Source organism: Oryza glaberrima, chromosome 11, assembly GCF_000147395.1.
Source record: "Oryza glaberrima chromosome 11, OglaRS2, whole genome shotgun sequence".
NCBI lineage: Eukaryota > Viridiplantae > Streptophyta > Magnoliopsida > Poales > Poaceae > Oryza > Oryza glaberrima.
The window spans coordinates 19716172-19818187 of NC_068336.1; the positions used below are offsets into that span (position 1 = coordinate 19716172).

A 102016-nucleotide genomic window follows, 5' to 3' on the forward strand; every position below is an offset into this window, starting at 1 on the left:
AGCGACGGAGGAGCAATGGACGACGCCGGCGATGAGGTTGAAACGACGGCGACCTTCGGCTTAACGACGGCGGCGGTATTCCGGCGGTTGACAGCGACGGTGAAGGGGCAGACGAGGACAGCGGCGGCTTGGCGACCACGACGGTGACCTCCCCGAGCAGTGGCGACGACCGGAGCGACTGCGGCGCACGGCTGGAGCGGTGGCGACGACGGCGACGCGAAGCGGCACGGCGCTAGAGCTCTACCGGCGACGAGAGACTAAGGCGAGGGTAGCGGCAGGTAGAGGGGAGCTCGGGGGTCAATTTATAGGGGCTAGGGAGCGGCGGCGAAGGCCCACGGCGACCGGCGACGGGAAGGAAAGTTTAGGGTTCGGAGGAGAGAGATCGATCCGAATTGAACTCAAATCCGGCGATTTCCAAAGCGATTTAGACGATGTTTCCAAAAGGGAAAAGGTAGAGTGGATCACGGGGATCCTTTCCCCTCAATCAATTCGACCGGAGATGGAAAGGGGCGGCCGGATTTGGAATGGCGGCAGCGGCACAGCTCGGCTAGGGTTTCGGCGAGAGGAAGACGATGACTGACGGGTGGGACCCACCTGTCAACGGCGGTCGCACGCGCGCGCGCGGGCGGGCGCTCGGCTTGGGCCGACTTGGGCCGAGGGAGAGAGAGAGAGAGATCGGCCCAAAGCCAAAAGAGAATTTTAAAAACCTTTTTCCATTTAAATTATTCATTAAATGCAATTCCATTATTAAAAATACTTCCTTAGCTCAAATAAATCCCAGAAAAATCTAGGAATTATAGAATTAAGCAAAGTATTTAATGAAATTTTATCTGGCCCCATTTTATATTGGAATTTATTAATTAAAATTAGATCTTCTCTTCTAGGCTTTTACAATAAATTCTAATAATTCCAATTAAACAACAATTTATATTTTTGGGATTTTTAGGGTGTGACAATGACATTGAAAAAAACTCGATGTTCCATGAAATAGGATTTTCTACTATTTAAAATAAAATATGTTACTAATATACGTAGTTAAACTAGATCTTCTATAATATAAAATAAAATATCCTATCAATGTTTTTAAAAATATATATGTAATTTGTGATCCGGTCAGATTTCTCAAATTAAATAATGTATTAATGTCTATGTTCCTAAATACATCATAATACATGAGGCCGATATATAATAAATAATATTATGATAATATTTTAAAGGAAAAATAACGAATTACCTCTGAACTATTACGATCGACCGTATTATCCCCATAAACCTAAAAACCAGACATCTCACACCCTAAACTATTAATACCGAACGAATTACCCCTGACTCAACCCGAAGTGGTTTCGGTTCTACCTTGTAGTCCCGTCAGCATTTTCTTAAAAAAAATCTCTCTTTCTTCTCCCTCCGATCCACGTCTGTCAATCGGCAAGGCTAGGGGCGGCGAGCGGGTGGATCGGAGGAGCTCGAGTGAAGAGCGGTGGAGGCGGCTCGTCCTCAGCCTCCATCGGCACGCACCTCCTTGACGGACACGTGACCTCTTCTTGGCCTCCACTGGCGCGTGAAGAGGACGATAGTGGCGGGGCGGAGGAGCTCGAGCTCCGTAGGCGGCTTGGGGGCGGTGAGCAGCGGAGGCGGCTCCTCCTCGACTTTCTCGGCCGCCACATGCACACTCCAGTGGAGGCTGTTGTCTCCATCCTTTTCGTCGCATCTCGTCGTCGCATGATGAGCGTTGTGGCTGCCGGAGGCAAGCACCTGCGCTGGTCTTCCATGGCTAGGTTTTGCTACGCCCCCGCCATCGAGAACTCCCCAACAAATAAGGCCGCAACTCTATCTAGCTACCATAGCATGTCGTCGCATCACGGTTCTTAATCGATCCCCACCTAGAGGCATGCCTCTCTCCCGACGAGACAGAAAGCACCAATCAATCAAAGAACATCGAGGTGGATCAATCAAGAGATCAAGAGCAGGGGAATAGACAAAGATGAAGGAGAAGAGCGGCGAAGCGACAGTGCGCCTGCCCGGCTTGTCCCTGTAGCAAGGGGAGGGAGAAGAGAGAGTGGCTGGGGAATGGGATTGAGGAAGAGAGGGAGAGAGATAGGTGAGAGGGGAGATGAATAAAGAAGGTAGAAAGTGTGACAGATGGGCCACACCTATTTTATTTTTTAAAAAAAGTTAACTGTACTGCCACGTAGGTCCAAAACCACTCCGGGTTGAGTGAGGGGGGAAGGGGTAATTTGTCCGGTATTAATAGTTGAGGTTGAAACATATCTGGTTTTCGGGTTTATGGGGTAATTCGGTCTACTGTAATAGTTAGGGTAATTCATGGAGAGATACGCCGGGGATTCATGGAGAGATACACATGTTGGGTGATGCATGGAGAGCAAGATCTGGGTACTGATGGAGCAGCTGCAGACGGAAGTGGTGCAGACAATCATGAAGAAGGAGATGAAGAAGAGCATGACATGTTTGTCCCATCTCCATTGGGCAGTGAAATGGTTGATGTGTACCCTGATATGCTGCAAGACATGTTATGTGACGTTAATGACCCAGCTATGAACGAGAGAGATTCCATGAAGTTCAGCAGGTTGGTTAGTAACTTGGAGACTTCTCGATATGCAGGATGCAAGCCAAAGCACACCAAATTATCAGCAACATTAGACCTAATGAAGTTGAAGGCTAGTAGTGGATGGTCAGACAAGAGTTTTACATAACTTTTGGGAATACTGAAGGACATGCTTCCTCAGGAGAACACATTGCCCGAGACGACATATGAAGCAAAACAGGTTTTGTGTCCCCTAGGGTTAGAGGTCCGGAGAATTCACCCGTGTCCAAACGATTGCATATTGTACCACAAGCAATACGCGGACTTAGATGCTTGTCCTGTCTGCAAGGCTTCTCGATAGAAGCGAAAGAAGAGCGCGGGCGAGGGAAAGAAGTCAAAGCGGGGTGGTCCGGCAAAGGTTGTGTGGTATCTACCAATCATTGATCGTTTCAAGAGAATATTTGCCAACCCCAATGAAGCAAAGTTAGTACGTTGGCATGCCACAGAGAGAAGGAATGACGGTTTGCTAAGACACCCTGCGGATTCGATTCAATGGAGGAATATCGATCGAAAGCACAAAGACTTTGCTGCCGACCCCAGAAACATGAGGATATGTTTGTGTACGGATGGCATGAATCCTTTCGGAGACATGAGCAGTTCTCACAGCACTTGGCCAGTTCTCATTGCGAACTTTAACCTCCCGCCATGGTTGTGCTTCAAAAGAAAATATATTATGTTGTGCTTGTTAATCCAAGGTCCGAGACAACCCGGCAATGACATCGATGTGTTCTTGGAGCTTGTTATCGATGACCTTGAGATTCTGTGGAAAGAGGGTGTGGAAACTTGGGATGCATATAGTCAGGAGAACTTCACACTACGAGTTCTATTGTTCTGCACCATTAATGATTATCCCGCGCTGGGTAATCTTTTTGGACAAACCGTGAAAGGAAAGAAGGCATGCTCTGACTGTATGGAACATACACGCAGTAGGTGGCTGAAGAAATCAAGAAAGATGGTTTATATGGGTCATAGGAGATGGCTCCCCCTATGGTACACCTTTAGAAGAAAGAAGAAAATTTTCAATGGTAAGAAAGAACTTGGGTCTGCCCTTGCGGATTTGTCTGGAGATCAGGTACAGAACATGGTGAAGGACATTACTAATGAGTTTGGGAAGAAAAGAAAACGTAGCAAGGAGGACAAGAAGAGGATGTAGAAGAAAAAATCCATATTTTGGCGGCTACCATATTGGGAAGATCTTGAGGTCCGTCATTGCATTGATCTGATGCATGTAGAGAAGAATGTGTGCGATAGTTTGCTGGGGCTATTGTTGAATATGCCTGGCAAGACAAAGGACGGATTGAATCCGCGTCTCGATCTACAGGAGATGAACATTCGCAATGAACTTCATCCTGTTATAGATGAGAATACGGGAAGAGTGTACCTCCCACCAGCTTGCCACATATTGTCGAAGGATGAGAAGATCGCAATGCTATCATGTCTGGCAGATATTAAAGTTCCTTCGGGTTATTGCGCGAGAATAAGTAAGTACGTTAAATTGGAGGATCTTATTGGAGGATCTTAAGCTGGTTGGAATGAAGTCTCACGATTGCCACGTGCTAATCACACAGATCTTGCCAGTTGCTATAAGAGGCATTCTACCACCACAAGTCCGTCACACGATCCAACGGCTTTGTGCCTTCTTCAATGCAATCGGTCAGAAGATTATAGATCCAGAAGACCTAGATGGGTTGCAGGCCGATATTGTCAGTACCCTGTGTCACTTGGAGATGTATTTTCCACTAGCTTTCTTCGATATCATGGTTCATCTCACTGTTCACCGAGTGAAGCAAACAAAAATATGTGGGCCAGCTTTTATGAGAGAAATGTGGCCATTCGAGAGGTACATGGGAATTCTGAAGTCCTACGTTCGGAACAGAGCAAAACCAGAGGGGAGCGTCATTGAAGGTTACACGACCGATGAAGCCATTGAGTTTTGTATCGATTACATGGCCGAGACTGATTCTATCGGAGTTCCTACGTCTCGCCACGAAGGAAGGTTGGCAGGTGTCGACACAATTGGCAGAAAAAGAATTGTTCCCGATCAAGCTTCCTACGCGCAGGCTCATTTCGCAGTGCTGCAACATATGGCTGAAGTAACCCCATACTTTGAGGAGCATTTAGCGAAGGTCCGACAGGACAATATTGGTCGATCAGATATTTGGATCAACAGAGAACATGGTGCTCGCTTCAACGAATGGTTCAAGGATCGTGTAGCACGGTCGATCGATGGCCCAAGTGAGATATTACAAAGGTTGGCGAGGGGTCCATCTTGGGATGTAGACACATGGCAAGGGTACGATATCAATGGATACACATTTTACACCGTCACACAAGATGAGAAAAGCACAGTGCAAAACAGTGGAGTCCGTATAGATGCATATCAGGACCAGGTTGGATCGAGCACATACTACGGCCGCATAGAGCAGATATGGGAGCTGAACTATCTGAACTTCAAAGTCCCTTTGTTTCGTTGCAGTTGGGTGAATATCCGCACAGGTGTCAAGGTCGACAAGGAAGGCTTCACATTAGTGGACTTGGCCAAGGTTGGATACGCAGACGAACCATTCATACTAGCGAAGCAGGTCGAACAGATTTTCTACATAAAAGACCTCGCAAACAAGAAGATGCACGTCGTTAGGGATGGCAAGCGAGGAATTGTGGGGGTGGACAACGTCGTCGATGAAGAAGAATACAACAAGAATCTTCATGTAAGACCTCATATCGACCTTGACGATGATCCCGAAGACGAAGTGGCTTACGTTCGTTCAGACCATTCGGAAGGCATATCACTGTGAATGATGTATTTAATTTGTATTGGAGCCTTAATGAATGAATTGCATATGTTTCATGCCATTCCAATTAAAACTCTTTGAAGAAATGGATTTTTTAATTATGTGGTTTTAAAAAACTATACTTGTTATTTTAAACTATATGTGAGATAGCCAATTGTTAATTATATGAATTTAAAAAGAGTAATATGAATTTTAAACTATATGTGAAAAAGGCATTTGTCAATTAGATGATTTTAAAAAAATTAATAGGAATTTTAAACTATATGTGAGAAAGGCAATTGTCAATTATATGAATTTAAAAAATTAATAGGAATTTTAACTATGTAAATAAGACATTTGTTAATTATATGTGATAAATCAAATGTAATAGCAATTTTAAATCGGGTAGAAGATAATTATAAATGATTTTTATAACTTAAAAATATTTTAATAAGTCATCTGTGACGGGCTTTAGTACTATGCCCGATAGAGATTATTCCATCTCTATCGGGCTTAGTTCTAATGCTCGTCACGGATAGGTATCATCCGTATCGGGCAGAGTACTAACGCCCGTCACGGATGAGTGTCATCCGCATCGGGCATAGTAGTCTGCCCGATAGAGATGAGGATTGACTAGGGTTTACTTAGTCAATCCTCATCCACGGGTCCTTATCCATCGCCGACGCCGCCTCTCACTCTCTCAGATCCACTGCGCTGCCGCCTCCTCCTCCTCCGCCACCACTGACGCCGCCTCCTCCTCCTCCAAGCCGTCGCCTCCTGACCGCCGCCGCCTCCTCCTCGACGCCGCCACCGCCTCCCGGTTCAATATCCACCGCTGCCTCCTCCATAGTCGTGGATCCGGCCTTCCTGACCGCCGCCGCCGCCTCCCGGTTCAAGATCTGCCCTCCCCGACCGCCAGCGCCTCCTCCATGCCCAAGACCACCGCCGCCAGCCTCCTCTCCAAGTTCGCCGCCGCCGGTTTCCTCTCCGCCAAGTCGTCAAGACCGACGCCACGGCCGCTTCAGCGACCGACGTCAAGCCCGCCGCCAAGACCGACGTCAAGCCCGACGCCGCCGGCCTCCTCTCCAAGTCCTCCGCCGCTTCTTCTCCTCCCAGGTACGCTTCCTCTCCCTCATTTTTTTATTCATTGTGGATGCATTGTGGATGCAGTGTATGGATGAATTAGATGTATGGATGCAGTGGATGCAGTGGATGTTATTTGCATTGTATAGTTGGATGAATTAGATATTGCTATGCAGTGGATGAATTTTGCTTGATTTTTAGGGGAAATGCCATGTTGGGATGCAGTGGGCTGTGATGGAATTAATTTGTGATTTTTGGGGGAAATGCCATCTTGGGATGTTGTGGGCTGTGATGGAATTAATTTGTGATTTTTGGGGGAAATGTCATGTTGGGATGCAGTGGGCTGTGATGGAATTAATTTGTGATTTTTGGGGGAAATGCCATCTTGGGATGTTGTGGGCTGTGATGGATGTATTTGTGATGAATGGCCAATGATGATTGCTCAAGAACAGACCCTATACACTTGTGATTTTTGGGGTTTTTTCAATAAGAACAGACCATCTACACTTGTTCATTTTATTTGGGGGGAGTGGCAATATGAGATGTTTTGCAAAATGGATGCATTTTTGGGCCGGCCTCACTCTTGTTCTTGTTTAAGTTTAAATGCTGGTTTTTAATGCATAAGAATAGACCATATACACTTGTGATTTTTGGGTTTTTTAAATAAGAACAGACCATCTACACTTGTTCATTTTTTTGGGGGGGGGGGGGGGGGGGGGCGTGGCAGTATGGGATCATTTTATATGGCTGTTTTTTTTTTTTTTGCATAAGGACAAACCCTCTAGACTTGTTCTTATATGGCTCTTTGCAAAATCTTTGGGATATTTTTGGTCCAATGGGATGGATGAATTGATGTGGGTTGTGATGGTTGAATTATTATGGCTGTTTTTATATGGCTGTTTTTTTTTTGCATAAGGACAGACCCTCTACACTTGTTCTTAATTTCTTTTGGGGGTGGGGGCAGTTGCAAATGATGATAATTGAAGCATAATTTCTGAGCAAAACTGAGGCCAAACTTATTATATGTCATGACTTGTGTTTTTTAGATACAAAAATAATATATATGTGACTTGTGTAGTATGGGCTGTTTTGGGTCATTTTGAGGGAAATGGGATGGATATGCATAGAAATCTGTTATTAAATGAAGTTACTGAAATTATGGCATTTAGGAGAATACGAAGTGTCCTGGTTGCCAAATCTGGTTTGGTCGGTTTACTGCCTGCACGGTACCGACCAAGACAAATTGGTAAACAGAACATTTCGTTCAAATACAACATTTCTAGAAATCTTTTATCGTTACCAACATCCTAGATTGCTTTCAAGGTCATTTCTTTATGGACCCCATTCCCATAAATTCAGTATCCAAAGATGGTTGCTGTATCTATAGGAATAAGGGTTCCATAACGAAATGATCTTGGACGCAATCTAGGAGTTTGTTGATGATAACGTTAGGGATCTTGGATAGGAAGGGTTTTGGTTGCCTGTGTGTTCTATCTGCATCCGCCTCGTCAGCAGATATGTAGCATCCATATTCCTTAGGGCCAGAGCAGACGGGATCTCGACCTCGACATTCATATCCCACTAGAACTTGCTACCGTTGCCACTATCTTATGTTAGTGACATTGGTAGCAAGTTCGAGTGGGATACTGATGTTGAGGTCGAGTTCTCGGCTACTCCAGCTCTGTTGAGCATGGATGCTATGGTTCCGTCAACGAGGCGAACGCAGGTAGGAGATAGAGGTATATCAAACCATAAGAGAATGTGTGTAGATGCAATTTTGTGTTTAAAAAGTACTTTCTCCCCGTACAACAGTGACATAGGACATGTCGCAGCAAGGCGAACCGATGTCGACGACCACTACTGGGTCTACATCGAGCCGGAATCCTAGGACCCAGAATAAGATTCCTAAGGAAGTCTACACCATAACAGAGGTGGACGATGTTGGATATCCGACGGCTCCGACGAAAGCTGTCAAAAAGTTCCCTACGATATGCGGAGTCCTAGGGAGGCGGAACTTCACTATTCTGAAGGACCACATCGATCTGGTCCCTCAAGAAGAAAAAGAAGAGGCCTGGAGGCAATTCAAAGAAAGCTTCCGATACCCTACAGAGGCCGAGGCAGGACTGAAGCGGCAGGCTATCCGCAAGATGGGGAATTGTTGGAAAAGTTTCAAGACAACGCTGGTCACGGAGTATGTCCTCAACCCTGCCCAGCCAGAACCATTTGGGAAATACGCATTCATCACCCAACCCGTGTGGGATGAGTTCCATGCTGCCAAATCAACGAAAGAGTCTCGGGAAAAAAGCCAGACCTACCGTGATCTGCAGGCAAGGAACCTTCACCCGCACCGGCTTGGCTCTGGAGGCTACACGGGGAAACAGGCAGAATGGGACAAGGAGGATGAAGCTGCAGTGGAATCTAACACCCCGCAAGTGCTTGCTGATATCCCGGTCCAGCGGGCAAGGAACTGGGCAAGGACAAGGGTGAAGAAGAATAGTGACGGAACTCTTTCGTTCCCAAATCCTGAAGATCAAGCGGTGTACCAGAAAATCGTAAGTTGAACACATAGAATAAGTTTCATTATGTTGTATCTTTTTCTTCGTCTAACGCGTCCTAACTGTACCCCAGGTCGAACTGAATGCTGAGAGACAGGCCTCTCAAGAGGTCTGCCCACAAAAACGCGAGGATGACATTCTCACGAAAGCGTTGGGAAACGAAGAACACCGTGGACAAACAAGGGGCATTGGCTCCAATGTTCCATGGAAGTTTGGGTTTCCCCAATACGCGTGGCAGTACAAGAAGCACAAGCTTTCCAAGGCGCAGAAAGCTGCATGCATTAAGGCCCAACTTCGGGAGGAGCTTAAAGAAGAGCTTAGAGAAGAGCTCACTGCCGAGCTGTTAGGTATGGAGGCTCAGATGGAGGCACGCATCAGGGATAGGTCGGCCGATGCCACTCCCGGTCCCATAGTACAAGTGAGCCCCACGCAGAGGCGTAGCAGCTGCGCATCAACTGAGGCTCCGGCAGAACAGCCTGAAGGCCCCGCCGCGGTGGACCACATAACGGTAAGAACAACTTAATAACGCATATATTATATTAGCACCACAATACATTGCAACATATACTAAGGACACTAATGAATCTATCGCAGGAACCCACATCGTGTACCCTAGTCGTTAGGGTGACACTAGGATTTGCAATTCCTGCCGCAGAGGGTCAAGCATTCAAGCCTACCCCGGAGACCCGAGTGCATGGGGCGCAGTTGCAAGCCGGCAATGCCAAAGTTCAAGTGGACTTAGTGAAGCCTGATTGGGTTGGCTACACTATCCCACACCCACCTAATGACGAGATTCTGACCCTTGGGGCTGCACGTGGGACCTTTATTCAATGGCCCAAGCACAGCATTGAGATCAATATAACTCCAAGGCTAGCACCAAGTTCTCGTCTGCCGCTGACGCGTCCCCATCAAATTGTTGTATCTCTCCCTCCTGCCGTTGAACAAAGAGATGAAGATCTCCAATTACAGTATGATACTGATTTTGGGGACGACGGTATGGAGGTTGACAGCAGGCCGCACCTCCCCCCTCCTGCCAAAAGGAGCAAGAGGGCAAAATCTTCTCCACCCAAGCTTGACACACGCAGAAAAGCTGCTGGAACGGGGAGAGAAAAAATAAAGGTGCCATTAGCCCCAAAGAAGTTTGATCTTGGCAAGGCGCCAGTAGCTCATCCAAAGCCTCCAGCCGAATTCATATTGGGTATGCCATTGGTCGGAGACAATGCCTTATTCAAGATGGGCCCTGCATGCAAGGAGTTGCACAGGTACTACATGGAGAAGTCCAACGCAAGGAGGAAGAATAGAGAGACCTCCATGTTGGGCCAGCACGATGGTCAGCCGTTCCTCGGGCCTACTGCCTTCATCGCCGTAGACGTCAAAGATCTATGGGACCTCTACAGGGTGCGAGCGATCGACACCAACCTCCTTAAGTGCTACTCCTTGTAAGTATTTCTTGGTACGCGATATGGTAGTGACTGTCCATAAATTACGCTTACCCTGACTCTTGTCTTGCTCGTAGGTTAACCTGGAAGCATGTCCATCATAAAGCACACCATGTTGCCTTACTCGATCCAGCTGTCGTCAACGAGACAACGCTAAAAAACGATCGAGCAAACATGGTGGCCTATATCAAGGACTGCTTATTTGCCCGTCAAGACAAGGACTTCATTATGTGCGCCTACAATCAACAGTAAGCATGTACCGTACTTATACTCAAATACTCAACGCGTACAACTGTAGTATGTAACTGGCAATTTAATAATTTCGCGGGCGACATTGGATTCTTCTGGTAATAACGCCGAAGTGGAGTTTGGTACACTACCTTAAGTCCAATATCAAGCCAGAAATATACGATTGGTCGGCCATCGAATCTGCCTTGAACGAGGCATGGGACTAATACGTGGCAAGAGGCGGGAGGCATAAGGATGGGCATCCCAAACTCGGTCACAAGAAAGACATCCCAATACGTCAACAAGTTGGCGACCAGTGTGGGTTCCATGTCTGCGATAACATGAGGAGCTTCGCAGACAAGGTGACATTGCTCGACCCTGAGGTGTGTAATTCAATTGTTTATACACACATAGGACGACAAATTTACAAGTATGTAGACTAACTTGGCGCCGAACATGCAGGAATTTATTTCAAGGATTCCGGAAATCAACTTCGAAATCATTAGAGAGGAGAGATAGCACAATTCATACTAGATGATATCTTGTCACCGAAAGGGATGTTTAGAGTGAAGTCCTAGGTAGCTCGTCTCGGAATGGCAGAACATTTGCAATGCATATGCGACAAACATTTGATTTTTGTAAATATTCTTTGTAATACAATTTTATTCTTTAGAGTAAAGTCCTAGGTAGCTCGTCTCTGTATATACTTGCATTTCTAGTTACATATAAAATTGTTCCAATTTATAACTTATTTTTGCAGGTTTTGATGCATGTCGGCGGTTTGGAGAGAAAAATAGATGTGAATGACATATATGTGAATGGGTTGTGGATGTGAATGTTTATGTGTTTGATTTTGTGAATTGGCTGTGATGTGATGGAATATGAATGTGAATTGGCTGATGTGATGCTGGGAATGGGTCTATATGAATTAGCTGTGATGGAATATGTGAATTGATGCTGGGAATGGGGTTGCTAGGAATGGAACTATGTATATATATGCTTCTGTCATTTTTGCAGTGGGCATGGCTAGCAAAGGCCTGAGGCTAGCCAAAAAGACAATGTTTTTTTTGTTCTAAACTCATCCCTGACGGGCATTTAGCTAATGCCCGAAAGAGATAACTCATCCGTGACGGGCTATAGAGTCCTGCCCGTTAGAGATTAGTCATCCGTGACGGGCTTTTAGAATACACCCGATAGAGATAAGTCGTCCGAACCGGGACTAGTTTGACTCAACACGTGAGGTCAAACCTATCGGTGACGGGCTCTGGCTAAATGCCCGATGGAGATGACTACTCATCCGTGACGGGCTTAGTGGTGTGCCCGATTGAGATTAGTCATCCGTGACGGGATCCTAACTACGCTGGTTAGACTGGTCATACTCATCTGTGACAGGCTTTGTTTTCGGCCCGATTGAGATAACATCCATCCGTGATGGGCTTTTGCCCGATTGAGATTTTTCCTCACATCAGTGACATTTGCCCAGTGACGGGGGCCTTACCCGATAGTGATGATGCTTTCAGCCCGTCACAGATAAGCGATCCCGTTCTAGTGGTAGCACCAGGTAGATGCGATCTTCGACGACTCCGGTGATCTTCGCACACTCCGGCTGGGTAGCATCACGATGGCCTTCTTCGGCGGGCGGCTGATGATGATGATTAGTCGATGAAGATGAGCGCTGCTTGGTAGCGCCTCGGCGACTCGGCGAAGAATAGTCATCGCGGACAGAGGGCATGACAAGTCAGTGTCTCACAGCGACTCGGTGAAGAATAGACATCGCGGACAGATAGCATCACAAAGTCCGGCGCGATGAAGCAGAGGCGTAGTAGCCGAACGACACGACGACGGTGTGCGGGCTCCGGGTAGCGGCGCTCCGACCGGCGATCTCCTCGAGCGTGAGGAATGAGGACGAGCGTGAGGAAAATGGCCAAGTCCGCGAGAGCAAGCGAGCATCGATGATGTCGCGAAGAGACTGCAACTGGCAAAGCGATGTCTCGACAGCATCACGTCGCCGGGTAGAGACGTCGCGAGGTAGAGGTCTCGTGACCGGCGAGGCGGGGACGTCGCGGCGGCAGATAGACGTGTCATCGGCGGACGGTGTCTCCGACGAGAGGGAACGACACGATCTCCAGGAGGAAGCAGCAGCCGGCAGCAACTCGCCTCGTCGCCATCTCGTGCATGCATGACGACCTGAACCGAAAGAGAAGAAAACAAAGAGACTCAAGAGGCTATACCCATGGTGCGGAGATTGCCGATGCCCGTGGTTTAGCGCCGGCTTCCTGGTCGCTGGTGAGGCCTCCTCCCGCCGAGCCGGTCTTGCTCGGCTGCTAGGGCGAGGCTGCGTCGGCGCCACGATGAAGCACGCCGCTCTTGATCTCGATCTCGTCCTGAGTCGTTGCCGGCGTGCACCACTCCTATTGCTGGCGAGATCTCCTATTGCAGGGCCGATCCTATACGGCGGCTCCGGCGAGGTTGCGTCGGCGGGGCGGCTGTCAGAGCAAGACGCCGATGGTTTTCTCCTCCATGACCTTCATCTGTGCCTTCTGCCCTCGCGAGTGACGCCATGCATGACTCCGGCCGCAGCTCCACGATGACATGGTGTGATGCATATATGTGCTGATTGCTGAAAGCCTGAAATACAGAGAGAGAGAGAGATAAACAGGAGAAGAACTGGACAATGTTAGATGATATCGTCCTAGAAGGAGCGGCGTCATCGTCTTCTCCGGCGAGACTCCGTGGATTGGCACGGCTTGTTGACGTCCGCGGTTGCTCGGACGATTCCCGGCAGCACGACGTGGTGCGTTGTCCTCGCTGCGTGGCGACGGGCCGGTGGTGTTGCCGAGTAGAGGCAGCAGTTAGCGAAGGCGGCGACGTCCAGCGTCTCGGCAAGATCGTCGCAACGAGTAGAATCATCACCGGCAGCAAAAACAGATGAGCTCAGTCCTGAGGACGAGTGGCATCGATCTTGACGGAGGCTTGCGATCGATCAGCACCAACGATCGGTCGACACGACGACTCCGGCGATGGCAGCACACCCGGCCGTCCTCCATGCATGCACGTACGCACTGGAACCAAAAGAAAGTAACCAATCTAATTAGAGCATCTCCAAGAGCCTAGCCAAATAGCTCTCCAAGTTAAAATTTGGCTAACTTGCACAAAAAATCTACTCCAACAGAGTAGCCAAATGCCTCTCCAAGCCATCCGGCTGGCTAAATTCCCCACCAGACTAGCCAAAGTTGACCAGCCAAAACCGGCTAGCCATATGTGGGACCCACGCCTGTTTCCCCTCTCTCTTCACGCGGCAGTGCGGCACGCACATGTGACGAGGCCACGAGGGCGCCGTTGTCTCGTCGTCGCCGCGGCCGGCCCCGCCGTCCCGTCATCACTGCGGTCGGCCATCGCCGCCCCGTCGTAGCCGCGGCCAGCCACTGCCACCGCCACTGCCGTGCTCCGCCCCGAGCGGCGTCAAGGATGTCGTCGCGAGCCGCCGGCGTCTCGCCTCCTGCCTCCCCGCGTCGCTGCACCACCACGCGCGGCCGCCCGCCTCCTCGCATCGCCGCACCACCGCCGGCGAAGAGAGTGGCACCGGTGGGCGGAGCCCGAGCGGCGGCGGCGGCGGTGGATGGCGACGCAGCCCGAGCGGCGGTGGCGATGGGGATGGGGCGGCGGCGGCGGATGGGAGAGGGAAGGGGGGTTTAGAGAGAAGAGGAGAAAGATGAGGGAGAAGGAGGAGGTGTAGAGGCTGACGTATGGGTCCAATTGTCATAGACTCAGAATAGAGAGGACGAATGGAGAGGCTGTTGGAGTAAAAAGACAGTTTGATTTGCTAAATTAAATGGAGAGTTGGCGAAATAGACATTTGGAGAGTCAAATTTGGAGATGCTCTTAGCTTTACCAGTAGTGGCCATTAGCTTGCTGTTCTTCCTCGCGATCCTGCTCCCCAGCCGACGGAAGGTGTTGATGTAGATGGACACAGCGCGCGGTCGGCCGGTGTCGACTTGCCGGACTGATCCTCCTTGATGTCGCTTCTTGCTATGACGGGGGTTGAGTGATTGTAGGTGAATAGATGAGTCCCTCTGAGATGGATGTTGATGAATGTGGATGACGGCGGCGGGTCGGGGTGGATGAGTCTCGATGCTCTCGGCGAGAGTCGGATGAATATATGTCGATGCTGCCCGCCTGGCTGCCTCCGTCGTCCTCCATGGACGTCGCCAGTAGCAGCGCCGGTGAGACCGTCTACGCCTCCTGTGCTCCCCTCCATCTCTCTTGAAGCCCCCCGTCATAGCTGAGGATAGCTGTGCCTTTTATAGGCACAATGGGTCGGTGGTGGCCGCGAGTAGCGCGCGGCGTCGTTGCCAACAAGCAGCCCCGATATCTCTGGAGATAAAGCTTGTCTGGTTGTTTCCATCGATAGAGATAAGAACATGATCTCTTGGTTGTTAGTTTTGCTGTTGATCGATATCGATGGAGGCCTGCATACGCGTCCACCTTGCCCGCTTGCCGGAGTATATATACGGTCACATATACAGCTGGCCCATGTAATCAGAGCCCATCGGCCCATGTGTGTGTATTGCTATACGTAGCGACCGATCGAGTTGCAGATGGTTCCAGCTACCCGTATATATATACGTAGACCAATCCATGCAATACGGCCGCATGCAGTTTCACGTAAACGTCCATGCACATATATATAGACGTGTGAAATAATCAGCCTCGATCTTGTCCTCTTGCTGGTTTGCTCTCATGCATGCATACGTGTATATATGTATAGCCAAGCATGTACATATGGCTGAACACACACATGTATATATAGGCCATATAGATGGACATATGCCAAGTACGAGCATGGCTCATGCATGAATCAATATTTAGTTAGCTGTCTTAGCACATTGGCATTGCTAGCTAAACCGGTTCCTGAAAATGGCCATTGAGCAACTCCAAAAGATTATGTATATGATTAGCTAAGTTTAGAGAGTAAAGAGGTCTGTAAAAAGGAATAAAGGTCCCAAACAGAGGGGTAAAACCAACAGCCTAGCAAAATATTGACTCTCCATATTCAAAAGGGTCCACGTCACGGCTCCCGTTCTTCCGGACCGGTGACTCCGCGACTTCTTGTTTCTCCGACGCCGCCGCTGGTTTCCATCGCTTGGACGTCGTTCGCAGCCGGCTGCTTCCTTCTGCATGTCGCTGCCTCTCGTTGCACCGCGTCGCCGTCGGCAGATCGTTTGTGGACGCCGCGCGCCTCCTTGTTGCATCATCTCGCCGCGCGCCTCCTTGTTTCATTCAAATGTACTGTACTAACAAGTAGCTACTCTGGTCAGGTGCGAAGAAAGACAGCAATTCTATTTCCAGAAACCTACAGCCAACATGAATGCAATCCCAAAATCCTCAGGTAGAATATAGAACGAGCTAAACTTCCTGTGATCCAGTCATCCTGTAATCCTCTGGTAGAATGTAGAAATCCTCAGGTTTGACAGACGCAGATAGTGAGTCTCACCTGTGCAGACCTCCTCATCGGTGACTTGCTCACCGATGAACAGACCCTGTGCCTTTCAACCATCGACGCCTGTTGGAGGAACCACCCGATGGTGCATCGATCCAATACCCGATTGATCCAAGTCCCCTTCCGGGCGATGAGCATCCTGATCCAAGTCCCCAGCCACCGTTAAAGCAGGACGCGGCGGCCTCCACATGGCGAGAGACGAAGGCCGGGGCCGGAGCGGCGCGACGGCGGAAGGGCGAGGACGCTAGGCGGCGGGACCGACAACGGCGCGGGACGGCGGGACCGGTGCGACGGCGTAGCACGGCGGGAGGGCGAGGCGGCAGGACCGATTGAGCGGGAGCGTGCGGGCGGGAAAACGAGCGCATGCGCGGGAGAGCGGCGATTGCGAGCGGGATGGCCTCTGCAAAAATGCAGGGCGAAGAGCGACGGATGCCGAACGGGATCGCGAGCGGAGCGAGATACCGAGTGTGTTGGACCCCGATTTTGACTCGTTTTATTTATTTTTACCAATCCAAACTAGATTGTTGGAGTTGCTCTTAAAACCCGCAATATATATATTTTATAAATATGTACAAAATACCGTCAAACAACAGTACAAACAGATATGAAACAACTACACTATTTCATTATTGTTCCATTATCGTGACATATGTTGCTCTCATAAATTCAAGGCTTTACGGTTTCAAGTAAAAATGTCCAAATCAGATATTAACGAAAACATGTTTAAAATATAGTTAAGATCTATTTTAAAAATATCATCTACACGTAAACATTCGTAATTAAAATTCAAGCAACATTAAATAATTGCCTGCGCGTATGCGTAGGCTACCTTCCTAGTTATATAAACGATTAACACAGCAAATCTATCTGAAAAATACATCAGGTCCATCACGACTGACGACGATAGAAATGAGAACAACCCTATTACAATACATCGATACTTATTGTTACATCACCAAGACATAAACATTGGATAAACTCCTTATTTCAGATGTACTAGCTACTCCCTTCGTTTCAGATTGTAAGACTTTCTAGCATTGCTCATATTCATTTAGAAGTTAATGAATCTAGACGCATATATATGCCTAGATTCATATATATCTATATGAATATGGGCAATGTTAGAAAGTTTTACATTGTGAAACGGAGGATGTAGTACTTAATTTGCGGCTGCCTTTCTTGTGAATCTTGCCCATGAAACGGCCACCAAAACATATGTCTTGTCATATAGCTTGTCACAGAGGTCGAAGAAAGCAACTCTCCATGCTTTCTTGAATAATAGGCTGCATAAGACGGCCCAGAGACTTAATATAAATCCCAGAATAAGTCCAAAGTGAAAAGGCTCTAGCTGATGGTCTTGGCCATTATTTATTGTTAAATGACCTTGTTCGCCGCTGGAACAGTTTTTCCGAAGAGGAGGCCCACAAAGACCATTGTTGCCTTCGTACATATTTGGATTTTCTGAGTAGAGGGAATCAAGTTGTGATCCTGATGGTATATATTGCACCTGTTAGATTGTTATATGATAAATCCAAGTACCTTAAAGATGTCAGGTTTGATAGGCTTTGAGGGATTTCACCAGAAAACATGTTTCTTGAAAGGTCAAGCGATTCCAATAATTTTATGATCCCAAGCTTGTCTGGAATTCTTCCACTCAAGTGATTCCACGATAAATTCAGATTCCTCAATGCATCAAGAGACGCTATTCCTTCTGGAAGTACACCACTTAACTGATTCGATGACAAGTCAATGCTCCCTATGGGAAAACGAGTATAACCATAATAAAGTTCTTGATGCTTCGTGACTACAGGAAGATAACCTTTATGATCTACTCCATCATATTGGTCGTACCTGCCATACGACGTCGTCATCGCGGTCAAATTTGACAAACTCAAAGGCAGGCCACCTGATAAACTGTTGCTTGCAAGATCCAAAACATAGAGGTTTCGAAGATTTGTTATGCTCGGAGGAATATTCCCAGAGAACAAATTGTAGCTCAGTCGTAGAAACTGAAGTTCTGTCAAGTCTCCAACCCACATAGGCAATTTTCCGCTGAAATTATTTCTTGATAGATCCACAACAGCTAGCATTTGCACGTCTGCAAAAAGGATGGGAACTTGCCTGACAGCCTATTGTTACTTTAAAACAGACCAGTTAAATGTGTTGTACCCAAACATTGAGGAACTTCTCCCTCGAAATGGTTGTGGTCTAAGGATATTTCATACAAGAACTGCAGTTCACAAATAGATGCCGGAATTAATGTGACCTGTGAAGTTATTGAATGACAATTCAAGAACTTGCATGGACGGAGCCCCAAATTTTTGAGGTAGAAGTCCTGATAAATTGTTCTTCGAGATATCCAATATAGTAAGGTTTCTAGGCAACCGTGGTATGCCACCAGAAAATTGGTTTGAACGCATAGAGAGGAAGTTCACTGACATGGTCTCCATGTTTGCTGGCAATTTGCCTCTGATCGTGTTGTTTCCAATGTCCAAATATGTGGCCTTCGAAATGGTGGTCCAGAACCAGTCTGGGAGTACATCAACTATAGCTGTACTTGAAATGTCTAGTTCAACAATATCCACCTGAGATTGAAGCCAAGCAGGAAACGAAGGGCCCAACTGACAAAATGAGAAATCTGCATAAGTAAGACTAAAAGGAGGCAGCCATTTAGAGTCAAAAACTATCTTCATGGAATTTCCACGTAACCAAATATACTTCAAGTTTGTGAGGCTTCCAAAGTTCTCTTCCGTGATGAACCCATCCATGTAATTCAAGCTTAGGTCAATAGTAGTCAAATTTGTTAGCATGCCAATCTCCGAAGGCAGAAATCCTGTGAGGCGGTTGTTAGAGAGGTCAAGTTTGACAATGCCGGCAAATTTCCCTATCCGATCTGGTAGTTTTCCACTTATATTGTTACTTCCCAAGTGCAGTTCGTTCAATCTATTCCAAGGAGTACACTGCGGTAACCTTTCTAATATCTCTAATATGTTGCCATGCGAGAGACTGGAAGTGAGATCTAGGATTCTCAAATTGCATAAGTTTGTCATGTTTGCTACCATGATCCCCCTGTAATGGTTTTCCATAGCATCAACGAGGCCTGAAAAGTCAAGGACTTCGAGGGAAGTCAAATTTCCTATTGCATGATCTGGAATTCGACCGTACAAATAGGTCGACCGAAGGTTCAGGTTCTTGAGGGTTTTTATGTTCCAAAACCAACAAGATGTGATTGTGTGGTTGAACTTGTTGAAAGAGAGCTGGAGCTCCTCGAGATTTGTCATGTTAAGGTGTGGGAGCCACTGGTTTGCAGTAGCTAGATCACAACCAGTAAGATCAAGTACCCTCAAGGAAGAAACCATATTCACCACATGAGACCAATCAACTACCATGCTATAAGGTTGACGTCTCCCATGTTAAGATACCGTAATCGTCGTAGGCGTGTTACCCATGATATATCTGGTGAGTAACTATTTGCTGTGTAAGAGAGGTCAAGAACTCGCAGGTTGGAAAGATTACCGAGGTGAGGAGGCACCAGACCATGGAAAGGGATCCCAGAGAGATTAAGATATCTCAAGCTTTTCAGAGAGCCCAGAAACTCCGGCATATCGCCGGTTGGCCCTTCAAGTGAGTTGTGGCTGAGATCGAGGTGCTGAAGATGGTGAAGAGAAAGCAGAGAGTGACTTATCTTGCCGAACAATCTCATTGCAAACGGGTTGATGCTTTCCCTGCTGCCAAGGTTAAGCTTGACGATATGCCCCGGCCCGTGCGGTCGCTGCAACGGACGCCTGTCCACCGGCAGCAGTCTTGGCCATCTTCCGGCCGCCATGACGCGAGGAGGCCTGTCGTGTCGTCGGCGATGCCTTCCTTGAACTCCAACAGCGCGTCCATCTCGCCTGGGAAGCAGCCGCCGGAGTTGCGTCATCATCACTTGCAACGCCGTGGCCGCTGCCGGTGTCAGTAGCAACAGTACCGTGGTGGTGGACTGGTGGTGATGGCAAGGGCCGGACAAGAACATGGCAGTGAGGGGGCTCATGGTGTAGCTATCTCCGGTGATCGAATCGATCGACCAGTTTTAGAGAACATGAAATCGTACTCACTAACACAGTCCATGGCTTTTTAACCCACCATCAGACGAAGCTGCGCTGCGGGAGCCTGTGCGTACAGTCTGTCTAGTGGACAACATTGGTGGTGTTTGAATCTCATGAAATAAAAGATTAAGTGTTTCACGCAATACGAGATGGTAATAACGTGTGATTAATTGAGTTTTAATTATTACAAACTTGAAAAATGGATTAATCTGATATTTTAGATTAACTTTCATATACAAAGTATTCACATGAAACGTACCGTTTAACAGTTTGTAAAGCATGTCACGAGTATCCGAAATTTAATCGCGAGCTGATTAATTTCCATGTCGTACGTGCTCGTTCGCTGGTGGAAATTAATCTCATCTGTGGAAAAATAAAAAATTTCTCCGCGACTAGCTGACTAGCGACCTACGAGTATTCTTTTCTTCCAAGCTGCCGGTTTTTGTCAGAAAATTGCCTAGCGTCAAGGGCGGGTACAGACGTACTCCCTCCGTCCCATAATATAAGGGATTTTCGACTTTTTACTTGCACTGTTTGACTACTCGTCTTATTAAAAAAATTTATACAAATATAAAATACAAAAAAATATGCTTAAAATACTTTGGATAATAAAGTAAGTCACAAATAAAATAAATGATAATTCCAAAATTTTTTGAATAAGACGAATAGTCAAACAGTGCAAGCAAAAAGTCAAAACCCTTATATTATCGGATGGAGAGAGTTTATCTATCTATTATATTATATACTAAAAGTTCATGAAACATCCCAGCTAAAAACACTCCTAAGTTGACACATGGCACTCCTAAAAACACTCCCAAGCCATCAAGTGGCACTCTAATAAATTAGATAAACATCTAATCATCGATTTTCACTTAACTCGGTAGACCCATCAGTTTTGACCATCAGATTAAATTCTCATCTCTTCACCCTAATATATGACGATGGTTGCTTGCTTTGGTCCCACCAAAATAATAATTACGACCAATCAAATGCATAGAATCAGTTGTTTCTCTCCTAAAAAATCATCGCACAATTAATTCTTCGAAAGAAAACCGACGTTGTGGATTTAATGCAGGAGCCTGGGTGCGTGCTTCCATCATTAAAAAAAATTGTACCATCGAAAACTTTTTAAGTGAATATCACCTTTGCATCAAAAAAGGTGAAAATCACTAACTGTTCTAAACTATTTACAGGGTTCAGATTCATGAATATTGCCCTCCATAGTTAGTTTCAGAATTTTCCTGTATCTGTTTGATTACCAGGGCCTGATGAATTTTTCACGGATGCTAATTCTCACTAGATTAAATTTTCATCTCTCCTCCCTAATATATGATGGTCGCATGCTTTGGTCCCACCAAAATAATTAATTAGGAGTAAACAAAGTAGAGAATCAGTTGTTTCTCTTTCTCTCCCGAAAAAAATCAACAAATAAATTTTCAGATGTAAAGCCATAAGAAAAAAAAGCAATGCGCCTCTAGCCCACTTTCTCAACCAATATCAACGACATCCTTTTCAGGAACAAGAAGCAACAAATTAACCAAGTGAGAAATAATCCTAATCGTATCAAACAGGTGATTGATGCAAGCAAGTTCCATCTTTTTATTGTTTGATCTCTTAACATAGCCTTCCACTTCTCTGTTTTTTTATGCATATAATTTCACTTTTTTACCTACAATTTTATACTACTCCGTGGTGATGTTGTTCATATTCTGATCTGTTGCTACTAGCTTCTACAACAAAGTGATATATCAAAGCTGAAAGCTCTTGCCCCTTGGACAATATATTCACTAATATCATGTATTTGGGTGGACAATATATTCACTAATATCATGTATTTGGGTGCTGTCAGTTAATTTTTGAGCACTTAGTCAAGGCGCCTTGACACTGCGTGCTTTGCCACCAGAAATTTGTTAATTGATTTTTTAGATAATCATTTTGGAAGGGTAATGCATGCCGCTTTTTTTTAAAGAAATATAGTACCAACACAACTGCTCATATACACACACGTACACTTATCCATAGAAATCATATTCGAGAGACTGAACCAATGATATATATATATCTTCAAATTAACAAAGTCACCACAAGCGTCTTGCTATCGATGAGAACATCGCCTACTGCAAGAATAATTAGCCGTAAATATGATACCCACGTCAAGTCTAGGTCTTGAACCTATGTAGGTAAGTTCCACCATATGTAACTTAGCAGCCACGCTCACTAATTGCAGATAATGTGTACCGCCTCTTCCCTATCCTTTAACTCCTTTTTTCCATATATTATTTGAGATAACATGTAGTATATAAATAATAAATAAACTACTATAACTTTTAAATTATATATACAATTTTTATATTCGACCACAATTATATTCTTTACAATTAACTCAATCCATATTTACTATATTTTCATTTATAAATAATAATAAATATTATTTTGATCCATGATTTGACCCTTTGCGTTATATCTAACATAAAAAAGGAAAAACATAGGTTATAGTGTCATAAATTACTAAAACTAGATCTAAGATGTTTGAAAATAAAGTTTACTATATTATATTATTTACCATTAACTTAATTTATGATCTATATTAACTATACTTTAATGTGTAAAATAAAATTATATTTTAGGACTTTCTTATTCTTTTTCTGGAATCCAAACGGACCTGAAAATTATAAAAAATATGACAATATGGAGTATATATCACTATATATTCTTTATCGGTTATAAAAATATGTACCACTAAATTAGATTTACAATATCAACAAGAAACATGTCATATCTTTTCCCTTTACATGGCATTTGATAATTATAACAAATCGTGAAAAAAAATTAATGATATATGTAATATCATCACATAAATATGCTTACTATGTAGGGTGCACTATATTTGGCCCATATCATTTCACAAATGTGCATGACTAAATTAGATTTACAATGTTAACAAGTAGCGGTTCACTTCCGGGGCCTTGCATGGCAATTGAGAATTATATCAAATCATGATAAAAATTAACAATATTGATTATATGATCATATAAATGTACTTGCCATGTGGATTCCAATCTATTCGGACTATACGGGGATAATCTAAAGAGTCCATTCTATTTACCAAATCATGTATAAGTTCTACGTTTTGTAGACTACGCCCTAAATAATAAGTAAAATAACGGATGGAGTACATGTCATGTTTTTCCCCTTTGATTTATGTTAAATACGTATGGTGTATTTTGTATATACTAAGTTTGGTTAATTAGGGAACATAAACCATACTAAAGTTAAATATGAGAATTCATGCATTAAAAATACATTTCATAACAAGAACTTACTTAACAAAAGTGTACTTTAGTCAATGGTGCTTAAATATTTATAAATTCTCTAAACATACTAATTATTTCCGCACTTATTTCAAACTAAATTCATTTTTTCCACATAATATAAGGAGTAGAAGTAAATAGAAGTTTGCCATTAAATAGATAAAATAAAGACATCTATAATATACAAGAAAATTTGTTGATTAAGGTTTATAAACTCCAAAGTAAGATATTCTAATTGCTAAAAAAACACACACTTGGGACTCGTAATAGTTCCATGTGAAGGAGCACTATTGTTGCGACACAATAGTTTCTCATCAATTAAAAACCACACGGTTTAAATAATTTTGGTTTAGAATTTACATGTTGAAAGGTAATTAGAAGAAAATTAATGACGTTCACAACAATCTCAAACAAATTATTGATTAAAACATGTTTAGAATAGAGTAAAAGAATATTTTAAGAAATACTCATCCACATATAAGTATTCATAATTAAAATTCAAGCAACATTAAATAAGGTGCCTGCGCATGTGTGCGGGCTACTTTCCTAGTTTAACTAAAATGTCTGAAGGAATTGAATAGCTTATTTCCTTAAAATAAAGGAGAAATCAGCAATGGTACTGGATTTGTCAAGTGACTAGGTTCTTCAAACATGATAGACCATTGGTGGACTAACACTGTGTGACCACTAACTGACAACAGAATCAGTAAGCATCACAAACTTGACAGACTACTGTGGAGTGTGCATGTGGTCCACCTTAAATTTCAACTCTGGGTTAGGACTTAAAGTGATCATGTGGTCCACCCTGAATTTCAGAGTGGGTCTGAATTTGTACTCTTAACAAACAGTCCTCATCATGGCATCTATGTCTGGGAAGCAAATTAAAGAGTCTGACAAAATTTAGGCTCACATAGTGTTGATTTCACAAAGATCACTGTACTAGTTTACTGTTAACAATCCTGGTACAGAATTTCCTTGCCATAGCTGCATTAAAAATCCTAAAATTCAAGTTGAATTCCAGGTCTATTGTGTGATACGTATCACATGACTTGCCATATGAACTACCAGCCAATGATATTGAGATCATCTGCTTTGTCCTAGCGTGCCAACATCTTGTCCCCAAGGCCAGGCTATCTGTTCTATGAAGGTGCCCGACGTGTTCAGTGGCATGGAGGTCAGGTACTTTGATCTTCTCCCAGAGAGCTAGGAGGTTGATCTTGATCGAGTGCAGGCTCTTGCTGACAAAAACACGGTTGCAATGGTAATTGTCAATCCAAGGAACCCATGCACCTATAGCTAATTAAGGCAAGTACTAACTCAGTTGTTCATTTTTTGATTGGTGATTGGGAATTGTCATAGTGTTTGATCAGTAGTCTCTGTTTTTTCTAGGTTGCCGAGACTGCAAAAAAGCTTGGCATCTTTGTCATTGCAGATGACATGAAGTGTATGCACATTTGACGTTTTGGCAAAATTTGTGCGGATGAGCGTCTTTGGCTCAGTGGCTCAGTAGATGGGTTGTGCCTGGATGGCGACATGGATGGATTGTGACAAGTGATCTTAATGATGTATTTCAAAGGACAAAAGGTTCTTGAACCCAACTCTTTCATCCATGTACTACTGAAATCATCAATGAAATACATGAATTTTTTAGTTAATTTAACAGACAATGTAGACACTTTAGATGAAACAGCAAATCTAAGCTTAACGAAACAGCTTAGATTCTTGAATGATCTAAATCCTGAACCTTACAATCAGCAAAAAATTCTGAGTCCTGGTTCCATTTTCAGGTAGTGGAAAGCATCAAGAGTTACCTTGATACCTCGTCTGATCCTGAAACATTTGTCCGTAAAGATGGAAGCGTTCTCACCTCCCGGAGGAGGCCGCACCTTTGTATTTATATGTGTCAAGAAGAGCCCTTGACGTGGCTTACAAACAATGTGATAAGATTTGTTACATCGTATGTTATCCAACTCAACTACCCTATTATCTAGCTAGATCAACTAACTAGAAGATAAGATATACATTGTTTTACACTCCCCCTCAATCATAACTTGGCCAAGTTAAGATTGTACATGAAATGCCGAAGATTCTGTGTAGACAATGCTTTTGTAAATCCATCTGCTATCTGATCCTTGGTACCAATAAATCTGATATCCAACATTTTATTGGCTACCCTTTCTCGCACAAAGTGGTAGTCAATCTCTATGTGTTTTGTTCTAGCATGGAAGACCGGATTGGATGATAGGTAGGTTGCTCCTAAATTGTCACACCACAGAACTGGAGACTGATCTATCTTTACTCCTAACTCTTCCAAGACAGACCGAACCCAAATTAATTCAGCAGTAGCATTGGCCATGGCTTTGTATTCAGCTTCAGTACTTGATCTTGAAACTGTTGGTTGTTTTCTAGCACTCCATGATACAAGATTTGGACCAAAGTAAATCACAAACCCTCCTGTGGATCTTCTATCATCTAGACTACCAGCCCAATCAGCATCAAAGAAAACACTGACTAAAGTAGAACTATATTTTTTGAAGTGTAACCCAACACCAACAGTTCCTTTAATATACCTCAAATACGTTTAACTGCTGACCAATGTTCTGAAGTAGGAGCATGAAGATACTGACATACCTTGACATACCTTGTTGACAGAGAAGGCCAAATCCGGTCTGGTGAGTGTCAAATATTGTAGTCCTCCTACAATGCTCCTGTACCTCGTGCTGTCTTCTAAACCAAGAGGATCACCAGTATGCACCATCAACTTTTCAGAAATGGCTAGCGGTGTAGGAGCTGTTTTACAATTTTCCATGTTAACCTTGACTAACAGATCTGAGGCATACTTTGCTTGATTCAATAGTATACCATCCGGAACCTTCTTGACTTCTATGCCCAAGAAGTAGTGTAAATCACCTAGATCATTCAAAGCAAAATCAGACCTCAAATCCTTGAGTAACGCAGTACCTGCATTACTTGAGGAACTTGTGACAATAATATCATCCACATAAATCATCATATATATAATCACACCATGCTTGTTATAAATAAACAATGATGTGTCAGCTTTGGATGCAACAAAGCCTAACTGAATTAGCTTGTGACTCAACCTGGAATACCAGGCTCTAGGTGCTTGTTTTAGACCATAGATGGCTTTATCAAGTCTGCAAACCAAGGTTGATTTACCTTCATACCCTGGGGGTTGCTTCATATAAACCTCTTCTTCTAGTATACCATGCAAAAAAGCATTTTGCACATCTAATTGTCTAAGTGACCATCCTCTAGAGACTGCAATGCCAAGGACTAGTCTAACTGTAGCAATTTTTACTATTGGACTAAATGTATCTTCATAGTATATTCCATACCTTTGCCTGAACCCCTTAGCTACTAGCCTTGCCTTGTATCTGTCTATTGTTCCATCTGCTTTTCTCTTAATTTTATATACCCACTTGCAATCTATTATATTCTTACCTTGTGGCATTTCCACTAAATGCCAGGACTTGTTTTTAACAAGTGCATTATACTCCTCATCCATGGCTTGCTTCCAGCGTGAGTTTCCCAATGCCTCTTGTACATCAGCTGGTTCACCTGTAGAGCAAGCCAAAGAATACTTAATTGTTCCATCAACATCTAACCAGCTGGCCTTAGTTATCCCACTCTACAAGCGAGTTCGCGGCCTGACGGGTTCAGACTGCTACACAGAAGATCCTGAACCAGCCGTGTCATCCACAGCTGATCCTGTCGGGTTCCCATGTGTCGATGAAGTGGTCGCAGACGATCCTGACGACAATACTGAATTCGGTCCTGATTGGCCAGACCCCGGGGTTGAATGCTCCTGGGATGCAGTACCTGTGCTTGGTGTAGACTGTGCATGACTGTGACTGCCCTCGGATCCGCTGCTGCTGTCAGCCATCAAATCATCCTCGTGCCCAGCACCGCTTGCTTCAGGCACCATGATTTTCATGTGAGTTTTGCACCAGATTTTCACCATTTTGCGCCGAATTTTCGCCAACGACCTGTGCTCCTGTTGCTTGATCACCACAAGAGGGATTAGTAGAACATGTTAGCATATGATCATTAGTAATTTCTCCCCTTTGATCAGTGACGGGAAGCAGTCGAGTGGGAAGCAAGGAGATTTCCCGTCGCAGGCGGGCACCCGCGTTGGGATGCAAGGCAGCAAAAGGGAAAATTGTTTCATCAAAGACAACGTTGCGAGAGATGTACACACGGCCTGTAGAGATCTCAAGACATTTATATCCTTTGTGAAGGGGGCTATAGCCAAGGAAGGCGCAATGGATGGATCGGAAAGATAGCTTGCGAGCGTTGTATGGTCTCAGGTTCAGCCAGCAGGCACACCCGAAGATACGAAGATGACTGAACTCAGGATTTTCAGAAAAAAAGTTGCTCATAGGGAGTTTTAAAGGAGATAACTGAACTAGGTAGCCTATTGATGAGATACGTAGCAGTAAGAAATGCTTCATCCCAGAACTTAAAGGGAACCGAAGCTTGGGATAGGAGGGCAAGTCCTTTCTCAACGATATCCCTATGTTTGCGTTCTGCAGATCCGTTCTACTGATGTGCATGAGGACATGAGATATGATGAACTATGCCTATTTTCTGAAAAAAGGAGTTCAGTTTTTCGTACTCACCACCCCAATCAGTTTGGACAGTGAGTATTTTGGTGTTAAATTGTCGCTCTACATACTGTTGGAAATTAAGAAAGGCTTGAAACACATTGGATTTCTTTTTCAATAGATAGATCCATGTGTATTTGCTAAAATCATCTATAAAGCTCACATAGTAATCATGTTTTCCAATAGAGGTAGGCGCCGGACCCCACACATCAGAGAATACGAGAGCAAATGGAACATTGGATAAACTCATAGACTTAGGGTACGGCAATTGATGGCTCTTGGCCCTTTGACAAGAATCACAAATGTGTTCGACATTCTTGGACTCACTAGAACAAGGAAGCTTAAAACTTTTGACAACTTGATTAACAATCTGAAAAGACGGATGAGCTAAACGATAATGCCACCTAATGGAAGATGGCTTGACAATGCTCAAGGCACTTTTATTCAGACTTGGGCTTTGACCACCGGGTTCTGGAGCCAAAGGATAGAGCTGTCCCTTACTTCTGCCGTGATGTAGCAGCTTCTTCGTTGCCTGATCCTTTATATTAAAGAATTTGGGGTAAATTTCAACAAAAGCATCATTATCAAAGGCTAAGCGATTCGCAGAGACAAGATTTTTGTTGGCAGTAGGAACGTAAAGGATATTCTTTAGATGAAGATCTTTATTTGGGGTAGAAATTACTGAATGACCAATATGACTAATGTTCATACCTGAGCCATTTGCTGCATGCACCTGATCCGGACCATTGTACTTCTCTCGAATGGAGAGTTTGTCGAGTTCCCCGGTGATGTGATCTGTGGCACCACAGTCGACATACCAGTTGGTATCGACCCCGTAGGCGGAGTTTGTTGCCGCAGCTGCAACCTTCTCTTCAGGCTGGTAGGCTTGATCAAACCTATACCAACATTTGATCACCGCGTGGCCAGTTTTGCCACAAAGTTGGCAGAACGGACGCGGTCCTTGCTGGCCACCACCGCGCCCACCGTTTCCACGGCCACAGCCTCCATTGCCGCGACCACGGAAATTGTTGTTGTTGTTGCCGCGACCACGGAAAGCAGCATTTGCAGAAGATTGGATCTGCCCTCTGCCTTGAAGATGATCCATGCGGTTGTCGTAGCTAACCATCTAGGAGTACAAATCACTTAGAGAAATTGGATCAGATCTGCCTACCACAGTAGAGACCAGCGGGTTGTAGTCGATGTCGAGGCCCGCCAGGATGTACGAGACCAGCTCGTCGTCGTCGATGGGTTTGCCAGCTGACGCCAGATCATCAGCTAGGCCCTTCATCTTGGAGAAGTAGGCGGCAGTTGTTATGGATCCTTTCTTGGAGTTGGCGAGGCTGATCCTGAGGTTGGTGATGCGTGCTCGAGATTGGGAGGCGTACATGTTGGTGATGGCCGCCCAAACATAAGATGAGCTTGCCATGGGGAGGAAATGATCTAGGGTTTTTGGAAGGGTAGATGAGGCGGGCTCTGATACCACGTAAAGATGGAAGCGTTCTCACCTCCCGGAGGAGGCCGCACCTTTGTATTTATGTGTCAAGAAGAGCCCTTGACGTGGCTTACAAACAATGTGATAAGATTTGTTACATCGTATGTTATCCAACTCAACTACCCTATTATCTAGCTAGATCAACTAACTAGAAGATAAGATAAGATATACATTGTTTTACACAGGTAACTAAAATTTCCTCTCTCTTTTCTTCTAAAGCTAATTCATACGTATCTTAGGAGCATAACAAGACCAATGAAGATATTTAAGCATGCACTGATTGTGTACATGGAAAAGCAGAATGATTTACATTTCACTTTGACACATTTTGTTTTTTTTTTCTAGGGACGATTCCACAACTCATTGAGAACACAAAGGGAGAATTCTTGTGAAAAAAATGTCGATGTATGTCCTAAATAGTTTACATTAGGTGCTGTAGGCTTGTATCTAGCTAGGCAAATCAACCAACTGCAGCTATAGTCTGCCAACCTCATTCCATCTCTCCTATATTGATGCCTCTTGAGTCCTATCCTCTCCAAGTAGTGTGTACCACCACTGGATACCGCAATTAATTCTAGAGCATTGGCGCAACGCAGCGAGGAATTGCCGGGTGATCTCCGCGAAGCCCAAAGATTTGAGAGTTGACATGAGGAACTCGATGCCAAGCGGGACCTCCATCATGCTACTGAGGTTGACTAGATATAGTTGCTGCAGCCTTGCCATGGAACCTTGCTGAATCTCCAACCGTTTCAGGCGAGGCATGTCTCCTATGTATAGCTCCTTGAGGGCAGGAAACCACCCATGGTGGAAGATGAGCTCATCTCCAATGTACGCTCTGTTCAACAAAAGGTCCGTCAGATTCGACCACCGAGACAGAGATGGCAGTGGGTCATCTACCAGCTGGGACCAAGATAGATGTATCGAATACAAGTGGTTCTGACCCCCTGCTGCACCCAACAGCATGTTTGCTTGTGCCAATCTCCCGCGCAATCTTAGCTTTTCAAGGTTTGGAGGCAGTGGGTTCGAACTACTCAAATTGAGGATATCATTCTCATCACTTGCTGCAATGCTTAAGTAGGATAGAAATTCCATGTGACGCAATGACGCGCAGAGGCATTCGCAGCAGCTTCCCTTCACATCCCATATCTTTATGCTTCTCATCTGCCTCAGCTCCCCCAACCAGCTCAAAGGCTCATCCTGAGCTTGCAGTGCTTGCAATGTCTGTAGCTCTCTCAGATTCTCTAGTCCCCTGGGGATGCATACACCAGTGCGACACCGGAGTTGTCGCCCAGACCGATCGTTCGCTTTCTCAGCAAACATGTGCCTAAGCTTTTTTAGCTTAATGATCCCTCTTGGCAGCTCATGTATTTCCGATGTACAGAGGTCCAGTGTTAGCAAGTTGGAGAGCTTCTCGATAGAATTTGGGAGGAGCTTCACATTGGAATCCCGCAGGCCAAGATGTCGGAGGTTGAATAGATCACCTATGGCATCTGGAACATTGTCGATGGGTAGCCCGCTTAACTCAAGTACTGACATATATCTACACTTCTCGGATAGCAGAGGTAGCAGAGTGGATGATGCCATGGCTTTATCCAATGCGATGAAAGATCGAAGGCGGCATTCACTTGAAATTACTTGATTAATATCCTTGTCTAATCTGTGTATTACCATCCGTCGTTCATCATTCTCCTCAAGAAACTCGAAACGCTTATTCTCACAACTGTATGAAACACCAAAACATTCTCTCCGGCACAAATCAACTGCCAACTCGTGTATGATATCATGCATTCTGAATGCTTTTATCCTCCCAAATGAGTTCCTTTCAACAAGCTGTAGCATGTTCATGTGAACCAATTCCTTGAGATACCCTTCTGCCACTTCCTCCATTGTGCTTCCACCCCTCTTCTCTACAAACCCTTCTGCTATCCACCACCTTACAAGCTTCTTTCTTGTAAAAAGATAGTCGTCTGGAAACAAGCTGCAATAGAGGAAGCAACTTTTTAGTTGTGTTGGAAGGTAGATGTAGCTCAGGTAAAGGATATTCCTAACATGTTCCATGCTCGGGTTGTTGATGAGCTCCCAGTCAAGTTGGTTATGTATGTGCCTGAATTCCTCTTCAGTCTTGTCACGCACAAAGAGGAGTTTGCCGACAGAGACAATTGCAAGAGGTACACCTTTGCACTTGCTTGCTATTTGATATGCTAGCTGTGTTACTTCTGTGGGGCACTCAAGTTTCTTCTCTCTTGGAAAAGCCGCCTTATAGAAGAGTTCCCATGAGTCGTTTTGTGATAGAGGTTCTAGCCTAATCCTCTTGTTTGGGAAAGCAAGGTGAGTTACCTCATCAATGCGTGTTGTGACAAGTACTCTACTCCCCCTGAGATTAGAAACAAGTGCTCCGAACAAATTACCGATGGCTTCTGGTGCCCAAACATCATCTAATATGACCAAATACTTCCGGTCCCTTAGGAATGCCTTCAATTCATCTTGAAGGCCTTCAGCTTTCATGTCCCCAAGGTTTACCGGAGGATTTTGTTTGGCATTTCTGAAAAGTTCAGTGATCAGACATTTCAGAATGTTCTTGATGGAATATGTTTGAGAGATGGAGACCCAGGCATGGCATTCAAACTTCTCTCTCTCGTTCCTATACACATTTGCTGCCAAGGTTGTTTTGCCGAGACCTCCCATCCCATGCAGCACTATCACCTCACATTCCAATTCATCACCTGCCAGCCACTCGCGGAGTCTTTTTCTATTTTCATCCACCCCTACAAGATCTTCTTCACTGAGGGAGCATGAAATGCTAGCTAGATGACGTGACGCCTCAACAATGTAACATGAGCTTTCACCACTAGTCTCATCGGCAACCATCCGAACCCATCGCTCTTTTGCCTGAAACAGGTGCACTAGATTGGCCTCTGCTTCCTTAACAGACGGAGCTATCCTGTTTAAAGAGAGCAGAGCATTTGGTCCCTTCATTCTCTTGAATCCTTTCTTTAGATAGGTAGTCCATCCAGTGTCATCATGTTTGTCCTTGTGGCTAACAAGATGCAAGTAGTCATCCACGATGTCCTCGATCTGATGTGCTAACATTCTCACATCCTCCACCCAGATTTCATACATCTTGTTGTTGCGATTGCGGATATCCATTCGAGACAGAAACTCGTGCATCAGCCTGAGCTCCCTCCTGATGCGCCCCATGCTACCTTGAAGCTCTGTCAGTTGTGTGACGTACTTCTGAAAATATGAAGTGGCTTGGTTGATTGCCTCATTCCCTAGGGCAACACCAATCTTCTTCACAACTAGAAGAATCACAGCCTCAGACATTAGGTTCTTGTCGAGTCTGATTGCACACCTGACCAGGGTGGCCTGAGTATATCTCTCTACCACAAAACCTAGAAAGGAAGAAGAAAGGTAAAATACAATAAGCTGTATTGATATGTTATATCTAAAAAGGAAGGAAAAAAAGATGTAGAACATGATAAGTACCATATTGACAGGTTACATATAACAAATGGGAACTTCGCCATGATAATCTGTTTATTTTTGTTTTTTTCTCTATCTGACCTCTTTAGTGCTTAAGAAGACATATCTCTTCCCTTGTTGTAGATAACATTTCCTAACATCTGTTTTATGGCCCATGATAATTAAATCTGACCATAAGTTAGCTATGACCACTTGCATATTGAAAATTCTGAAGTTTTCTTTAAACAAAAGGAAATAAATCGACTTGCACCATTTAGGGACATTATATTTTGGTTATCGTAGACAAGTTGGTTACATTCGTATGTGTGATAAGGTCAATGGTGACAACATTAAATCAAGGAGAATTCTTTACAGTACACCACTTTTATGTGAGTTTTTGTTTCTTTTGATCTTAGACAAGACAAGATGATTACACTACAACACTTTCTTATTGATGTTAATTTGATCTTCTAAAGATTATTGTTGTATTTGCATAATGCATAAGTGAAAGGTGTTAATTAGAGTTAATATTTTTCTTCATACAGAAATTGCACGCATGCACAGTGAAAAAATATTAATTTTAATCTCTTTATGCATGTGATGCACTGAAAAAAATTGTAAACATAAAGCTGTCACTCTGAAAAATATGTGAACATATGTCCATTTATATTTCATATTAGTCCGGAGTATACTTGTCTAGACAACAAAATTAAAGGGGAACACTATTGTTTTGCAAATTACATTTCTACTACACAAATTGCGCAAATGGAAGAACAATATGCAAGAGGTTGAATGTCTCTTTAATTTACCTGTTCTGTGTCTAGTTAAAATAATGAAATGTATGCAAATTGATAACAGGATCAAACGTGGTTCAGCAAGAAGTTAGTACTTATCCTCGCATGTCCACATCCGTCATGGGTAGAGGCAAATATTATATCAGTGTAAAATACTACTGTATAATAATTGCCAATTACTTATGCTTGTTTAATGGAGAACTGAAATTTGAATGTGGCGAGATGATATTTGTGGTGCTGAAATTTCGTACATATATCATTTGACGCATCAAGCACTCATGGTGGGTTAACATCACATTCCACTGAGTATACCATCCTTCCATCATGCATTGGTTGCTATGATGGTCTCGTGAGGGCAATAACTTTTTTTATGCGCATGCATTTACTTGGACTGAAAAAATCAATTCTTTTGTTAGAGCAATGGATGGAGTTCACGCATATGTGAACTATCACATCTATGAAAACGACTATGGTATTGTGATAATTATTATTCATTGGATCTCTTTTGGTTATATATGTATATGCTTGTTTTATTAATGGGTAATTTGTGTTCTAATTTGTACTACTCCGTCCAAAAAAAAGAGACAAACTCTAGCTACAAATCTGGATAGGTAGAGTTTTTCTCTTTTTGGGACGGAGGGGTACCTTTTGAGATTATTTTCTACACTTGCATAACATATTTCCTTGCAGGTTGTTATCCTCAAATATAGCTTTAGCACGTTTTGGGGGAACTTAGGTAGATGCACGCACACGAAGAGCCTTGGGTTTTTTTATTTAGTTTCATAAGAGCATTTCCTATTCTTTTATTTAAACAAGTAGACTTGGTCTTAAGCTTTTATGCAAATAATTTATAATCATTTTCTTGTTATTGTTTTTTCATTCAGTAGTGGCAATTTGGATACAACATTGGCAAAAATTAGAAAAATCAAAATTCATATATGGCTTGAATAAAAAAGGTATCGCTTTTTCAAAAACGATACTTGGTTGGTCGGGAATATCCGCCGCTTTTACAGAAATGTTGGGTTACTTAACTTTTTCCTTTGATACTGAAGATTTAAGGACTTCGTCGAACAGAATTGCATTGAATCTTTATCATGTATCAACTGTTATTTTGAAAAAGTTTAGGATAGTAATGATTGTGTAGGTGACATTTCGGATAGTATGGAGACCCAACAAGTATGCTTATATTATTTGCTAATCTTATACTCGGTAAAAGTATTAAAGTAACCCCAGTTAATTTGTCTTAGATCTAAACCAGCTCTTCCTGCAGAGTTGCAAGACAAGATGGAGTAACTTAATTTAAAAGCTCCAAGAACAGAGGAGGTATATATTGCAAGGATATGTGCAATGTCTGATGTATACATACCATGCAGATCTCACGAATCATCATGCTGGCTGCTGCCTTCTTCCCCAGTCCCCAAGCCAAGACCCTGTTACTAAACCCCCAAAAGAACAAAGAAAAAATTTAAAAAAAATCTGCACCATTGGTAGATAGTAGCAAAGTGCACCATATTGAGATTCTTAAAAGAAATTTGCTGATTCAGAAAAGAAAACCGGAGTTAAGTGCTGTGTTAAGATTCAAGTGTGTACATACCTGTTGTCGATGATCACAAATTCACAATGGTGAGGACTCGATGGATAAAACCTCTTCTTCACTCTTGCATTGCAATTCCATGTTCTTTTATGGGTTTCTGAACCTTGAACCGCCGTGTGGAGTGAGTTTGCTCCGTCTTCTTCTGTACATAGTCTTCAATTTAGGTATGAATGGAAGAGTATATTCTACTACTACTACTACTACGTAACGTACAGTGCCAAGATATGAATGGAAGTGACCAGGACTAGTAGTTGGCAAGGAGACCAGCTGGTACAAATTGTCAGTGTTAATTTGCGCCTACCCTCTGCAGTTAAAAATACATGACTTCGAGGTGCAACTTTTGACCATAACCTTTTCTTTTCATTAAAACAAGTCTGTAAAATCTACTCTCTCCGTAAAAAAAAAAAGACAAACTTTAGTTTCCGTGTCCAACGTTTGACCGTCCATCTTATTTGAAAAAATTATGAAAAAAATTTAAAAGACAAGTCACGCATAAAATATTAATCATGTTTTATCATCTAACAACAATGAAAATACGAATTATAAAAAAATTTCATATAAGACGGACAGTCAAAGTTGGACACGAAAACCCAGGGTTTGGCTTTTTTTTTGAGACGGAGGGAGTATGATGTTTACGAGATCACGAAATTATGTTTCAGGATAAATTTAGATATACAATTTCTACATTATCAAACTGGTGTCTGATAGTTGTTAATCATTAAGATCTCAAAAGTTTGACCGGACTGTATACTCCCTTCGTCCAAAACATAGCAACACGTAACAACCTAGTGCTTAAATTTATAATATTAGATTATGTCTTATCCTATCCTAGTTGCTATATTTTAGGACGTTTCCATCCGTAATCCAATTTTACTAAGACTATAAGTATTCCTATACTACTATGTACTTAATTATCACATGAATCACCTCTCAACCTTAAATACGCTAAACAACTACAAAATGCTTAAATTGTTTGGACGGGTTGAGCATACAGTATTACATGTTATGATCAGAGAGCGAATATTACTTGCTGATATCTAAATGCTACTCTCACCGTCTTAAAATATCTAAAATATCAAAAATATAAAAATCTAGAATTGGATGGGACATTTCCTAGTAAATCTAGACAGATTTATCTAGATTCGTTATACTATAAAATATTTCATTCGATTTTAGATTCTTATATTTCGGAACTGAGGTCGAATAAAGAGTGTGAGGAACGGCACGGCATTGACTTGGGGTCAACCAAGACTCGCTCCTTGTGGGCCAAGATGAGTCTTTTTTTTTTTGTTTTCTGGACCAGCGATGGAACTCCGGTCAAATTTTTGGTAAGAAAGGTTGACTATAAGGTACAGTGGCATAAGAGCAAATTTATTGACGCAACGCAACAGCCGTAAGCTAGGTGGCTCAGCTGTTTTCAGTTTACTTACCGGATGGTTAAAACGGATTGTGGCTCCAAGCTTCAAGAAACATATTTTATCACAAAGTTTTCTTCTGTTGTACATCTCTTGCTTTAATTTATTTGTTAAGTTTTGTTTATTAGAATATTTTAGACGAATATTTAATTAGATCATACTTTAATCAAGTAGATAATCCACAACAACAATTTGTTTAATAATTTTTTCAGCTAGTCAAGTTCCCTATTCCTCAATAGCTCCCAAATGCGTCGTCAGCGACAGTGGCTAATTAATTTTCACCCTCAAGGGGACGGGAGCGTATCCTATACACACAGACCCTCGCATGTACACACCGTGTACACTAACTAAAAATTATCACAAAAAATTCTAGGAAAATTCATACATATACTTTTAATAGTATTACATATACGTGCAAAGTCGCATCTTCAAATTCATTCTACATAGAGAATAACAAAAAGGATAAAATTCTGACAAAATTGCAACCTTAAAACTGTCAGATTTTTTGTTTTTTTTGTTACGGCTAAAATATAATGAATTTGATGTTAAGATTTTAACCCTAGGTGTAATACAATTGAAAGTATGTATATGATTTTTTCTAGATTTTTTAGTGACATTTTTTAGTTGGTGTGCACGTGTGTACACGTGAGGGCCTGTGTGCATAGGATATGTTGCCCAAGGGGACACCCCCTCCCCTTGTTTTATGCACATAATCTGAAAGGTAATAAATATATTTGTAAGATCGATTCACAAATAAATAGAAACAAATATAACTATAAACATTGTACAATGTTGGTATATCTATTTTCATAACTTGCATAGATCGTATGTGAATTTGTGTATTTACATAGTGATAGATATTACATATTGATCTATCTTATTAATTTTTTATGATTTTTTAATGACACTAGTATTATAAGTAGAGTAAATTACATTTTGGACCATAAATTCTTGCCAAAGTTTTACTTTGGATCACCTTACAATGTCTTTTTCACTTTGAAATATATATTATTGTCAAATATTGCACTTTGGACCGGGTGGCCCACATTTAAGTGACACATGAACAATAGAGGTGGTTCGTCTGATTGATACGTGGACCACCCAATCTAAAGTGCAACATTGGAAAAAATACATGGTCCAAAGTAAAAAAAAACATGGTTCAAAATGAAACTTTGGTAATAATTTGTGACCCAAAATGTAATTTATTCTTATAAGCATATGTTTTTTAAAGTAAACCAACACATATATGTGATATGAGTTTTTTTTAAGAAAAACAACACTTTTAGTTTGGAACCGAGTCAATGACAAGAGAGCCCACACCAAATTGTCTGCGTTCGGCACCAGGTGAGAGAGAAGATTTATTTAGTTTTCAGCATACACGCTTCTAGAACTACTGAACGGTGTGTTTTTTGCAAAAAAAAAAATATAGGAAACTTACCTTAAAAAATCATGTTAATCTATTTTTAAAATATAAAATTATTAATATTTAATTAATTATACGCTAATGGCCCACCTCGCTTTATCTCTTATCAACCTTCTCTTTTCCTTGACACTCTCTCACCCTCAGTGACGCCACCACGCGTCTGTCTCCCTCTCCATCGCAGCAGCTGCCTGTCATCCTCCTCACCTGCAATGTCTCCTCGTCTCCGCCGCCGCTGCCGCCGGGTTAGATATCCTCTCATGAGCAACCAGAATAGGCCCTATATATACTCCCTTCGTCCCTAAATATTTGACGCTGTTGACTTTTTTAAATATGTTTGACCGTTCGTCTTATTCAAAAACTTTTGTGAAATAGGTAAAACTATATATATACATAAAAGTATATTTAACAATGAATCAAATAATAGGAAAAAAAGTAATAATTACTTTAATTATTAATTTACTAATAATTACATGAAGAAGAATAAATTACTTAAATTAGGCCAGAGAGAGGTGGAGGGGGAGGAGGAGCAGCGGAGGGGGAGAGGCGCCGCCGCCATTGTTTTGAGAGAGAGAGAGGGGGGAGGGGAAATGATTTTAGAGTTACAGTTTGGACTGTTATATAGGTCGGGATCAGGTCGGTATCAATCAGGATTGTCCATCAGATCAGACGGCCCTAACTTCTCCCGCGTCGGGCCGGGCGCCGTTCCCATGCCACCCACACTATTGGGCCGTGTGTAATCTTCTCACAGAATAAGTTCACTTTATGTCCCTAAAGTTATCCCCCCACTATTGGCCGCCTCATGGGCCTGTATGCTCCGCATGGAATAAGTACACTTGTGGTCCCTTAAGTTGAACTTTTTTTATTTCATTAGGAATATATTTTCTTAAAGAGCTTATATCATGTGAAACTAAACCCTAATCATCTAATATTTTTATATTTGGTATATAACTAGAAAAAAAATGCCCGTGCGTTGCAACGGGTGAAGGCTATTTTAATTATATTATTGTTATGCTAGAAAAATGCGCGTGCTTCGTTACAGGTAAAAACAGTTAAATGCTATAAAGTCTAGAGTTAACATGTATATAGTAATGTTTCAAGATAGATAAATTATTCATTAGGATAATGATAATCACGACAGATAAAAAAAATACGCTCTTTCTCTCCCTCAACCCTTGTGTGACAAACTGTGATATCATTTCCAAAATCGAACACATACTCACGTAGAGATGGATCGTGTCAGGACTCACACGTGGACGACAGAATAAAATACCTGTGCATTGCATTGGGTAATGGTTAGGTGGATGAAATTTGACCTCAATGATTTACTGAAGCACCTAAGTATGATCATAAATACCGGCGATAATTCATAGTTGTCACAAATGCATATTTGTGCTTGGACAATTAATCCACTCTACGCGTGCAGGATATGAATGATGTCCCTAACACATGGTCCTGATGATTGTAGCATTGGAGAAACGGATGTCCGAGCAACGCATTTCACGTATAAGTCAATAATGAATTTTTTGGGAGGTCATTAATTATTTTAAACTACATTTTTATGACACTTTTATAATCTTTTTTCATAATTGTGTCAGGGTTACGGGTCAGGCATATCCTCTACCCCACGATATACGTCACATATCGACAAGGCATATTCACGTGTACACGGATAAATCCCTTAGCACTTAAGGAAACTCTTCGTAAAGACAACAGGCAAGGGGAGACCTTCTCGGATAAGAACTGGGTTGCCTACGTATCGTACCAGGTCTAGTATATTCGAGTTCTACTCGGATAGTGCCCAACCTACGGTAGAAAAGGGACCCCCCGGGGAGGGCATAGAACATCGAATCTCAGAGCCAACACAACCCACACAGCCTACGAAGTCAGAGCCTGCAAGGAGCCAAGTCGACAAGAGCTAGTCGAATCATCTCGACTACAATCTTGTCAAATCCCCCGAGTTCCATCTTTTCCTTTGTAATCTGTGTTTTCCACCATATAATCCCATATCAACTGGATTAGGGCTATTACCTATCAAGGGGCCTGAACCAGTATAATTCTCGTCTTTTGATTGCTCGATGTCGTACTACGTAGATCCTTATATCAACGTACCCTAATACCCTCTATATCCGGTCTACGGGTATCCCCCGTCGACAAATTGATGATTGCTATAACATTCATTGATTATAAGCACAATGCAACAGTACAGTACTAAGCTCTAACCGACGAAACCTGAACAGTGCCAGCCGTATCATACCATTCCTTTTTCTTTTGTGAAAACCTCGTAGCGCATGATTAATTGAGTTTTATTGTTACAAAATTAAGAAAAGTTATCTAGTATTTTATGTTAACTTGTATATAGAAAGTTTTAAAAACGCGCTAACAAAAATCGAGATAAAAGGAACGGAGCCATGGTGTGAAGTTTCATGCCATGCACATATTCAATTTTCATGTTTTAAAAAAATACCGGTTGGTTCACGTATTTATACTGATTTTTTTATATAATATAATTATCTTTAATTTTCGAATTAAAAACTGGTGCATTATAAGATTTCAGAATCACTAAAAATCTGTTGAAGAAAGCGGTGCAAAACTTTTGATTTTTCAGCCATCAGATGTGTATGGTCCGTGCTAGTGGTTGAGAGAAAAAAAAGTTTACGCGCAAATATGATTTGAGAGGAGGGAGGGAAAGTAGACTTATTCTAGGACCTAGGTAAACATATATTTATATTGATTTTTGTGTATATAATTTAATTATCTTTAATTTTTGAATTAAAAACTAATTCATTATAAAATTTTATAATCAATAAAAATCTGTTGAAAAAAGAGGTGCAAAACTTCTGATTTCCAGCCATCGCACATGCATGCTCTGTGCAAGTGGTGGAGAGAAAATTTGAAGGCAAATATGATTTGACACGAGGGAGACAAGGTAGACTTATGTTAAGAGAGGCCTATAGACTTAATCTTGAAAAAAACGGTGCAAAACTTCTGATTTTTCAGCCATTGCACATGCATGGTCTGTGCAAGTGGTGGAGGGAGAAAATTTGAAGGCAAATATGATTTGACACGAGCGCTTCGCTAAAATCCGGATTTAATCCGGTAAACAGTCCAATCGGCCCTTTTTATATCCACTCCAAAACCACGTTTGATATGGTATATGTATCTTCTATGTAACCTCCTGTCACGCGTATGTGTCTGCCTACTTGGTTAAGGGTGAAAGGTTTCATTTCAGCCACCTGGGTTCGACTCCCAGTTTTTCCTCTTCCACCTATTATTAAACCTTACCTATTTTTTAATTAGGTATATATAGATATAGATATAGATTTTAGTTTACCCGTTGCATGAAAAAAAGAAGAAGCAAATAGTAAAAATATAATGTACATATTATTTGAATATCATGTTGCAAAATGCACGGGCTGACGGGCATCGTGTTAGTTTTAGAAAAAGAAAACTCTGATACTATTTTTCTTATAAAAGATAAGGAGAAAAAAAACGAACCGACTCGAGCCTGTCGATCGATCTGCAACAATGGCAGCTGAGACGTGCGTTTCGGTGTCGCCTGCAGAGGTGGCCGAGGCGCCGGCGACCCGGCGACGTCGACGGCGAGGCGAAAGGGCAGATCGTCATCGTCGTCGACGACTCCGACTCCGAACCCAACCCGTACGAGTACCGCGTATTCTTCGAGTGGTTGTGGGACTACTACTGCAAGATCGACGACGTCAGTAAGTAGTATTAATTTTTCTGTTAATTCCTGAAATCTTAGCACCAACAATATTAATTCGATCTGGATCATAATCGAATATATATATATATATATATATATATATATATATATATATATATATATATATATATATATATATATATATATATATATATCCAGGAGAAGAAGATCAAAACACGACTGATATAGGTGGTGTTTGGATCCAGAGACTAACTTTGAGTCCCTGTCACATCAGATGTTTGCACATTAATTAGAATTATTAAATATAGACTAATAATAAAACTAATTGCATAAATGAGAGCTAATTCATGAGATAAATTTTTTAAGCCTAATTAATCCATAATTAGCATATGTTTACTGTAGATCACATAGGCTAATTATGGACTAATTAGGCTCAGTAGATTCGTCTAGCGAATTAGTCCAGGCTTATGGAATGTGTTTTATCATTAGTCTACGTTTAATATTTTAAATAAGTATCCAAATATCCGATATAACATGGACTAAAATTTAATCCCTGGATCCAAACAGGACCATAATAATCTCTCTAATTTGATATTTTTTGCAATTTGCTGCAGCTAGGGGCCCCACGTTCCGAACGCCCGGGGTGCGGATATTCCCCTGCGTGGAGGTGTACTCGTGCAGGGTGATTGACCTCACGGGCGGATTGGAGTGGCCGATCGACGTCTTCGGCTTCGTCGCGGCGCGTGATGGGCTCGACCGCAAGCGCAACTACATCTTCAATCGCCCGAGGGGCGACGCCCAGACACTCACCACGGAGGTATATTATATAAACTTATAAATTGTGAAAATGTAGGTTCAGTATATCTCGGACTAAAATTTCAGGATTTTTAGTTCCCCGTGTTAAGGAATATTTTTTCAGATGTGGTTGAAATATGTTTAAATTTGGAACTATTCAGAAAGGAACTTCTTTCAAAATTTGGGTCGATCTATGGGCCGGTCAACCCATCCGATACTTTTTAGTAATATAAAATTTGCGATATTGAACCCCAACTTGTTTGTGGTGAATTTAATTATATGTTAGCTTAGAAGGATTACCAGTTAATAACTACCGCAATGTTCTAGCTTATTATGCATTGACATCACATTGCTATGATTATATATTTTTTTAGACAAGTCAATTGGAGGGGAGAGATTTCTCACCTGAATTTCACTATTCAAAATATGTAGGCAGTACATGTTTGAGATTGGATTGAATTGAGATTTCGAAGTGGGGAGGAAAACAATCTTTTCCAGACCGAAACATTGACAGTTGGTACGGATTTCAACAACATAAATAAGATGTTATAACCTAACTGAACTGATGAAACTCCATATATGTCCAGCTGTTGATCTTCATAAGCTATTTTCAAGTGTGGTTCATTGTAGCTAAATATTTCATGCCATTGTTGCTGAAAAATAAAATTTTAAAAAAGACCTATTTGATCACTTTTTTTATGGATACTTGATTAATTCAGATATCTATAGATGAAATTTCACCTAGATTTTAACCATCGATGCTACATTCTCTATAACATCGATTGCTTGGGTTACTGATCAAAGTTCTAAATGGTTTACTTCAGCGAATATATCATGTCAATATTGCTTGTGAATGAAACAATATTTGGTACAATAATATATGTTTGCTACTTGTTTTTGCTCGGGAGTTTTCTTAATATGGTTCTATCAACTTTATAAAAAAAACTAGTTTTTACCCAAATAACTTGGATATGTTTGCAGGACCCATCTTTCATCTTGACAGGGCCTATCCGTGCAATCAACTGCTCTCAGCGTATCGAATTCGAAATCGATCTCAAGGTTAGGGGGAAAACACAATCCGATAAGGATAAGGTGTTGAGTGCCAGATCCATTGTGTATGAAACTATGGGGCCAAATAGTATAGTTGGGCAGGTTAGATCAAAGGCAAGGCCAGGCAAGCGTTGCTCGGTAGAGGTCACCTTCGCCCATCTCGCGGGGGCGGTGGAGGCGGCGATCGAGGTTAGAGTTGTTCAAGGATCAATAAGTGGTTTTTGTGGAAGATTCGTCGCGAGAACCGATGGTTACGACGACGATGTGGTGCTTCTTGATTCCAGTAAAGATGGTTCTGTACTAGTTGTTGCTGATGATGGTGTGATCAAGCTTGCTCGGAGTGTCGCCGTCGTCGAAAGTACAGGGGTGCTGAACCTTCATGCGATCATCACTCGAAATGATGGTAGTAGTAGTGGGGATGATGGGGTTGGTGTTGCTGCTGAAGATCATGCCGTGTTCGCTGCTCAAAGATCTGAAAGTTCTTGTAGAACACTTGATCTTGGGTTCTGTAAGATGCTGGCAACTGTCTCCTGGTCAATGGTTCCTTTGATTTACTGTCGATCTCCCTAAAGAATGATCTCATGAACGATGACAATGTCAATGTGCATAGCTCAAGAGTTCATCCTTCTATCTGACTTGAGTGCAGTTAATTGTAAGCTATACGTTATCTTCCGTTTCCAGCCTAAATTGATCAACTAATGGTCTTCAGAGAATTAATTCTGACCAGCCTGACTGATAATGTACAATCTCACTTAGGGTCAATGCGAGTACATGATGATTTGTCGATCGATTTATCAGACGATGTACATGATGGATCTCTCTTTGACCAGATAAGTCCTTTCCTTGCTCTCCTCATCATCTAAAGCACCTTGACCTCGCATGGAACCAGCTCCAGGGGCCCGATGGCCGTGTCCCGGAGTTCTTGGGTTCGTTCAAGAAGTTGAGAGATATCTCAACCTCTCCGGGATTCCGTTCTCCGGTGAGGTTCCTCCTCAGCTTGGTAATCTCTTGAAGCTGCACTACCTTGATCTCTCACTGTCTGACAATCTATATTCCACTGATCTCTCATGGTTAGCACGCCTACCTTTGCTGCGATTCCTTAGTATGGAGTCGGTAAACCTTAGCACCATACGTGATTGGCCTCATGTGGTGAACACCATTCCTTCACTAAGGGTCCTAGATCTTTCCAATTGCTCTCTTACAAGTGCAAACCAGTCATTGTCACGCCTTAATTTCACAAATCTTGAGGAGATTGATCTCTTCTTCAACTACTTTGACCACCCAATTGCAACCTGTTGGTTTTGGAACCTAACAAGTCTGAAGAGGCTTGACCTTCTTGATACCGGCATGCATGGAGAATTTCCTGATGCATTGACAAGACTGGCATCCCTGAAAATATTTGTATTGGGAGGAATCAGAAAATCATCAAATAAAATCAGCTTGAACACGGCGGCAACGAACTTGACGAACCTATGCAACCTGAAGATCCTGGTGCTCATTAGGTGCTTTTCGCACGGAAACATAACGGAAATAATTTTTTTTTTTGAAAGATTAACGGCAGGAGCTCTGCCGGATATATTAGAAGGAGTAAAAGGAGTCAGACAAACCAAAAAAAACATCAAGGTTCAGAGAAAAGAGGGGACATCTAGAAAGGAAAATAAACTCATAAAGCCTATTACAGAGATAGAAAAGAAACGACTCAGCTGAGACCCAGTCTTTAGGCTTGTCTCGAAATCTCAATCAAATCAATATTTTCTTTGATCGTGCAAGCTACTTGTGATTCGCTTTGGCATTTATGATGGAAGATTCGACGATTGCGCTCAAGCCAGACCTGCCACCCTGTTGTGAGTAGAGCCCCAATCTTCTTCTTTGCTGAATCTCCTTTTGCAAGAAACAACAAGGAATCCCACCAATTCGAAATTGATGTGTCTTGCCAAGATTGTGGGGAGAGATTGTAACCAAGCCAGCTGCATACTAAATTCCACACATTCCTTGTGAAACTGCATTCTTTGGCCAAGTGATTTGCATCTTCGAAAGCGTTTGTACACAGGCTGCATATCCAGTTACTTGGCCAGTGACGCCTCAGCAGATTTTCTACCGTTAGGGTTCTCTGATGTAAAATGAGCCATCTGAAAAAACGATGTTTTGGTTCCGCCTGGGCCTTCCATAGGGGAGAGAAATTTATGTTACTGATCGTACCTTGGAATTGTGCTTCATAAGCACTCTTTGCTGAGTATTCTCCATTTGGAGTCCATTTCCAACGAATGTCATCAGGGGTGTTTTCAAGGAGTATGACTTCTTGCAATCGGCTACCCAGCCGGACCAGTTCATCAATTTCACTTATCATGGTAATGGGGTTTAGGATCGCCAGCCAGTGGTTGTTTTGAAGGCTGAGGTGCACATTGTTTCCTTTTCTCCTGGACAGGTTGAAAATCGCTGGGGCTAGATCTTTAGGTGAGCAACCCTGAAGCCAGTTATCAGACCAAAACGAGCATTTCTTTCCATTTCCCAGGGTAATGTCTGTTCCAGCTCGAAAAAGCACCCTGTCCAATTCATCACATGGCACTTCCATGTTATGCCAAGGTCTATTATCTTCCTTCCAACCAAACCAAAGCCAACGCAGCCTTAAAGCTCGCGAGAATTTTTCCAAATTAAGAATACCGAGGCCCCCCAAAATTCTAGGTTTGCAAACGTTCTGCCAATTAATGAGACTACTACCCGAACTGACATTATCTGGATCATCTCCTTTCCATAGAAAAGCACGCCGAAATCGATCAATCCTTTTATATAGCCACTTATTCTTATGCAAGATTGTGAGATGGTAGATAGGTGTCGAAGAGAGGGTTGTTTTAACCAGAACTTCCCTACCTGCGGAGGTGAAGAAGCGCCCCTTCCAACCAGGGATCCTTGATCCAACTTTATCAATAAGTGGTTGTAATTCTACCTTCCGAAGTCTTCTTGTATGCAAAGGAATTCCCAAGTACTTGCAGGAGAAACTCGTTTTTCTTCCAGGAAATTGTGATAGACAATCGTCTACATCTACATTATCACAACTTATCGGGTAGATTTCTGTCTTTTCCAAATTTGTGTGCAAACCACTAATTTCAGCAAAAACATAAAGGATTTTCCGAAGGGCCAGAAGTTCTTCCTTGTTTGGTGCAACAAAGAGAGCAACATCATCTGCATATAGGGAGCACCGAAAACGTCTTTGTCTTTGTAAGATGGTCAGGAGCGAGGCTTCTTCTGCTTTTTCAATTAACTTATGCAGAGGTTCCATGGCAAGAATGAAAAGCATTGGTGATAACGGGTCTCCCTGTCTAAGACCTCTCGCATGCATAATCGGGTCTCCTGGCACTCCATTAAGAAGGGCCATCGAAGACGAGGTGCCCAGAAGATTGGAGATCCAATTTCGCCATTTAGCCCCAAAGCCAAAGTTTTCCAAAACTTCTAGGAGGTAGGACCAATTGACAGTATCAAAGGCTTTAGAAATGTCGACCTTAATGAATAGCGTTGGCTTTTTTGTTCTGTGGTAAAACTTGATCATATTCTGCACAAAGAGAAAGTTCTTTGACGATGAAAAATGAAGGAACTGTTTCAGGAGCGATTGCCAATGAAGTCATTTTTCAACTTGATGTAGCGCAGGAAGAAAGAATTTTGTCGGATGATGAACAATCCCTTCGAAATTCGTTAAAAGCAAGAGTCCTTGGACTTGCAGCCTTGGAATGGCTAAGAATTCGGCAGAGATCTCGGCTCACTTGGCTAAAACAGGGTGACGTGAATTCCAAATTTTTCCAAGTAAAAGCAAACTCCAGGAAGAGGAAAAATCACATTCATATGCTTCAATCTCCACAAGGCATGGCTGTGACGAAAGAACAAAAAGAAGCTGAACTATATAGGTATTTCTCCTTGAAGATAGGAAGTCACGTCCCTAGAAGTAAGAGTCTGGTTTGGGATGCCCTCCATTTTCCCACAGTAGACTTATCAGAGCTTGAAGAAGATTTTAGTGAGGAATAAGTTAAAGATGCTATTTCAGAACTGCCATCGGAAAAGGCCCCAGGTCCTGATGGTTATATTGGAGCCTTTTACAAGCATGCCTGGGATATTATTAAATCAGATTTGATTCAGGCAGTTAATTTTTTTGGAAGTCTTAACTCCTTGAGATTGCATGATCTAAATTCAGCACATATCTGTCTGGTCCCAAAAAAAGTGGATGCATCTAACGTTGAAGATTTCAGACCCATTAGTCTCATGCACAGTTTTGCCAAAATTATTGCCAAGCTGCTTGCACAGAGACTAGCGCCGAAGCTAGGGGAGCTTGTTTCTCAAAACCAATGTGCTTTCATCCGGAAAAAAAAAATAACGGAAATAATGGACAGCTGGCTGCCACAATGTTCATCAAGCAAATTGAAGAAACTTAATTTGCAGGGGAACAATTTGGTTGGAGTTCTGCCTAATTGGATGGGGCACCTGACCGGGTTGCGCATGCTGCGCATCTCTGAGAATAACATCACTGGGCATCTGACAACATCTATAAGAGCAGGTACAATAGGAGGCTCTAAGCCAGTTGCAAATATATTTTAAGTAGATAAATAAGGAGAGAGAAGAGCAGCGGGCTACAGATTCGTAGCCAGCTGTAACACGGACTCTAAGACACAGTGTGTATATGACAGGTGGTACCATATATTAATAATGTAGTATGTAACTATTATATGAATGAGCTATTAAATTGTCTATAGATGAATTGGAACTAGTAGTTGGCTATACTATTAAACTTGCTCTAAGGCATCTTAAAAGTTTATGGTTCCTTGACCTCTCTGACAACCACCTTATAGGTGATGTGCCTCTGGAAATCAGTACACTCACTAAGTTGGCTTGGTTGGATCTAAGCTACAATGACTTGGATGGTCTGATCACAGAAGAACTTTTTGATGGATTGAAAAGCTTGAAGAATATTGGCTTATCTGACAATCGATTGAAGATTGTTGTAGGTTCAGACTGGATTCCTCCCTTTCGACTGAAAGTAGCTAATTTAGCATCTTGCCACATAGGTCCTTTGTTTCCTTCATGGTTTAAGTGGCAGATGGGCATTTCACACATTAATATTTCACGCGGTAATATAATTGATAGGCTTCCAGACTGGTTCAGTAATTCATTGTCAAATGTCGAAGTGTTGGACATTTCGGGTAATCAAATCATTGGAGCATTGCCAACAAACATGGAGACCATGTCTTTGAGTAAACTCCTCCTGAGTTCAAACAATATAACAGGTCAAATACCTTTATTGCCAAGAGAACTATATTACTTGGATATCTCAAGAAACTTTTTATCAGGACCTCTTCCATTGAATCTTGGAGCTCCAAGAATTGAATACCTCATTCTACGTTCCAATAATTTCACCGGTCAAATTCCAGTGTCATTTTGTGAATTTGATGAGTTGTATATATTGGATTTATCCAACAATAATTTTGAAGGAGAGCTTCCTAGATGTTTCAAAATGGAACACCTGAGCTTTCTTTTGTAGTAAAAATGGTTTATCTGGCAAATTCCCACCTTCTCTACAGAGCTGCACAAGTATAACTTTTCTAGTTATTTCATGGAATAGATTATCTGGAAAATTGCCAATGTGGATCAGTAACTTGGTTAGACTGCGATTTCTAAAATTGAGCTACAATAAGTTTGATGGTCATATTCCAACCAATATCATGTTGGAAATTTGATCATAATTCGGCATATTTTAATCCAAAATAACAAGATAATAAACATGATATTTACAATGGGATTTGATCCAGTGATAGTGGTGAATGTAATCAACATGAGCATGCTTAATGTAGAATAAGCATCAACAATCACATAATAACACAATGTTGACATTGCGATGAACATTAACAGTAAAAGTTCTAATTGAAATAATGTAAGAAGGTTATACCCCAAGAATGGTCCTCCGCTGGAGTTTGAGGCAGTATTGCCTCCGTTGGTGTTGACGGGAGCCTCCTTCTCCTTGTATCCAGTGTTGCCGTTGTCTCCAGTGTTTGACATATTGGTGAAGGTGAAGTAGATGTTGATGAACAGTGAGTAGTCGCGCCTTGCGCTCCCCAAAAACCTGATCGCCCGCCCGTCCGTGCAAACGTCGCAGCAGCGCATGGTTTCGGAGGCCTACTCTCCCAACGCGTGTGCACACACTCGTCGGGATGGGATTACCGTAGCAGCAACAGCGTTGGAAAATGGATGAAAGTGTGTCTCACTATTCTCGCGGGAGATCAAATCCATTCTCATTTTATAAGAGGAATGGAAGATGAAGAGTAAGAGTCATGGAATAGGAAGAGGAATAGAGCAACTAATTGTCATCAACTAGCCATGAACTATCCTCCACTACACAACCATCAACCAACAATCAATTAGGAGTAAATTGATGTAAGTTACCAATGGAATAGGAAGAGGAATAGAGCAACTAATTGTCATCAACTAGCCATGAACCATCCTCCACTACACAACCATCAACCATCCATCAATTAGGACTAATTGATATAAGTTACCAATTCCCTAATCAAATGGAATCAAATGGATTAATTCTCAAAACTCTTCACCCCATTGATATCCCATAAAAGAATGAATACACATGAATTCCTAGCATAATGAGCCTTGGAATTTATTTGATTTAATTGATTTAAATGGATCAATTACCCAATTAAATCTAACAATTCACTGATCTTTCACAACTTTACCATTTGAATCTTGCAGCCAACAGCCTATCCGGTGTTATACCTTGGCAGCTATCAAATCTTGAAGCTATGACAAAAAGGAAGTCTATGCTACATAAGCTCCCAAACAATTATTCACGGGGAGTTGACCGTTATCTTTCGAGGTTCAAACATATGGTTGGTGAACTATCAGTCACTACCAAGAGGCAAGATCTTAAATATCAAGGCTTTGCACTTCTGGGAATAGTGACTATTGACTTATCATCCAACTACTTGACTGGTGAAATTCCAGAGGAGATAACATATCTTGATGCATTAACTGAACTTGAACTTATCTTTGAATCACTTGAGCGGACATATTCCTGACAAGATTGGCGCCTTGATTTCATTAGAGTCGCTTGATCTCTCAGAGAACAAGCTTTCAGGTGAAATCCCTTCAAGCATATCAAAATTAACATACTTAAGTACATTGGACTTGTCCTACAACAATCTTATAGGAAGAATACCATCAGGAGGTCAACTTGACACACTCTACAACAATAATCCGTCTATGTATGATGGCAACGCCGGTCTCTGTGGGGATATTCTTAAGAAGAAATGCCCTGGGAACGACGCATCAAATGACTACGGGAGTTACAAAGACCACTATGAGTTATTGTATCTCTGCTTTGGACTTGTCATAGGATTTGTACTTGGCCTCTGGGTGGTGTTTTTGACCCTTCTATTCAAGAAATCTTGGAGGATTGCTTATTTTCGCCTTTTCGACAAGGTATATGACAAAGCATATGTGTTTCTGGTTGTTACCTGGAACAGTCTAGCAAGCAAGGAGGCCACCAAATAATCAGTGCTGGTGATGCTGCCTCCATGACTGAGTGATTATAGATTTGTAGTGTACTATCTGTGTTAGATTGTGCGTTTTTTTTTGTCATTCTTAAGTTGAAAATAATGTTGGCTGTTGTCTTGTTCAGATAATGTACTGATTGTTGTCTTCTGTTTTGTGATTCTTTACTGTCTCTGTTGTCATGATAAATACAACAATTTGGTCATTTTCGGTTAATTCCAGTTCCACTCATGGCAGTGCCTGACAACCACAAAGATATCAAACGGAATCTGGTTCAGATATTCCTATTGTCCAACTAAGATATTATTATGTGAAAGAAACTACCCCATTACCATCATCTCTCTGCAGCTCTAAGCTTTGAAGGGTGGATAGGGGACACAGCCTTGAGCCAATATCCTGCCAGTCCAGCCTATTTTGGCCTATTGAACTTAGTATGCATGGTGAAAATTAATTTGAGTTATAGACCTTTAGGCCCATGGAGGTCCACACTTGTCAAGATGCGTCACTAGTATAGAAGACCAATTCAATGCCAGTTTCAAAACAACCATCAGCGCTGGACTTAGAACCGACACCTCTATACCGATACTGATGAGGTAGGCTTATCGATGTCGAATTGAGAGGCAGCACTGATTGGGAATGAACAACTAAAAATAAAAGCATAGAGATCGAGTCAATTCATCGAGCCGATGTTTCGAGCCATGATCAACATCACAAATTTAGAAATTAAATCTCAAAATCATCACAAATCCAACCAAAATGAAGCAGAATATATCATCACATAAACATTACAGACTGATAACATTCATCACAAATCTGAATTACAAATAAAATACATTAAGCCACCACTGTCATCGGAGGCCAAAGCCACTGCCGCCGTCGCTCACCGAAGGCCGAGGCTCACCGTCAACGGAGATGGCAGCAGATCTTGTGGTCCGGACAAACAGGTGGAGCATGTCACCACCAGCGACCGGTCGAAAGTGCTTATAAGAGCAGGTACAATAGCAGGCTATAAACCGGCTGTACCCATATATCGAGAAGAAAAGAGAAGAGAGAGAAGAAAGCGGGCTACAGATTTGTAGCCGGCTGTAACACGGACTCCAAGATGTTATGTGTGTATGAGAGGTGGGCCCGTGTATTAATGGTGTAGTATATTTTTATAACTAACTATTGTATGAATGGGCTATTAGATTGGCTATAGATGTTTTGGAGCCAGTAGTTGGCTGTACTATTGACCTTGCTCTAAGGAGCACTCCGGTGATGGGTGGAGCGTCACCCTAGAGAGATCCAAGGAACAATAGGTAGTAGGTAGCGGGCAGCAGGATCCTTTTCCATCCACCATGCCGACACAGCTCCTCTTCCACCCCTTCTCGCCTCGGTGGGGTTTGTGGCTAAGGGCTTATTTGGTTGCTGACTTGTCCTAGGGGCTCTCTCTTAGGCAGGTCGATCCAGCCGCGGGAGCACAAAATCGAATGCCTGAGAGCTACACCTGAGTCAGGTGAGATTTCCAGAACATGAAGTAAACAGGCCCTAAGTCCCACCACTAGGCCACAGGCGGAAGGGTTAGCATAAACCATGTACTGTCTATAGGCTGCGTTCGTTCGCTCTCCTTCCCAACACGAACAATGAGCACGGAAAACGGTGCGGTCCATTAGCATGTGATTAATTAAGTATTAGGTATTTTTTTAAAAAAAATGGATCAATATGATTTTTTTAGGTAACTTTCGTATATAAATTTTTTTTTAAAAAAAACATACTCCATCTGTTCCAAAATATAAGCATTTTTAGTATAGGGACAAGTCAAATATTTCTAACTTCGACAATTAATAGCAAAACAAAAAGATCAATCATATTAAATTGATGTTACTAGATTTATTATTAAACAAACTATCATAATATGCAACTATTTTTATTTAAAACATTTTAGTTTGATAGATATTGTTGGTCAAAATAACATCTCGGAGACCATGTCAGAGTAAAAAATGCTTATATTTTGGGACGGGGGAGTACCATTTAGCAGATTGAAAAGCGTTTGCGCGGAAAACGAGAGGGGAGAGCTGAACTGCCTGGAACGAACGCACCTAAGTTTCAGGACTGGAGTAAAAAAAAAACTATTTTGCTCAAATATATGGTGTCGTGTCAAGTTACAATCAAGACTGAGTAAAACGATCAACAATGTAGAGTTAATGGACATGTGTCACATCGTTCGAGGTACATCGATCTCTCATCTGTAAGTCTTTTGTCAAAGCGACTTATCAACCGAACGCAAGTGACACCCCCAAAGAGAAGTCGTCGTTGATCTCGTCTGCTATATGACACTAGAATAAAGTGCTATACTAGGTGAAGTGAGTTGGTGACTCAAGAATCAAGATACCCTTTAGGAGATTTTTCCTTCAAAATATCTGGATTCTCTGATAATTACATTCTTCATGGATTTCTTTTTAAAGATAATGAAAATATTTTACTTCTCCGGTCTTCTTTCCCAATGGACAGTTGGACACACAGCCAAAAGTATTTTTCCCCGAAAAAGAAAAGACAAGACATAGAGTGGTGGGATAAGTCTACCCTACTGTCATGTAAACATGCATTGAAACTTTAAGTATGAATATTTTTCCCAATTATTTAGGTTAAATACAGTAATATACATATGTACATATATATATACATATATACATATACATATATATATATATACATACATATATATACATATATATATATATATACATACATATATATATGTATATATATATATACATACATATATATATATATATATATATATATATATATATATATATATGTATGTATATGTACACTTGATGAAACTAGATTCCAATTTTCTCCTATGTAACAGTGCATGCACTATGATGATTTAATGATATAGTATAACAAATGGACAGCTTGCGAACATAATGCATGCATAATGACTTCTTCCTGGTCAAGCCAACTTGCCAGGAAGTAGGAAACTAAATGGATTCTAATCCCCATAGGATATCCACTCCTGTCATCCAAATATATTTTTTTACAAAAGATAAATTAATATGCGATATAATACTCCACAGCAAGTTAAAATTCAATCACTGTAAGTCGTAAAAAATACAAATTTAACTCTAACTATAGTATACGTGCTCTCACAACCATATTTATTGTTTTATTATATGTTTGTAAAGTGATATATCATGTATTAATTTATCTTGATATTTTTTTTAATTTTTCATAACTATTTAAATGAAATACAAGAAGTGAGAGTACATCATTATTTGAGATTTTTTTTGAGAAAAAAATTACAAAACATAAGTCACGCATAAAGTACTCATATTTTATCATCTAATAACAACAAAAATACGAATCATAAATTTTTTTTTCAAATGAGACGAACAATTAAAGTAGTACACGGAAAACTCATGGCTGCGTTTAAAATGGAATGGAATGGAGAGGTACAGTGACTTTGACCTAGCTTTGTTGAGATGGCTTTTTAACCACCATGGAGAGTCACTTTTGCTGATGGATAATAACACAAGCATCCATCAAGCCACTCGCTACCAAAACACACAGTGAACCAGCATCTCACACTGCAGCTAATCAATCACTTAGCCATGCTCATGCGTCGTCCGGCCATCGCCGCCTCCTTCCTCCTCCTCATGATCGCCGCCGATGGCCAGGCGGCGACGCCGTCACCACCTGCAGCCATCGGCAGCTACTGCAAACCGCGCGAGAGAGACGCGCTGCTGGTGTTCAAGGAAGGCGTCACCGACGACCCTGCAGGCCTCCTCGCCTCATGGCGACGAGGTGGTGGTCAGCTGCAGGACGATTGCTGCCAATGGCGAGGCGTCCGGTGCAGCAACCGCACCGGCCATGTCGTCAAGCTCCGCCTCCGCAACGACCACGCCGGAACAGCGCTAGCCGGCGAGATAGGCCAGTCTCTGATCTCGCTGGAGCATCTCAGGTACCTTGATCTCAGCATGAACAACCTTGCAGGTTCCACTGGACATGTCCCTGAGTTCTTGGGCTCTTTCAGAAGCTTGAGATATCTGAATCTATCTGGGATAGTGTTCTCCGGCATGGTGCCGCCTCAGCTCGGTAACCTTTCGAACTTGCGATATCTCGATCTCTCCGGGATAAGATTATCCGGCATGGTGCCATTTCTGTACATTAGTGATGGTTCATGGTTAGCACACTTGTCCAATTTGCAATATCTGAACCTTGATGGGGTAAACCTTAGCACTGTACTTGATTGGCCACATGTTCTGAACATGATCCCTTCTCTGAAGATTGTTAGCCTTTCTTCTTGCTCACTTCAGAGTGCAAGCCAGTCTCTCCCACAGCTTAATTTCAAGGAACTTGAGATGCTTGATCTTTCCAACAATGACTTTAACCACCCAGCTGAATCTAGTTGGATTTGGAACTTGACATCTCTCAAGAATCTCAATCTTAGCTCGACTAGTTTGTACGGTGATATTCCGCAAGCGCTAGGAAACATGCTGTCCCTCCAAGTTCTTGATTTCTCATTTGATGATCACAAGGATAGCATGGGCATGAGCGTGTCGAAAAATGGCAAGATGGGCACCATGAAAGCAAACTTGAAGAATCTATGCAATTTGGAAGTTCTAGACCTTGATTGTAGGCTAGAATATGGAAACATTATGGATATATTTCAGAGTTTACCACAGTGTTCACCCAGCAAACTGAAGGAAGTTCATTTGGCTGGCAACAATTTAACCGGGATGCTACCAAATTGGATTGGAAGGCTAACAAGCTTAGTCACTCTTGACCTCTTCAATAACAGCATTACTGGACAGGTGCCTTCTGAAATAGGTATGCTCACAAATCTGAGGAATTTGTACCTACATTTCAATAACATGAGTGGTACCATCACAGAGAAGCACTTTGCGCACCTGACGAGCTTGAAGTCGATATATTTGTGTTACAATCATTTGAAGATTGTGATGGATCCTCAGTGGTTACCTCCCTTCAAATTAGAGAAGGCTTACTTTGCATCTATTACGATGGGCCCCTCATTTCCTAGATGGCTTCAATCACAGGTTGATATTGTTGCACTTGCTATGAATGATGCAGGCATAAATGACACATTCCCAGACTGGTTCTCTACAACATTTTCAAAGGCCAAGTTGTTGGAATTTCCCGGTAATCAAATCAGTGGTGGATTGCCAACAAATATGGAAAACATGTCATTGGAAAAATTATATCTGAAATCGAACCAAATAGCGGATCTGATTCCTCGCATGCCGAGAAACCTCACTATATTAGATTTATCAAACAACTCATTGTCAGGACCTCTGCCATTAAATATTGGATCTCCAAAACTAGCTGAGTTGAATCTGTTATCCAACCGTATCACCGGGAATGTTCCACAATCTATTTGTGAACTGCAGAATTTACATGGCCTAGACTTATCCAACAATCTACTTGATGGAGAGTTTCCTCAATGTTCTGGGATGAGCATGATGTCATTTTTTCGTCTGAGTAACAACAGCTTTTCTGGCAACCTCCCATCTTTTCTTCAGGGTTGGACAGAGTTAAGCTTCCTTGATCTTTCATGGAATAAATTCTCTGGGAATTTGCCTACATGGATTGGAAATTTCAGCAAGCTAGAAATTCTGCGGCTTAAGCATAACATGTTCTCTGGAAATATTCCTGCCAGCATCACCAAACTTGGAAATCTTTCTCATTTGGATCTTGCAAGCAATAGTATATCAGGTCCCCTGCCTCAGTATTTGGCAAATTTGACAGGAATGGTTCCGAAACAATATTATACGAACGAGCATGAAGAGAGACTATCTGGATGTGACTACAAATCTCTTGTGACCATGAAGGGGCTGGAACTTGAGTATGATGAAGAAAATGTAACTGTGGTGACCATTGATTTGTCCTCTAATCTATTGACCGGTGTGATTCCTGAAGACATTACTTATCTTCATAGATTGATAAATCTGAATCTATCGAGTAACTATTTGAGTGGAAAAATTCCATATTCAATTGGGGACATGCAGTCATTGGAATCGCTTGACCTCTCGAAGAACATGCTCTATGGTGAAATCCCACAAAGTCTGACTGATTTATCGGCTTTAAGTTTTCTGAACCTATCTTATAACAATCTTGTGGGAGGAATACCATCAGGGACACAACTTGGCACCCTCTATGATCAAAACCATCATCTGTATGATGGCAATGATGGTCTTTGTGGGCCTCCTCTCCAAAAAAGCTGTTATAAAAGTGATGCATCAGAGCAAGGTCACCTGATGAGAAGTAAACAAGGTTTTGACATAGGGCCATTTTCCATTGGAGTTGTGATGGGATTTATGGCAGGTCTCTGGATTGTCTTCTATGCCCTTTTGTTCAGGAAATCTTGGAGGGTTGCTTACTTCTGTCTCTTGGACAAGGTGTATGATGAGGTTTGTGTGATTGCGGTTGTTGGTTGGGCAAGATTGACAGGAAGAACAGATCCGAGATTGCTGATGTCGCATGTCGCATGGTCATCCATCGACTCTGACGAATCCTATGAATAGACAAAGATGAAAAAGCTGAAGCAGGTGTATATGACTCTATTAGTTGGGTTGTATATTTGTAATGTATGGAGCTTATTAGAGCAAGTACCCTAAATTTATATGATGCATAGATACGCATTGATGTATATATTGCATCTGTTTGTACTTGTACAGTTGTGTAGTATGTCAGAAATCACCCTTCAGATTAAATCCTGAACTCACTCTTTCTATCAGAGCTCTGTTCTGAATGTTGTCGAACAGCTACAGTACCTGAAGAAAGATGAAAACAGAACAAGCAGAGCTGGGGCAGAGGTTTTGCACCGCAAACTTCATCAGCTTTTCTGGGCTTATATTCTCCCTTAATCTGCATGCAAAATAAGCAACTACGATTGGCTGAAAAATTCTAAATCAGCTAGTCCCTGAAAGACTAAACATTCTAATTACTTCCTGTTGAACTGGGCTTACAAACTAAAGAAGTACTAACTGAAATGAGACTAAATCATAGGGAAAATGGAATGAAGTCTAGTGGCATATCGAGGATTTTAGATATGGGTAACCAACTTACATATTTTTTTAAATACCGTAATATAACAAGACGATATTCCATAGAGATATAAAATTGATCAAAATGCATATATTAATAATGTTTTTTCTTTCCCCCTTTTCCCAGGAGTTTTTTTTTTGTCCTTTTTTACATACATGGGCTTTTGGCTCCGTATTTTTTTCTGTTTCATATTATAAGACGATTTGACTTTTTTCTAGTCAAACATTTTAAGTTTATAAAAAGATGTAGCAACATTTTCAACACAAAAGAGACATACTATCAAAATATATTCAATAAAACTAATTTGGTGCTATGGATATTTCTAAATTTTCTATAAACTTGGTCAAACTTAAAGAACTTTTACTATGAAAAAAAATGTCTTATAGAAGGGAGTACTTTGCAAAATTATGAGAAGACTGGTCATCTCCCGGAGCTATTTTTTTTATATTTTAGCCCTTTTAAAAAACTTATTTTACAAATAAATCTCTGGAAAAACTTATTTCAGGAATGGACTCTTTTCTTGACGCTAGTGTCATTCGCGCCGACACCCTTGCCCTCCTGTAGAAGCTAAGTAGTGATGTGAAGGGGGTCAGCGCCAACAACACTAGCATCGAGGACCCATATATAAATAGAATCAAAAAAGGGTTAAAATGTAAATATTTTTTAGAAACTAGGAAAGTAGCCCGCGCAGTTGCGCGGACATCTTATTTAAACTATCGTAATTTATGTTATTAGGATTTTAAATATTATGACTTGTCTCTGTGTGAAAGAATTTGAAGGTTCCTTTATAACACATGATTGGAAAAATATATAGGTTGGAAATACGTTAGAAATGCGTGTGTAAAATGGAGAACAATTGAATTTTGGATAGAGTACAAAAATAACATGAATTTTAAAATTTGTTAACCCACATAGATCAAATCAACATCTATCATTGCATGAATAAACTACAGTTAACCAAACAACCTTTGCGTTAGCAGTTTGATTGTCTTGATCCCATGCGAAGGAAAAAACATGTGCATGCATCTTATTTCTATTTTATTAATTTTATTACCGTAGAGATATACTGCAACTTTTTGGATATTAGCTAATTGTTAGGTGCGCTGTGCATGGATACCTCGTAAGCACTATGACTTAGAGGTTTGTAGAGAGTGGTAGTGAGGATATACCTCGTAAGTTATAATTGATCAATGTATTTTATACTACATATTTTAGCATTTTAGTAGCTAAGTAGTAAATTTAAGGTCGAGTTCTAAAGAGCTTATCGGATAGGCTACTCTCTTGATCTTGCATGTTATCGGTAGTATATGAATTTTTAATTCCTCCATAATTACTATAATATATTCGTGCAAATCTAGTATAGTGATGCAATCAATAGGAATCCCAACCGCACACTTTTTTTCCTATAAGCCAAAGGAGCTTTGAATTGTAATTTAAATCCCAAATATAGTTTTGAGTTGAATTCAAAATTTTTAATGGTGTATTGCTTTTTGGATTTCACAAAGAGAACAAAATGAAAGAGAGGAACGTGGGGCCTGCGTGGGTACGTATGTATTGTACTTATGTGCACCTAGAAGTGGGAACTTCTAGAGATAAATCTAATTGGTAGTGTTTTAAGGTAGATGTAATGGATAAAACAATGGGTCTACCAAAATAAATGAAAACCAACGGTTAATGCATTTTATTATTAGAATTTATGTGATTTATTATAGTGCCACGTGGTGGCAGAGAAGTGTTTCTAGGAAGTTTAATGGACTTTCCGTATATAATATTGTAATAGATAGATAGATAGAAATATATGTAGAATGTCAGAAATAGAAAGAATTAAACTAAGTATAAATTCAACATATATTTTTCAAAATTTAATACATGCATGGATCCACGCATGCATGTAACCCTCCATGAAGAAGACACCGATAGATGTAACCATGGAAGTCCATATTTATTTGGAGATATAAATAAAATGTTTTTAAGGAGTAAATTTCACAAAACTACATGTATTTTGCACAATTTATCACAAAACTACAGAATTAAGAGCTTGTTTCACAAAACTACAGATTTAGTGTCTCCGTTTATCACAAAACTACAGATACTTTGTACAATCTATCACAAAACTGCAGATTTAAGAATTTATTTCACAAAACTGTAGATTTAGTGTATTTGTTTATCACAGAACTATACATTTAGTGTCTTCATTTATCACAAAACTACAGATTTAGTGTCTCCGTTATCACAAAACTATAGATTTTAACTATGCTAAAACCTGTAGTTTTGTGATAATGAAGATACTAAACCTGTAATAATTTTGTGATAAATGAAGATATTAAATCTGTAGTTTTGTGAAATAAGTTCTTAAATATGTAGTTTTGTGATATATTGTACAAAGTACCTGTAGTTTTGTGATAAACGAAGACACTAAATCTGTAGTTTTGTGAAACAAATTCTTAAATCTGTAGTTTTGTGATAGATCATGTAAAGTATATGTAGTTTTATGAAATTTACTTGTTTTTAAAATTTTATTATGTTTTAGCTCTCAACAACTTAGAAAAAAGAAAAGAACAGATGGTGCATATACATGCTTGAGTGGTGAGCAGATTACCGGATTGGTCGTTTTATATGTCAGCTATGATTTTTATTTTCCTATCTGTATTTTTTTTTGTTTTTATATTTTTTATTTCGATCCTTTTTTGGGATGGATCGTACTTAATCTTGGCTAATAGGCCGGGCTGGTCATCATTTTATCTCTTAGTTGTGAATTTTTCTTTTCAATCTGTAACTTTTTTTGTTTTTATCTTCTTTATTTCAATCTTTTCTCGGATGGATAGTACTTACTACGTATTTTCTCTCGTATAGAAACGGTAGATTAGAAGTGAGAGATTATATTTTCATAGATCTAATAATCTAATGGTCCAAAACAACGAATCCGCGGTTTAAGGGAAAATTATGTGTTAGATGTTTTACTTTTTTTCTTAGAAATCTCGAATTTATTATAGCGCAATTTGGCGATGTATGAGCATTTGTATATATATAGTCACATGATGACTTAACAGTTTTTATAGGAAGTTAAATGAAATTTTATATCTAATAATCTAATGGTCCAAAACAACGAATCCGCGGTTTAAGGGAAAATTATGGGTTAGATGTTTTACTTTTTTTCTTAGAAATCTCTAATTTATTATAGCGCCATTTGGCGATGTATGAGCATTTGTATATAGTCACATGATGACTTAACAGTTTTTATAGGAAGTTCAATGAAATTTTAGTATATAATAGATATAGTGATATACACGATGTTTAATTTAATAGATATTTATTATTAATGGAGTAGAAATTAAGGAGGCCAATGTGAGCAAGGAGAGAGGACGTGCAATTATTTGTCATGACATACTATGTTATTAATTTTTGCTATTTGCCGGAGTTTTGTCGAGCGATGTATTTCTTATACATCAAAACACATGACTAACGTAGATAAATAGAATATGTTGTAAAAATATAATTATTTAGTTATCTATTTTTTTATATAATATTTTTTTATCTAGAAAATTAGAAGATGGAAGGAACAAAGAAGAGAGAGGATGTGAGGGGGAGGAACGTGTACGAGAGAGAGAGGATATGAGAGGGAGGAACGTACGTATCGCTGAGGAGATAGATGAGGCCGATGAGGGAGGGGAGCCGGACAGGATTTTTGGCAGATGGGATTTTGCTTTATTTTGTTTAAAATAGATCTAATGGTGTAAAATAATGGGCCCGCTATATTAAGTGAAAATCGAGGGTTAGATGTTTTGCTTTTTTCTTAAAATTTCTTGGATTTCTCTAATTTATTAGAACGCCAAGTGGCGGCTTAGGAGCGTTTGTAGAAAGTTTAATGGACTTTTAGTATATAATAGATAGATAGATAGATAAGCCCTCCGCACTAGTTTCATTGGTGTGGAAAAATAGTTCCGTTTTTGAAAGTAAGTTTTTTTCAATGTAAGTTTTTAAAAAGAATCAAAATGTAAAAAAAAAAAAGAATCCAGCCTCCCGCAGGATACCATGCTGCAGCTCACTGGATCAACATTAGTGAACTACAGGCCAGTTGGCTTTCTAGCCGCCAACTAGGATTTTTAGTGGAAAAGGCAGGAACTCACACTTTGTATCTGATAAAATAGTACTCCCTTCGTCCCAAAATATAAGTATTTTTAGCTATAAATCTGGACAACTGTGTATCCAGATTCATAGCCAAAAGTTATTACATTTTGGGATGGAGGTGGTAATAGCATAGTCCACTTGATGTGTTTAAAATGTTCAGGGGAAAGGGAGGGACGGACGACCCCCTGTACTGTATCACATCATCCCCTTTTTGGGTTCTTTCTTACAGTTCTTTCTTCCTTCCTGCTCCGAACCCCAAAGAGTTGAAGCAATCCATCTGAGAGCGGAGCTGCACGTATCTACGGACGGCGGCTCCGGCGACTGGCTCCAGTCCGGTATGTGGTATTCACACCTCCCAGTTCTGGAGGATGCTACGCGTCGGACGTCCGATTTTTTGTAAATATCGGACGCCTGACCCCTGACTGCCGCACGCCTACGCATGCATGCATAATCTCTACCGTTTCTACTCTAGTTGATTAGCACATGTAAAAAGTCTATATGCTTGCGCATACATGACTGCATGGTTCAGCATTTATCTCAACCCCACTTTTTATTTCTTTAAATTAAATTTCCTTCTAAATTAATTATCCGACTTATGATTCGATTTCACCATTAAACTCCTTGCAATTAAATCTTCACAACAAGATCTCGCACGGTTATATTTTGATGAGAAAAATCGAACGTTGTTTCACCACTTATAAAAAAATGTTTCACCACTAGGTCAAAATGTTCCAACTCACTCTTAAAAAATGTTTTAGAGAAATGCAACATTCAAGTAATACTAAATGCAACACCGATAATATCAGTATGAAACATTGACTCTCAATGAGTGAGACATAAAAATCTTGCTCAAATGTTCCAACTCAGTCTATAAAAATATTTCAGAGAAATGTAACATTCAAGAAATACTGACTGCAACACCGATAATCACAATTAAATCTTTATGACAAGATCTCACATGATTATTTTTATAATTTAATCACAAAGTATTAACAATTAAAACATCATATAATATTTGCTGAAACATGATACCGTGTGCAATATTTTTAATTAATTAATGAATACTTATTAAAACACTCAATCAACAAATATGCAACATTTATAAATAAACTAGTGAAACATAATAAACTACTTACTGAAACATATAAATAGCACCATGTGATGCATTAAAGAAAGATATATACATTGCGACAATAATTAAATATGTGCAACAAAATAGAATTTCAGTTGAAACATCTTATTCTCACATGTGAAACATTAAATTTAATTGGTTGAGACATATATGTGTTTTTTATTATAATATAGTCATGTGAGATCTTGTTGTAAAGATTTAATTGTAACGAATACAATGGTGTAAACATATCGTAGATTGGATGAGTAATCTGGAAGAAAAATCATTTTCAAGTTTGCTAAAAGAGTGTTATGTACATGCAAATAATCTCGTATCATCTATCCTCCATGCATGCCAATGCTAAGTAAGGGAGCATATGTAACCGCTGTGAAAAGAAAGCATCTGACAAAAAGAATACGAGGCTGCATGCAGCAAAACCACAGTGAGACGCGTTTGATTTTTTTCAGAGATCAGACGACTGGGTGGAAGCACTTTCCCCCGGTTCTTCTTCATCCCCTCCCTCTTCTCACTTTTTTCTAGATTAAAAAAATAATCATGGAGAACTCGCCTAGTCTGTTCTTAATTTGAGGTTCCCAACCCCACTCCCTTGATTACCGCGCGCCCGCTTCCCAAACTACTAAACGGTATATTCTTTTGCAAAAATATTTTCTATAGAGAAGTTGCTGTAAAAAAAATCATATTAATCTATTTTCAAGTTGTTTTAAGTTAATACTTATTAACTATGCACTAATCTGTTGCTCCGTTTTGCGTTGGGAGGAGAGGGTTCCCAACCACTCCAATAACACATCTAGAAAAAAAACCGCCACCAGGCTTGACTCATCGTCGATCCGCATTCGGAGCTCAGTTTTTCCTCTTCTAAAAAAATCATTTGTTTTTTATTTTACTAGTGAATTATGACATTGGTTGACGTAATATAGTACCATGTTATTACTGGGAAATCGATCCACGTATAAGTTTATTATTTCAATAAGTACAATTACAATTTGCAATCGTTTTCTTTTGTATTACACTACTCAGTCTAATTATTTACGGTAGATTTCTCCAAATTCATTCCACCTTCGTCCCTTCCCATGTACTATAATATATGGCTTTTGTTTTTCATTATTTTTTCGATGTTCTTTTAGTTACTTTGCTATCTGCTACAATAATTTAGAAAAAATAGTATCCCCTCCCCTGGACAATAGTGGTGGCATCAGGCGACCGATCCGAAGCATTCTCCATATAATACAACACTTCTTTCTTTGATCCGTAGCAACGCACGGGCACTATACTAGTTACATTCAAACATAACCTGATTTTTGTTCCATGGTGCATTAAGTGATGCACTGTAAATGGAATAGATTCCATGTAACTTATCTTTTGGTCCGAACTGCCAAAGATTGAAAAGCTAGGTCGTACACTCGAACCAGATTACAGTTGTGTGACTCGAAAACAAATAGACATGGGCGTCTTTGGTTCTTCCCCAAACGATGCTTATGAGCCCTTTTCTGCTAATCTAGATTATTGGTCACCTTAACTAATATTTGTCTGCAAATGAGTTGTTCACCTCCTAAATTGCTTCCATATACCTGCATTTTTTACCTGTTCAGAAAATGGAATAGCTCACCTCTCTGTTAGCATGATGTTTCTAGTGTTTCTCTGTGCTTGTTACGATTTTTTCAAAATAGTATCCCTTCTGGTTCACATGATATTCAACATACATCTGGTATATTTTCAGAAACTTCTCTTCCTAGTCTCTGTCAGAACTTGCCGGGTGTCAGCCAGAGACATCTGTGGTACTGAACATGTCTGGCATGCCACAGAACACTATGATCAATGGCTTGGCGAAAGAAGCTTCGCAAGATGTTTATGCTGCACCATGGCAAATGACAGGAAGGCAGCAGCATCCGCAATCCTGCACGCATTGGCAGCTTCCTCCGCGACAGGTTCAGCCGATACAGCAGCCCAACATTCCTTTGAAACAAGAGCAACAAGAGTTACTTGACCACAAGCCAAATCTACAAAAGTGTCAGTTAATTGGTCAACATGATGGTTCTGTGAACACGCAACGGCATCAGAGGCTACCAGTTCAGTCTATTGGTTCCATGTCCCTGCATCAGTCGCAACAGTTGGAGTTCCAGGCGAATCTAAATATCTCTAGTCTACAGCAGCAGCAGCTTCTTGGAACTTACCCAATTGTTTCCAACAATCCAGGGATGCATATGTTAAAAAAATGAAGGTGGAGGATCATCAGCAATGGATGGGTTTGATACAACCTCAGTCTCAGCACAACCAACATCATCAGCAATCACAGCAACATATTATGGCAGCATTCCAGTCTCGGTCTAATCAACCGCAGCAAGAATTTGGGATGGAACAACAACCTTCAGTGCAGCAAAGCCATCAAATTTCAACCGGCATGTTTGTGCAACAAAAAAACATTGATTAACAAAAGAAATATACTCAGGCACAGTGCGGCCTTCAAGAAGTTCCATTCAGTAGTACAGCATATGCCATCTTTGCATATGCATTGTATCCTTTATTATTCTATCATCTAATTCTAACCCTTATTCTTGTGTTAACATACCTTTTTTTTCTTTTTTTTTTTTCTTTTTTTTTTTTTTTGCTTTCTCTCTATCAACTGAGGGCCATGTTATGCTTACCGTATATAAATAATTCAGATGCAGGTATATGTTGTAGTCCACATTGACTATCATGTTAAGTTGATCTGTGCCTATGTTAAATCAAATGTGCTTTTGATCCGTAATGTAAAGGCCATGTGACCTTTCATTCATTGTTGTGGTTTTAGTTTTCCATTAGCATGCACAAAATAGTCCACTCGCTAGTGGCATCCTTTCTATGTTGTACTAGCCTGCTATTTGAATTTGATGCTCTTTTTTTTTTCCGATTCAAGTATCTTTGTTTGGGTTTTGACAATCTTTTGCTTTTTATGCAGCAACTATGGACATTACTCCTCAAACCGGCCATCCAGGTGAATGTTATTTGCAAGATGAGATATATGGCATGGTAAGGCATATTGTATTACAATCCCTTTAGCACTCCTAAGCTTTCAATTCACATGGACCTAGATTGTCCGTAGAAGAATCAGGGCCTGTTTAGGGGAGCTTAAGATTCTGAGAAGCAGCTGGTTGGTAGCCAGTTTCTAAGAATCTGGAAAAGCTGGGTTTCTCAACTTCTGACTTCTAATTCATTTTCTGGAGAATGCTAGGCCTTGTTCAGTTCGTGAAAAGAAAATTTTTGGGTGTCACATCGGATGTTTGATTGGATGTCGGAAGGGGCGGTTTTCGGACACGAATGAAAAAACTAATTTGATAACTCGTCTGAAAATCATGAGACATATCTTTTGAGCCTAATTAATCCGTCATTAGCACATGTGGGTTACTGTAGCACTTATGACTAATAATGGACTAATTAGGCTCAAAAGATTCGTCTCGCGATTTGCCCTCTAACTGTGCAATTAGTTTTTTATTTTATCTATATTTAATGCTCCATACATTTGTTCAAAGATTCGATGTGATGTTTTTGGGAAAAAATTTTAGAGAACTAAACAAGGCCTTAGTATTCCTTTTTCCATTTCAACTTCCTGTTTCCCCTCAGTTCCTTTTCCTGTCCTTTCCTGTTGATCTGTTTGCCACCTAACTCTACGCTTTTTGTTTACTTTTGAATATAAAGTTGAAACTGAAATTTTGTACAGTGGTGCATTAATATGGTACTCCCTGCGTTCGTATTGTAAAATTTTTTTTTTGTCTTACCTTGATTCATCCATTGATCAACATATATGTATCTAGATTCATTAACATTTTTATGAATTTAGAAAATGCTAAAAAGTTTTATATTATGTAACGGAGAAAGTACGTTGATTTGCTATATATGGGGACTGGATCTCATGGTATCTGGATGTACTAAGTTGACAGGATTGTCTGCAGTATTTCTCTTGATCATTAAGTTAAGTAAACTATTGAAAAGCATGGTTAATGTAGTGGATGTCGTCTTTTCTTATTTTATTGAGCATTCATGCCTGTAATTGCTAGCTTATTATCTTGCCAGCGTCAAATTTTACTTCACTTTTCCATATTCGTCTCAATGAAACCTCTGCAGGAAATTTAATTGATGTGTGTTTCTCTTTATTTATTCACAGATTAAAAGCTTGAAGGATCAATACTTTACTGAACTCACTGATTTACACAATGAGATGTTTCTAAAGCTACAGAGCCACATGCCACCTCAGATTCCAATAAACCATTATGAAGAGATGAAGAAATTTAAATTATTCTTGGAGCGCGCATTGCATCTCCTGGAAATTAAAAAGGAGAGCATTCAGCCTTCTCTTTGGGAAAAAAATCCCAGAATACGAGAGGCAAATTATCAATGCCATAAGTTCACAAAGAAGGCAGCCTGTGCGCAAACAAGAACAACAGTTTCACCAATCATCTACGCAAATTACTAACTCGAACATTCCACAGCAACCGCAGGCCTCTCCAGGTGTGCAGTAACTTTTTTGCAATCTTTCCTTTGGTCACTTCTCTCTGTAATTTTCCAGTTATAAGCATGAGAAGATTTCACTCGCCAATGCCATCCCTTTTTATGTCGTTTGTAGCTTGCTACCCGGGTTGATAATACTTATCATTATTATTTTCTTTGATTAGGGTTGGACAAGGGTGGGGTCAAAGTTTAAAATCTTTGACTATGAATAATTTCTAAAATATGATTACTTTTAAAAAATATTTTAATAAAATAATATATTTGTTGATATTTTAATGTATAACGACAAGTACTATTGACCCGAAGTAAGTATTTGATAACATCGCCACTAATGTATCTTTTTGTGTGCTGACAACCTTGACATTTATGTGCCATCTATGTACTCCACTACTCAAACAACACATTCGGGTTCAGGTGATTGGCAAGAGGAGGTATATCAAAAAGGTAAGGCATGCTAAAATTACTTTGGCTCTCACAAGCTTCTAATTCACTAGGACTTATCTAGAGTTCACAATAAACAAGCTCCAAAATTAAGAAGCTGAGATCATCCTGATCTAGATTGACAGAAAACGAAACAAGACATAAACTTGAGCTTTCTTTTCCTCCAATATGCAGGAGAGCTACGTATCATATCATTAAAAAAATAAAGATTAACAAGTTACCAACCCCAGACCCAAACGTTACATGCTAATTGCAATAAGGATAGATTTTGATTGCCTATAATGCGTGAGATGCATTATGTTAACCCCGTAATTTTGACAAATTGACACTTTCAAAAAACTTATTTCAAAATTAAACTGTGCCAAAAACTAATTTCAGGAATAGGCCGTGGCCTCAACGCCACACTCCACGGCGCTAACCTCTATATACCGTAAAATCGCATGGGTGCTTCAAAAGCAAGGAAGTGTAGATAGCCTAGTGATGGTGTCGCGTAGTAGCAATCCAAGGCACAGGAGTTTGATTCCTGTCCTCTTCATTTTAATTATTGCTTCTCTCAACTTGCTCTTTTTATGTGTTCTATGCGTGGGCACTTTACTAAATTAGTATTGATTAAATTTGTATTATGAATCCTTATTATGTGGAAGTGACTTTTTTTAAAGGAAATAGTCTGAATTACACCCTTAAACTATAATAACAGTGCGAATTGTTCCGGTTATATCTAAACTCGTCTATCACCATCGTTCGCTAACATATGAGTTAATATATTTTTTGTTTTGTTTTTTCTTTTATTATATATTTGATTCACCTATGCATGTTCATGGGTAATATACGATGGAATAATCTATAATGTTAATAATTAGCATATTATTATATAGTTGGGAATGATATAATTAAAAAAGATATAATGTGGTTACATGCGACATTTTCGATGCTATATATATATATATATATATATATATATATATATATATATATATATATATATATATGTTTTTCCTGGCAAATACTAAGTACATATTTTTTCCTCTTTTTTTGGACAAATATTTTTTCTCTTAGGGTAGGTGTGCGTATGCCTATTTCTATGATGGGTGTGCACACGTTTATATATACGCTCGAGATTGCCTTTAACATTAATAGTAAAAAAATGCTTTCAAGAAAATTGGCGAAATGGCGTGAAGTGGTGCTGTGCAGCGTGGCTTCTTCGACAGCTTCGCCAGGAGTGGTCGCTACTCATATGCACAATTTGTGAAAAATCTCAGAGCTGCAAAGAAAGAAAGAGAAAACTATTTGATAGGGCTGATCGTATACACACTCTTCTTTTTTTCCTTTATGACATCTCTTGTGTACGTACATAGTGAGGGATTACTTGAATAGATATAATGTAATGATTGAAGATAATATATCCACTGGTTTATGTGTAAATAAATAGTTATATTTTGCTTTTCTTAATATATTTTTTCTTATATGTTCTCTAATTTATTAGAGCGTCATGCGGCATCTTGGAAGTGCAGGAATGCTATTAGTCATAGTCGTAATGAATTACTTGAAGAGATCTAATCTTATGGTTAAAAATAATTTATCCACCAGTTTAAGTGTAAATCAATGGCTAGATGTTTTACTTTTTCTTATAACTTTTGTTAGATTTACCCTTATTTATTAGAGCGTCACGTGGCATCCTAGGAATGTATGTAGGTGTGTGGGAACGCTATTACCCAATAGTTCCAACATATTTGTAGTCAACTATAATTTGTTGTGGCTTGCTGGTATCAATACTTATCTATCATTTGTTGATGGTTTCTCACTTAGTATTGTCCATTATCAGTACATGATAATCCAATGCATATTAGATGTTATCTAATTATTAGGTGTATTAAGCACGGATGCCTCATAAGTAATTAATATGACTTGATAATTGGTGGATAGTGTTTTGTAAATGAAACTTATACACATAGGAATTAGTAGGGATATATGATTGATATATTTGGCTCTATTCCTGATTGACAAAATATATTATATGCTATATATTTTATAGTAAATTTAAGGTTGAGTTCTAAAATTTTATCGGATTGGCTACTTCCTTTATGGTGAGATGTTTCCTAAAATGATGCATGTTTTCAAATACTTTCTATGCAAAGTTTTTTTAAAAGATCAAATAAATCCATATTCAAGTTTGTAATATTTAATACTTAATTAATCTTACGCTGACGACATGCTTTTTTTTCGCGTGCCCTAGATAAGCTCATCTAATGAGGTAGACCGAATGAAGCCTAAGAGATAAAAAAAATACATCCACATGGTGTAAAAAAATATATGATCGTTAATTTTTCAAAAATATATGAATAAAGGAACATATAATATATGAAAATATATTCATGATAATTTAATAATGCCATTTGGGCATATCAATATTGTACAGTAGGGAGTGAGTAAATTTTTAGAATGCTGCTCATAATTTAAATTCTTTTTATTTTTTAAAAATATAAGTCCAATTTAACTATGTTCTTAAGAGATATACAATCATATAATCTACAATTTTAATTTATTAATATTTTTAATGGATGTTTTGATGCGATGCACTATTTAGAATAAAACTTGAAATAGCATATATTTTTACAACTTTAATTTAACATGGTTTTTCATCTAATCTAAGAATATAAGAAGAAAAGAAAAAGAAAAAGACTTACTGGGGATATGTACGTACGTATGTACGTACAAGTCCACGGGGACACCACGGGGGTAACGTGGGATTTTTTTTTATAGATTGATTTGGGTTTTTTCTTAACAAAATCTAATGGTTTAAAATAGTGGGTCCACCAGATTAAATGAAAATCGATGGCTAGATATTTTACTTTTTTCTTAGAATTTCTAGGATTTATTAAAGTGCCACGTGATAATCTAGGAGCGTTTATAGGAGCGCCACATGGCAGTTTAGGAGCGTTTGTAGGAAGTTTAATGGACTTTTAGTATATAATAGATAGATAGATGTTCACGTGCCTTTTAGAACTCATTTTATTTTTAGACTTAGAGGGAACAAATATAAGAACCAAAATCCCAGTGGTGGTGTCGCGTAGTAGCAATCCAAGGCACAGGAGTTCGATTCCTGTCCTCTTCATTTTAATTATTGCTTCTCTCAACTTGCTCTTTTCACGTGCCTTTTACAACTCATTCTATTTTTAGACTTAGAGGGAACAAATATAAGAACCAAAATTATACGATTCAAGTTTAAAATTTTATATTTATAATTCTTTGAAAAAGAAATTAATAGGACAATAATTCGTGGAGGATAAGTAAAAGAAATACTCCCTCCATATTTTTTTTTGACGTTGGTTAGCTCAAAATTGAACTAACCAACGTTATATATTTGTGCATGGAGGTAGTACTACACTAACGTGGTTCAAACCTGTGACCTTCATGTTCAAACTTAACGATACTACCACCAGACTAGCTTCATTTGTTTGTCTACTGTGGGCTATGCACGGTTTTAACACTGATATCAGCGCCGACCCATTTGGCAATGAGCTCGTGTCATGGTGGACAAAAAATCTCAGCGCCAACGGTGGTGGCACCGGTGGCGCTGGGACGTTTTAGCTCAGCGCCAATCCCGATAACGCTAAGGCCACGGCCTATTCTTAAAATTAGCTTTTGGCACGGTTTATTTCTGAAATAAGTTTTTTGAAAGGGTCACTTTGTCAAAATTACGGATGTTAACCTCTCGGTCAGATTATATACGGTATAGAGACTTAGGGGGTAAGTAACATTCCCCACACATATGGCAGTCCAGCGTACACAATATCTAAACAATCAAATACACCAATATATGTATAGATTCATTAACATCTAAATAAATGTGAAAACGGAGGAAGTAGCTAGCAGGGGGCAGTGTAGACGTTGTCAGATGCATTTGACCTGACGGCAAGAATCATGTATGTTAGGTCGATGTACTCGAGTCTCGAGGGTAACGGAGTACTCCTATGGTTGAGGAGGATGAATTGAAGCAGCGGTGTGACAAAGGGTTAGCCTGCCTGCTCGCCGGAGATCAGGGGGGACCTGCCGCCGGGACATCCTGATCAACCGATATGGATTCTGATATGTGGACGAGATGGGCTGGATATGGGCCGGCTTTTTCTTTGGACAAATTGCCCCTGGCTAATAGGGATTACTCTGCTAATCATTGATGCGCTTTAATACCCGCGCATGTCTTCTTTTTAAAAGGAGCATACAAGCACTTCCCAAACTAATATTGTGTCCCAGATATTACTCCCTCTGTATTTTAATATATGACGCCGTTGACTTTTCGAACAACGTTTGACCATTCGTCTTATTTGAATTTTTTGTGCAAATATAAAAATATTTGTATTATGCTTAAAGAATATTTGATGATAAATAAAGTCACAATAAAATAAATGATAATTATATAAATTTTTTGAATAAGACGAATTATCAAAGATTGGTTAAAAAGTCAACGGTGTCATACATTAAAATATGGAGGTGGTATGTTTTTCCACAAACTCAATCAAACTAGAAGAAACACGTAAGTTTGTCTTAGAGTAAATCCAAAACGTGGAACATGGAATGAATAGCACAGAGCGCAGATAGCTACAACCCGCACCCACTTACATCCTTATTAGGACAAGTACTACAAGCACCTGAGTACAAACCACTTGATGCTACCTAAACTTAAATGATGAGACGATGGAGCAGAGAAAGGATGTCACCCCTCATGTAAAGGGTAACATCTTCACAAACTTTAAGAAAAAGGATAAAAGAGTGAGGTTGATTGGATGAGTGGATAAAATAAAAATTTTATGTTGCATTGGGGCTAGTATATTATAGGTAACTAGAAAAATGCTCGTGCATTGTAATAGGTGAAGGCTATTTTAATCATATTATTGTTAGATTTTTTACGAGATTTTTATTTTATAGTATTGATATCTAATTTGGAACTTTTATTGAGATGATGGTCATATATGTTGTTTTCTTATGAATTCTGAAATAACTAGGAGTCCGACTATCGTCCCAAGTTAATATATATGAGTTTTTAAAAGAATTTCTTGTACGACTCCTTATGTATTTTCAAAAGATAACTAACTTAGAAATCGGCTCAAATACGAACGACGTATCAAAGTATCAACGGAAACATCTTTAATTTTTATATTATATACTAGAAAAAATTTCGGTGTGTTGCAGCGGGTAAATTTAAATTATAACAAATATAAAAATATTAACTAATTAGGGTTTAGTTTTTCATGATATGAGCCATTTAAGAAAATATATTCTTAAAGAAAGAAAGAAGAAAGTTCTAAAAGAAGAAAAGGAAAAAAAAAGGCCCTATTGGACCCTCGCCAGCCTGCTAGGGCATTTGAGCGCGTCTCAACAGTGTTGCGGTCCGAGAGTGGAAGTCATAAAAATTTTCATAATTTTAAGCAATTAAAATAGTACTAATGCTAATTTTGGAAATAGAAAATACTTAAAATACTGAGAGAGAAATAAATGGATTTTAGCCCGGGCCAAAAACTTGCGGCATGCTTCTGCGCGGATCACGCGCGTGCGGCCCATGAGGCGGTCCAGCAGTACGATGGCTTGGGAAGATCGCCAGCCCGACGCAGGATCGATCTGAACCGTTTGTTTCGATGGATGGCTCAGATCGGTTCCGAAACCATCAAAACCGTTGGTGCCCAAAAATCCTAACCCAAGTTTCACTTTTTCCCCTCCCCTTCCCCCACCGCAAGCCACCTCTCCCCACCCACCGATGGCGCCTCTCCCCCTCTCAGTCAGATATCCGATAGAAATCGGACTTTTTGTGCCGCGCTTTTTCTGCCCTTTTTACCTTACAATCGGACTTTTTTTTCGCTCTTTTGTTTTTATTTTACACGGACGACGGAAACTTTTTGAATTTTTTAAGCAGTAGAGATAGAGATATAGGTAATGTGGTGTATGAGCTATCCCCTAATAAATTAGTCGATGATACGAGTAATATTAGATATGGCAATTACATCTACGCAACACTTTGCCCTTAACTGCTTACATTGTCGGAGATGCCGCGCGCTCACGTATACCTGCTGAGTAGGTTATTAATTAGCTCAACAATAAATAAAAGGTGATTAATTAGTCTCTGGTCGCATATATAGGTGGTGTTTGGATCTAAGGATTTAACTTTATTCTCTACAATTAGACACTAATTTAGAGTATTAAATATAGACTACTTACAAAACTAATTATATAAATGAAAGCTAATTCGCGAGATAAATCTTTTAAGCCTAATTAATCCATAATTAGAGAATGTTTACTGTAGCATCACATAGACTAATCATGGATTAATTAGGCTCAATAGATTCGTCTCGCGAATTAGTCCAAAATTATAGATGGGTTTTATTAATAGTCTATGTTTAATATTTATAATTAGTGTCTAAACATCCGATATAATAGAGACTTAAAATTAGTCCTTTCTAAACATGGTCATAGACTCTCTGTACTGTGGAGCTGGTTTCCAAGCCACACCGATCGAATTGTCAAGTTTACAGTCATGCTGGTCCGAAGAAGCGTGTCCATGCAACACAACATCAGCATTAACAATCCTCGCCGAATTAATTAATGACCGTACTCCGTCCACACAAGAGACGCCCGGGCGGCACAGTGAAATGGTGATGTGTTGCCGATGAATTCCATGGAAGACACGGCACACGAATTAATTAAAGAGGCTGCAATATATTAGAGCGCACACACTAGTTATATTAGGTCGACTCGCCCAACGAGCTAATCCAGCAACAATCGCTAGCTTTTGCTAGAATCTACTTATCCTTGCCGAGTAGCTAGCCGGCCGCGCGCTCCCCACGGAGGTCGGAGACGACAAAGCCAACGAATCGCATCTATACCCGGCCGGCGCATATATGGCTTGCTCACGACTTGCAGGTATCATTTTCTTTGTATACTAATGATGTAGCTGAAGAGGGTGTGAGATGTCCGGTCAGCTTTCACTTGTACAGAAAACATTTTATTTTGCAAGTGGTCAATTCACTACTACAAAAACATACAAAAGAGACGACACTTAAGTACCCAAAATGTAAAAATCGGCACCCTATTAACCATTTTCTATCCGAGGTACACACCAGCGGGGCACCATCCAGTAGAAACGGCACATTTTTAGAGACATAGACACCAGCTTTTAATAGAAACCGACACCTATGAGCGTTGTTCCATCAAAATAGGTTTTAGTTGGCCGGGATAAAAGTGGCGGTTTTGTAAAAAAGGGTGAAGAGCGGAGCTCAACCCATCCTTAAATTTCTCGTCACGCCCGCCTCCCTCATTATCACTCTCGCCCCTTTCTCTGAAACCACCGCCCCGCCTCTCTTCATCCTCCTCCCCTTGCACCTCCCCTCCTCTTGCTTCTCCACGCCAGGGGGTGACGGTGGCAGCCTGCCACCGGCCGGTGCTCGGAAGCGGTTGGATTCGGCACAACACCTTGTCCTCTCTGTTCTCTTCGCTTCCCACCGATGCTCGGGAGCGGCCGGATCCGGCATCGCCCTACCCCGTTCCCACAGGCACTCTGGGGTCTGGGGTGGCTGGATCAAGGCACCTTCCATCCCCGCCAGGCGTGGTGCGGATGGACTTCATTTTTTTTATTTGTCCGTCTTGTTCTTGCAATTGGAGTGATGGGATTGATTTGTGTTGATGTGGGATGAATGGATGGTGATATGTGGATTTGGGATGTGGAGCTACTCGATGAATTGGCTCGATTCAAACCAACGCATCCAGCCTTTTTTTTTTTTGCGCATTCTTGAAACATTAAATCAGCACCTTTGACTCCACCTCAAAGATGCTGCCTACTGGGTGCCGATTAGAAAATCTGACAACCAAGGTTGTTTTCCAACCAACGCCTATTGCTATTTTTTAGTAGTGAATACATGTGTTTCACTAGTATTTCTGGACCATGTGCAGCTAAGTGCCGGTAGAAATCGGGGTTTTACACGGACGGATCTCACAACTACTTGTAAAAGGCTATGTTAGATGATGCCCATGAAAATTGAATTTTCATTGGTTTTACATGGGAGGATTTCACATTACTACAGATACCCTAATAAAGGATGTCATCATAGGTGCCCGTACATAACAAACCTAATAGATTCTTTTTCGTGGATGTCATCATAAAAATCGAGGACGCCATCATACGTGTCCTCAATTTTCATTTAAGTTGGTGGGCCCATTAATTTATACCGTTAGATTAGATCATGATAAATAGTAATCTATCCTTCCTAATTTACCGTGTAATACTTACCAAAAAAATATTAGCCAGAATAAACCAAGAAGGCATATGTACGTACAAGTTAACAACCCCAACCGATAAAAGAAGAAATGATAAAGAGAAAAAAGATATATACGTACTACATACTACTTGGAAAGAAACGTTGCTTTTTGAACTGCATTTTCACTTTCTCTGTATTTTTTTATGACAGCCAAACGTTAAATATTTAGTGAAACTAAAGGAAAACAACGATTTTAAACTGGATTTTCCATTATACTTCATCTGGATTTTTTTTCTTATTTTCTTTATGATGGTCAATGTCAAATATTTAGTGAAGGTGGTAGTATAAGAAAAAATATATTACTTCACAAAACATGCACACCCAAAAATAATTGTTGAGTATAATATAAAATAAAATATCAAATAAACGTATCATTTCACACTATAATTGTTGAGTATAGATAGTTTTATTTGCATCAATGGGTCTACATTGATATATAGTTTAAGATGAAATAATGAGTAATTAAAATATTACTCGGACATATTGTCATAAACACAATAAAAATGTATTGTTTAAAAATATGTTGCATTTTTTCTCACTAAACACGGTCAGGATTTTTCTAGAGCCGTTAATGACTCAATCTACGCTTTTGATTTGTACTTTTTTTTAAGTACATAAGTTGAGTTCTAAAGTGCTTATCACATTGGCTCTCCCTTATTTATCTTGAGCATGTTCTCCGAACAATTAAACCGTACGTGTTTTGCAAATACTTTCTATATTTTTTTAAAAAATATATTTTTTTTCATGTTTGTAATATTTAATACTTAATTAATCTTGCGTTGATGACCTACATATATAGCTTTGCGTGCCCTAGCTACTGCCCTGCATAAACTCAACCAATGAGACCGAATGTAGCCTAAGTACGAGATAAATTAGATTATTTACTATAAAATTTAAAATAAAAGAATCAAGTTAACTATATCATTAAAAAAAGATCATTACTTTGGATCATATATATTCTACGGACTAGCTATTGTTCACTAATCCATACAGTTTTAAGAAAAAAAAAGCAAATAAGTTTTTCTGCCTCCTCCCTATTTCATAGCTATTAAACTAAAACAGAAACAATCAATAATATTGGATTTCTTTTTTTTTTAGAAACACAGCATGAACACACCCTACTCCTTTGAGTATCTCAAAAAATTGAGCCGGCACATTTTGAGATTGCCGATGTCACCACGGGCGTCTTGATGTCGACAGGTACATCACCTACCACTGAAAAAATAATTAGCCGTAAATGCGAGCACCCGTGTCAAGTCTAGGACTTGAACCAGGTGGGCAAGTTCCACCTCAAGAAACCTAACTAATTGGATTGCGCTCACTTTGCAGTAACGTTGGATATTAGAACAACCATAATTTTTAAGCTACATTACTGAATACTTCTATTCCTTTTAAATCAGTGAACTATTAATTATAACCGTTAGATCTATCTTATATAAGAAATAAGCATGTATTCATGGTACATGACATTTCCAAAATATTACTATGCAATTATATTTCGTCATTGTCGTATTCACGTTAGGTTGCACGAGCCTCCCACCCACCCTACATGAAATGTTCATAGATGGATCACCTCTCAAACTACATAAATCATATTAGGCTATATAAACCTATACATTTAGTGGAGCTTCATGTCCCACCATATGCAATTAAAAAACACCTTACTTTTACTTTTGTGTTTTCTAAAGAAAAATAAGTCTACCTTATTTTCAAATGATAAAGAAGATTATAAATAATTGCTTATAGATATTAGTTAAATATGATAAAATAGAAAACTAATAGGTTAGAAACTTATTAAGCAATTAATGCCGATGAAAACAATTTATGGACAAATCGTGGCAAATGTTCTCCATTATATTTCGCTCTTATATATATATCTCAAACTTAGCATACGACGCATGCCCGTGCGAATGCGTGGGCTACCTTACTAATTAAACTAATTTGGTGTTTTAAAAGTTGCTATATAATTTTACATATTTGATCAATCTTGAAAAAATTAACGAGAAAAATAGTCGAAGCATCTTATAATATGTATATGAATATGAAAGGGAGGGAGTGTATACCATGCTGAAGTGCTTCTTCACTAGCTAGTTGAACTGACCGCGCTCACGTTGTGATGCATCTTGCAGCTGCCAAGCTCGTGCTGCTTGTCGTGGCCACAGCAGCAGCTTGCAGCTTCTCCCAGCCATCAGCGGCCACAGCTGCCACCCATGCACTAGAGCAGCTCCGGCCAGATGATACTGGCGTGAGCTGCTTGCCGCATGAGAGGGACGCGCTGCTGACATTCAAGCAAGGCATTACCAGCGACGACGATGGCTTCCTCGCGTCATGGCGACGAGGGCAGGAAGAAGAAGAAGACTGCTGCCGGTGGAGAGGCGTCACGTGCAGCAACCGAACCGGCCATGTCGTCAAGCTTGATCTCGGTGATTCAGGTTTACAAGGCCAAATAAGTCCTCTTATTTCCCTTGAGCAATTGGAGTACCTTGATCTCAGCTGGAATGAATTCAGTGGTTCTTTCCCAGCTTTCGTGGGTTGTTTCAAGAACTTGAGATATCTGAATCTCTCGCACACGTCTTTCACTGGTACATTTCCTCGTCAGCTTAGCATCCCTTCCAATGTTTGGAGTATCTTAACTGAGTTCTTGACCTCACCCACACGGATTTTACTGCTTGCAGGTGAAGTGCCCCATCAGCTAGGCAACCTTTCCAACTTGCGAGAACTTGACCTTGGTTATTCAGATATGCATGCGACACATATCTCTTGGTTAGCTCATCTACATTTCCTTGAATATCTCGACATGACTTATATAAATCTAAGCATGGTGGTAGATTGGACTTCTCTCATCAACAGTATTCCATCTCTGGAATCTCTCCATCTTTCATGCTGCTCGCTTCCAGGCACAAACCAGTCGATGACACCACTAAACCTCACAAGACTTGTGGAGCTTGATGTTTCACATAACGACTTTGGCAATCCATTTAGTACAAGTAATGCCCTGGAGTTCTTGGGTTCAATGGAGAACCTAAGATATCTTGACCTTAGCTGGACATCCTTATTGTCAGTTGAAGTGCCACCTCAGCTTGGTAACCTTTCAAACTTGAGACACCTTGACCTCGGTTTAATGCTAAATACTATGTACTCAACTGATATCTCATGGTTGGCCCACCTTCAACAGCTTGAGTACCTTAACATGGGCGGAGTAAATCTCAGTACAATAACTAATTGGCCTCTTGTGGTGAATATGATTCCATCTCTAAAGGTCCTTTACCTTAGAGGGTGTTCACTTCAAAGTGCAAACCAATCGCTTCCACACCTAAACTTAACTAAACTTGAAGATCTCGATCTCTCACATAACTATTTTGGTCATCCAATCAAATCTTGCTGGTTTTGGGAGGTAAAAGGCATCAAGTACCTTTTCCTTGATGAAACCTATCTTGATGGTCCCAAGATAGTCCATTCCCTGAAGCATTAGGAGAAATGACCTCCCTCCAAGAGCTAAATTTTCGTGCAAACGGCAACTTGGCCACGATGACGGTGGACTTGAAAAAACTTTGTGAATTGGAAGTACTAGCACTGTTTGTCAGTCTCTCTAATGGAAACATAACAGAGTTTATAGACAGATTGCTAAAATGTACTTATACCAGTTTGACCATGTTAGAATTGGACCACAATAATTTGACTAGAGAGCTGCCTAATATGATGGAGCACTTGACTAGCTTAGTAACTCTTACACTTGTTAACAACAGCATAAGTGGAACTATACTGCCAGGGATTATGAATCTAACTAGTTTGGCATTACTCTCTCTAACTCTCAATCGACTAAATGGCCAGATACCATTGCTACCAAAAAATATTTTTAAATTGGATGTCGCCATGAACAACTTGTCAGGACATTTGCCAGTTGAATTTGGAGCTCCAGATCTCGAAGTACTAGATCTATCCTCCAATTACATTACTGGTCACGTTCCTAGATCTATTTCTATGATGCAAAACTTGCGTTTCTTGGATTTGTCAAATAATTCTTTTTATGGAGAACTTCCTAGTATGCCAAACTTAGTGATCCTATTGTTAAGTAACAACAGATTTTTGGGGAAATTCCCATCTTGGCTCCAAAGCTTCTCAAGATTGGTTTCCCTAGATCTTTCAAGGAACAACTTGGATGGAACATTACCAACATGGATTGGAGATTTAGCTGGCTTGAGATTACTACAGCTAAGCCATAACATGTTCTACGGAGATATTCCAGTCAATATCACAAATCTTACAAAACTTCAACTTCTGAATTTAGCAGGCAACAACTTATCAGGATCAATTCCTCAGTATTTGTCAAATTTAATTGGAATGACCTTAAAATATCATGCAAGATATGGGGCTTTGAGGTACTATCATTATCCGGAAAGTCATGAGTTCCTATATGATTTGCCTCTGGTGATGAAGCATCAAGAACTCAAGTATCGTTCTTATGAGGTTTTTGATATGGATGTCAATGACTTGTCACTCAACCACTTGACTGGTGAAATTCCAAATGAAATAATTTCTCTCCATGGATTAGTGAACTTAAATTTATCATGGAATCATTTGAGTGGCAAAGTTCCAGAGAATATCGGAGCCATGAAATCATTAGAATCACTTGACCTATCAAGGAACAATATTTCCGGTGAAATGCCACCCAACTTATCAGACTTAACATTTTTAAGCTCCTTGGACCTGTCATATAACAATCTTGTAGGAAGAATACCGCGGGGACGCCAACTCGACACATCCATGATAATGACCCATCCATGTATGATGGGAACAGTGGTCTATGCGGACCCCCTCTTCAAAAGAATTGTTCAGGCAATAATACAACAGAGCATGACAATCAAATTAGAAGTGTGAAAGATTTAGAGCCAAGGATGTTCTTTTATTTTGGACTCGTGTCAGGATTTGTGGTTGGCCTCTGGGTGGTTTTCTGTGCTATACTGTTCAAAAGATCATGGAGAGTTGCTTATTTCCGTCAGTTTGACAAGTTATATGATAAAGCATATGTATTTGTTGCTATTACATGGACTATGTTTGCCAGACAGGAAACCAGAAATTAAATAATTCAAGTCTTATGGCGGTTCCGCCGTCACACAACTGATGAGTGGCATGCCAATATATATGAATAAATGAAGTACAAGAAGCTTTCAAATACACTGTTAGTCTATAAAACTGTTTGTTTTTGTGTCGGTGATGTGAAAACAAATGTTCCCTAAATTGTACTCCCTCTGTTTCAAAATGTTTGACACCGTTGACTTCTTAGTACGTGTTTGACCATTCGTCTTATTAAAAAAATTTAAGTAATTATTTATTCTCATATCATTTGATTCATTGTTAAATATACTTTCATGTGCATATATAGTTTTACATATTTTACAAATTTTTTCGAATAAAACGAACGGTTAAACATATGCTAAAAAGTTAACGGTGTCAAATATTTTTTGAAACGGAGGGAGTAATGCTTAGTTGATTTATATCCGACGACCTTTTAGTACCTGGCATCGATGTAGTATACAAAAATCCAGCATCAGTACGTTGAGTGAAAGCATTCCATTTCACAAACCTCCCATGGTTTCTGAAATCAGAATGATGATTTGAGCTCATCTGTTGTTCAATTCTGCTCCACTAGTTTCATCTCAACTGTTTTCAATAAAACGGATGACAGGTTTATCTAAAATGGAACAGCTTTCCGTAGCTGTTTGTACTGTTTCTTTTCTGCATATCCAAATCACATTGTTACTGAGATACCGCCGTTGACATGGCACACTTACACAATTCATGATTTCATCCATTCCACCGCTATAAATCACAACTGAGGCGAAGCAGCATGCCTGCGGCCTGCCCCATGGCAAGGGCGAGTTCTTCATGATTCACTCTTGATCTCCATCGTCGTGATGCGGCTCAATCGAAATGACTCCATTCTCTGAAGATCTATACTTCCTCTTCGGCGAGAGAATATATATCAGGTGCTACCGCACAGTAGAATGCTACTGTGCTACCAATGCCAAAAAATACATCTAAAAAGTTGCAAAAAATTATGAAAAATTCAGAGATGTGTAGCTCTAAGACATGTAGCATCACACAAAAAATCAATCAAAATACGATGCAGGTAGGGAGGAAAAAAACTAAACTCAGGTGAATATAAAGTGACATGTTTGAACACTGTTGGAGCACGAATTTGTTGTTTTTGTTTTCTCCCTAGGTACATCATATTTTAAGCTGATTTCTCGTGTGATGCTACATGTCTTAGAGCTACACAACTCTCAATTTTTTCACATTTTTTGCAACTTTTTGGATGTATGTTTTGATATTGGTAGCACATTACTTTGCGGCACAGTGCAAAAAACCGGACTGGCCCGGCTGTTCAACCGGAAAAAACCGAAACCAGGGACTTCGCCGGTTCAGTTTGCTTCAAACACCGTTCGTGCAGTCGACCCGGCGCGAACCAGCTGAACCGGGTGGCTTTTAACGAAAACCGATGAACCGGCTGATTTTGAACCGACGGCCCGCTTAGGCCTTGTTCGGTTACGCCCGGATTCAATTCGGACCGGGAATAGATACAATGAGAGACCGGGATTTATTCCGGGCCGGGAATCAATTTATTCATGACAGGGACAATAAAATACCGGGAAATCATCCACTAGTCAAGAGGTGTGGAAGATCCACTAGTCAATCAATCCAGTAGTGAAGAGGTGTGGAAGTTCCACTAGTCAATCAATCCACTAGTTAAGAGGTGTGGGAGGGACAATAAGAGATCAAGAGGTATGGAACTAATCCACTAGTTTAGCAGGACTGCAACCTCAGCGCCAGGGAAAATGGCGCTGAGATGTTCAACCTCAGCGCCAGGTGCACTGGCGCTGAGGTCCCAGCCCAGCCATCCAGAAGGCTTGCCGGGCCGGGCCATGGCCGATTCGGCCAAGTCCCACCTCAGCACCAGGTGGGCTGGCGCTGAGGTCCCTAGGTCCAGCGCCATTATGGCTGGCGCTGAGTTCCCTGCCCGCAAGCCATCCAAAAGGCTTGTCGAGCTGGGCCATGGCCGATTCGGCCAAGTCCCACCTCAGCGCCAGGTGGGCTGGCGCTGAGGTCCCTAGGTCCAGCGCCATTTTGGCTGGCGCTGAGTTCCCAGCCCGCAAGCCATCCAGAAGGCTTGTCGGGCTGGGCCATGGCCAATTTGGCCAAGTCCCGGCTGGCGCTGAGGTCCCTAGGTCCAGCGCCATGTTCCCAGCCCGCAAGCCATCCAGAAGGCTTGTCGGGCTGGGCCATGGCCGATTCGGCCAAGTCCTACCTCAGCGCTAGGTGGGCTGGCGCTAGGTGGGCTGGCGCTGACGTCCCTAGGTCCAGCGCCATTTTGGATGGCGCTGAGTTCCCAGCCAGCAAGCCATCCAGAAGGCTTGTCGGGCTGGGCCATGGCCGATTCGGCCAAGTCCCACCTCAGCGCCAGCCCACCTGGCGCTGACGTCCCTAGGTCCAGCGCCGATGCGGCTGGCATTGAGATAGCTGCCACGTCAGCTGAGGGATCGGCCCGGCCGCCACGGTGGCACGATGTCAGCGCCAATGCGCTTGGCGCTGAGCCGACGGCCTATTTTTTGTTGAAGTTTTTGGCAGGGGTTAGTTTCGAAATAAGTTTTTGAAAAGGGTCAATTCGTCAAAAAAAACGGAACAACCGGTCTCCTCTCATTCTCTTCCAATGGTCTGTCTGCACGTGTCACCTGGGTCATAGCTAGCTACTGGTACGACTGAGGCAAAAGGTTAGCTGGACTTTGGTCTATGGACCGGACCATCGAGGAACCGAGGATGCTACCGTACTGTTGCTGCTTGTATCTTTTTTTTTTTTTGTTCATAGAACGGGTTTGCGTCGCCCATCGCCTCGTCGATATCTGCGCGACTCCGGCATCGGCATCGACTCGGCTTACACTTCGTCGTCCCGCCTCGCGCATTTTTGGCTTGATCATCCGTTCAAGCGCGTGGCTAAAATGATTTCTGCAACCGATCGTCATCGAGCACGCGTCTACGCCATCAAGCTCTGGGTTGCCGCTACGTTGCCCCCTCGAGCTGTAGTGCCGCTGCCCGTGGTCCACCTCTATTGGCTGTTGGAACGCTGAGAGATGCTCTCCTCAGCGTGCCTCATTGCCGGTGGAGTTCTCGCCGCTGCATCGACATGAGCTGCAGCTGTGTTGTCTTCTCGGACCGCAGTTTCGCCGCTTTCATCATCTTCCTCGCCGTTTGCGAATTGACAACCTCGTCGTCAGCACTGGTCATGGTCAGCCGCTCAGGGTCTTCTTCCTCTATTTCAAGCACCGCCACCGCATCTCCAAGCTGCCACTATCGCCGCTCTAGGCCGGTGGTCCAGCTACCTCTACATGGCTACCAATGTCGCCGTTCATGCCGTTGGTCCTGCTACTTCGTCTAGCATGATTCATCGCTAGCGTCGCCGTATCTCCCTTGACTACATTTCGCTCTTCTCCGGCAACTGCGCGCTGCTCCGGCAATTCTCCCTCTACGCCGTTCTCGCGCCGCGACCGTCTCGGAAGCCTTCTTTGCTAGTCTCCTCCGATATTGGCGTATGATTCACGGTGGTCCCCTACCTCGCCCGCGCGGTATTGGCAACACCGTTGCGCGCATTTGTCCCGAGTTGTCCTCAGGACTGGCAAACCCGATGTGATGTCTCGTCTTTCACGGTTCGACTACATCAGCTCTTCGGCGTCATCTTCCTCAACGACCGTCGCGATTGTGTCACCGTCTTCGTCTCCAGCACCACTGGTCCATGACACCCTCCCGTGCGTCCACGACCACTCTATGATGCCCCATGCTCCCCCTGCGGCTCGGCTACCTCGACATCAGCTTCCCGACTTCGGCTACATCGACCACGGCTACTCCACGCACGGCTACCTCAACCACGGCTCTCACACCCATCGCTTTGGCTACATTGACAACGGCACAAAGGGCTATCATCCGTATTGAGCGCTCTTGCCAGTTTCTTCTCCAGTCCAAGTGTCTGCGCTCTTCACGCTTGGAGTGCGGGAGGATGTTAGAGTATATGTTAGTTAGAGTCATATTAGGATAGGATTGATTTGTGTGGACTCCTTCCATATCTGTAATTCTTCCTTATCTCCTCCCCATGTACTCCTATATATACCGGCTCCACAAGGCTCAATACAATTGTTACACAGTATACTTCTCCCTACATTATCCAACACTCCTAACCGTTAATTATTGGATTTTACGTTAAGAAAACATTTACGATACAATATACTCGTAGTATATACCGCTGAACGTACAGGATATACTTTAGAAATATGCAGAGGTTCTGTAGGATCGAACCAGCCACACAGAGCCGACAACAGAAAACAGTATTCACCGTATTCACACAAAACACTTACCTTTGATAATTATTCATCACCATGATTAAATCATCACATATAGAAATTAAATCATCACATGATTCTACAGGTGCCAATGCTGATTGCCTATGTCCCTGTCCGATCAGCTAGATGTTAAATTTAATTAGTATGTGTAGTTTATTTATAAATTTTGAAGTATTTTGTACTAAAGTTTATTTCTATTATGTAGTCCGGTTATATATATGAAGAATATAGTTTTGTCATGGAAATTATAATCAATAAGTTCCTTATGATTTACATCACCAGAATTAATAACACTTTATAAAACCAAACATGAATACTTAAAAAAATGGTTTGTCTTTTTTTTTTGGAAATTCAAATAAGCACATATTCTCCTTCTTACCAGTGTCTGTCTCATTATCTGTTGTCGAAAGACAACCGCGTCACATCGAAGGACGTGGTTCACTCAATGAGTTGATGGAATAGTAAAGCAATATATTAATTGTTAAAAATTTATTGGGATCCCCCATTATATGGCCCTAGGGGGCTATTTACGGTGCGTTTGGATTCAAGGCTAGATCAAGCCTAGCCTAGCTAGGCAAGACCAGGCGTTTGGAATTGTGAAAAAATCCTAACTTTTGAGGGCGAGCTAGCCTGCAGGGGCGAGAAAAAGCTGGCTCACGAGGGAGAGCCAAATCGGCTCGCCTTGGACGGCAAACTTCTCGCATGCGACTTTCTTCAACAGGCTCCATTCTTACCGAACTATAGGGCTAGCAGATGGTGTATCTATTTCGCTGCCATCTTCTTGTTAAATCACTCCATCTTTCCAGTCATGGATGAATGCATACGATATGAGCTGCTAGCTAGCTAGCCTGCTACCATTCCAAGCCACAGATAGCAAATGAACCAAACGGACAGGTACGGCAAACCTAGCAAGCAGGCAATGAGTTGGTTTGCCTTTGCCTAGCAAGGCTAGCTAGCTAGGCAAGGGAACCAAACGCTCCCTTATAGTCTTAGTAGATACTCATATTCTCTAAGGTTTAGTTAATACAGGGGAATTTACATGGTTACACTTATGATAGGAATATTAGCGTAGGGATACAAGGTCTTTTGTATTCATGAGCCCTAAGGAGATCTTCTTGGGCCGGCCCATTAGTGGCGAAGGGTCTCTATGGACCACAGGGCCTCCCAAGCCCTTAGCTAAAGGTATCTACTTCGGGCGATGGCCTTATGCTTCGCCCTACGGCCTTCGCCCTTAGTCGATTTATGAGCTTGGTGGCGAACCCTTCGGTCTTCATCACCTGGCTTCGCCCAGGCTTGATCGTGAACCCCTTGGTCTTCGTCGTTCGGCTTCGCCCAAGAGCTTCGCCCCGTAGCTTCGCCTTAGGCGCTCCACTTGGACTTAGCCGATGTTTGATGGATAAGGTGATTTCGGCACGTCGGTCGAAGGCCCTCGTGACATGTCTCCAACAAGCCTCTCACTCGCAAGGGTGAGTAGGGAGCTTCAGCCGAGACCCTGCAAAATATGTGGTATGCCATGAGGCGCCTCCTTTCGGCCGATGTTCCTGCCAAAACCTACGTTCCACCTACAAAATTCAACACTTATTTGTTTGGAACTTGTGATTTGTCTTTTCGACGTTTGCCTATGTTCGGCGAAATCCTTCCTTTTATCTCTTTTTTTAATAGCATTGGGCCGTGGGTACTGTTTCATTTGGCCTTGCACTGTGCGGCCCAATCCAATGGGAATTTAGCGTTTCGTATACCCCTAGGTGCCACGTGGTGGGCTAGGATTGGGCGGTAGGCGAATCGTCGCGCGATTAGGTTATAAAATCCCGCCGCATGTCACTTTCACTTTTTCACCGCCGTCATTTTCACTCCCGTCATCCGCTTTCTCGCTTCCGCTCTCGCTTTTGAGCCCTCTTGCATAGCTTTCGCCTTTTCTCGCGTAGCTTTAGCATTCGACATGATGGTTCCTCACAAACCCGTTCCTGCGACGACTGGCCCTGACCTAGGCCAAATAAATTTTGTATATATGTATATAAAGTGTGTGTATATATATTAATGTATAAACTTTTAATGATAAAAAAATATATAAACATATACAAAGTTTGTCGTATACGAATAAAAGAAACTAGAAAAGAAACCAGGAAAGAAACTGAAAAGAAAAGAAGAAGATAATACACACACGTGGCCCCTCTTTGTGTGCGCCATCCCACAACCCCTCTCCGTGCGTGCCACGTGGTCGCGCCGCGCGGAAATCCGCCCATTAGCATTTTCGGCCAGGGAGCGTGACCGGGTGGATACAATATAATGCGCCGTCAATATTTCCGATAGATCTTCCAAATTTTGCGGTGAATACCAGATTTGTATAAGACGGCAAGCCCAACGTAGCGAATACGCCGGTACGACTTGCGAGCATCGGCCGATTTGATGTGTGATGACTGGTTGGTTGTCCGCGGCCCATCGTAGCGCGGTTTCAGCCACATTCAGCTAGCGACGAGTATACGACTGTGCCCACCTTTCACGGTACGGTAGGCATGCATTTTTCTGACAGCGAATGGGCGAGTTGAGTCTCAGATCTATACATTTTGATTCTGCAATTAATACTCGTTTATATGGTCCACGGCAATCCGGCATCTTATCTACAATTAATATAGTCTATACATTTTTATTCTGCAATTAATACTAGTGTTTAATTACAAACAATGCATGTATGGATATCTCATGGTCTGTTTAGGGAAGTTAAGATTCTAAGAAGCAGCTGCTGAGAAACTAGCTGGTGAAAATCTGGGGTAGCTGAAAAACCCAGCTTCTAACTTCTAATTCATTTTCTAGATTCTACACTACAAATTCTCACAATCTAAGCAAAAAGCTAATCTGTTTAGGGAGCTTCTGATAACTGAAGATTCTAGAAGAAGCTGCAGCTGCTAAAAGCTCTCAAACAGACCCTCAGTCTATATAGCTCACTGCCACCATATATGCGTTGCCAAGTTCGCGCGGCTGCTGCGTCTCTGTCGTCGCCGCCGGTGCACGTACTGCTGGAACACGTACGCTGACCAAATGGTGTCGGCTGCTGGCCGCATGCATGAGAGGTACGTCCGCGCTGCTGCCGTTCAAGCACGGTATCACCAACGACACACGAAATTTCCTTGCTTCGTGGCAACCTGCCGGTGACAATCCGACTTCTGCCGGTGGAAAGACGTCAGTTGTCACTACTACAGACTCAAACGTACACTAATGGAGAAATCATCTTTGATCGGTCGGCCAAATTTCACAATAGTCCAAGTTATATTAAAAACCGGATACTAAAAAACATCTTTAGTCCCGGTTAAAATCTCATTGGTACTTTTTGAATCGGGACTAAAGATCATTTTTAGTCCTGGTTCAAAAGAGGGCAGGCAGTGTCAGACCCCTATATTTTCTTTAGTCCTGGGAAAAAAGATCAGCATACGCGGAGATCGAGGCGTGCGCACGGATCGGATCGAGGATCTCCCTCCCGGTTCTATCTCCTCCTCTCCCCCTCTCCTCACTCACCCTATCTCTTCCTCTCCTTCTCCTCCCCCTCGCCTCCTCTCCACTTCTCGATCTGCACGAGGCGGCGGTGCCCTCGCGCGGCGGCGCGCGAGGGCGGCCGGGCGGCCAGCACGGTGGCGGCTAGCGGAGGGCCAGGCGGCGGTCAACGCGGGTTGTTTCTTTTTTTTTGAGAATTTGTGATTCGGATCTAAGATGTATTTGATTTGTGTGTGATGTGAATATGTGATGAATTTTCTAGAACTTGTGATGTAATTTTTTTTTAAGATTTTGTGATGTATTTGGAGATGATCAATTGGAGGATTCGAAGGTGATAATCGATTTGAGATTTTACGATTCGGGGATGATTGATTTGGGATTTCACGATTCAGGGACGGGGATGGAGTGAAATTAATATATTAAAAACAATGAAGAAAAGAAAAAAAATAAAGGAGCAACTGGACCTAGCCCGGTTCCATCTTTAGTCTCAGTTGGTAACATCAACCGGGATTACAAATGGATTTTTACTCCCAGTTATTTCACCCAGGACTAAATATAGCGATCTTTAGTCCCAGATTCGTAGTCTTGGTTGAAAAACCGGGACTACAGGGGGTTACCAACCAGATGTAAAAATCACTTCTCCGTCAGTGATACATGACTCGTCAGAGATGGGTCAGCTCTAACTTGCGGCGAACCCAGGATGTAAATTAAGGTGAGGCTAAAGGAAACTAGGTAAGAGATATATCAACTTGGTATTTTCCGATAAAACCCAAATAAACATATGACGAAAAGAAAACTTATTGTCTTCTCCATTTTAATTTGTAGCTATATTAACATATATATGTCTAAAAAAAATCTATGAATAAGTTGGTATGAAAAAAAAAGGCAAATATTAAGGAATGGTCTAATATCAAATAATTAGAAGGGGTGAGGCTTCGAACCCAGGTCGTCTAGCCCACCACCTTGTGAAGCTAGCTAGAAAACCCCTGGACGTGTCTCAATAAGTTTGTATGATCTATTTAGAGTGCATCACATATTTACAATTTTAGGCACTAAGCACTTCAACTAGCATTATGGGATCTCATATTTTACACTAATAACTGACTATGACTTAATTAAAATTAATCATTAATGGCTAATCAAGGACATGGATTGGAGGTGGGGCATGTGCACCAACGAGCCCCAACAGTGGATACGCCACTATATCTCTAACAAACCAAAAAATATCTCATTTAAAATATACCTATTAAAAAGATCTGTCACATATGTGAGGTCGTTGTAGTAACCCGTCATAAATGAACTATGACTGGTAACACCTATGAGTTGCCATAGATGACTTGCTACATGCGACGGGTCATAAATATGGACCATCATAGATGAGGTATATATATTATGATTATGATTATGCATGCTTTGCAGTGCTCCTCCTCCATCATCACGTAGCCTCATCTTGGCCATGCCCAACAGCGCCCTTGCCACGGTTGCAACGACTACGGAGATAGAGATCCTTCTGTCCTAAAATATAAGGTATTTAGATGAATGGAAAATTTTCTAGTACGTGTCCAAATTCGTTCTACTAAAAATTATCACATGCATCTAAAATCTCTTATATTATGAGACGGTGGGAGTAGATAAAAGACAAAACTAAAAACTAAAAGTGATAACCCACAAGAAGCACACCACCGATCATCCGATTAAATTGGGTCGTCGTCGGTCTATTCAATGGTCGACACAGCATGCTGTCACATCGTCATTGGGCCACTATGTTTGATTTTTTTTTTCACTTACTGTTTGTGCTGTGTGTGTAGCATGCATAATCATAATCATAATATATATACCATTGTGAAGTGCTTCCGCACGTTCATCTTAATATCTGCGCCTTTCAGTTCACTAGTTACCTAGTCGAACTGACTGCGCGCGCTCACTAATATCGCATCGTGATGCATCCTGCAGCTGCCAAGCTCGTGCTGCTTGTCGTGGCTGCCACAGCGGCTGCTGCTTGCAGCTTCTCCCCGCCGGCAGCAGCCACAGCCGGCGCCACCCATGCACTAGAGGATTCCGGCGCGAGGTGCTTGCCGCATGAGAGGGACGCGCTGCTGGCCTTCAAGCAAGGCATCACCATCGACGACGACGGCTTCCTCGCGTCATGGCGACGAGGGCAGGAAGAAGAAGAAGACTGCTGCCGGTGGAGAGGCGTCACGTGCAGCAACCGAACCGGCCACGTCGTCGAGCTTGATCTCAGTGATTCAGGTTTAGAAGGCCAAATAAGTCCTTCTTTGATTTATCTCGAGCAATTGGAGTACCTTGATCTCAGCTGGAATGGGTTCAATGGTTCTATCCCAGCTTTCGTGGGTTGTTTCAAGAACTTGAGATATCAGAATCTCTCGCACACGTCTTTCACTGGTACATTTAATTTCCTCGTCAGCTTAGCAACCCTTCCAATGTTTGGAATATCCTAACTGAGTTCTTGACCTCACCCACACGGATTTTACTGCTTGCAGGTGAAGTGCCCCATCAGCTAGGCAACCTTTCCAACTTGCGAGAACTTGACCTTGCTGGTTCTTTCATGTTATATTCACATATGCATGCAACAAATCTCTCTTGGTTAGCTCATATGCATTACCTTGAATATCTCGACATGAGTTATATAAATCTAAGCATGGTAGTAGATTGGCCTTCTGTCATCAACACTATTCCATCTATGGAGTCCCTCCAACTTTCAGGCTGCTCGCTTCCAGGCACAAGCCAATCGATGACACAGCTAAACCTCACAAGACTTGTGGAGCTTGATGTTTCAAATAACTACTTTGGCAATCCACTTGGTACAAGTAATGCCCTAGAGTTCTTCGGTTCAATGGAAAACATAAGATATCTTGATCTCTCTGGGACATCCATATTGTCAGGCAGAGTGCCACCTCACCTTGGTAACCTATCAAACTTGAGACACCTTGGCCTCGGTTCCTTGCACAATACTATGTATGCAACTGATATCTCATGGTTAACCCATCTTCAACAACTTGAGTACCTTGACATGGGCAATGTAAATCTCAGCACAATAACTGATTGGCCTCTTGTGGTGAACATGATTCCATCTCTGAAGGTCCTCTACCTTATAGAGTGTTCACTTCAAAGTGCAAACCAATCGCTTGCACATTTAAATTTAACCAAACTTGAAGAGCTCGACCTCTCACTGAATTATTTTGGTCATCCAATTGCATCTTGCTGGTTTTGGAAGGTAAAAGGGATCAAGTACCTTTCCCTTATCGGAACCTATCTTGATGGTCCATTCCCGGATGTGGTAGGAGAAATGACGTCCCTTCAAGAGCTACATTTTGATGCAAACAACAACTTAGCCACGATGACAGTGGACTTGAAAAACCTATGTGAATTGGAATTTCTATCACTTTCTGGCAGTCTCTCTAATGGAAACATAACAGAGTTTATAGACAAATTGCCAAAATGTTCTTCTAGCAGTTTGACCTGCTTGGGCTTGGATTAGAATAATATGACTGGAGTGCTGCCGGATATGGTGGAGCACTTGTCTAGCTTAGAAATTCTTATGCTTTCTAACAACAGCATAAGTGGAACTATATCAGCAGGGATTCTGAAACTAACTAAATTGCAGGCACTCTTCCTAGCACTCAATCGACTAAATGGCCAGATACCATTGCTACCGAAAAATCTTAGGACATTGGACATCGCCATGAACAACTTCTCGGGACATTTGCCAGTTGAATTTGGAGCTCCACATCTCGAAGTGATCGTTCTATCCTCCAACCATATTACTGGTCATGTTCCTAGATCTATTTTTAAGTTGCAAAAGTTGAGTTTCTTGGATTTGACAAATAACTCTTTTTATCGAGAACTTCCCATAATGCCAAACTTATTGTCGTGCCTGCTCTTAAGTAACAACAGATTTTCGGGGAAATTCCCATCATGGCTCAAAAGCTTCTCAAAATTGGTTTTCCTAGATCTTTCATGGAACAACTTGGATGGAACATTACCGATATGGATTGGAGATTTAGCTGGTTTGACAATTCTACAGCTAGACCATAACATGTTCTATGGAGATATTCCAGTGACAATCACAAATCTTATACAACTTCAACTGCTGAATTTAGCAAGCAACAACTTATCAGGACCAACTCCTCAGTCTTTGTCAAATATAATTGGGATGACCACAAAAGCTCCAAAAAGAGAGTGGATTGAGTTCAGTGAAAGACTCACAGATGTTTTGTCTGTGGTGATGAAACATCAAGAACTCAAGTATCATTCTGATGGGATTTCTGATATGGTTGTCATTGACTTGTCACTCAACCACTTGACTGGTGAAATCCCAAACGAAATAACTTCTCTCGATGGATTAGTGAGCTTAAATTTATCGTGGAATCACTTGAGTGGGAAAATTCCAAAGAATATCGGAGCCATGAAATCATTAGAATCACTTGAGCTGTCAAGAAACAATATTTCTGGTGAAATGCCAGCAGGCTTGTCAGACTTAACATTTTAAGTTCGTTAGACATGTCATATAACAATCTTGTAGGAAGAATACCTCGGGGAAGTCAACATGACACCCTCTATGATCATGACCCATTCATGTATGATGGGAACAGTGGTCTATGCGGACCTCCTCTTCAAAGGAATTGTTCAGGAAATAATGTACCATGGCATGATAGTCAAAAGAGAAGTGTGAAAGATTTAGAGCCAAAGATATTATTTTATTTTGGAATTGTGTCAGGATTTGTGGTTGGCCTCTGGGTGGTTTTCTGTGCTATACTGTTCAAAAGATCATGGAGAGTTGCTTATTTCCGTAAGTTTGACAAGTTATATGATAAAGCATATTTGTTTGTGGTTGTTACATGGGCTAGGTTTGCTAGCCAGGCTACTAGAAACTAAATATCCAAGTCATATTCTGTCACGCCCCGAACTAGTCCCGAGCGGAACTAGCCCGTGACGCTCCAAATTAACCTGTTAATCGATACCAGTCCCAGGAAACAGTGCTGGTATCACAGGAAGATAGAATATCACAGCAACAGAGGTCTCTTTATTATAGAGTAGGAGTACAGTCATGTTGGGCTGCGGACAGATCCCGAGCTCACAACTGCATTACAAAAGGGAAGAGGAAGCCAAGACTTGGACCAAACATCACAGGCGTGACTTGGGAACTAGGCCGAAACCCTAAAACTCATCATAGCCGGCTTGCTCCTGGAAGAACTCCTCGTCAGCGGGATCCGCTTCATCTTCTTCAGCAACTGGGGGGGGGATTATTTATATAGAGCAAGGGTGAGTACGGGAGTACTCAGCAAGCCATGGGAAATAAGTGTCTAATGCAGGCTTCAAGGAAAGGCTATTGTTTTTGCAATTCATTTTATTTGAACTCCTTTCTGAACAACTAAGAGAGTGCTTCTCAAACGACACGGATGAGACAGTGCGTCTCGTCCGGTCGGAGTTTGTGCAATGTATCAGTCTTTTTTGAATCGATCAAGATTGGCTCCCGGCCAACAGCTTTCAAACGGCCACCCGGGCCTGGTTGATCCCATCAGCCGCAGATTTTCCAAACATCAAACCCATTTCACAACAGCAAATTTCACAAGGCAGTAGTCAAACAAAACTACGCTAGGAATCACCTCACATCTGCCCATGACCGTGGGCACAGCTGTTCGAACAGTTTAATAACCTCTGCAGAGGGGGTACACTTTACCCACACGACATTACTAACCCGGATCATCCAGCCCGTGCAGAACGGCCACGACTAGAGACCTTAAGGCTTTCATGACAAGGCATTTCGAAAGCCGACACAGGTTCACCATATGCCAACGAGAGGGGTCCCAGACCAACACCAGATTAGGTCCCAGACCATACTGTGCCAGGAAGCCTAGGGGTCCTCCCCGACACCACCCCGGCGAATCCACATGTCTCTTGGCATCAAGGCTCCCCCGATTAGCTAATTACTCAGCCAGGGGTGTCCCATTCCACCCATGTGGTCGTACTTGTCTTATGTTCGGATGAAATTCCAAGGAAACGGTCCTTAAGTGCAAGAGCGGGAAACTGTACTCCCGGTACGTTCCCCGGTCCGCGATTTTGGAAATTCATTTAGTTCGCAAGCACCGACCCAGGTGTCGGGTTTTCCAAGTCTTTTGTAAAACCCAAGTTTTACCCAAGATGTTTCTCAGATTTTAAGTTTGAAGGCGACCGTCGATACCCGTGCAGAGTGCACGATTACCAAGGCGCAACTAGGTGGTTACAAGGGAACATGGTACAACAATTACAATGGAAGGATCAGATGTAACAAGTTAGGTAGGCACACCGGTCTGCCTCGCAGACGGTGTAAACAGATTAAGTGAAATCTTACCTATGCATAATATTTTTCAAGCAACATAATTAAGTTCAAATATAGGCTCAAGATGTTCAAGGGTGGCTTGCCTTGCTCGAGATCTTGAGCTTGATCCTCGAAATCCTCGCACTGCGGGTCTTCGGGCTCCGAAACTACACGCGAAACGGGACAACTCAGCAAACGGCGAAAATAAAGCCCTATTATTGACCTCTAAGCATGCCATTAGATAGATCTCGAGATTTGAGGAATTTTGGAAGTTGAACGGAGTCAAGCGGACTTACGGTTGGGAAGATATTGAATTTCTAAGATTATTGGATTTTTGGTCTAAATGAAAAGGATTTATTTAAACCCTTTTTGAAAAAGAAAAGAAAAGAAAAGAAAGAGGGAGGGAAATTAGACTTCCCTCTGGCGGCTAGGGCACGACCGGAGAGAAAGGGGCGGCTCGGCCGAGCTTAATGGGCCGGCCGGCCCAAGGCGCGCGCGGGCGGGGAGGAGAGAGAGAGCCGGTGGGCCGGGTCCATCCCGCGTGGTCCCGGGTGGGACCCGCTTGTCAGCGACTCGGCTCACCGTGAGCGAGGTGCACGCGGAGCGTGCTAGGGTTTGGGTAGGGAGGCGCGGCGCATGCACGCGGCTCGCGGAGGACGCGGTGCGGCGGGCCCACGCGCAGCCTCACGGCTCGCGGTGGACCGCGCGCACGGGGAGGGAAACGGAGGGGGCGGCTGGCCGGGTCAGCCGATCCGGTCGCAGCCGAGGTGGCACCGACGTGGCGCCTACGTGGCTGCCACGCGGACTGGCGGGAGGTAGACGACGACGCTGGCCGGAACGGACGGCGGACGATAGCGGCGAGCGGCGCAGCGAACCATGGCGATACAGGTGAAAGCGAGCACACCGGGAGGTTGCACGGGACGAGGGGAGACGAGCCAACGGCTCGGATTCACCGGGGGATGCTCGACGGCGGCGGATTGCGGCGGTGGCAACCGGCGGCGAGGGAAGGGGGAAACGGCGACGAGGTCATGAGGGGTCGATTCCCGGCAGTGAGAGCATCTACGCGGCTACGGGAATCCGTTGCTAGCGTCGGATTAGGAGGAAACGCATCAAGGGAGGCCAGCGACGAGAGGCGCTTCCGAGCTCGGACGGCGACGGCGGCGAGCACACGGCGAGCGACGGCGGCAGTCGGGGCGGTGCCGGCTAGCTACGGGGAGGCTACGCATGCTACTACCGAAAACTAAGGGGGGGAGATGGAACGAGGAGGGAGAACGGGGGGCGACACTACCACGACGGGGTGGGGCGCTGTGACGGGAGGCCGACGGCACGGGAGTGATTTCTCCGGCCTCGGGCCGGGGAAGAGGAAGAAGAGAGCGCGCCCGGAGTCCCCTTCCGCGTCCTCGCTCGTGAAGGCTCCTTCAGCACACGTGACGGCGGCGGTCGGCGAGAGGGACGGCAATGGCGCGGGCGAAAACGAGGAAGATTCGGGAGGGGAAAAGGAAGGGAGGCGCTAGGGTTTATAGGGCGGCGATGTCGGTTTGGAAACCGACCTTGGGCGGTGAAGGAGATGAGGCGGGTGGCGCGAGCGGTCAAGCGGCGCAGAGGTGGGGAAAGGATGACGCCGGCGGGGAGAGAAAAGGGGGAAAGGAGGAGAGGAAAGGGGGCTTGCCCCCTTGCCACTTTGGGGAAAAGGAGGAGGGAGAGAGGGCGACGCGGCAGAGAGGGCGGAGGGCTCTGCCTCCGTCCCTTGGAGGCACGCGCAGGGAGTGGCGGGGCCGGGTTGTGACGACGGCGATGACGGCGGGCCGGCTTGGAGCGGAGCGGCGACACGGGCGGCAGGCGCGGCAGAGGCTGACGGCGGCGGCGACCAGGCGGTCGGCCACCACGGCGCGCGCGCGCGCGGGAAGCAACGGGCGGCGCGGCGATTTGGGCGGTGTCGGCGGGAGGCGGCAGCGAGTGTGGGGCGCTCGGCTCGGTGCGGCTCGCGCGCACGCGCATGCAGCGCTCGGGCAGAGCGGGGGAGAGGAAGAGAGAGAGAGAGGGGGGGGGGAGATGGGCCGAGAGGGATTCGGCCCATCGAACCCTAGGGAGACGAATTAGACTTTTGCAGAGGGATTTGATTTGGGAAGGATTTGGATTCGGGATTGAACTCGACGATAGATCGGGGATTTGAGATCTGAGATGGCACGGACACTAGACAACAAGCAAGGAAACGGATTTCGAAATTAGGATTTTTTTATGAGCTAGTTTTCCCGCTAGACGCCACGACGGAACGGGCGCTACATATTCCGGTTCATCTACTGTTACACAACTGGCGAGCGGTATGCTGATATATAGGAATAAATGGAGGAGAAGCATTCAGATACCCTGTTAGTGTGTATAATTGTTTATTTCGTGTCTGTGTAATGTGAAAATAAATGTTCTATAAATTCTAATGCTTAATTGATTTTCTACCAGCGACCTTAATTTAGTACATGGGATGTAATATTAAAAATCCAGGTGAAAGCAGTCCTCCATTTCCCAAACCTCCCATGGTTTGTGAAATCAGAATGATAATTTGTGCTCATCTGTTGTTCAATTGAGCTCCTCTAGTTTCACGGCAACTGTTTTCAGTACACGGATAACAGGTTCATCAAAACTGGAACTGTTTCACATAGTCATTTTTACTGTTTCTTTCCTGCATATTCAGGTCATATTGTTCCTAAGATATCTGCAGTTTACATCGCACAGTTACACTGTTCATGGACTTGATCCATTCCACTGCTATAAATCAATTGAGGCGAAGCATGCCTGCTGAAGTTACTATATAGAGGATTGCTCCCGTCCGGCAGATTGTACCAGGAGGTACTAGTACCGGAAGGTACAAAATCAAATCTAGCCGTCCATCTTTGAGGGATACGATTGGGAACCGGAAAAAAGAATAGGGGAGGGTATTGAACATTTGAAGTCACTCAAATTATAGTAATCAGTAAATGACAGGGGAGGGTACTGAAACATTTGAGTGAGACCAAGCAATGGTTGAGCTCATGAATAAATTAGACAACACAAATCCTAGAAGCGCATGCAGCCCAAAAAATGAAAATTTCTACTGCAGCAACCAACAGATCGGATGAAAATAATTCGATGCATACAGAACAGGTTTACGGCGTCGTGCGGCTGCGGTTGGACCACATCGCCTGCCCTTGCCGCCACAGCCGCAAAAGCCTCAGCCAACACCGCCACATCACCGGCTCCGACGACCACCTTGACACTGTAGCCGCCACCAACTCGTCAACGCGGCCGTCACCGCCGCGCACGCCACCACCTCGCAGTCAAGGTCGCCGACGTACCGGCCACAGCCGCCACCACCTCGTCAACGCGGCCAACACCACGCGCTCCCCGCCACCTCGCAGTCAAGGTCGTCGACGCACCGGCCACTGCCGCCACAGCACCACCATCTCGTCACCGCGGCCGGCACCACCGCGCTCCCCGCCACCTCGTAGCTTCGGCCGCCAACGCACCAACCATTGTCGCCACAGCACCACCACTGCGCCCGCCACCAAGTCGCGGCCACGGGCCCTCGCTACCTCGCAGCCGCCGCCGCTACCACACACACAAGGGGAATCGAACTAGGGTGTTCATCTGGAGAAAACTTATCTACGCGAAAAGACAAAAATACCCTTCCACCACTCCAACACAGCCAGTACCATCTCTCATGAGAAAATTTGTACCTGGAGATACCGCGTTTTTCCCACCGTTCGATCAGGCAGGATGAAGGGCCAAGATTCGGTACCGGGAGAGCTGCTGGATGGGAGTAAATCTCCTGGCCTGCTTCTCTCCGGTCACCGCTAGTCTTGTGTTTGCCTTATGTCCTGAACATGTTTCCATCCTGCTTGGAGGTTCTCTTTCTTTCTTATAGCTCGTTTCAAAGTTCGAACCATTTGCTCACACACATAAACCTCACAAACCTGGAGGGATAGTGACTCTCATAACTACTTTGACCATCCGATTGCAGCCAGTTGGTTTTGGAACTTGACAAGCATTAAGTACTTTAACCTTGATGAAACCTACCTATATATGGTCCATTCCCCCAAGAACTAGGACTTATGACATCCCTCCGGTGACCTTTAGAAAAAAATGCAACAAAAAAACAATGCCAGTAGACTTTGAAAAATCATCGAGAGACAACAAAATTGTACTTCCTCCGATTCATATTATAAGACGTTCTAGCATTGCCCATATTTATATAGATGCTAATGAATCTAGACAAGTCTAGATGAAACGGATGGAGTAGTAATGTTACCTAATAGGATTGGGAAACTGGACCTTTCTGACTATTAGAACTAGATTATATTTATATAGCCAAATACAATAGAGATTACAACAAATCTAATCTAATTCTAATACTGACAACGACATTACTGGATGTGTGCCACGAGAGCTGAGGAATCTTGCTAGTTTGGTATCCCTTGACCAGTTGACCTGTCCAAAAACCATCTCACTGGAGGAATACCGCTAGAGATTGGGAATCTCACTCGTTTATTTGAACTTTACCTAGACAAAAACCACCTCGATCACTAGTGTGCCCATCTTAGGTAAGTTCAGTAATTTAGTATACGTGTATCTAGGCTACAATAACCTGAATGGTGGGATCACAGAGGAGCATCTTGGTATTTTGCAGAGCTTATTCATAATGCATCTTTCTCACAATTCCTTAAAGATTATGGTTAGTTTAGAATGGGAAGAACCCACATTTTCCTTATATAAAGCATATAAGGAGAAATGGGTCCATGTTTTCCTTCCTGGCTAAAACAAGTACTTGTTTCAGAACTTGATATCTCACTCCTTGCTCTCCTTGCAGCATGTGTGGCACCTTGATCTCAGCACGAACAACCTTCAAGTTGATCTCCCGGGATTTCTCATGATACCCGATATATCGAAGAGCGTCCTATCCCAAAGTTCGTAGGCTCTATGTATCTTAACCTCTCTGGAATACCGTTTTCGGACATGGTGCCTCCTCCGCTTGGTAATCTTTCGAAACTATATGGTATATATCTTGACATCTCTGGTATGTCTCATCTATCTATCTATTTATCTATTATCTCTCTATCTATCTATCTATCTATCTTCTATCTATTATATACTAAAAGTCCATTAAACTTCCTACAAACGCTCTCAAATCGTCACATGGCATCCTACAAACGCTCCTAAGTCGCCACATGGCATTCTAATAAATATAGAAATTCCTACAAATTCTAAGAAAAAAGCAAAACATCTGTCCATCCATTTTCATTAAAATCGGTGGACCCATAGTTTTAAGCCGTCAGATTTATCTTTAAAAAAATCTTTCCACCTCCACCTCCTTCCTCCCACACGTAACATCACTTTCCCTTTTATATGTAGTCACGTAAATATATAACAATTGATTTACGCATGCACAGGTGTACAATAGATTAGATCAAATCATATTAAAGTAATTAATCACGGCCCTCTCTTCTAATCTCATGTGTATTTGCAAGAGAGAAAAATAAATATATACTATTCATCCCGAGAAAATATATGTATGTATATATGCATGTACAGGAGACTATTATTTGGAAAAAAAAAAAAGAAAACATGCATATGTACGTACATAAAAAAACTATTGATCATGTCTTCCTACAAATACTCTAAACCGCCACGTGTACTCCTAAAAACATTCTTAAACCGCCATGTGGCACTCTAATTAACCGGTGTACCCACTATTTTAGATTTTCAGCTATTAGATTTATAATTATATGGTGGACCTCATATCATACGTCATTAAGTACATTTCCATGTACGTGAACACCTTTCATGTACGCCCTCCCCTCTGTTCCT

General features: G+C 41.7%; 3 protein-coding genes, 1 non-coding gene and 5 pseudogenes across 4 annotated transcripts; 5 read left to right on the forward strand and 4 right to left on the reverse strand.

The window, feature by feature from the left end:
• Nucleotides 1-17335: 17335 nt before the first annotated feature.
• LOC127754820 (receptor-like protein EIX2) lies at nucleotides 17336-18150 on the reverse strand (annotated as a pseudogene).
• A 1413-nt stretch (nucleotides 18151-19563) lies between these two features.
• LOC127755773 (receptor-like protein EIX2) lies at nucleotides 19564-20214 on the reverse strand (annotated as a pseudogene).
• A 9104-nt stretch (nucleotides 20215-29318) lies between these two features.
• On the reverse strand, nucleotides 29319-29457 carry LOC127756118 (small nucleolar RNA Z247). Its single transcript, XR_008013157.1, has one exon. It is a non-coding gene; the product is annotated as a small nucleolar RNA Z247 (small nucleolar RNA).
• A 747-nt stretch (nucleotides 29458-30204) lies between these two features.
• Nucleotides 30205-33024, reverse strand: LOC127754819 (disease resistance protein RPM1-like). Its single transcript, XM_052280416.1, has one exon. The coding sequence runs from the start codon at nucleotides 33022-33024 to the stop codon at nucleotides 30205-30207; it is 2820 nt and encodes a 939-aa protein (XP_052136376.1).
• Nucleotides 33025-41913: 8889 nt separating this feature from the next.
• Nucleotides 41914-44129, forward strand: LOC127754821 (uncharacterized; annotated as a pseudogene).
• A 6487-nt stretch (nucleotides 44130-50616) lies between these two features.
• LOC127755774 (receptor-like protein EIX2) lies at nucleotides 50617-51454 on the forward strand (annotated as a pseudogene).
• Nucleotides 51455-55022: 3568 nt separating this feature from the next.
• Nucleotides 55023-58170, forward strand: LOC127755159 (receptor-like protein EIX2). The gene has a single exon (XM_052280803.1). It carries the CDS (start codon nucleotides 55051-55053, stop codon nucleotides 57979-57981), a length of 2931 nt encoding a protein of 976 aa, XP_052136763.1. The 5' UTR covers nucleotides 55023-55050; the 3' UTR covers nucleotides 57982-58170.
• A 17270-nt stretch (nucleotides 58171-75440) lies between these two features.
• On the forward strand, nucleotides 75441-94431 carry LOC127753955 (receptor-like protein EIX1). The gene is made up of 5 exons (XM_052279403.1): nucleotides 75441-75596; nucleotides 79117-79569; nucleotides 92361-92856; nucleotides 92911-93154; nucleotides 93485-94431. The coding sequence occupies exons 1-5, from the start codon at nucleotides 75575-75577 to the stop codon at nucleotides 94367-94369; spliced, it is 2100 nt and encodes a 699-aa protein (XP_052135363.1). The 5' UTR covers nucleotides 75441-75574; the 3' UTR covers nucleotides 94370-94431.
• On the forward strand, nucleotides 80288-82230 carry LOC127753956 (receptor-like protein EIX2; annotated as a pseudogene).
• Nucleotides 94432-102016: the final 7585 nt, after the last annotated feature.

Bases quoted from the DNA above. Each gene is read 5' to 3' on its own strand.
- LOC127754819 (XM_052280416.1), bottom strand. From the start codon at position 33,024: ATGTCTGAGGCTGTGATTCTTCTAGTTGTGAAGAAGATTGGTGTTGCC.
- LOC127755159 (XM_052280803.1), top strand. From the start codon at position 55,051: ATGCTCATGCGTCGTCCGGCCATCGCCGCCTCCTTCCTCCTCCTCATG.
- LOC127753955 (XM_052279403.1), top strand. From the start codon at position 75,575: ATGGCTTGCTCACGACTTGCAG. The intron at 75,597-79,116 runs GTATCATTTTCT...TGCATCTTGCAG, and splicing joins GGCTTGCTCACGACTTGCAG to CTGCCAAGCTCGTGCTGCTT. The intron at 92,857-92,910 runs GTTAACCCATCT...TGTAAATCTCAG, and splicing joins TATGCAACTGATATCTCATG to CACAATAACTGATTGGCCTC.